At 44.9% G+C, this 127,296-nt stretch overlaps 4 protein-coding genes across 7 annotated transcripts; 2 read left to right on the plus strand and 2 right to left on the minus strand.

The window, feature by feature from the left end:
• Positions 1-18,597: 18,597 nt before the first annotated feature.
• Positions 18,598-75,166, minus strand: Smg5 (Smg5 nonsense mediated mRNA decay factor). Of its 3 annotated transcripts, XM_084598787.1 has the most exons (21): positions 74,877-75,165; positions 59,452-59,550; positions 59,005-59,125; positions 57,390-57,552; positions 56,689-56,805; positions 56,081-56,252; positions 52,683-52,775; positions 52,041-52,115; positions 51,265-51,398; positions 50,896-51,042; positions 48,906-48,980; positions 47,418-47,481; positions 44,180-44,300; positions 40,167-40,245; positions 38,804-38,937; positions 30,936-31,076; positions 24,190-24,433; positions 23,443-23,533; positions 22,301-22,381; positions 21,508-21,671; positions 18,598-19,856 (listed from the first exon to the last, which is right to left on the minus strand). In XM_084598787.1, the coding sequence occupies exons 1-21, from the start codon at positions 74,945-74,947 to the stop codon at positions 19,780-19,782; spliced, it is 2,463 nt and encodes an 820-aa protein (XP_084454913.1). In that variant the 5' UTR covers positions 74,948-75,165; the 3' UTR covers positions 18,598-19,779. The 3 variants fall into 3 exon arrangements, with proteins under 3 accessions (XP_084454913.1, XP_084454914.1, XP_084454915.1); XM_084598788.1 differs by lacking the exon at positions 48,906-48,980 and having other exon boundaries at positions 74,877-75,166; XM_084598789.1 differs by lacking the exon at positions 30,936-31,076 and having other exon boundaries at positions 74,877-75,166.
• On the plus strand, positions 25,400-26,329 carry LOC146197055 (vacuolar ATPase assembly protein VMA22-like). Its single transcript, XM_084598790.1, has one exon. It carries the CDS (start codon positions 25,432-25,434, stop codon positions 26,056-26,058), a length of 627 nt encoding a protein of 208 aa, XP_084454916.1. The 5' UTR covers positions 25,400-25,431; the 3' UTR covers positions 26,059-26,329.
• A 318-nt stretch (positions 75,167-75,484) lies between the features above and the next one.
• On the plus strand, positions 75,485-79,240 carry LOC146197056 (T-cell activation inhibitor, mitochondrial-like). The gene is made up of 2 exons (XM_084598791.1): positions 75,485-76,721; positions 77,453-79,240. The coding sequence occupies exons 1-2, from the start codon at positions 75,673-75,675 to the stop codon at positions 77,889-77,891; spliced, it is 1,488 nt and encodes a 495-aa protein (XP_084454917.1). The 5' UTR covers positions 75,485-75,672; the 3' UTR covers positions 77,892-79,240.
• Positions 79,241-79,386: 146 nt separating this feature from the next.
• On the minus strand, positions 79,387-106,660 carry LOC146197057 (uncharacterized). Of its 2 annotated transcripts, XM_084598792.1 has the most exons (9): positions 106,450-106,660; positions 105,115-105,274; positions 100,615-100,766; positions 99,930-100,112; positions 91,841-91,957; positions 90,205-90,291; positions 88,701-88,839; positions 87,724-87,814; positions 79,387-81,153 (listed from the first exon to the last, which is right to left on the minus strand). In XM_084598792.1, the coding sequence occupies exons 1-9, from the start codon at positions 106,582-106,584 to the stop codon at positions 81,117-81,119; spliced, it is 1,101 nt and encodes a 366-aa protein (XP_084454918.1). In that variant the 5' UTR covers positions 106,585-106,660; the 3' UTR covers positions 79,387-81,116. The 2 variants fall into 2 exon arrangements, with proteins under 2 accessions (XP_084454918.1, XP_084454920.1); XM_084598794.1 differs by lacking the exon at positions 87,724-87,814 and having other exon boundaries at positions 106,450-106,659.
• Between the last annotated feature and the right edge of the window lie 20,636 nt (positions 106,661-127,296).

Consider the following 127,296-nt stretch of genomic DNA (forward strand, 5'->3'; position numbering starts at 1 on the left):
CCGCCCCCTCTCTTTTCAGAACCGAGGAGTAGGAAAGAAAAAAAAAAAGAGAAAAGGGACGGGGGGGGGGGGGGGGGGGGTAGATGGTGGTGTGTGTGCGCGGAGGGGGGAGGGGGGGGGGGGGCATGTCGACTGCGCGGATGGTAATGGATCAGCGACGAAATGGCCACGGACGCCCGCCGCCGTGTTCCCCTCCGTTGTTTGAGCGTTCCACAAAGCGAACAAAAAGAATGAAACAGCGGTTGCTTGCGGGGAGACTACCGCAGGCAGGGGTAAAGCGGGGGATGGAGTGCCGGCAATGGGGCTGCGAGAGGAAGCGGGACTATCGCCCCTCTCCTCTTCCCATGCATCGCCGCCCCCCCCCCCCTCACCCCATCCCTCCACCAGTCTCCGTATCCACACTCCCTCTTTGCCTGGTCCGGTTGTTTCGTGTCGGGGAGGGGTGTGCCCACACTCTCCGCACCCGGCGCGCGAAACGGCGAACCGCGCTTGTTTCGCTCCTGCCGCGGCTCGCCTGTTAAGCTCAAAGCAAAAAGAAACGAAAAACAGGACTGGATGTGTGCTTTATCTACATGGCGTCAGGAGAGGCGTACTGTTATCTTTATCATACTGATACGGGGTGCAGTTTTCTCATTGTGCGTGTTCGCGGCCATCCGAAACGCATATTTTTGAACTCGGTCTTAAACCTATGAGCAGCCTCTGATAATCATCGTTGTGAATAGGATGTACAGCCGCCCAAATCTTTAACTGACGTGCATGATGGCCGTATTTTCTCTGATTCTGAGCGTTACAGATAAGCTATCGAAACGTCCAAGTATTAGCAATGGATTACAAAGCCCATGCTTAATTTTGACCTTCCGGCAAGTTTCATCCGCCTAAAAGCACAGGAGCAAAGAAAAAGCGACCATCGCGCACGCCGTTCTAAGATTTGGGCTATTGTATACCTTATGCATTGGTCGCTGCAAAGCATATGGGACGAAAGCATACATTCTGCAAAGCAGAACGCCGAAAGGCTGTGCTTATCTGGTCTAGCTATGAGAAAGAGAGAAAAAACTATTTGTAATTGAAATGGTAAATGTCAAATTTCTCAGCAATTCAATGTGGCCGGCTGTTGAAGTCTGTCGGCGACTTCTTGCACTCTTGGCCCAAGACTGGATGTCCGGGTTTTCGACTGGCGAGTACAGCTTCCCATTTTTCAAGCGAGGAAAAGTGATCATCTGCCGGAGGCGGATCCTCCGCGCAGTCTCAGATTATATGGTCCACATGGCCGGATTAAGTATAATGGCGGGACCCCCCCCCCCCCCCCCCCGTTCGGCGTTCGGTCCTTCCTGACTTATATATATACCACACTTCTGCATATACCCCGTTTCACCGTAACTACACACACAACTAAAAAATGGATGTGATCATGTGATTTCTGTGATCAGTGCGAGAGTGATGCCTTAGTTTTACAGCGCACAACACAAGCACAGCTATTAACGCTCAGCGAGAAGATAACAATTAAGGGACTAGTCTAGCTGTGACTCATTGACACGACCTATTTTCCTCCCCAAAAGAGGCAGAAAAGAACTGATGCCACTATTGAGAGATGTAGGGCGGTACAGGGATGGGGGTGGTAGAAAGATTTTCCTCCTTATTTCAGCTATTGTCCCAATTATATATATTTTTATACTGTTCACTGCAACAGGGTAGAGGGATTGACCGGAAAGCATTAAAACTCTTCTCCGATCCTTTAAGCAAGTGCAGGTCACCTTATATGAAAGGGTCATCCGCAAGATATACCCCTAAAACAGTGTGTCACAAAACCCCGCCTTTACGGTCAACAGAGGCGCGTGAATCCCCTTTACGGCTACCCGTCGTCCCTCTATGAGGTTTTGGACAACAGTTAAATATTAGGCCGGTTAACCCGTGAAGTACGTGTGTCGGTATGTGATTGAGGAATAAGCTCAAGAATGTCACTTTTTTTTTTTTTTACAAACAATTGGATATTTATAGCTAGTAGTCCAAATTACACTGCATAATAATCAAACACACACACACACACACACACACACACACACACAAAAAAACGCCACGACACGATGGCGACAAAAGACGACTCGGTAAATAAGAAGCTGGGGGGAAAAAAACGACAACGAGCAAACACTGCGATAAAAGAAGGCTATAAAGATAACAAAGCAAGTATTCCAGATGTAGAGGGGCAAGAGTTACACAGAAAACTCAGCTTAGAATAAAAGGTGAAAACAATATTCAATTAACCGGCAGTCTGTGGCGAAAAGGAATTCGCACGGCTTTCTCATTCGATGAGGAGTCGTAGTCGCAGAGTTGATCGGTAGCGGCGGCCGTACAAGATGAGGAGAAACGATGAGTTGATCGCGGGCTCGGTGAAAAAAACAAGACACTTTCTCGGAGCGAGCGGCCGCGAGAGTAGCTCCAGAGATTCATATTTAAAATAGTTTAAGGCGCAAAAAACGGACAGACACAAAGGTAAGTGACAGGACGAAGCGCCTATTTTAAATATGAACCAAAACCAACTAGCCCAGCAGCAAGTGCTTTTAGCTCCAGAGACTACACCTGCACAGAGCGCACTGCCGCGGGCGTGCTGCGGTTTGCCTTTTTATACTCTCGGCTGGTTGCACTGCGGCCCATCGTCAAGGAAACGCGCTGTCATGTCGAAGCATGCTCGGAGGAGCGGGGAGATCCCGTAACTTCCGCTCTATACGTGAGGCAGCTTGTGACACAGTGTGTGATTCTATTCACGAGTCACGACTATATATAATTACATCAAGTAGATTCCTCTGCTAGAATGAGAATTTATGGCTTTTTCTTTTCCTTTTTGATTTTTGTTCAAATTATAGATTATGACACACAACCCACTCCTTATCCATGAGTATGTCTGTATCTGTAATGCATCCTGGCCAATGCCCGCCGTTGATATGTGCAATTGAGACTGGGGACGCCGTCATCATCCCCATCATCATCAGTACGTCTCCGGCAAGCCAAATCTCTATTTTTCCCATACCAGAGGCGTGCAAACGAACCGGAAGCCCTTCTTACTCTCATTCCAAGAAAAACCTTGTTGATATTTGATAGCTTGCCAGCGCACTCTGTATTAGGCAATAATAGGCTCATGGTGCAAAAAGCACCCGCAGAAGTTGTGTCCACACACGCGGAACGTGTGTACATAAATTGTGTACAGAAATCGTGTACAGACTACAGATCAATATATCTGTCCGCGCCCCCGAATTTGGCCCTCGCGGCTCTGGGAGGTATAGTTGGCAGGTTATATAGTCGTTCACTGATTGGCCTTCGGGACGTCACGAGACCACATGACAAGGTCGAATTGGCAGGCGCTGCCAGCTTGGGCATCCCATTTCAGATGAGCGAGTGAGATTGGAATCGAACCTTCCAGGACCGTCGATCGGGCGATGAGTATAAGACAAGCGTAGTTCTTATAGGCCATGCAAGTATATACGTCCCATCGACTTGTTTGAAGCGGAGCTTTACAGACACCTTCGGATGATATCTTTCATACAACTGGCAGGCTTTCGCAGAAAGTGGCCTTCGTGGAACCCCGAAATTTGGGCTTTGACAAAGATGCTAAAGAGCTCTCGTTTCCTGAAGTCCTCAGTGGAGAGTGCGAAAGACCAAGCAAGAAATGAAGCCTTCGACAAAGGCAATGACGTCAAGTGAATCTAGAAGACGAGAGAGAAAACTTTATTTGTCTGTAATTTAGACGTTGAAGACGAGAGTGAAAACTTTATTTGTCAGTAATTTAGACGGTCTTGGTCCTGGGTTCCACTCAGCTGCTCCAGGTAGCCGGCACCGAGGGCCGGGAATGGACGTCCGGATGATAGAAGATGAGAGTCGGCGCAGCTTGACTCGCCAACTCAGTGGTAACTTCGAAATTCAGGTGGGCCACCCTCAAAATTTGTCATACTTACGCATTCTCCACGCGTGGGAGGCTACGTACACCCTTGGATTTTTTTTTTTTTGCAACTGCAATTAATAGCACCGATATTTCACGTTGTGTAGTCCTTTTGTGTAGCCGCTGCAGTGTAGTCCTTTGCTCGCGAACTCCACCGGTTCGCGAGCAAAGACGCTACATTAGCTGAATAGGAGGAGGTAGGTGGACGACTGCTCCCCACTCAACGCCACACCGATTGCATGCCTGCCTTGCGTTGCACTGTCTGCCTTGTCTTCCCTTGCCCTGTATTGCCTAACCTCAGTACACTTATAGGTACTATATTTGGTAGACCTGATTTTCCGCGATCCTAGCCTGCCTTCCTGTTTTGTCGGCTTGTCTTGACCTTCCTGCTTGGCTGATTCCTTCATGCTCTCTGATTTCTGCCTGCACGCCTCTTCTGTCCATACCTGCCTTTACCATTCTGGCTTTGCCTGGACACCTGCCCGCCAGCCTACATCTGCCTGCCGGATTAATGGACAACTTGAGGAACCCTCTAAGTTCAGCTCATCTGCAAGGCTTGTTTTCCAGTCGAAAAGTTCGTTACCAGCCGACAGATCACAGTATTTCTTGAAATGCAAAGAAGCAGGCACCTCCTTAGGGCGCATTCACAATTTCGAATCCTGGGCGGAGTAGCAGGGTGGGAGACAACTTTGAGGAGCAAGGCGAGCTGGACAATCACAACACCGTTCATCCTCTATTTTACATATAAAAAGGTGGACTCAAACATTGTGTACTCTTCCGACCCCTCCCGAGTCATCTTGAAGTCAACTGCAGACATTCCTGGGTTTACTTAGAAAGGAGAACTTCCCTCTGTTCGTTTCTTTGAATATAATGCGAGAGTGGCCTCTGGGTCTTGCAGAGTGGCGTCTGGGTCTTGCAAAGAGTGATATACCTGGGATCTTCGACCACGACGGAAATATTGGTCTTTCGCCTGGGCCTGGACCTAATGCTCATCATTACTCCGCCACCGTCCAAGTGTACTGCTATGTACACCTAAAGGGTGCGCCACGGACTTTCGTCGAGCGACGCGTGCGGTGATTGCGGTGCAGTGGAGACATTGGAGCACATGCTGCTTCGCTGCACCGAGAGCCACGCCTCGCGAGATGGGCGCTTGGAATCACCCCGGGCGGCTTCGAGACGCTCCTGTCGCCGCGCGGCAGTAAGCGCACCTGTGACAGGACAATGGTGAGCCTCAGTTCGTTCATCGAGCAGGCGGGCTTGAAGGGGCCCGCTTGCTGTTCGCCAGGTAGAGCGCGCGTGACACGAACGCTCCGTGTGTGCTACCTCGGACGAATGCAGCCGGGCGCCTCACCCCGGCAGCTTGTGCGATGTGTCGCACTCGCGATCTGAGGCCGGCCACGATACATGACTATATATTGTAAACAATTGCAGTGGCCGCTCGCTCGCAGTCGTGGACAGTGCTCGGACACGTGCGCGAGCGACGCGAGCTCGTTCACTTTTTTTGTGTGTATTTTTGCTATCTCTCCCCTCTGTATTTCCACTCGCTATCCTCTAGATCCCTATCCCCTTTCTTTCCCTCCGGGCGCGGTTCTGGTGCTTCAGATTTTAGACAGCAGTTGCCGCGGCCGGCATCACTATTTTCCTTCCTTTTTGATCATTCAATAAACCACTACTAACACGAGACCTCCTTTCTGGAAAACAAGCCTTGCAGGGAAGCTGACTGTTCCGAAAGTTGCTCATTGCCTTCCCCTGCTTGCCTATTCCTGCATGCAACAATATTCGGCGCATATATAAAAAGTCGGCGCTGCCAGAGAAAAAACTTTCCTCTCGCGTGCCATTAATGAACTTGTCCACACAAGATGAACGCATAATCCATCAATTGCAATAGAGAGCGCGTAAACTTGAGCTTGTTGTCCGCTACACTTAGTTCGGAAGCGACGAAGACTGACGGAAGAAGTGAAAAGTCGAAGTTCTTGGGGGATTCTGCGAGGGACAGGAACAGCTTTACTCATATGCCCTTGGGAACAAACGTCTCCTGTGTGCATGTGCAGCCCGCCTTTGCCTGTATGTCTGTCTGTCGGCGTCGGCTTGATTTGCGCATCATTTAAGTAATGTGCGACTGTTTTCCTATTGATTTATCATCTGCTTATCTGACTGAGTCGAACACACAGTGATCACCACATCGTCTCCTAAAGCAGACTACACGATCCCCTGCGTTATTCAAACCGGATATATGTTCGTTCCCTGCGGGCAGGATGTAATTTTAAGCATCGTCGTCACGATTTTAACTTTCTGATAAGAAACTCCAACTCATTCGAACGTGATGGCAAGGAAGAATATGCTGAAGCAGAAGGCCTGAGTTGAATAAATGTCACGAAACTGTGAAGAAATGCTACGCCGGAATGAGTCTTCATAGCTCAGTCTCAAATTCATAAATCAAATTCTTATTACGATGCCGAAATGATAGGAAGGAAGTGGATCTGGTATGGGTCCCGGACCACTCGGGAGTCGGCCCGGGTAACGATGGAGTGCTTACGTCAGTATGTTCATTTTTCAGCCTAGCTGGTGGAGGGGTCTCGGACGCGGGTGCCACGCGTAGGGAGGCACTGGATATAAGTATCAGTACATTATAATGAGCTCAGAGCGAGCCTGCCTTTTCCGCACGTTTTGCTCAGCCAAGAACAGGCTTGGGGGCCTTGTCGAGCTGCTAAAGAGAACCTCGCTCCTCCTCAATACTTGGAAAAGAAGAAAAAGCCTTCTCGCCTTTCTCCTCACTAACAAGCACTAGTTCTGTTTAGGTAAGAACAGTAATCGAGGTCCTATGACCTTTTCTTTTGTTTGTTCTTTTCTATGAAATTTTTATATTTCGCGGGCAAATATCTCGACACAGGAATGAGCTTTAAGTCTTGCAAGATACGGCGTAGCTTATCGGAAAAAAAATCGTCACTACAGGTGAAAAACACCGTTTTTGCCGCTTCAAAAAGTTGCAAGTTTGGAGACCTGCTGCTTTCGTTCTAAAATTTTGTCATTCATTATTTTTTACTCACTAATTCTATGCAAATTTTAATGCATGAGAATTACTAAAAACCTTTTTTATTGTCGCAGTTGATTGAGTAAAAAATCGCGAACATTGCTCCAGGAGCTAACACGCTTCAAAAAAGTCCGTTTTCAACCTTAAATATGGGCATGATGCGTTACGTTGTTTGCATTAAATCTTTTTCTGTTTATTATCCAGATCATTTTCTTAATTTCAGGCAAAGTTTGAAGCTCTAGACGGCTCGATGTGTTCTCCACAACCCATCAAATTCGCCCAAAATTCGAAAACAGCAAGAAGTGGCAAATTTGATTCCAATTAAAAAAAAATATATATCTTCGATTTTTATGAAAATTCCTCTCAAGTACCTAAGAAATATTACGGCCTAAAATGTGTGGAATTATAAAAGTACTGAGTGCTTATTCTTAAAATTGTCAATATTCAGCCTTACATTTTGGCACGACTTAATAAATTATTATCAATTTGTCTAGTTCTCTATTTCTGAAAAAAATTGAAGCTCTAGACTTGGCTGTTCTTTCTCCACATTATTTTGAAATCGGCCAAAATTAAAAATTATAAAAAAATGGACAAATTTGACTCAAATTTAATACACTACCACATCTTCGATGTTTATCTAATTTTCCTAAGAAACAATCCTAAGTACTTTATAAATATCAGGCACTAAAATGCATTACATCACGTAAATTATAAATATAAACATAAATATAAAACTGAACGCACGTTTTCAAAGTGCTTTTGGCTTCCCCTTAAGGAGTAGGCATCAAAAATTCGATTTGCTGACTTTAATTACACTTTATCATGCAATATCCAAAGCCTTCTCTATGCTTATAAAGTCGATCGTTTTCTGCTGTTGGCAGTGTTTGTGGTTGCTTAAAGTGGAATAAATTCGTTATTTCTTGTAATTCATATGAAAACAAGTGAACTTTTTCTCTATCCTATACTTTTTTTTTTTTTTTTTGCGAGTTACTGTGCTATTCAATCTAGTTCAAATATATTATTTTCACCTTTATGGCAAAAATTTACCTAATTCTGTTTTTGAAGACCACTTTTCTAGTGCACTTAATTCCAATCATAAGCAAAACGCTTTGCAGCATGATAGTTTAGGTGGAATTTCACGAGCCGAGGTGACGAGCATTCTTGTCGGCAGAGCCATCTATAGCCCACAGAAAAGGCGAGTCAGCACGGAGCGAACTCGCTGTGCACAGGTCGCGTTTAATGCTCGTCACCTCGGCTCATTCATAAAGTAATATAAAATTCCACCTAAACGATACTGCTGCGAACCGTTTTTCTTATGATTAGGTGCACATTAGAAAAATGGTCTTCAAGAATAGACCATTGTTAATGTTTCTCATAAAGGGTGAAATCAAATAATATACGAGACAAAGAGAATTAAGAACTGGACTGAATACCACTGCACCTCGCGATCAAAGAAAAATACAGGATAGAGAAAAAGTTGAACCGTCACTTGTGTTCTCTGACGAAAGTGCCAAAAGCAGCGAATTTATTCCAGTTTAAGCAATCATCAACACTGCTAACAGAAAACGACTTTATAAGCATTGAGAAGGCTTTGGATATTGCAAAAGCTAAAATGTTAAACATGCGTTCAGTTTTATATAGTACTTCAGAGTATTATTTAGGAGAATCAGATAGAAAAAGAAAATGCGGTAGCTTTTATAACTTCGAATCTAATTTGTTCATTTTTGGTGGTGGTGGTAGTGGTTTATTAAATAATAAAAAAGGGAGGAAAAGAGTGTTGCCGTTTGCGGCAACTGCTATCTACAACCTGAAGCACCCGAGCTGCACCCGGCGGGGAAAAAAAAAAAAAGGGGGGGGGGGGGGGGTAGGAAGAGGACAGCGAGGGGAAGTACAGAGGGGAGCGATAGCAAGAAAGGACAGGAGCTTTGTGCATTATTTACAAAATACAAAAAAGGAGGAGTTCGCGTCGATCGCACGCAAGTGTCCGAGCACTGTCTATCAATGACTGCTCGCGAGCGGCCACTGCAATTGTTTACAATATAGTTATAGACTCTAATATAGTTGCAAGAGCGTACATAGCCGCGCGCGCGAGCGCCCTATATCGCAAATAGATCGCGCGCGCGACACAATGAATAATTTTGAATTTTGGACGATTTCAAAACAATATCGAGAAAGAACGGACAAATTTAGAGCTCCAACTTTTTCCAGAAATAAAGATCTAGACCCGGATAATATATAGAAAAAGTTTGAGTAGCAACACTTTATTAAGCCGTTCCAAAATATAAGGCTGAATATTGACAATTTTTAGAACAAGCACTCAGTTTTATAATTATTTTTATAATATTAAACAACATAATGCCACACATTTTAGGCTGTATATATAATATTTCTTAGGTAGTGAGTTTTCTTTAGAGAGAGATTTTCATAAAAATGAGTTTTCTTGAGAGGGATTTTCATAAAAATCGAAGATGTTTTTTTAAATTGGAATAGAATTTGCACTCCATGCCGTTTTCGAATTTTGGGCGAATTTGATAATTAAATAAATTAATAAATAAATAAGTTTGCTACTTCTGAAGGCTGCCCATCGTCTTCTGCCTACCTTCTCTCCCTGTAGCCAAGTCGGCGGCCCCTTTCCTCATCCAGCAGGGCAGAGAAGCAATGTCCAAAGTAATGCATGCATCTGTTTGACGATAAACATTCATCAACTTTTCCTTTTGGAGGAACAATGAAAGGCCAAGGAATAAAAAATGAGGCACGGAGGTAGGGCCCCACACGTTACCGGTGTGAGTAAGCCGATCTTTCGACGCATCGAATTTCAATATATCTTTATTTCAACTATAGCCCCAGAAAAAAAATAAAAAAAAAATATATATATATATATATATATATAAGGAGCGTCTGCCAATATTAATGTCATCTCTGTTATGTCCGCCGTTGACTTAAAACAAGGTATTTTCAGACATAAGAAAACTATAAAGATCCAAAGACGGGGGGGCCGGCGGCGCGGAGACAGGACAAGGGGGGTGGGAAAGAGAAGGACAGTGACTCCGCGACATGGAGAGGAACACACAGTCTTCGGCAGAGATGCCCCGACTCCCAAACCCAAGCACCGTATTGCCCGGGTCGTTAGCGCTTTCGAAGAGTGAGTGAGTGAATAAACTTTATTCAGTTAAGACAAAAAAAACAAAGCTAACGTAAGTGGGCGCGGAACCTGCTGAGATCTCAACGAGATACTCCTCCACCTACAACCAGGACATCTTCCCAATACACCTATCTACTACACCTGGAGCTAAAGCTTGCCCACCGTGGAATTGGCGTGGCCGTGCATGGCGCATATACTTTCTCCTGGAGCAGCCTACTGAGATTCTCACCCCTCAAATGTCTTGCACTGCCTTCTCATGTCTTCGTAGGCCAAGGCATCTGGCCTGCCTGCTTGGCAGGACCAGGGCCCATGCAGATGGAGGGGCGCAGGGAGGGTGGAGGTGTCAACCATCACTTTTTTATCTTATATAAACCCGACTCGGCTCCTTCTTCAGGGGTGCATGACGCGGGGCTTGGTGCAGCTATAAGTAGAGGAACCGAGAGGCAAGGGAGGGGGAAGGGGGGGGGGGGTGAGTGGGAGTGAAAGAAACGATAAAAAATGGGGGAGGGGTTAAAACCTATGATGAGTCACGGTGCCGCAGGTGCAGGGGTCCCCGCTGGCGTCTTTTTTCTTCTGTGAGGTGGCCAGGAAGTAGCGAAGACCTTGTAAGTACACAGCAGGAAGGTCGCCTATTGTACGGCTAACATTGTTTGCGGTCGTCTGTACGAGCATTGGAGAAGGCGTCTTTTCCGATGGTGGTGCAGTGGTAAGACGCCCGACCACTGTGCCAGAGTACCCGGGTTCGATCTCGACCGCGGCGGCTGCGTTTCGATGGAGGCGAAACGAAGAGGCGTCCGTGTGCTGTGCGATGTCAGCGCACGTTCACGATCCCCAGGTGGTCGAAATTACTCCGTAGCCCTCCACTACGGCTCCTCTTTCTCTCTATCCACTTTTACTCCCACCCTCCTCCCTTCCCTTACAGCGCGGTTCAGGTGTCCACAGAAACAAGTGTGACAGATACTGCGCCTTTCCCTTCCTGTGAACCAATTTTATTATTATTTTCCCGATAATTGGTATAGGTCTCCAGGATGCATGTTTCTTCGAAATTTATTCTGTGGTCGGAATCTTCTGAATGCTGAGCTACAGGGTTGCGTTAGAAGTGTCGTACATCATTCTTATGTTGCCGGATTCTTTCTTCTATGTTTTTTTTTTCTTTTTTGTTTCGCCAATGCAGCTAGCGTCACAGTCGGCGCAGGGAATTTTGTGTACAATGCCTTGAGCTTTTTCTCTTGGCGGTTGATCTTTGGGAAAGATAGCGCGCTCCCCAAAGTTTGAAGGCTTGTGCGTTCGTTGGCGCCTCGGACATAGTGACCTACTTTCGAGCTGCAGTTGTTTGCTGTTATTTTCATCCCGGGGCCTGTCGTTGCGTTTTTGGAGACGAATGATTTTTCAGATAAAATATTTAGGTTAGTCGTTCATGGCTATAGACCTTGCATATCAACCGTTTTTCTTTTGCTTTTTCCGGTTCTGTGCTGCAATGTGTCACTTCGTAATAAGGTCTTCACACCTGACGTCTTTTAACTTGTCGGGTCATCCGAAGTGAAGTGCAAATATCGGCATGTGTGGGTGGGTTTGCGGTATAGACGGATAATTGCAGACGATTGTTTTCTCGGGTCAACAGAACGTCCAAAAACGGCAGGGAGCCTCGCTTCTCTACTTCTAGGGTGAACTGAACATCCGGTTCTATGGATTTTAGATGAGAGGAAATTTTGGGCTTCGGATTTCTTAATTATTGAGAAACAGTCATCGACATATCTCAGAAAAATCTTCGGCGATGAGTGGAAAGAACTGAGAGCTCGTTCTTCGATGTGTTGCATAGTTAGATTCGCCATAGCGACCGAGATATGGAGGGACCCCTCCTTTGGACGAGAATCAACCGCACAACGACCCAAACCGGCTTGGGGAATTTGCTTTTCTCCTCTCCGTACTGCAGGAAGCCTATCCTTCACCCCTTGGCCCTGTCGCCGCCATTGACTACCGCAGAAATTAAGACGAGATGCTTTAGGATCGCGCCGACAAGCGGTAGCAAAGGGTGTAGCACGGAAGCCCTGATGGTGGTTTCCGCGTGTCGAATGCAATGTGCCATCTCCCAGCAGTGCCGAAATCCCGTGGCAAGAATTGGGGAGCATGGGGCCAGCGCTCTATCTCCCCGCCCCTACAGCAGTTAATGGTTTTAGCGGGCGTCTTGACAACGAGCTTGAACTCGATTTTTTTTTTAGGGTGGAGGGCACGTGAGGGCGAAAGGAGTTCAAAAGTGCAAGATACCGGGCTAGTTGGTACTGCATAATGAAATAAAACAGCGCGAGGAACGGAACGATAACACGGAGGAAAAGGAACACGGGCACGGGCGCTTCGAAAGGAGTGCGGGCTCTGAGGCGAAAGCGAAAACGGGAAAAATATCCTTTCTTCCACATTCTTTCTGCGAGTGTTGGCGTGAGGACGCAGTAAATGATTACGTATAGGAATCTTTATCGAACCTATATTACGCAGCGTGTTCACACAGTGGCGGCTTAGACCACAAGTGCCCGCTTATCGGTACTCGATGGTGTAAGCTGCGACGCCGAGCATTGCTTCTGCGCAGGCTTGTGTGCAGGTGAGTCGTTTTAACAGCTGACAAGTGTTCGTTCAAATTGGCCTGCCGGCTAGTGTTTGGGAGCGCAATAAACGCATGCGTCGAAGGCGACAGGGATTTGTAAGTACCGAAAGCGTCCCTCAAAAGGATGTGAGATAAGTCGTATTTGAACAGTGATGAGAAATAACTCTGTCCGCGATGAAATATTTTTTTTTCTTCTTTCCTTTACATGCTGCGATAAACGAGAAAGTGTAATGAAGGCTGGCCCACATATTATTTTCCAGAGGGTGGCTGGTCAAGCAAATAAATTAACTCCATACATTATGTGGTGCAGAATAAAGTGATGTAATTGCTCCTTCCGCATTTAATGTCATGCGTAGTAGCAATATACACCTGATTTTTGTAGTGCGTAACTATAGGCTCGATCTTTAATCTGCACCTCTTAATTTTTGTTTGTTTCAAAATTTTATTTTCAGTTTTGCAATGTCAGCAAATCTTCTACCGGCGTGATTTTCAATATGTAATCGCCATATCAGAAATAAACGTTTTTCACTCACTCTTCTCTTAGTACCACTCCCAACCTTATCTCCCAACGTTACTAGAAGCTACGCACGGCCGTGTGTCCCCCCCCCCCCCCCCCCCCCCCGCCTCCGCCTTTCCATACTCATCCTTGCGAACCCTCGCTAACGTATAAGGTGTGAGGAGAGGTGAAGAGGGTGAGGGGGGGGGGGGGGGGGGGGGTAGTTAAGAGGGGTTTTCGGCAATGGTCTACTAGAGGGACAAAGAGATTCTGAAAGAGCGAGGACTCGAAGGCTGGGGAGGTAGCGCCTTTGCAATACCGCATGAAAATAGCGGTCTGGGTTTCGACACTTCCTTGTTTCGTGAACTCCTCGAGAGAACTAAAAACTGGCTGCCGACTGCAACTTTGGAACACTGCCTACACCAGTACAGCAGCCATCGAACAGTCAGCCGGAGCAGCGTCAGCGCTATCGCTTGTTAACTCCAATATGTTCGAATTGGAGGTCACGCTTCGTAACAAAGCCTTACAAGAGCGCCGGTTCGCGGGAAAAGATATCGCGTTCTAGGAGGCATTACACAATTTGGGACGTATACAACGTCAGTCAGCTTCGGCAATTCTGTATGACCTTGACACCGTTACTAACCTCTGCACACGGTCTAAGTAACAGCTGACTTGATCATGAACCACCATTTGATGCAGTTCCAGACGGACTGGAGCGGCGTGCACCCTCATCAGCGAGGACACCTTTCACACAATGTGGCCGGAACAACCACGGCGACACGTACCTACCCAGATAGCACCGAAAAATTACAGCAATGTTACATTTTTGTTTCAGTCGAACGATATTTTGATGTTGTTAATGTCCTTTTTTTTTTTTAGTGTTTTAGCAATGTTACATATATAAATATTGGTATAATGTTCCATAAACATTTAAACAACATAAACCTAATGTTTATGCAACATAAATGAAACATTCGTGAAAAATTAGAGCAACCTTGCACGAGCATGTAAGCCCACTGCTCGTGATGGTACACAGCTTCCACGCTTTATAAAGAGCACAATACAGCGTAACTCCATACAGCTCATTCCTACACTCACCTCTGAACAAACAGCATAGAGGTCAACCTTTTATAACCATCGCCGACGGATGTTTCATGAGTGATATGTGGCGAATCAATAATAAACAATACTTTCTTGGAAAATATTAGGGCTGTGCTTGCATTCTATGGTGGGCATTATCTGAAAGCTCTAGTTGCAAAAAAGTGTTATTGAAAAAACATGGGTACTGGAAGAAAAGGGGGCAAAAGTGCTTGGACTCAGAGTTTGAAATATATATGTTATGTTGTTTTATATAGTTATGATCCAAACATTAACATTTAGGAGACAATGTTAGAACAACATTTGTTTGTAACATTAAAATAATGCTTACAATGCAACATAAACATTAAATAACTTTATCATAACATTCAAAAGTCAATATTAGTAAAATGTTTCTTTGGAATGTTCTACTAATGTTATTTTCATATCACAGAATGTTAAGCATCACTCAGACAACTTAGATAACAAATTTATAACATTATTATAATGTTCGATGCTGCCACTTTCAGTTGGTACAGGCAGCGAATCCAGGTTCTTGGGAAGATGGTGATTTGGCGCGCTCGGGATCGTGACAGCGACAAGACTGTGGAATATCTCAAAGAAAAATATAGAACCATCTTCTCGGACGACGTTGCAGGACACAATATTCTTGTCTACCTGGGCTTGCTAAACTATGGTATAAGCACGTCCTTCAAAACAAGGCCATTACCTATACCTCGTATCTTCAGTGGAGGTATCTTCAGATTGCAAGAACAGGGCACCCTGGAGCCAACATAACAATTTCTTCTTGCAAAGAATCTGAATAAGGCAAGTTGTCGGGAACCTAAAACAACATTTTTGTTAACTCCCTGCAGTTTTATATTTGTATACAGTCGTGCCTCGTTAATATGGACACTTTGGTTTCCGACCAAAACTGTCCATAAAGCGAGTCATCCATAATAACGAGTCATGAATAAAAACAAAAAGGATTTTATTGAGAAAAGAGAATTGTAATTAACGACTGCTTTTGTACATAACGGTGTGCACTGGACTCAAAATTCCACAGAACGCCGGAAATTTTGAGTGCATTATCCTTGTCATTGTTTTAGCAGTAAACTTTTAGTGCAGTCTGAAGCGACTCGCTTACCATGACACCCGTGATGTTGGGCTTTATGTTGGTCGAACTTTCGAGCACGAACTCGTCACTGGCCGATGAATCGGCGTCTGATTCTCTACTCACCGCCACTTCCAAAATGGTCTCATCACTGAGCAAAGTAGCCGCTAAGTAGCTGCTTGAGATTCTCCTGAGGCGAGAAAACAGCTGAGCTGTCGATACTAGTCCCTCGCAGCTTGGATTGACTGAGATGGCTTTTGCCGCTTGTATTTACAGATTTCTTCGCGTCTACGTTCAGCTCTGTTCTTTTGCGTTTAACTCCCGCCTTGCCAAAAGCCAGACTCAAGTTGGGGGCTACAGGCTCTGATTCTTTCTTTTTTTTTGCCTTGTACTGTTTCTGTAAGGAAGCAAGGGAGTCAAGTTGGCAAGCTGTTATGCAAAGGGCTATCGAACATCATATCTTCTTGGCGCCGTTTTTATGTGTTCCCATAAAACAAACACTGCAAGCTGATGTACAGTTTAGAACGACGGCTAGCCGACTACGACGGGCTCAGACCTTGTCAAGGCCGCATCGTTGACTCAAAGCGAGGCCGACGTATCTAGTGTGCAAGGTTTGTCAGTTCGGCAGCGCAACGGGGACGAAAACCAGGAGCATGATAGGGAAGCGCGTCCAGGACTGGAGGCCCGGTCCCGGTTGCGTGTTCGTACGTCGCCTTTCTTTTGTCGCTCTACTTTGTGAGTGTGTCTTAACTCACCGAAAAGCGTTAACGGCTACATGGAACACACATTGCGCTTTGGGAAAGAAAACTTCAGTTCCACCGCCACTGTAGGCACTTGTCTTTCTTCCTGTCATTTCTTTCTTGCGCTTTTACCGGCCTCTCGGTTCACGTTCAGCAGAATTTATGGCAACCACATGTTGCTGTTTTCCCGACTGCGACGGCACTTCCGCTGCACCCAGAAATCTCCTGGTTCCCCCCTTTCGGGGTCTTTCTTACGCTGACCCTCGGTTTTCTGTGTACGTTCCGCTCCGCTCTTGCGCTTCCCCCCCCCCCCCCCCCCCCCCCCCTCCCCCCTCCCTTAGTACAGCGACACGCAGGCCTTGGTTCTTTCCAACCCCACAGGACTCGTTCAGGCATCCCGCCGTATCGGCTGTCGCGTAGGTTCGCGGGCGGCGCGCCCTTCTTTAACTTGCTTTCGGACTACTCTGCTTTTTTTCAAGCACTGTACATATTAACGAGACAAAAATATATGGGCCCAAGTGGGGCGCGTGCATTCTTCTCCTGTCCATTGTCCGGACAGCGAGTTTCCATATTAACGAGGCATAAATACATTGAAAAGGTTTCGTCCCCAGAAAAACTGTCCATAATTCGGGTCGTCCATATTAACGGGGGTCATATCAACGGGGCATGACTGTATACGTATAATCTGTTCTTTTGGTCTGTGAATTCAACTCTGAAACCAACTTTTCGATTGCTTGAAGTTGCATCATGTTGGTAATATTGAGTGAGTATAATAATGAGTATTTTAGCGGTATGAAGTGCGATAGTGGTTTAGAAGGGCGTATTTGCGAATATTCATGGCCTCATTCTTCCTTAGGGGTAAAATAAAAATAAATGTAAAAACTGTAAAATTGGGCCTAAATTATAATTAAAAATGAAGTTCCAGAGTCCCTAACCTTGCGCGTTCATCAATACACCAAACTGTTAAGAAAGCAAGCTGAAAACGCAAATGCAGCAGGTATCACAAGTTCCGAAGCGAGAAGAAACAGTACGCGTTTGCCTTCCTGCAAGGATGAGGTCTTGCCTCCAGTGGCGGCATTTCAAATATAAGACAGCGCACCATGGCGCCATACCGTGGGCATGGTCGATACTACTAGCAGTCGGGCCAGGAGCGCGACCTTCAAAATTGGCGCGTATGCAGAATAAACATGGAATAAATATGCAGCACTAGTGACTTGGTGTGATGCTCTCCTGAACGCCACTTCACATGACACGAAGGTGGACGACGGCTGCTGCGACGTGCGTCTTTCTCTCCCTCTTCTTTTTCTTTCTTCTCTATTTTCTCTTCTGTCCGCACGACGGTAAACTCCGGCGATTTCTCGATGCTTACAGATATAAACAAAATTTGCATCAGACGTTCTTCTCAACGTCAAGATTACATATTCCAAAAAGCACAGTTGAGGACACTAGTTTTCCCTACGATAGCGCTCCGGAACTCGCGCTCGCTGGCAGACTGGAAATTTTTACGGCCAACACTGCGCTTGATGACGTCACAGTCGTGCACGGGTTTTCGAGCAGACGACGGCGACCATGCAACGGCCCTACTGGGCGCGGCTTTTACGGTGTGGCGTCGCCTGTACGATCTTATTAAGTGCTACTGGCACGGGGTAAGGCGATGGCGGCGCTACTCAGAAACAGCCTTGCACGACGCCGATATGGACGACAGCCTGCTTGCAAACAGCACAGATCTTGGAATCAGTCTTGTAGTTTCAACTCGCACTTTAATGCATTCCTTTGCACCGATGGGTGGTAGCTAGTGCAGTGTTGGCTGCACGAGTTATTCTACGAAAAACAAGTGATTTTCTGAGGGAGAAAAAAAAAAAAAAAGAGCTTCGCGACAAATTGAATCGTGCTATCCGGCGTACCCCTCTGCACTCCAGAACGCATGCATGTTCGTAACATTTCGCGCGGGCCTGCTACCAACACAGGATGGTTCTGATAGAAGAGTTTGGCCTCGCGAGTGCTGGGCGACGGCTGAAATCTGATTGCTATTTCGACAATTTTTCCACACACGACATAGGCTAAACGGGCTAAACCACCCGCCGCAGTCCGCCGCTGTCAGCACGGCGGATTGTGCGCGAGCCACCGTCAGAAAAAACCTCCCCACTAAAATCTGTTGGTCTAAATGATACACGACTGGATAAATTAATGAAAAAAAAAAAAAAAAAATCACTACAGTGTTCTTGCATATACAGGAACACTATTGTGCAGTCTAGTGCTGCTCCTTGTTGGTGCGTTACAAAATGTCTAAAATTTTCAACTTCGAAAAAGCACAGATAGCAGCGCAATGTCACAAAGTGTATCTGGCCCACTTTTATTTTTTTGGTCTGAGCCAATAACTCCCACCCCTACATATAAACTTATATGCTCCTTACCATCAAGCATAATATTTGCATAAAATGAATGAATGAATGAATGAAAGACCAACCAACAATGCCAACTCAAAATATTTTTATTTGAAATGAACAATACCCCACTCTGAATGGCACTGATTTAACAAATGTACCAAGTACAAGTTTGCAGACTTTGGCATCTGTAAACACAAACAAAATGTTGCAATAACTTGACCAGTATTTGTAGTCCTTGTAAAAAAAAAGTACCAGACAAGAGAACAAGACAGAAAAAAAGCAAAGAACTGACTTGCTGCCATGTCACCTGGAATAGTGTTAGACAGCATCAAGACACTTCAGCATAGCACTCACCTGTGCAAAAAAGTAAAGGAACAAAACAAGTGGCTTCCGCACACTAGCCGACGAAACGAAGGTGTCGTACAACTGATATCATTTTCGAGTAGAGCTGCCTTCGAAAAGCTGGCTGCTCCAGAAATGGAAAAAAAAAATAAGGTGTGTTAATGCTCACAATATTATTCTGACTATCAGGCTACAATTAGCCTCAACCACTGAGTGAGATATCCCCAGTACAGGAATTCCTAGCTACGATCGAACAGTGAACAAAGCAGACACACCATCTGCCGAAGGTGCAAAAGGATGTTGATGCAGAACAGAAGCAACTCAAGTTTACTGTGACAAACTCGAGATTTTAAAACAAGATGAGGGAGCATTATACCATTGTGCATTTTACTATGACTAAAAGCCGTGGGAACTTTGACCATGCGGCTATCCAAGCCCCCTTACAACTATATCGCGAACGGGGTGAAGATGGCAAAATTAAAACTGTGCGTCAGATTTTGTTAGATGGGAAAACAGAGCTCGTTTATTGCCGTCTTCTCCATCTAGCAAGGTTGTACAATGAGCAAATTCAACCCCTCAAGAACTGATTTCACCACCCAAAGGTGGCAACAACTTGCAAGTTGAATAAAGACTCCCAATCACGTGGTGAACCGTTTTTCCGCAAGCTGTGCTCAGCCAATGAGCTACCGGTGACCAGTTGGCCCTTCGCAGTAAAGAAGCCACTCGCAAAACCATTCCAACAGAAGCGGTCACGATGGACACACTCCGATCTAGACTTCGACGGGATCCACGTAGCTTGTTGCAGACTGGAGCGCGGCGCCCCGTGTGAGCAGTGGGTAGCCTCGGTTCCTGCGCCCAAGGGGTCGTCCATTCTGCCGCCAAGCTGAGTGTGTGACATGAGAAAGCTCAGGGCTGCCAACGACGCTTCATCCGGGTTGTGTTCTGGGCACGTTCACAGTCAGCCACTTGGCAGCAAATGTTTCCACGTCCTCCATGCTGATGCCTGCATTGTTGAAGGGAGGGGCCTCCAAGCTGAAAGGTGATCAGCATGCAGACACAGTGCGAGAGATACCCGCTTTCTCTACTAGCAACTTTAAAATCCGCAGCTGGAGGCTAGTCTGCTGAAGCTTAAGGTGGGAAGGGTACACAATGAGAGTGGAGGCAAGCACCACTATAAAAGCAAAGACATGGCTATTAAGACTACGCTGTGACACACTCGTTTGAAGATGTTGTAGTGATCACGTTTTCAGCCGTCTTTAGTTGCTGGAGGGTCTCTTGAGACCGATGTGAAGTTGTCCTGTACCAGCACGTTATTGCATTTTAAAGACAACGATGCTCACTTTCACCAGAGAGAGCTTTTGTGAGCTAGCAAGGTCAAATGCACCCGTCGCCATCACCAGTCATTTTTGCAAGAAAACTGCGGTGCGTCATGATGGTTCCCAGTGGGCAGACCTGAGGATACGTAGTCTTTCACTTTCAAACAGTGATCTCCTAACATGGTATCTGCCTGGAGCATCTGTAGTGAATAGTACATTACTTTTCATGACTATGCCACAGCATCACAGTTATTCTTGTTCATATTGACTTAAGGCTTTTCTATTTCAATAAACTGTAGCTGCTTTTGTTTATTAAAATTCTTGATCCACTTTTGAGATTCTTCCGAAAATAAATCACATAATCGAAGATGTTGCTATATTTGTAGTGGCGTTGCCTTCGACATCATTGTTACAGGCAGAAATGCAGTGCAATGCAGAAGGCAGTGCAGGCAAAAATGGTTGTTGGCACCTATGGTAGATGCCACCAGGTTTATTTCATTTTTTCATTCATTTCATTTTATTTAAAACTGCCACGCTCTGCATGCAACCTAAGTGGCGCGGCAGCCATCGTGTCCACAGATATAGAATTTTAACAGCACAAAACACAGGACGAAGGAAGAGACACAGACAACTCTCTTCTTCTCTTGGCTTGGTTTTGTTTGTGGGGTTCAACATCCCAAAGCGACTGAGAGACGGCGTATCGGAGGGCTCAGGAAATTTCGACCACCTGGGGTTCTTTAACGTGCACTGACATCGCACAGCATACAGGTGCCTCGCTTTTCGCCTCCATCAAAAAACTGCCGCCATGGCTGGCATTCGATCCTGCATCCACGGACACAGCAATCAAGCATTCTAACCACTGCAAAACCCTGGCGGGCCCTTCTGGTGTCAATAGAGTTGTAGTTACTATACTAACTGTACACTGTGTCGACAATGCCAGTGTATGCAGACGCTGTATATTATTGCAAAAAAAAAAGAGACTACCGTATGGAAAAATTAAGTTTTAAACCAGTGCGCTATGTTTCTCAGCTCCAGAGCCTGGTATTTGTTAATTTGGGGAGGGATATTTTGAGTGAAGCAAGAAAAAAAAATAAGATTAGAAGGGTTCAATGCTGCTGAACCGAATATAGAGCGAAAGCATTAGCTGCGGGTGACTGAGCATTCTTCTTCTGTTAGGCGCAGTGCCAGCTCGGGGACCACGGACACGGACACGGACACGGTACACAGCGACAAGCGGTTAGACTTGGCATAGTATTGCTTTCGCAATTCTTTTCCAATTCTCTAGCAGGGCTGCACGACTGGACCACCACATGCAGTTCAGGTAAACGGCATGCTTGCCTGCGGTCCGGGCGACAGCAGATGCATTGGGGGGCAGTCCTCCTGCGGCTCCTGGTGGTCCTGAGCAGACAAGGAGTGTGACCATGGGCCGGTCAACCGGATGTCCCCCCCTGGGGCACTGCCGCTCCAAGTGATGGCAGCATTCAAGAATCTGGAACAGCTCCCTGCGTACACAACCATGGCAGGAAACGCCTGTTACCTCTACTGTGAAGCAGAGGGGAACTTCGGACTAGTTGGTGAAACACACTGATACAATTTGTAAAGTCAGAAAGGAAGACTAGACGATCGGAACAAGAAAAAGGGGCCTCAATACCATTACATATAATATATATTTTTTTTTGCCCTGTGTCTGAGCTATGTCTGTGCACAAGCTTGCAGAAGCGAAAATGAATGCACCGGACATAAGACTTGCCCTTAACATTAGATCAAGGAAAGAAAGTGCACCGCAAGGCTAATGCATTCTTACGCTGAAGTTACACTTGTTTAGCATGAGGAGCGGACCATATTTATTTTCCACCACCTCAGCTTCTCAAACGTATGCATTATTGATAAGCGGTTGCAGTAGCTGGGTGTTGAACCTTCAAGTGTGCAGGTCTGTAAACACCATGGCTGCTGACCCACCCCGCTGCAGCAAAAGACACTGCCTCAAGAAAATCAAGACATGCGCACTCCTACAGCTGTGAAAAGATTAGTACAGGGGCCTTCCAAGACTTCGCTCTCCAAGAACAGGTGCCGGGAAGCCCTTTCCTCTGGAATAACTGCACAGAGAAATAACAAGCAAGCAGGCACCTACCAAGCTTCCTTTTCCTTGCGCTTGGGATACTTCATGGGAGACAGCGAGAGGCGTTCGTGGCTTTTTTGGGAGCGAACATACCTGCATGATAAAGAGAAAATTTGTAACAGGGGTCCAGAAAAGCTACATGATATGCGAAAAATGCATGCTCTCACAGTTTCAACCAAAAATAGTTAGTTTGTTTTGTTGGGTTTAACATTCCAAAGCAACTCAGGCTACGAGGGACGTTGCAGTGGAGGGTGTCACGATTATGGTCCGTGTTCGGCTATTAAGGCTCCAGGTCCACAAGATGAGGTGAAGGAAAGGGTGACTTTATACAATATTTACAGTCGTGGTACAAGGCACAAAAATAACGGCAAGGGGCCCGAAAGTTACTGGCTTCACATGACTGTCTTCACAGCACAGCAACGGCCAGGGAGACACCGCCACGTCTACTCCCGGGGAGGAGCATGGCATGCTACAATGCTCACGACGGTCTCGCCGAGCGCCTTCTTTTATGGGCCAGGAAGCCGTTGGCGGCCAAGTGCCCAATAGCAAGCGCTTTCGTTTCCCGCTGAAAATCTTTCGCATTGCGAGGGAGAGAGGAGAGCATGCCGCTATGGCGTCAGCGAGGGGGTTGAGGCATCTGGCTGTCTGGCCTGCTTGCCCGGCGCTGAGGGGCATCAGGCACTCGTCAGCACCTGCTCGGCTCCCACTGTTGACCGTTGCAGCAGCCGCGGAAACCGCGGCTAGAAGCCCGATCATAACAAGGGCTCTGGAAATTTTGACCACCTGGGGTTCTTTAATGTGCACTCACATCGCACAGCACACGGGCTTCTTGCTTTTCGTCTCTATCGAAAAGCGACCGCCGTGACCGAGATGCGATCCCAGATCTTCAGGCACAGAAGCTGAGCGCCGTAACTACTGAGCCACTATGGCGGCAGGGCAAAAATGATTAGTTTCTTTTTGCAAACAGCTTGGGAAGCATCTACTAGGCTGGGCCTAATTAAGGGAATGCTGATCCAGACTGTACAGGTTTCCACATTTTAACAACTGCTTCGCAGTGAAACAGCAAGCTAAGTGCCTCGCCACTGCACTAGCTCCTGCATTACCAAACATTCCAGTGTGTCTGCAACAAAAATGCTGCACTGAATGTGTAATACCTGCTGCCTCGACGCAGCTCCCCTTCTAGCCATCGGATTGACTCGCGTGCTCCGACACTTTCCCGCTTCAGCAGGTCCAGGCTTGAGATCACTGGAAGTAAAGAAACAACCGCATACTAGCATACTTGAGGATAAAGCTGTGCCAGCGGACTGCCTGACTTATAATTCATCAGTGCATTATGACTTCGCCACAATATCAGTGTGGCCCTACCTATCCAAAGCCAAATCCAAACATTTAAAATAAGCCAAAGTTTCTCAGACGATTTAAGAAACAATGCAGAAGATTAAACACAACTAAACTGTTCATATTCTCATCGAGCCTATCATTCCATGACATGACAGAAAACGTTTTTTTTTTAGTATAATGGAGAACCTCACTTCCAAAACAGCCACATGCATACACACAAAAAAGAAATGTTCTTCTTCGAAACAATATATACTGTAAAATACTTTGTTAAAGCACTAACTCGTCTGCAGTGTATCTATGTTACTTGTAATGTTTGCCTCCTAGTCATGTCTGCCTACCTGCTTCTGTGTTGCACTCGTTTATGTTCCCTTCAAACCCACTCTGTTACCCTATGATTCGTTTACCTTCTTTCCACTAGCTGACCTCAGCAAGAGTATCATTAGCTCCGTTCCCTGACCCACTCTGCTCAGTTCCTGTCTCCTAATGTTGACCAACAATGACAAAATAAACTGCTTTAAACACTTTAAACCTCACAGCGTTTGACCATGAGAAAAACTGACCATGTGACGGCACGACAAGTACGAATCGACGGGAGGCCACCAGGCGGCGCAGGTGGACCAGGCGAGCGCAGAGGACCTGTGTGTGGGGCACCAGGAAGGGTGGGGGCGCTGCCTGGCGTCCTGCCTGACCTAGTTGCCCCTCAAGGTCACGCACCTCCTGCTCCAGCCAGAGGTGGGCCATGCTACGCATCACCTGCTTGCGCTCATCCTCGCCACCTCCTCCCTCGCCATTGCCCAGGGCATCCTGAAACACCACACCACGTGAATGCCACCACACACAGCTCCCAAGAAGACAGCACAAAACGTTTGTTCTTCTTGCTCCATTTGTCAACTGTGCCCATCATGCCTTTGAAAACTCCAAGCTTTTCAGCAGCAGACGCATACAAACTGCAAGCCGCATAGTATTCTGGGCAAAGCTTTATGTTTCCTGATTGGCTAATGCTGCAGCAAGTTTGTAACCCCCTGTTCATGATGACAACCAAAAAGATACAAAGGATGAGGTAATGCAACATAGTTCAACATAAAGTGGTAATTATTTCTCACAAAAATCAAACAGCATAGCCTGCGCTGCATTTTCATTAGCTTCGACTAAAATGTTTCTCACCACAGATATGCTTCTCAACACATCCACTAGCTGTAGACTTCCGAAGTGCCTTGCATCCTAGCGGCAAAGGCGTGAAATCGTGAATACATTGCTATGACCATGCGGCTAGAAATTCGACTGTACGCACATTCGCCTCACAAACCGTCAATGACAAAAAAAGGAGAGAGAGAGAGAGAAAAGTGCACCGCACCGAAAATTAAGTTCAGCCGTGTCAATGGGAAGATCTTAATTTTTTTTCGTGAGCGGCTACAATGCAGGCAAAAAGAGATGCTCCCGTTAATTTTCATTTCTGGTGGGCATTCGAGGTTTCTTTGTCATGGGCAATGCATATGAAACGCTTTTCCAAACCACCACATTATCTGCGCGCTCACCGCAAGAAACGCGCACTAACAAATATAAAATATCCGACAATAAAGTAGTAAGCGACACTGAACGGTTACACTGACAGCAAACTTTGTTACAAAGCTGCTATCCCAAACAACACCAAGAACGCAGACGACATTTCTACCGTTTTGAAATCGGCGCGCCAGAAAGTTGCACGAACGGCACGAACGACCGCGCTGCCATCTGTCGCATCGCGCGAACACTGCATGAACGCGGATGGCCACGTGACCTAGTATTTCACGTGAGCGACTGAAATGGCCGACGACGCAGTGCGGTTCGAAACCACCGAGATGTCCGAGAAAGAAGCAGGCAAGCCGGCAAACCTTTCGGACGGCGAGCGAGAGACGTCTCTTGAAAATACACTTGGCGCCGTCGAGAAGATACTACAGCTGCGTGAGAGCCTCAACGAGCTGATCGAGAACGGACTGCTCGAACTGGCACGCGCGCGTTACGCTACCGGCAACAAATCCGTATCCACTCTGCAGCTCAACATGGGCAATGTGGATGCGCTGCGCACCGTGCGAAGTCACTTCGAAGTCCCGGGTCAACGTTATCCCAGCTTTGAACTAATCGACGCCGAGTCCGGTGAGCCGCAAAATACGGACGAAGTGGAGGGCGGAGTCCGCCAGCGTCTCCCGGCAAAGTCGCAGACAGCGGGCGAGGAAACGCAGTCTTCGGTGCCCAAGCACCCAACACCGAACGACCCGCTCCGCTGGTTCGGTGTGCTCGTGCCTCAGTCACTACGCCGCTCGCAAAAGTGCTTCATCAACGCACTCGAGGTCATTATGGATGTGGCAAACGAGCAGTCGCGCTTCGCGGCCGAAATGGACGTCTACCGCGCAAGCCAAGAAACGACGGCCTCATGCGCCGCAGAACCGTGAGTTTACCGCATCCATTTCTGAAGGTAACTTACGGTAAGCAGCATTCCCATGCACCTTCGGCGATCTACCATTACCGAAAGCTAAAGATGAACGCTGTCCAGCGAAAGGGTACGGAACGCAGCCCTGCAACCGGACCTATTGCCGCTTTCACCACTGTCTGCGTCACAGATGTCAACACCATTTGTACCGAACCTGTGTGCCGTTTTTGTGAAACTTGTACAAAGCGCACTGTTGGTCAGTTTTGCATATAAAAGCAAAGTACTGTTCAAGAGTGGCGTTGTTGTGCTCGACACCGAGTCAAACGTATGAGTCGTGACATGTTTGAATCCTGAGCCACATAGTGAGCAAGAATAGCAGAAATGTGTCCTACAGCCCTAACGACCACCGCCAGCTTAATGGTATCGCAGTCGTGTTGTATGTCCAAGTGACCGCTGGCCACTTGCCGCACATTTTGTGCACAAATGTTACACGAAGAGAAATCATGCTACGGGGGTCATTTTGCCAAACCTGTGCATCCAGCACAGCCGAGGTCTTCGGCTGTTTTCCGATGAAATGACGATCGTCTACTAGGTACATTACCAAATGATTTACTTTCAGGAAAACAATCGAAAACTGAGCACACAAGCACATCTTCACAGTGAGCCAGCCTGTTGACATAGCCATTACTAAATTCAGACTGAAAGGTAACGCGCAGCGCTAAACTGATCTTCACTTGCTTTTCTACACTCACACCACATAAGGCGGCTACAGAAATTTCCCAATAGCACCAGACAGTTCTTCACACCTGGCAACTGCAAAGGGCTTTTTGAAACTGATCTCAATATTTACAGTGTGCTCGAGACTACCATAATTAAGGTGGTGGTCCCACTCCAGCGGTGAAGAGACTACATTTTTGGTGATAAACGTACGTTGACTGTGCCTCACTCGTTTCATTTATGTGATTTTAATATCTTTGGAAAGTTTATTTTCTCTGCTTTCGAAAGGTACATTTTGTTTATAAATAGCTGCAAAGGTGAGAAGCTGCTTTTCAGCTCTACTTGTCTCGGGAAATGCAAAATTGTGCAAAACCTTTTGCACCTAGAGAAAGACAATTCCAGATGTTTTGAGATTAGATGCTAATGAAAATAGTTAAGTATATTTAATAGTGTGTATAGCTTAGTTTATTAGCCACGCGTCTTTGAAAATTGTTAGAAACCGGAATATATATATATATATACGATAACTTTCAAGATATGCACTATGCTGCCGAGATTTTTTTGCACAGTTGGAGGTCGTGCAGGGTTTCCTTTTTCCTGAATATCATCTGTCTGCCTCAATTAGTGTAAAAGTTCTTTTTGATCAAAGTTAGCCTTTTTTGAAAAACGGCTTAAAGAAAATGCTAAACTGTTCAAGTAACAAGCTTTTAACGGCGCTGAGTTTTCGCGTGTAAAAACTTTACACTTCGCTGTCAGTGGATGAGCATTGGTTTTGCTCTACGACACTTGAGAAACGTGCACGGTCAGGGTGATTTCAGCTACTTTTTTCGTGGCTCACTTGAAGGGCATGAGCTCTTCATGAAATATTTTAAGCACGATTGAAATGCTTCATGACTTGTTTACTTCTATTCAATATAACAAAGTTTCGGGTTTTTGTTCCTTTATTCAACTGGTAACAATTATCAACTACAACATGTACAAAAAACAAATAATAGTGGAATAGCAGAGGCATGTACGATAAATGTTCTAGGTAGCGCCATCTACAAAACGTATGTGCACTAAAAATGTCGCAGTTTAGAAAAATTACGAGGGTGGTGCTACAAACAACCTGAATCGAGGGGTATTTACGAGAGGGCATGATGGATTTGTCACGGAGGGGCACATCCAAACAATTGCTGGGGCATTGTTCTGGTCTCCCCCTCCGTGACAAATTGAGTCACGAGACCTCCGGGACACCCGCGAATTGCCAGAGTACACTTGCTTGCTTTGTGATTTATTGCCTCCTATTCAGTGTGGCATACTGTTTGTGTGCAGAGTCCGTCTTCGAACGAAACGTGCTCCCCTCGTCCAGTACAAGTAGTGGCTTTCGTTACTTTGTTTTTACTTTTATTTAGGAACACACATGGTGTATGCGTGTGTGTGGCAAAAGCAGGAATCTTGCTGCTCATGGCGCTGCCTCGCATGAGAAGGGAATAACTGCTGGCACACTCAACACGGGGAAACCGATGAAGAGAGGAGGCCTCTTTCCTTCCACAGAAATGATTAAGCGGGATCAGCCATTCAAAGAACAGTGCTGTCATAATTTCAACCCACCAGCTAGAGATACAACCAGACAACGCGGAATCGCTCTGCATTCTTAGTATCCAGTCGGTCTTACACTGAAAGTGAGGCGCTAAAGTCTTGGGTGTTAGAGGGTTGGTATCACACAAACCCTCGAAGGAAAAATAAAACTTGATGCTACGGAAATTATCGAATGAGGAGAAGAGGCTGTTACGTGCCGCACAAATTTATTGCATGATATGAAGATTTTGCCAGTTCACAAAAAGAGAAAAGTGGTAAAAGAAATACTAAAATTCTGCTTACCTCTGCAAACACATGACAAAGCAGCGGATGCTAAACCTCATTTATTTACTGGTACAATTAATAGCCTAAGTGCATTGTTGTTTATTTCTCACATCTTAGGCAGGACAGGGAAACACCTGTTATAAAAGTGTGAATAAACTGACTTTGCCGCTGCACTTCCGTTAATTCGTCGTCGACTACTCGTGCAAGCTAGTCCAGCCGAGGGAGGAAATAGCACGCGCACGCAGAAGCAAAATGAGGACTCAGTGGAGCATCCAAGTGGAAGAGGGGAAAAGGACGCCATAAGTGCCTGCAAAACTGGCCCCTTTCGGACCTTTCTTTTGGCAATGTTCCTGTACAACCCCCCCCCTCCCTCCGCATTTTCTACATAGTTTAGTGTGAATCCGCCTCTTCAGTGCCGAAGTGAACATGAATACATGCAGGCATCCACCAACATAGCCTGTTGGTGGATTTCATGTATCTTTCGCAATATCGATTCTTCTCAAAAGGACAAAAAAATTGGCACTAATCCTCTTATCTACAACTAAGGTTCATTGATGAAGCCTGCAGAAATATATGCATGAGACACAAATAATTTGCATGACATCGCCACTTTTCTCTTTTTGGCATCCACTTTTCCTTTTCACTAGTACTAAATTGGCACTGTGCAATCGTGCTGACACCATGTTTTATTTGTGTTTAGGCAAGCTAGCATACTGCAGTACAGTCCAACCCTCTCACGCACGACGGGGAGGAGCAGTCGGGTTCGAGGCTCTAGGGACCTGTTTACATAGACCCGACAGCGGAGGGTCGAGTTGGGGAATAAAGTTGAGTGGACTCGACTCTATCGGGTTTACATGAACCTGACTCAATGAGCGCACCACAACCTGCTCTGGACGAGCGGCGATTATGGCGACACCTTGCGTCGAGGCGAAGAACTAGCAGATGGCATTCAATTTCGGTTTTTTACCCCGTGCATCTAAAGATTTTCCAAACTGTTCTCATCTCTCACTGTGCCCCGACTCAACTCGACAGCGTTTACATGCTTCCTGTAGCGGAGTCGAGTCCAGTCAATCCATGCCCTGCACGGGAGTTAACTGAACTCGACCCGCCATCTTCTCGATCTGACCCGACGGGGTTTACATGAACCCGGTAACCGGTTTTCGACCCGATAACTCAACTCAACCTGTTGCTATCGGGTCCATGTAAACGCCGCTTACGCAGGAGAGAGAAGGCTATTGTTGCATTGTTGAGGCATGCATAGTTCGAAGTAGCGTTGTGGTGGGGTGAAGAGGGGAGTTGAATGAGGCAGCCCATGCTGCGAAGGACGGGGACACAAGTCCTTCCCTTCTCTGCTGAACTTCGCTGCGGAGCCCGTGCAGCAACAAAAGAAAAGCCTTCAGGCAGCACAGGTCAAGACGACTGGGCCACTGGCACACAATTCCTCAGTCATAGTTTGGCGGCGTAGCCTGGTGGCAAAATCTGAACTACTCTCAAGATGGCGACCATGGAACCGCCACCTTAACACTTTCAAGCGAAAGCATATACAGTTCCTTTGGTCGAAAAGCTGTCGTCGTACCCAGTTTTGGATCAGGTTTTGCAGGAAGTGTTTGGAACGTGGTAGGAAAAATGGAAGCTTATAGTTGAGGCAGTATCCCTTCCCTTACAGCACGATTCAGGTGTTCACCAAGAACTGTGATGATACCAAGCCTTCTTTCCACCAAGAAACCTACTTAAAAGAATTTCAAAATTCGCAGAATGAAAAGGCGGAATCGAATGCACTATCGCGTTTACTCTGAAGGTGAAGCTTGAACGTCCCCCTAATTTCTTATGTTGCGGAACCACCCTTTAATGACTTAACTGTCCCCTTCTTGTACATGAAGTATTTGAACTGTTCACAGTGTATTTTTCGGCCGGTTCAATGAGACTTGCTCAGGTACAAAATCATAAGCATTTGTTTCAGTTCACTAATAGCTACTTTCCAGCCATTAGCAATCTCAATAAATATGGTTAGGAATACCTTACATGAAACTACTGTATGTCCATAATGCAAAAGAGAAGTTTTCAACACTACAAAAAATCGAAGCAGGGTTGGTCTAATTAGGAAGCCCCCATGTTCAACATCATTGTTAGGGCAATCACAACTATGCTTTGTTTCAAATACCAAATGCTGTGATGCCGTAATGTTATTCCAAAAAGACTCCTGTCCAATCCCCAAAAAAGAAAATGGCACTTCCCAAACGAGCACTGGATGTCATTACTCTAAATGGACATGCTGGATGGAGGCAGTTACATTGCTGCAACTACATGCGAGACCGTGAAAGGAGGAAGATCACTTGCATTGCTCAGGGGCATGGGTGATGAAGTGCCGTTGGTGAGCACGGGCACCCTGGGCTGGAATTGGCCGCGGATGAACTGCAGCCCGGACCCCGGCCTCTCCGACAGCCAGTGGCCAAAGCGCACCAGGTACAGCAGGCGCAGCTGTGCAGCACGTGAAAGCGATGCCACATTGCCACCAATCGTGAGGCAGCAGGCAGAAATGTAGCTTATATGCAATAACAGTAGCTGTAATTTCAGAGAAATGCAATATGCTTGGAATTCTCCCATGTGGCCGTTTCTCAGGTGAGAAATTCCACATGAAATTGGACCTTTATGCAACATGATGCAGAGGCCAGCTCAAATCTGGGCTCTATATGGTAGCATGTTCCGAGTCTCTGGGATAAGGAATGACGGAAGCATTGAAACGGGGAAAAATGACAACAAGAAAGCTTAAAGGGTAACGCTAACGTTTTTTCAACCTTCCCGGATTTTACTGAAACTTGCAAAGCACACTCTCCTTAGCTTCCTGGTAATTTGTGCCGAGTTTCGTTGTGATGGGACAATCTGTTGGGCATGGACTTGACCGAATGCATGACCATCTATACTTGCTGCAAGACACAATTTTGAGCTTGCTTTTGGTCACTTCAGACAAACAGTGATCCCAGCTGTTAACTGCGATTGCGATGTTTAGCCAATTAACACTCGCACAATTGGTTTAGCGGCCATATGCGTGATGTCACAGCTTGGTATATCTTGACTCCAAAGGTTGGCTGAAACCTACATTTAGTTTGTTGCACTGTTCTTGCTTTTAAAATACTTCTACCTGGTACTTTGCAAAAATTTATTTTTTTGTACCAGAAAGAGTGGGCTCTGAGGATTGTGACATGATTAATATCCCTGTGACACCACCGACTCAGAATTATCTTGAACTTTCTTGGCCTAAATGAACAGAAAGGAGTCGTCGCCGTGTCTCGCGGCCTGCAACAAGCTTCTCACAGAAGCCTCCAGGGCACCATTAGGCACTGCTTATTTTGTACAAGCAAGTAACAAAATAACGCTCAGAACAACCTATATATTTTTACACTTCTCTTTTCTTCACAAAATGCAATTATCTAGTTGTAAAATAAAACACACTTGGTGAAAACAACGAGCACATTCTATACACAGCTCTGCTGGACACCATGTGCGGCATTTGCGACTCGGCGTCCTCGCCGCCACTCTCTTTTGTCTTCATATCCACAGTGGTTAACAGCGAGCCCGCTTTTTGGTGCATTTTGGTTGCATAATGAGTGATAATCGTACTGTGCTAGTGTTCTGCCCGCCGTCTCCAAGTGCGAGCTGCAGGCGGGCGTGCAGGAGGTCAAAACAAGTGATGCATGCACAGTCAAGCGAGATTATGGTGCAGTTGCAAAAATCAAACACAACTAACCGAGCTGGAATACTAACTATATGTGATAAAAACTAATATATTTAAGAGCAAAAATAAAATTATTGAAGAAAAAGTTTATTTAGCGACTCAAAAGTAGCATGCATTGAAAACGAGAGAACTCCCTTCACCCGCTGGAATACTAATTATATGTGATAAAAACTAATATATTTAAGAGCAAAAATAAAATTATTGAAGAAAAAGTTTATTTAGTGACTCAAAAGTAGCATGCATTGAAAACGAGAGAACTCCCTTCACCCTTGAAGAAAGATCAACAATCTCCTTTCGTTACGAACTTTCTTTCCTAAGGACTGCAGTCTGACACGGCACGCATCTCCCTCGAGGTAAAGACGACCTTGGGTGATGGGAGTTGAAAGGAGTTCAACCGTGCCCGTCAGACAATCTGTTGCTGTCGCATTGCATTGGCAAGCAGTAAAAAGCAAAAACACTGAGAACTGCTCATTGAAATACACACCAAAGAGCAAAGCGAAAAACTGCTATCCTTGGAAAATCTGGGTGAGCATATTGTGCAAGTAACTCCTCACCGCATTCTCAACCAAATAAATGTATTTGTTATAAAGGCCGTGGTGTATACTTCCTACTGTTGTAACTGTCGAAGAGAGATCATTTTCTTTTATTGCGAAAGCAATACTGCTCCCAGTTTGAGCCTTCAGCGTAGAACGGCGGTGACCACCATTGACCTTTGACCTTTAGACGAACCCAAGCTGGCAGGAGCTGCCAACTTGTGTCTCTCGTTTTACATGGGACGGTTATGTCAGAATCAGCCTGCCAGGACCCTGGCATTCACGTTACTCCTAGAGCCTAATAAGGCACATTCACACGGCTTGGTTAAAGAGGGGCTTTATATGTGGGCTGGCAGAAGCTGCCGGGTGCCCCTCTCGGAGAAGGATTCTTTAGTCACAAGAAACGTGGGAAGTCCTTGCAGGCCCTCTTCTTCACGCGGCACTGCGCTTTTGTCCTATCTTCAGCTGGTCACGTGGCGTGTCGCTAGCTGTACAGTCACAACAATAGTTACAGCAGCCTTAACCACTAGACTCGGCAGCTGCTAGGAAAAGCCAACTTTGGCTATGTGCTGCTCCCGGGGAAAGTAGACGGCAGTTGTGAACTTGGAAAGAAGGCGACATGGGCAGCTGAGCAAGGGAAGGCGAACGGGCGTAAAACTCTTGACAGTCGACACATCTTACTGGGTTGTTGTAATCCACAATAGCTTCTAGAATCACGGTTTGCTTGCTGGTTTGTGTGAATGGTACCATATCGGCACTGTGTATAGAGCATAAAACGGTAACCACAGTTTTTTACCTATCCATTGTATAGCCAAGCACTGCCCCTTTGATAGGCACGCACCTCGCCTTTCTCGAGCTTGGCTCAGGAAAAACCAGGAGGAAGGCCTTTGCAGGCCACTTGTCTCATACCATAGATATCAGCAGATCTCTTGATCTAGAAGTCCATCAGTTCTGGGGATACATAGAAGTTTTCTGTTGTAATGCAGTAACCTTTGTCTAGAAGAGGCGCCACAAGCTTCAGCACAACTTTCATCGCCATTCCGGACTGGCACAGCAAGAAAAAATTTTATACCTCTATCAAATTTGATAAATAAATTTGATGGAGGCATGAAGTGCTTCCAGCCGAGGTCTCCATTGAACAGCAACAAGTTCTCATCTACACTTAAGTCGCGCTCCGGAACATGCAATGTGTAGTATTTGTTCACAAGATTCTGACACACAGGCCAGATTTTTCAGAGGTGAAGCTGAGGGTGTCCTTCCAAGTCCTCAATGGTTGATTTCTCCACAATATGCAACATTCGCATGATGAGTTGAAACCGGTTTCGAGACATTACCTCGTGAAAAATAGGAGTCTCAATCAGTCGTCTCTTGACCAGTACATCCTTTCAGTCGGCTTCTGCGCAATGCACTGCAGCAACAAGAGTCTAAAAGAAACACGTAGTTCTTCTCGCGTAACTGGAAACCACTTTCGAAAGCGAGAATGTTTGCCCAGCTTACTCGAGTTCAGCAACTGTAAGGCACATCGGTTTATTTCTACTATGATGTTATCCAGAAATTCAGCATCAAAGTAAGCCTCAGAAAGTGGTTGTGGAGGGGAGCTTACTTTAAGCGTCATTCCCAGTGAAGCCTTGAAACAAAGCGTGGGGTCTCACTAGGATGCTGTTAATGTTCATCTGACACCATTCGCGGGAGCTGGCCAATGTCTCCTCGCTGCACTCTTCCGCTTCAGACTCACTGTCAGTATAAGCATTGTCATTGTCTTCTTCGCTTGAGGAATAGAACACGAAGTCTACATCTTCATCACTTGCGCTGTCATCATCTGAGAGACAATGTTCTCCTGTACCGGAATGCCGCACGGATGACGCCATGTGTGTGAAAGCGTGGGAAGTGTAGGAAACAAGGGGTACACCTTCCGCCATCTTCTTCTTAGTCTTCTTTCCGCACGAAGAAGAAGCAGAAGACTAAAGCCCCTCTAAGAAAAGTAGCGCCAACCACTTCTTTTCTCCTCTGTTCCACTCTACCACACGGTGACGGTGGTGTCGTCTATGACGGACCTCCCTCCCGCTCTCTTCTGAATCCAGTTCCTCTCCGCCAGGAAGGGAAGAAGGAGAAGGTTGTGGTAGAAAGAAGTGGGGTGCAGACAGAAGAGAGAAAGTAGAGAAGAAAGAAAAAGAAGAGGGAGACAAAGATGAAGAGGAGAGCTATTAATGGCCTCCTTCCTCCTCCTCTTTGCCTCCTTCAAGGGCAAAAAATTACACTAGTGCACAAACTACAATTCAATAAAATGTTCAAAAGACTGAACATGTGCTGCCATCTATGTTTCAAATAAAAAAGCACAAATTGACGAGATGGACTTGTCAAAAGCCGCTTGGAGCTTCGCGGAACACCCATGATGGGCTCAGCCCGTCGTAAGCAAAAAAGTGGCGATCACTCATGACGAGCTCAGCTCGTCACAAGTCCCTTAAAAAGTTAAGTGTGCCAACTTAGAAAAACTATCATTTAAAAAATCATGAAGATGTACTAACTGTTTGTGCTGAGATAACTTCTAGATAGTTCATTTAGCAGGATAAGGCCAATTGCAGGTTATTTATGACATTTTTGTAAATATCTGAGCATTTTAAAAACAAACTTTATATTTTTTCTGTTGTCACTATATGTCGCATATTTAATACTTTATTTTTCTTGGAGAATAATTAGGAATACAAAAAGTATCTTATCTTGTTCCCAATAAACTTTTTATCCAGAAATGACTTGGTAAGCAAGCAGCTTTTGTCAAAAGAGTTTGGAAGTGGTACAGTCGGCAACCGATATATCCAGATCTTGCCATGGCACCACCACGCACTCCATAAAGTCAATGTACAACACTGACCAAAATTTCGGATGTTTGAAATCCTCGTTCGATTTTCCTGACCTTTTCTTTTGATTTGTGACTCAAGAGCTACCGAAAACGCAAACGACGCCGGTTCCACTTTGCTTTTCTGGCCGCTGCCATTTTGGTTTCTGCAACTTCGAACCCACGTGTCAATGTCGTTCGCTGATCACGCCATCGGAACACTCGCATACCTGATATAGCCTCAATAGCAGGCAACGCTTGCTGCACCGTCCCACCAGTGCCAGCTCTGCCGTGCTGCTATTGTGCACAGTCGTCAGTCGCCGTGGTCGCCATTCAAGTGTGGTGTGTTGTGCTGTACAATGTCCCTACTACAGCCCATGGACCAAGGCGTTATCCGGTCACTCAAGCACCTCTATCAGTCACGTGTGCCCAGTCGTATGGTGTTATGAGTGAACAGCGGCAAAACCTATAGTGTTGACTTGTTGTCTGCACTCGGCGTGCTTTCCTATGCATGGAGGGCGGTGACCGAGGAGACACTATCAGGGATGAAGTGCCGTCATCATCAGATGATAGCGCCAGTGAATCCCATCAGCCGTCTTCATCTACTGACCTCATCGAGGACTTGCGCGCTGCAGGAGCCGTTCTCATGGAACTGAGGCTGGAGCAGTTTGCTAACGCTGACAGCGAGATCAAGCTCCGAGCTGAACTCACCGACGACAAAATTGTTCGGCAGGTGCAAGAAAGTGATGACTAGCGCTCCGACAGTCAGAAGCCAGAGGTTGCGCTGTCAACTAGCAATTAACTAACTCGAGCTCTGATGGTGCTTTCGGCTGTGTGCAGCGAGAACGTCACCCTTGCCGACGTGCAAGCCGGCTTACTTGTACGGCAACCTAGCGCCGCTTGGTAAATAAAGTGACTTTTTTTTTTGTGTGTATGAATTTGTTTTTTCGGACTACCTGATTTTCAGGACGCTATCTTGGCCCCTTGAGGGTCCGAAAAATCGGCCGGCGACTATAGTTTTCCTAACGGTTGTGCTCTTTCAAAAAGTGCGAACTGAGAGAAATGAGTTTAATTTAGCCCCGCTGCGGTGGCGCAGTAGTTAAGATGCCTGACTACTGTGCCGGAGTACACGGGTTTGAACCCAACCGCCAGTGGCTGCGTTTCGATGGAGGCGAAACGAAGAGGCGTCCGTGTTCCGTGCAATGGCAGTGCACGTTAAAGATCCCCAGGTAGTCTAAATTACTCCGTAGCCCTCCACTATGGCTCCTCTTTTTGTTTCTACTTTCACCTTCCTCCCTTCCTTTAAGGCACGGTTCAGGTGTCCGCAGAAAGTGTGGCAGATACAGTGCCTTTCCTTTCCTGTTAAACAATTTATTATGATTTCAGAACATGCTATTCAAATTCAGGGCCTAAATTAATAAACCAAAGTGGCCTGGTGCATACGTTGGGCCACTCTTTTTAACACGACGTTGCTCTGAGGCGGTTGCTTGGAATCGTCTCTCTTTTTACATAAGAAATGGCTGTAGATAACTTCACCTGTAACCTGGAAGAAAGTATACACAACACCCATGATAATGATGAAGTCTGTACAGCAGTGTAGTGTCAGTGCACGTTCAAGAACCCCAGGTGGTCGAAATTTCCGGAGCCCTCCACTACGGCGTCTCTCATAGCCTGAGTTGCTTTGGGACGTTAAACCCCGCAAACCAAACCAAACCTCCCACTGGCGTTCGGACAGCACATCCTTCGCTAGTCAGCGCTAGGTCTAGCCTGCACTGAAGCTGCAGTGGATGGTGCTTCGGAACTAAACACCGCTTATTACAAGATGTCTAATACAATTACCAATGCTCCATAGATTAATTACCTCATTAAAATTAAGGCAGTTCATTTTCTCACTGCCTTTGGAAGAAGAGCAAGGGCTGCTCTTTCAGACCGTAAAGCCGCCTCAGTCTCGGCGTGCGGAAAAAATATCAAACTGCGCCTTTAAGCGAAGCACTAACCGACCAAACAGCAAAACTGCAGTTCGATGTATTGTGCGACTTTGCCTATACTTTTACAAAGGATTTTCGATGATATAGTCTATGTGAGTTGGGTATAGGCAATAATTCGAAATATCCTGGTTTGACTGTATATTGATCTCATATTGTGACCCCCTAATAGAGATCATGTTGCATCTTTAAACAGCAATAGCCATAGCTGCATAAATGACAGTGCCATACTGCATTGCTGCTGCTAGCACTTTGCTTCTCACTGGATATTTTTGCACAAGTAGGAAATATTCACAAATGTTCACTTCATATTTAATTCTGTTTTTAGCTAAACTATTCAGGGGCAAAATTTTCATGTATAAAAATTTTACGTAGCTTTACTTCTGGGGGCTCGCTGGCGTTTGATGGTGGCTGAATTAACACGTCACTCGGAAAGGGCAGTGTAATGATGACACCACAAGAAAGTGAGCAATACATGTAATTAAATTAGGAGCGATTGAATACATATCCGTGTATTAGGTTTGTGAAACGAATCAAACATTGCATGTTCAACGTTGCGCTGTCACTGTTACGCTGCCCTTTTCTGGCAATATGAACAAACTCGCCCAACAGTCTGTTTTCAGAATTACCACGTGCTCGAGAATGCTTTTGGACTACCCCACCTCTCTTTACGGCAGCGGGTGAATAGAAACTGCCCTTTTCACATTTCAAACTAAGAACATTTACTTAAGTGGCAAACCTTGCAGGTATGCGCTGTGAGTGACGTACGATTTGATTCTCCTTTCGTGCATTCGCAAACCGGAAAGCACACTGCAAAATTTTCACAGTACCTGCAAAAGCAGGGGCAAATTTATAGGGAAGAGGGGTTAAAGGCACTATGGGGAATTTTACATTAGAAAATCATGATTTATAGGGAAGAAGGATTAAAAGGCATTATGAGGAATTTTACATTTGAAAATCGTAATTTAGAGGGAAGAGGGGTTAAAAGGCATTATGGGGAATTTTACATTGGAAAATCGTGTTAAATACCATAAATCAGCCCCTGCGCCGAAGCCATTGCTACAATGTTCATGAGTGATAAGGTGATGAAATATGGCGTTGAGCTTGGGAATGTGCCATACCTGGCACTCGTCTCGTTGGTCTCCCCTCAGCTTCCAGTTTATCTTGCTGTGTGCTGCAGAAAGAGCAGCAGTTCCTTGCAGGCAGATATCTTCGGGCAGCGGGAACAAAATAGCGGCTTCTGGCAGCGCCACTTCTGTCAAGCGCACAAAGACCAAGATTTAGCACATTTACGACACAGCACAATCACGACAGACGAAATTTCATTAAACTGCAAGGCGATTCCAATTACAGTAAAACCTAATTCATACATTCTAGGTTCATACAATTTCCCATTTCATAAGGTCAAAATTGCTGCCAGTAGAGCATCTCCCATAGGATTATACACTGTTCTTCTCCTGGTCAATATGTTCCCAGGTAACACAATTTCCTGGTTACTATGCTCAGAACTTGGACAAATTGTGGTCGTATAAAATGTGCGATCAACCGGGCATGCGCTAATGAGCGCTCGCGACACAAAAAACTGATCATCGGTGCTCAGCCGCCACAGTTGCTTTATCGATGAGCCGACATACGAGGTGCCCATTTCAGCGGACACGACTTCATGAGAAGGAACGTAATCGGGCCAGGTCTGGGGATGCAGTATGAGCAAAACCGAAGGGACTGTAAGCCATCGCGACGGCCTCTCCGCAGGTGACTGGTGCAACGGGACGAAGCATCCGGAAACAACCAAGGAAGCACTCCAAGCTTGTCATTGCCTTACTAATCTCTTACGTGCTTAGGACAACGCAAATACGGACTGAATTCTGCAAGAGCTAAAAAAAGAAGCTGTACATACTCGACGTCGGTAAATGCTAATCTGAATTCTGTGAGAGCTAAAGAAGGAACTGTACATACTTGACGTCAGTAAATGCTAATCTACACTTATATGCAGTGAAAGTCTTAATTCTAAATGCCTTTGCACCTCATTCAGGAGAGCGCGATTAAATCACTCTCACCCTACTATCTGTTAGCCTTCTTGGTTGGCTAAGTAGGTAGAGTGGCTGCCACGAAAATCCTCATCCCTGGTTAGAATCCCAAACTAGGACGAATTTTCCTTTAACTACGCAGTTTCCGAGAAAGCTGGATGTCTTTCTTTGTAGACATATGGCTGCGTTTAGGACAATACCAATGGGTAATCACTCCCTTATTAATTCTGCATTCTGCCACCACATGAAGAATTCATGACTGGGATAATACCTACACACTCGCCCTCAACAGCCAAGTACTACAGCCATTGAGAGCAGACTGGTGGCTGGCTGACAGTGGTGATAAGAGCAAAAGACTGTTTTGCACCCCCATGTTCTTTGAAGGTGAACATACGGAACAACCACGCTAGTTAATACAGTAACAGTGGCTCGGCAAGAACTCTGAAATTGCACTCACCCACTGGGTAGGCTGGTGAGATGAATGGAATCAGCAAGTTGAAAAGGGAAGCCAAGTTCTGCCACAGTGGTGTTCTGGCCTGGTGGCGGAGAACAGAACAGGAGGGATAATAAGGCCGAGAAGTCCTCACACAAGGTAGGGGACTGCATCATCACATCCCCTTCCACTGCTGCGACAACATGCCATGACCGCGTCAGCCACGAAGTTTCCCTCGGCACTATGTTACAGTGGAGTGCGCAGCCATTTGCGTACTCCTCAAAAACTGGAATATAGGTCAGACCACGCTGTATGTTGACCCTCCCAACTTACTAGTTCTAAAAACAAGAAAAAAATTACTGGATGGCAAATGTACTAAAAATACCCCTACCTTGAAACAAATGCCGTTCAATACAATACAGACAATAGGTGCTTTCAATTTAGTTGCACTTCCTGCACCAGTTCCGTAAAGTTCTGCGGCGGTGCCGCAAGCGTGCAGCACCAGTTCCAGCAGTTCAGGTGCAGCATCAGAACCGGCAGCTTCCTAAATGAATTGTAGAGTGCGGGTCGGGTCGTCTGCTAGCCTTGGCGTCTCCAACAAGCTGCGGTCGGCTGTGTGCAATTTGCGTCAACCGAAGCCAATGTCCCGGCTAACTTGAATTTTCAAATAGCACCTGACAACAAAGCTTTGCCGTTAACCAGCCACGATGCTTTTGGCCTGTTGTTGCGACTGAAGGAAGAAGGAAAAGAAAATAAGCCACCTCCACTGCCTTGTGCGGACAGAAGAGAAAATAGAGAAGAAAGAAAGAGAAGAGGGGTAGAAAGACTCTTTTGGCTAGTGTGTTGCAATAAACGGCAAACAGACCCCATTAATTATTCTACTTGTCAACGAGAACACGATCGAGCTCGCCAAGAAAACGGCTGCGCGTACTCGGAAGAAGTAAACACATGAATGCAGTGGGATGCATTCTGGTCAGCCATGGCCAATGTGCGTTTCGATCGCAAGCTGCCGAAATTACTGTACAGTCTTTGTCAAAAATATACGGCCCAAGAGGTTCGCTTCTAAGCACTGCAACGCGGCTGCTGGCAGCAATACTGGAATATGAATGCAAGCTAGAAGAAAATGAGAGCGAGATTTGTCATCTACGAGATTTTGAATGCTAGAGTAGCTTTATGAGCCTCGTTACTGGGCTTAGAACAAAAATCCCCGGGCCGTATATTTTTGACAAAGACTGTACATATATATGCACTTGCACAACCCATACTTATTGCGATCTGCTATTTGCAAATCTTCATATGTTCGGGATTATTACCACCATTGATCTGAGCTGCATGTATACACAGCCGATAGGATTCATTCATTTGTGAATTTGGTGCACAAAGTCGACAGCATTCATGTGGTAGGCTACCTGTGAATATTGCAGCTTACATCAACCGGTGCCAACATGCCGAATAAGATGACGAATTGTCAAGTAGCATATCGCAATGAAGTGTTGACACGAACCAGCCTCGAGCTCGATGCATGTGCACTGTGAATCAGCTGGAACAATTTGTGATACAACTTTTACTGATCACAATTGAAGTCAGTATGCAACGCATGCACGTGCTTACTTGTTACAGGCATGGTTTAAAATACGCGTCGTCGTTTCTTTGCTGAACACGGACACCGTTGTTCTCGTTGACGAGTGATCGCGACATGCAAGCCATCGTCGCGCAAGCTGTCGTCCGCTTTCATGCGGCGGCTGCAGCTGCACCTTTTCGGCACTGACCTCTGAGGTGGTGCACAGTTTTGCTGAAATTTTTGTGAACTCGACCTGCATGACGCCTGCACTTTTTAAAACGAACAGCACTGTGCAGAGGGCGCCGTGTTGCATCGCTGAAATGAATGGCAAAGTGCAGCACCACATGAACCAGTTCACATAGTGCAGGTGATTCGAATGGACCTATTATCTATTTTTTCATTTGCACTTAAATGTTGCTTGCATGCCTGAAGGCCATAAGTACACGAGTGTTACTCGGAGTCACCTGAACCAGAATTTAATGAGGCATACTCTGCCCACACGCTGCAGTCCTCTATCGTAGAGGTGTGCACGGGCCAAAATTTTGAGCTCGAGCCCGGCTAGACACTGAAAGGGCCAAAGCCGGCCAAAAGTCGATCTGTCCCATGCTTATATTTAAAGGGACAGAACACTGGAATTTAGGTCTCGATTTTTTTTCGCCGCAGTGGAAAAATTGATGTCTAAAATGTTCGATTCCATAACGGTTTTGTTAGAAACGCTGCAGAAAACGTTTACCGGGAATTTTTCGATCAATGCGTGCGCCTGTTTCTATGTAGTCCGATGCTGGAAACCATGAGCAGCGACCGCGATGACGACTGGTGGTCGACAAAGAAGACGTACTGAGAACAACTATAACTTTCACTCGCCAGACAGTAATCAGACATTTTTTTTGCGCAGAGTAACGTCCTTTTCAGTTTCCCACTCAATGCTGTTACGGCACAATAACGCATGCCCTCGTCGACAAAAGTTTTAGTGGGCACTGTCATTGCTTCATTCACGAAATTGCAAACACTGTGGTGCCATCTAGTGGCAAAACCTGAAAGCATACCTCTTGCGGTGCGAAAGCGGGGTGGTTTTTATTTAAGGACGCACTGAAGAGAGCGCAAAATATAAATTTTGGCAAGCACTCCTAGAAGAAAAGAGAACAGTGTGCAGTTACGAAAATCAGCGATATTTTGCTGACATGTAGTCACGTGGGGGGCTACACTGAAAGTACTTGAGTTTCTCCGCTAGATAGCGCCTCTGTTGTTTTTATGCGATTTTCAATGGCAAATTAAAATTGTAAAGTCTCTTTTCTTTGATACTGCAGTGCTCGATCTGTACTATATGAGGCAAGAACTTTTCATCTCTACCATAATCTCATGACATATTTTGGCCAGTGTTCTGTCCCTTTAAGGCCCAGGCTCGGCCCGACATGCTATAATTGCAGTTGAAGCGAAGATACAGAAAATAATTTCAGGACAATGAATTTATTTAAGATCTTGAATGTAGAGTTCTCGCCTCTAAGATGACAAATTTGTAGAATATACAGAAGCACAGCACAATACACAGAATGATCATTTTAACCTATAAATATATATAAAAGGACAAGTTATGTATTAATAAAAGCTTGAGGCATTTACATGGCGAAAATGTCGAAAAGGGTGCCCAGACATCTACACCAGTGTTACCAAAGCGGAGATGCAAAACTCGGTAGCCCACAAGCAGCCCCTCTGCTTAGTCACTGACTGCTTGCAAACATTCGTTCATGGTGAGGAGGCGTGGAGGAAAGAAGGGTTGATGCCAGGAGATAACTCGGAAGCTCTTGCATAAGGAGGACAAGTAAAAATGCTGTGCATTCTAGACACATATCTCACTATGGCCATATTCACGCTTTCATAAAAGTTGCATGTGCTCAGGATCAGGGGCATCTGGTTGGCCTGGGAGAAATACACCTGGCTCGGGCCCGGCCTCAGCCCAAGCCCGGCCCGAGCCCATGCACAGCTCGTAGTCCATCATCTGCAGCGTGCAGTGTGCTGCTGACGCTGCATTTCTGATAAAAAATTGCACCCCATCTTTTCTGGGACAGACTTTCATGCCGACGATACCCGGCCACAAAGAGACAGCAGCGGTGGACATCAAGCCGGCTGGCCAGGGTGATCAGGTTGTCAACCAGCATCCATTGACTATAAATTTAAATGGCTCATTGAGCCATTTCTCTGGGGTTGTCACAGCGATGCACACGTTGCGCTGCTGGTGATGACAATGGTGATGAGGGCTACTGATTTTAGCCATCCGTTGTTGTAAGACTACTTTAGTTTTTCTGCCGATGATCATTATATACCACTCTAAAGTAAGGCAGTAGCCCAGTTTTTGCCTCCATTTTCTTTACTTTTGGTGCACACACAGGAGCAGCGGCAACTGCTGCTACTGGCTACCGAGCTACAAAGCATAAAAACAGGCCGGCTGATGGCCGCCACTGGAGGGTGCAATACTTGCCTGAGTGCAGGGCCCAATGATGTCAACTCGTCCCAGCAACCAGTCACAGAGCACTTTTACCATTGGCAGGAGACCAATGCGTGACAGCTCAACAGAGAGCACATCAGTGTCTTCATTGGAACTGCAAGCACACAAGGAGGGCGGCCGCTTTCAAACCTGCCACCGCCATGTCCACGAAGCAGGCAAGCACGGGTGGAATGAGAGTCTCAATTGTCCAGCAAAGGAGTAAAAAACTAAGTTAGCAGACCCTATGTGTGCATGGCATTGAGGTCTAGCCATGCATTGAAGTTACAATGCACAAGCTGGCTGCCTACAGCGGAAAAAATTCTAGGAGGCACTAAGACTGCTTAGGTGCAGTAAGGTGAAAGGCTTTTTTTTTGTTAGTTTTTATTATTATTATTTTTTTAAATTTTGATTTGTGGAATTTTAAAAAAAATTTCCTTTTATTTGTTTTTTTTCTTCTTTTTTGTATGGCTTATAGCTATTGATTACCCAATGTTTAGATACTTTAGCGAAAGTTGGCTTGTTATGTGGCTACTGTTGGATTGGCTACAGATCTGTCTCGTTTGACACATTCCTCATTAAGGCATTATAGCCATGTAATCATGACTGAGTATTTTGTCTTTTGCAGCTTGTTATGTGGATTGTGTTGGACTGGCTTTGTGTCTGTCTTTTGGTCATGCATTCCACGAACAGTAGCATTCTGTGCACGCCACTGATCAGCCAAGAAAGGCTTATGGCAAGTTTATGGCATGCTTCCAGGACTACTAGGCAGATGAGAACAATATGGGCATGCATACTAATCCAATAAATGTCTGCTACTTCAAGCGCACAAAGCCACAGTACACGAATGGAGCAGGTGCCCGCTTGCCGAGACCTGTATGAGCAGCATTTATGCTGCAATCACAGTGCCCAGGGTTCCGTATGCGCCGGTTTTTGTCCGTATGCGCTGGTTTTTGTCATGTCCGGGGTATTTGTAATGACTGCGCCTTTTCCAGTTTCGGTTAAAAAAATTATGAGTCTTCTGCGAGAGATTTACCTCACCTCACTCCTTTAGTAATGCTTTTCTTTTTGTTTTTACTTGCTCTCCCATGATGTACCACACTCACTAAAGAAAAAATCTCCTTTTACAGAGTGAAAAATTTCACTGCAGTTGGTCACTGATGTAAACGCATAATCTATCCTACACATTAAATACAGCAGAACCCTGGATATAGTAAAGTAAAACTGAAGTCTCAGTTCATCTTCCATAGAAGACTGTACATTTTCGCCCTTTATAGTAAAGACATTTTCGATAAAAATCGGTTATAGTAAACTGCGTCTGGCCACAGCGACGCATTCCCATGAAATGACATTGCTGCACGCGCGCGCGCAAAAAAATAATTAAAAAAAAAAACAAAAAAAACAAGAACAAGAACAAAAGCACAGGGTATTCTTTTGAAATGGCTTTACCAGTAGACTTTTTGGCACTCAGAAGAAGCCAACTTTAGGTAAGCCTTGGAGTCGTGAGGGAAAGCATGCAGCGCATAGGAAAAAAACAAAAGCTGTTGTGTTGAGTTTTATGGCATATAGCGACTCAGGCCATCATGCGTCAAGAGCAAGGTTTGAAATTAAACAAAGATTTTACAGCTGGTTTAAAAGCTTTGCTTCTTTAAGAAATGAAAAAAAAAAAAAAAAAAAAAAAAAAAAAAAAAAACCACGGGAAATATCAATGAGTGACTTTTCTCCTATAGGTAAATTTGGGTGCAGTGGGGTGTGTTCTTTATAAATTTGTGGAAAGTGTTTCTGGCTTAGTTGTTCAAGTTCTGCACATGTAACTAAAATGTGGTTATTGGTGACAACTTCTCCGCAGAGTTCGCACATAGGTACATCTAATTTGCGAGTATGAAGTTGTGTGCTAAATGAGTGTGACCGATTTGAAGGCAACATAAAACTACTTCAATGAAACGCTCTTGGTGAGTAGTAAAGCCGTCTACAAGCATGGAAAGATGGCGGTGTGATCCGTTAAAAAATACGGAAGGGAAGGAACGACCGAACATTCACAGCACTGTGCAGCATGAGGCAGCAGTGGCAAGAACTGAGGGCGCGGCACGTGTGGTTTTGCAGCACTTGACTGCCGCACGCATTTCTCATCTATTGCCTTCTTACTGACAGAAACAGCAGAAAATGATGTCGTGCTCATGCAACGCTTCGGTTTTCACATGAAATCAAACTCAGTTGTAATCATAGCTATGTTGCCCTCATGCTTAACCCCTTCACCGTTTTATTACATCAACGAATTTCTTAACAAAACTGCTTATTTTTTTAGTGCTGATTTCGGTTATTATGTTGCCATGCGTAAAAGACGTTTATGTGGTAGAAAAAAACGAAGTTAACAGGTCAGTGCTGCCATCTCTCGAGCAAAATGCCATCTAAGCAACAAACGAGCGCTGCTCGTTCGAAACGCTGAAGGGAAGAACCTATTCAGCGAGGACGAGCTATAGTCGTCCAAAACAGTTTGGGGACGGCTTTGCAAGGACGAGCCCAGCTCGTCCGAAACGGTTAAGGGGTTAATAAGTATTTCCACAAGATGTAAACAAAAAATCTTATAATCGAAAAAAATGGGATTATGAGACAATAAGAAAGAGATGGAAGGTATTTGAGTGTTTTTTTTCATTAAGCAACAAGATGTGTTCAGTAAGTAGCCATTTAGTTACCAAACGGCAACTTCAGGACCATGTTACCACCAACCACTGATATAGTAACGACCCTGGTGTAGTAGATTTTTGCCAGTCCCACTGACTTTACTACAAAGGGGCCCTACTGTATCACAATTTTTCGATGATGCAAAATCCATTTGTTCTAATCTGCAAAGCCTACCTTTTGCTGTTTTTAACTAATCTTTTGTTTATTTTTTGCAAGGTTAAGAAATCTGAAGTGGTTTCTTTTCCAAGCTTTTGCTTTTCTCACAAACTTCGCATACAATGATATATATAGAGGAAACTGCCGTCTGTCAGAGGGGAAAACTGCAACCAAGCAAAGAAAGTCACCCTAACAGACAGCCGCTGTTGTCACAGACTAGTAGTATACTTGTACAACGCACTGTGAGATGTACTGCTAACAGGCCATCCTTGATCGAGACCTGAACAGACACTTCTAAAAAGTCCCATGATCTCACGCAGCACCGGCGAACACAGCATAACGAAGGCAGCCATTACGATGCCCGTGCAGGAAAGAACATGACTGAAAGAAAGCCCACCTGCCAAAAGGAGGAGTACTGCTTAACGATGGTCCTTGCTCTGCTTCAGTGCCTGGAACCCAGCCTGCAAACATTCACAACAGCGTTATGAGGGCTGACGGCAGAGACGTGGCAATGAACCACAGCTTGAGCCAAGCTAATAATAATAAATAAATAAATAAATAATAATAATCAAATAATAATAATAATAATAATAATAATAATAATAATAATAATAATAATAATAATAATAATAATAATAATAATAATAATAATAATAATAATAATAATAATAAAGAAAAAAAATAATAACTGGTTCACAGGAAGGGAAAGGGGTGGTACCTGTCACACTTGTTTTTGTGGACACCTGAACCGCACCATAAGGGAAGGGAGGAAGATGGGAGTGGAAGTGGAGAGAAACAGGTACCGTAGTGGAGGGCTCTGGAATAATTTCAGCCACCCGGGGATCTTTAACGAGCGCTGAAATCGCACAGCACACGGACGAGGCCTCTCTGTTTCGACTCCATCGAAACGCAGCCGGCGGCGGTCGAGTTCGAACCCGGGTGCTCCGGCACAGTAGTCGGGCGCCTTAACCGCTTCGTCACCGCGGCGGGGTAAAGAGCCAAGCTAGACTGATGCTTTTGCACGGTCGGCAAAGTCACTTTTTCCACACACTGAAACTGCACAGCAGGTAACCTGATGTGGCTAGGTGGCTCATCTGAGAGTAGGCTGAGAGTCCCTGCTAATGGGAAAGATCTCGGCAAAACTGCCAACTGGTGGCACGTGTCTCCTGTTGCTAAACCTATTACTGCATGGCAAAAGCTGCTGCACAGAGGCCTGCCAGATGGATTATGAGCATAGACAGTCAGCAGCCGGTTGCGTGACCGTGCACCTGGCAGCAACCATCATGGTAGCACAGGCTGCCACGGTCTACAGACCTTAAGACCATTTCGTGCTTGTGAGTAGCAGACAATTTTCCACTTTTGGTCGAAAAGCAACAGTTGCAGGCCAATCGCATGCTGTTTGATTTTCTCGCTCCGAGACTCTGAGACAGCAAGTCATAGACAGCTAACCTGTCAGCGACGCCAGACAAGTGAATGGAAGCTTGTCTCGCATGCCGCTTCTCGTTTCCGGCAACAGTCAAAATCAAATACTCTTGATGCAAATGAGGCCAATAGAGGAAGCAACCCCAGGGTCACTTTTGCAAGCGTGGGCATTGATAGTACATCCAATCCACTCCTTGAAGCCAGAACATCAAATTGCACGTACCCTACAGCAGGTGCTCGATTTTCACAAGGGTTAGAAATGGTACCGTATAAACATATAATATCACTGCAACTGATCGCTCAAATGAGTTGCAACTCATCATAAGGCAAAACGTTCCGAGATCAAGCTACGTGATTAGATTTTGTAATGGAAGCCGAACATAACCTAAGGATGCTGGATGCTGACCTTCTATCTATACTAAAGCAATATGAAGGGGGAAAAAAAAAAAAAGAAAACCCTGACCATTAGTGGTAGCAGCGATGTTGGCGTCCTCCGGCAAGGCAGGGTCCGCTGGTGGTTTTAGGACTACAGTGGATTCTGCACGGCAAGTTCCCACTATAAGGCCTCTAAACGGTAGACCACATGCACCGTGCAGAACAGAACACAAAAGTGCTATGTACAAGGGAAGATGAGGGTCTTGAAAACGTTTTCTTTATTTGTGAACATATCTTGTTGAAACTTAGCATACAAGTGCAGAATAGAATGCCAATTTCAAATATAAATTTAGGTTTCCAATACCTCGTCAGAAAAAGAAGGTATGACAAAATAACATATCCACTTCTTACCGGCCTTTATGGTCATTTCTCATTAAAAAAAGATCTCTTTTAGCAACATGCGTACATTTCAAAAGGCTCATTGTACATGTTATAGCTGAGAAAGTTCCCTGTAATGCCATCTTCTTGATCATAAATAAATACCGAAGTAGGAAAAAAAGAAGTATGCGTCAGTAATCAGCCAAAATTTAGTCTAATGTTGCTAAAAGAAGTATCTTTTTAATGAAAGATGTTAAAAAATAAAGATTTTAAGACACTCATCCTCCCTTTAAACTTACTTGAAGAAGCTTACAAACTATTAGACTACTTTTCCCTTTTCTTTGCTTTGCTAGGCAGACATGCAAGTATTTAAAACCTTGCTACTTTCAGTAAGGCTATTAATTAAGATTAAGAGAGTTGCAGTGAAGACAGCAGTGCTTTTTTTTCTTTCTTTTTTTGGCAAGGCCGCTAACCAAGACCACTTGATTAGCAGTGAAGAAACGATGTGCCTCAAGTCAAGGTCATAATAGGTTCTTAAGTACACCTTAAGAACACAAAGAAAACATAACCAGAGTAAGCACTTTTTGCTTTCATATATAGGACCCACCCAGAATAACGGTGCCCAATTTCAAAAGGCCTAATCAGCCGTTCAGGCTTTTGCTTCTCCCATGAAAGCATTGCCGCAAACAATAAACAATCTGATGACTCTGATGACCTTCGACTCCATTGCTGAAAATGTTTGTTTACAAGGTCAGCTAGCCATAGATACCCGACTACATTATTTTCCAGTTCCTATTCCCTGGTTTTCCTACCTAACCTAAAGGAGCAGTGCTCTGTTTACTGTCAGCCCCCCCACACCCCCCACAGTGGCTGTATCACAGCGGGGCCTGCTACATGCCCTGGTTAAAGCATTTACCCGGGCAATGAATGCACTCCCGCTCTGAACTGTTAAAATATGATGTGCATACATCAGTGGGATAACATCTTGGCAAAATTTATACTTTAGCAACCCAAAATAGTGGCATCGTTCACAGGAAACACTATGAATGCTGCAGCAAGTTCTGCATGGCTTCGAACAGCCCTCCCTTCTTTAACAGCCTGACAATCTCAAAGGATATGCTGCGTCTCCATTCACTACAAAACAAGAGCGGCCAGTATTCTTGGTAAGGGTGCCGCACGCTTGAACTGAGGGGTGTCATATTTTTCAAATTTGCTTTTCTGAGCCATAAACGAGTTTTTGCCGCTGAATGATCGTCAATACACGTGCAAAGAGCCAGAAAATAAAATATTTACTGATAACTATAACTGCACAGACTTGCCTTCATCGTCCTCTAAACGAAGCTGGTTTTGAGGCTCCATAGTGGAGGGGTGCCATTGCCATCCCTCTTACATGGTGGGCATTGTGCGTGATGAAAAGGCATCAAAGTCGAAACCAAACTATACCAGCCAAAGTCACTGCTAGACAGCCCCTCTTCTTACTGGAAAACTCTGACAATGACAGCACTCCTTATTAATAAAACTGGAACTGCAGGTGTGTGCTGTGAATTGTAATCCAAGCATATATTACAAACTAGATACGTGACACGCTCAGAAATTTTCTTTTTTTCTTTTTCCAAAGTAAATAAAACCCTTACGTTATAAGTAGGCTTTTATGGCCGTACTTAGTTGATGAGCTTCAGAGGCAAGCAGCATGAACTCACCAGAATAGCTGTGGGCACCAATGGTTTGATCGTGCCTCCGCGTTGTTGTCAGGGGGCACTCAGACACCAGGCGGGTAGCCGTGGCAACCACGTGGGAGAACATGTTCAGTGTGAAGGCAGCGGCAGCGCTGCTTAAGGGATGTGGACCTGGGGGGAGGAAAAAAAAAACTTGTTTTGCACGGCTGTGCTACTCAAAACCCGAATCCTGCTTGACAGGATAATTAGTGCTCAGGTTAAATCCCATCATGCATGGTTAGCTGACAAGGAACTGCAAATACCTTGCTGTAGTGCCATGTAGCGAGATATTGCGGCAGAGAGAAATGAAAGCAGTGGAAAAAAAGAAGAAAAACAAGACACAAGAGTGCTCACCCGATTTATGCAGCTTGTCGGTGCAGATGATGGCCATGACAGTAGCTTGAAATACCAGGCTGGTCTCTTCCTCCGGCTGCTCCAAAACGGACACCAGCTGAGATAAGCAGTCCTCACACAGGCCCTGCAGACCACTGAACGGGCAGGGAAACACCAACCACACTGTTCAAGCCCAGTCTGCGCAACGGAAAAGACTTGCCCCTGAGTAGAACTAGAAGGTAGTAGTGAGAAGTTACCTACCAGAGAGAAAATGACCTCAAGCCGATGCACAAACATGGGCTTAAGGTTGGTGGTAAAAAAATGCTGCCAAGCAGGCCCACCCTTGACGATTTATTATTAACTTTGTTAAGTGAGAGACTTTACATGCGAAGGCTACTCAGAAGTGCGAAGGCTACATGCGAAGGCTACTCGAATTTGCTACTGTGCCAAAAACTGAAACTTGCCACAAATCAAAGGCTTGCCCTAACTTCAGTACTGCCACACGTGGCCACTATTTATCTACTACATACAGTGTGCAAATTCGTTAGACAAGAGTCATTACTCTGCAAACGACATAGAGAGCTACAAAACAAAACAGGTTTTTCCAATATTTCCGAAGTGACAGACAAATGAGACCAATCACCAAAAATGCCAACCAGGCCAAAACCAAGACCTGCAGAGGTATCCTAAGAATTCCGAAGGAGCACAAGGAGGAGCAGTGCATGCTCAACATACGCGAGGGCAAGTAAAAAAAGAAAGAATTGCAACAACGACGAAGGATCACTGAGGTCACTCACCTAGTGTCACTGGATGTGTAAAACTGTTCGCACAGTCTTAGGTAGCTGCTTGTGAAAAGCATAGATGGTTTGCACCTGCATCGAGTTGCACAGAATATCATTAAACACTCGAATGCCACTCACAAGCAAATATTTCTGCCATCATAAGCTCCTGCTGTACAACCCCCACAAACATATTATGTACTTAGTCGCACACACACGCACGTACACAACTGAATCTCAATAAATTGGACTTGACAAGGGCCAAAAATTTGCTCAATATTATAGACGGAGATTGAATTAAACAGCGGCTGACATAACAAGGGGTTGATCCATCACTTTGCATGCTCACCACACACAGCACCATTGACCGCACACACTGGGCCTTTTGATGTCGCTGCCATTTAGTAGCTACCGATTCTTCAACATGCAGACAGACACCTCTGCACACGTGCATTTTTGCCTTTCCCTATTCTGGAAGCAAGGCCACCTTAACAGAGACTGAACCAATGACCTCAGCTTGGTAGCCAAATGCCTCTGCAATAGTGTAGCCTCCAAGTTGACATGACAGGTACAGGAATAAACAACCACATTCTTCCCGCATTAACATGGGAACTAGTCTGAGATTGGCAGGGGTCCTTCGTCCGACAAGTTGCACCTCACCTGTCTCCCTGCGGAGTGGGCTGGCTGCTGTTCATGTCCAGTAGGCGCAACAGGTTCCCCTGGGCACCTTCAAATGGCTGGCTGCTCTGCAAGCTGTGTAACACAACCACTCACTCATGTAATTCAACTGCAGCACTTGTAATAATCCCAGCCAATATGCATTTTACCAAGGCGAAATGTGCCCTGTCAGCTGTAGCGTGCGTGCAGCAGGGCACTGTTTGACAGAAACGCCACTCGCAGCTGCTTTGTTGAAAGGAAAATATTTTTAATAACTTTATGGCACTGTACTATTGGAAAGCAGTCACAAGCAGCCAAGCAGCCAAGCAGTATTGCAGGCGAGCTACAAAGGTGCAGCTCCGGTAACGTTATGTGCGATCCCGCTAGTATATACTAGTACCAAAAGGCCTGCAGGCACCAATGGTTCCGCTAAAGTGTATGAAGTTCGATCCGTGAAGTTTGCCCATATGGCAAGGCGTAACTGGATGACATTATGAAACAAGAAGAGACGACGAAAGGGCAGGGAACCAACATGGTTTGGATATACTTAGGGGATGAAATTTTCGATTTTTATTTTCAAAAAATTCGGCGGAACTTCCATTCTTTTTTTTTTGGGGGGGGGGGTTAATATTATTTTCTGCTGAAGAAATATAGTTTTTTTTTTTTTTCAGTGAGATAAGAGGCATCTGTTCACAGTTAAAAGTGAAGAGTTCATTTTAGATTTTTTTCTTGCATGTTGTTTTATGCCCTTTTATTTAATGTTGGTCATATATACAGTTTAGCTCCTGGAAGAAAATGATATTGCATTGATGAAAATTAGAGTTATGAAAAAACACATATGTAAAACAAATTCACACGTTAGACAAAGGAGTAACTGAAATATTATTTACCACGATCAAATCCCTCAAAAACAAATGTGCTTCTCTCGGCTTGTGTCTGAGAAGTGTCTTGTGGCAAGGAATTGGTGGGCTTTGGTCTTCGCGATTTCAAGGAAGCACTTGCGCTGCAAATGCTCTAATCTCTCCTTCGCCCCTCAAATTGGCTGCCTTGACGCAGGGGCCCCTCCTCGAACATTTGATATGTTTATGAGGGTCGGGAAGCACGGCTGCCATTCTTTCCTCACTCAACGATCCCACTGTCTCACATCATGCCCCTGGATGGAACACTGTTGTAATTTTCTCCAGTCATCGAGAGTTCGAGGTGTGCATGAAAATATACTGACCTTTTTCGGTTCAAATCGAACCTTTTAATATGCTTTCAGCGTACCTTTATCGGTGTTTTTTGGTTTGAACCGAAAAGTCCAACTCCTAGATATACAGTAGCTGAAATCAAAAACAGGAAAAAAAAGGCACGAGCAGGGTACGCAATACAGAGAACAAGCAACTGGCATTTCCTCGGGACAATGGGGTGGCCAACCAAGATACTTTCTTGGGCGAGTTGGTACACATTCATTATTAATTTAAACAGCGCGAACAAGAAGACAAAGGACAAGATAAAAGGAACCCACAGTACAAGCGCTGACTCACAACTATGCCTAAGCCTTTACTCCAAGGCCCAGATATAAACAAGCATGACAAAAACGAAACAATCACGTGAAAGAGCAAGACTTCTCTTGCTCTTTCAAGCAAAGAGATGTCTTTTTTGAGTGACTTTTTGTGCAGCAGGTGAACCCAGGGGTTGTTTCACGTGATTGTTTCGTTTTCGTCATGTTTGTTTATATCTGGGCCTTGGAGTAAAGGCTTAGGCATAGTTGGGAGTCAGCGCTTGCACTGTGGCTTCTTTTTATCTTGTCCTTTGTCTTCTTGTTCGCGCTGTTCAGAGAAGGTTAAACAATACGAAGGGGCGAGTAGGGCGCCAGGTGGGTCGATATTTTGATGCAGTATGTCAAGCTCTAGTGCCAACAGTATGTCTTCGTGGTAAACACACAAGTTTCCACAGCTTTCACTCCCACCAAGTTGGCACAACAATGCACGCTGAAGAGCAGTGCAGAACAGAATGCAGACAAGAGGACAGGGAATAAGCTGTGCGTGTGCACCCAAGCAGCACAAATCATCGGCCCAACACTGGCAGTGGGTTGGCAATATACTTTTGATGCCAATATATTATTGATGCAAAATGTCAATATTGGCACTGCCAATATAGTGTCAATATTGGTACTGTGCATCCCACAGGCAGCCGAGGTGCGCCGGGAGTGGGGATGGCAGAAAGTGCCAGAGGAATGAGGCGAGGACGCAGAGTCCATTTCCAAGAAAAACTACAGGAGGGTAGACTAGGGGTGGGGACACAACGAAAAGGTGGGTGCCCTCAACTCCCCTGCATCTCCCCAATTCACTCCATGCACAAAAACAAGAGAGAGAGAAAGAGAGAAAGAGAATACAGTAGCGTGTCCGAATCCGGATCCAAGGGTCCTGATGGGAGAGGAAGGATTCACCTCTAACGAGCTACCAATGTTGGCAGCTCGTGCCAACTTAATGTCCTGTCTTGTGACATCACACAACCCACTGAATGATCAGTACCTTGCCACGTCACCTGTCAAATACCTGTCAGCACTACGCTCATCATTTCTACTCTACAACGGAGCCAACCACGAATTTTCTGGAGAGCACAGCGTTAAATGCTGTAAACGCTAGAGCGTTCAAAAGCCCATCTACAAAAAAATCCAGAGTTGGCATCATAGGTGAAAAATGATGGGCATGCCTCAGGCAGGTGGTAGCTGGCAGGTGACATGGCAAGGGACTGACGATATGGCAAATTGTGTGATGTCCTGAGACACAACATCGAGTTAATCTGGTAGCTTCTTTGAGGTGGTAGGTGAGATGGCAATAAAATCCACCGGTGACCTTTGATCCCGAGTCAGACATGCTGTCCCTAGGTGATGTAGGCATATTCATGTGGCTCGGTTGAGCGGGGTTTTATATCTGTCAGCTGGAATTCGCGCACTAATGTATAGTAGCTCGCACTGTATGTTAATAAATGTGTATGAGATAACAGAGGCAAAAATTACGGGATTAGTGATTACACGAACCGCAAAGCAAATGTGAGCGAGGATTTGCAAGTGGAACCGCAGACGGGAGCCATTACTGCTGCCATGTCTGCATTTGAAGGTAGAATGCCCCCTCAATTTTCGCACTGCAATAAACTGTTAAAATGGGACATCCCCCCTCGGCCACTCAATTCAGAATCGTGAAGCCAAGAGCCAAAAAGGAAACGCGTAACATTGCCTCTGGGATCTGGAAGCAGGAAAAGTTACAGCATGTTTGCAAGTGAGAATATGCGATTGCAGCGATATCCATATTTAAACATTTAGTGCGTGAAAGTAACCCCCTCCCCCTTTTTTTTGCGATTAGAACGCAGTAATCGTGTGTTCTGGCATTTCTTTAGGATAAAGAAGCAACACTGACCATCGCAGGAAGTGGTAGGCGGCCTCGAAAGTGTTGCCACTGGCAAGGGTGCCCAGCTGGTTGTGGGGCATGCCAGAAGCCGGATCCAGTGCCAGCGCCTGCCAGTAGTAGCGGGCAGACAGCTCACCCCAGTGATTGCACTCGCCATCCTCAAGCTCGCTCAGGTAGCGTGCTGAAAGCACAGAGACAACACGACTGTCACCTACCGACTAAGCAGGATGGACTTGGTAGCGAGCAGAAATGCATGCAAGGACAGCCCTTTTTGTAATCATACGGCCAAAATGCGTAACTGTTATGCAAGTCACCATTGAATGAAGACACCCTAAGATTCTCAACACACTTTCATGATTTTCAACCCGACCTGAAAGCCCATGACTGCCCATCATCTTAGTTATCGTGCCGCGCTGTTCTTGACGCAGAGGTGGACACCATTTTGGGTTCAAGACAGCCATGCTGCTATTAGCCCAAATACTTATGTGTGAAGTGAAGCCTCACTTTTAACGCGGCCGACATCTTCATTAGCAACAAATTGAATATTGCTGTGCAAACGAGAGGTGGCATGCAAGCGCTTTGTACTGTTGCCGCTTTTGCTGGAGCAGTGGACTCACCGAGATCACCCAGAGCGATGAGAAAGCGGTGCGAAGCCTGCCTGGCCCACGGCTGGTTCTCTTCTGGCAATGGACTGGGCGCGTCCTCCCCAGGTTGCCGCTGGTTCCAGCGGCAGCCTGCACAAAGAATGCTCCTATGTGACGCACACTCTGTGACCAAAGCACCGGAGGGACAGAAGACCTGATCACATCACTGACCGCCGCATGTATTCCCATAAACCAATAGCACCTCGCAATGGCACTTCAGACCTGTCATAGCCTCTCATATCACCCGCCAAATAACATAACTATGTACAGCAAAGCATCCAGCTATGATGTACGGCGGTAAAATCACACTCCACCCAGCGGTTTTGTTATAGTGACAGTGCTATCAGTTTTGTTGACCATGGCCAACACAAAACACCGGCATGCTAGTTACATTTTTCTTGCTAAGACTACGCATATGAATGCACATAACATGCAGGGACCCTCGCCTAGACTCTCAGCCCTAGTTTCTGAAGAGAAATAGACAATCTATGGAGTCGTCTCTAATCTTCGGACTAGGACAGTTTGCGCACAGCTCAGCAAGCAGTGGAGAGGAAGGCAGCCGAACAACATCGTGAATTTGCCTCATCTTGCCGATGCCTCCAGAGCAAGCTTCAGTGTTTGACTCAGTCTTCTGACAATCCATTACATGAGGCTGCCTCCAAACGCAAGCTCACCCCTAGGCAGGCCATGGTGTGTCCAGAGTAGTGGCACATCAACATGCGTCTCCAGGTCAAGCCGAGCTTCAGCTTGCACCCTCAGCAACAGATGGTGGTAGTGGCCCAAACCAGACAGCAGGTGGGCTCGAAGCTCAGCCACATACTCCTCGTCAGTGGAAGCCTGGGGTCGGGTGAAATGGGCCGCATACACTGGTCGCTCTTTTAAATATGGCAGCTTCATGCCCTCACCATCACTCGTTTCAGCATATCAGTTACCACCTCCTTCAATAGGATCTCCCAGCTCATTTGTTTTTTTTTGTACTCACTAGAACTGAATAAGCAAAGCACTCTCCTCAAGGTGACATGGACTGGCTCCTACTTGTACCTATGATAAAGATAAGGTAGCGAGTACGAAATTCTTAACAGCATCAATGGGAAGCCTCAAATCTGCAGCCATCTCTTCTACAAGAGGACTTACCGTTTGTCACGAAAACAACTCTTCGGTCACAATGTTGGTTAGTGAACTGAAGATTCCCCTTTGCCCTTACTCATTTTTGCTGCCTACTGCCTTCCAAGCAGCGCGGTGCCAAGATATCCCAGGGCAGTTTGTGACTGCAAAAAGCATGTCACTAGTGCGTATGCAATATGTTCTTGCTTGTAGGCTACAGATGAGCTTATCACTGCCATTTTTTATATGGAAAGTTATCAATATATGGAACAATATACAGTAAAACCTCGTTACAAGAGACATTCAAAGGACCCGAAAAAGATTCCTCTTGAACCAAGGTCTCTTATAGGCAAAAATTCTTACTAACTTGTATGTGTGGCAGTTTAGATTTCCTTATCTAAATTCTGTTCCATATCAGTATCCTTTTTTGTTGCAATATGTCGGGAACCGAGGAGGAGTGCCTCCTCTTGACAGGGAAGTCAAAATGTCCCCACTGTTTCAGCCACTGTCATCACATTCCTGTGCGACTGAAACAACAGGGACATTTTAATTTCTAAGTCAAGAGGAGGCACTTTCCTTCTTGGCTCCCGACATATTGCAACAAAACAGGACACTGATATAAAACAGAATTTAGATAAGGAAATCTAAACTGCCACACATACGAGTTCGTACGAGTCAGCTGCGTTGCATGAGCCCACCTGGATTAATTGTCTCTTATAAATAGTGAAGAAGTTACTTTAGTGACCTGCAAAAGTTGCCCTCAGTAAGAGTGTCTCTTGTAACCATGTCTTGTGTATGCAATGTTGTTATTATGGCAAATATAGGAAAACCAACCAAACCATTTTCACGTGTCTCTTATAATCGAGTGTCTCTTGTGAAGAGATTGTAGTGGCACGGGCAGAGGCATATTATTTTATATTTTTTTTGGTAGCCTCACCATAATATATGCACTGTATAAGAGTTTGAGTGTACACTGCTGTAGAGGGTACACTGAGTATAAACTACACCAGAAAGTGCAGCCTGAAATGGTCCAGTGGTGAAGCAACAGTGCGCAAATATTCTAAGGCCACGAGATCAAAAAAGGGGCCCCATTAAACATCTGCTTCACAAAATCTCGTAGAAAAAAAGTTATGCCTGCCTATGCAATATGGCTACGCATGGCGGAAACACACAAACATGCAATACCTTGGTAGCCTTGAAGTGCTGCACGACATCATAGTAAACCTTGCGCCAGGTGAGTTCTTCTGCTTGACGGCCATACTCCAGGGGAGCAGTGAATAGGAGACGCTCACAGTAGTCCTTCAGCCTGCACACACAAACACATACTGAAGGGGTACGGACGGCATTGCTGTGGGTACCAGTGCAAAAAAAAAAAAAAAAAAAAAAAAAAAAAGAAGAAATTCCAATCAATTGTGCAGTTATTAGCTGATGGCGAAAATTTCGAGCTGTCAATTAGTGCAGTGAGCTTCAGTGCTGAGCTCAACCATTTTTAAAGACACTCAGCAACATTGATACCCCCCCCCCCCTCAGATGACAATAATGCTTGCTTGTAGTGAGTACTGGCTTCCTCCTCCATATGTCCAGAGTAGACTGTCAGCACCGTTTCCCCCTTTTAAAGAGTGTGGCACATACCTTGCCCTGAGTTGTGTCACCTCTGGAGCCACATAGGCCTCAAAGGAGGAAGCACCACGAAGCCACTCCTCCAAGCGCCGAACTGCTTCCGAGGCACTCCTGCAAAGGGGGCACCAACACAGAAAGGTCTGACTCACATACAGGACTCTGTGCAATATGGCTCAGACCAAATATGGCGTCAAATGAAACTTATGGCCCCTTATAGCTGGCAGCAAGTAAGGGTTACTATGGCAGTCGGTTTCCTCAGACGCAAAAAGCATTTCGTGACCAAATGATGGTAAACAACCAGCCTTTGGATTTGGGTATGTGGCTTTCCTTTTGTAATTGATGGTTCTTAAGGGAAAAAACTTTCTTAAGTTTCCTAGCCGAATTACGCAAGTACCCGTAGTCTATTATCCTTGACGAAGATTTCTCTCCACAATGTAAGCCTCATTGTTTCTTCCACATTCCCAACCACGTCGGCTGTCTTTCCTGTTACTACCGCGTCTCCGGCAACCGAATCGCCATCAAGCAATCGTTGAGGCAGGAAGTTAAGTGCCTGTTCGAAAGTTATTCCAGCCTGATACTGTGGTTGGAGCACCGCATAAAATAGAACATGTTCTGTAGTCTCTTCTGCCTGCTGGCCTACCACACACATAACGTCTGTTCTGTCTGCTTTTCCGTCAGCCGCACTTAGCCCACCAAAGCTTGAATTGAATTTTCTTTTCTCACCAGTTTCAGTTTTGATAGCCGAGATAGCTGTGAAGCCACGATCATGTCTTGATGCACGGCATGAAAAAACAGCGATATAATCGCCCATTCTTCACTTGTAGTGGTTCCTGATCTTGAGGCAGGCTGGCTTTATCATTGTAGTGAATTTAAACGACAGAGCAATGATTATATCGCTGTATTTTAATCCCTCGCGGGACTTGACTTGAATGTGACGTCGCAGCATTAGGCTGCGACGTTGAAACCTGTTGAAACCGAAACTGGTGAGAAAAGAAATTCGATTATAAATTATTCAGCTGTCGTAGATGAATGTGACATTGTGATCCGTGTACAGTTATGTCTTAGGCATCATTACAAATGATAAAACACAAACTAAAAAATTCGGTGTCTATAGTCCTTTAAGTGATAGCTTACACACAGCTAGCTCGGTTGAAAATGCATCAGTATAGTAATAGTAGCAGTAGTAGTCTGCACCACGTGTCAGAAATAAACGGGGGCTGCATACAAAATTATACCATGGTAATTTGTGGTTCGAGTGATTGATGATTGATCGGTGTGTAATAGGTGATGATGAGTTAATGAAATTGGTTTATTGGTTTGGTTTGTGGGGTTTAACGTCCCAAAGCGACTCAGGCTATGAGGGACGCCGTAGTGGAGGACTCCAGAAAATTCGACCACCTGGGAGTTTGGTTTATTGGGTTTAACTTCCCAAAGAGACTCAGGCTATGAGAAACGCCGTAATGGAGGGTTTCGGATATTTCGACCACCAGGGATTCAACAAATATAAAAAAAGAGAAAAAAATTGGAAAAAGAAAGAGCGAGATTCCAAAGTGTCCAAATGCTCACAATGCAACGCCGATGCTTGATGATGCTAACTTAGTGTAATTGATCAATTAATCAAATGAAAATTGAAAGAAGGGATTCAATGGCGTCAAAATGACCAGAATGAAAGGCAAATATGCTCCTTTAGAGTAACTAATCAATCAATTACCTGAAAGAATGAAAAACCAATGCTCAATGATGCTGATTAATATAATTTAGAATATGCAAGTGAATAATTAACTAACTCAAATAGTTGGAAAAAGGGGCTTAAAAGGTTCAAGCTGCTCAGAATGGAAAGCTAATGCTTGCTGATGGCAAGTATCGCTGTATAAAAATGAAAAATAAAGAAGTTAATAAGTTTAATACATCGTCCTTGTGTTTGAAACGCTCTCACATCATACCCTTAATAGTGGAGCTTTCGACTTACTATGAGGTGTGGAGCATATAGAAATATTACATAGGTAATGACTCATAGTTACGTGACTCGTAGTCATAATGCAATGTAGCATGACTCAGCCTTGTCAGTTCAGTTCAGTTCAGGCGTTCAGTCGTGTCCGACTCTTCGTGACCCTATGGACCACGTCACGCCACGCTTTCCGGTCTCTCACTATCTTCTTAACATCACATAGCTTCATCTGCAATGCCTCGAGAATGCCATCTAACCATCGCGTTCGCTGCCTACCCCTTCTCCGGCGACCCTCAACCTTTCCCAACATCAAATCTTTCTCCAGCGACTCCTCTCTTCTCATCAGATGACCAAAGTAGCTGAGCTTTAACTTTAGAATTTGACCCTCCAATGAGCAGTCAGGGTTTATGGTCGACAATATCGACTGATTTGATCTTCTGGCAGTCCAAGGAACTCTTAAGAGTCTTCGCCTTGTCAGCCATGACTAATGATTCATATTCATAATGCAAGTAGCACGACTTAAAACTTAAAAGCTAGCGTACTGCAAGCTGTGTGCAAACCTTATGCATAGCCATGACCCATAGTGATAATTAGGACTCATGACCAGTGGTAATAAAACAAATTAGCAGCCTCAGCAATTTTCACAATGATCAGCCTGACTATACCCACAGCAGGGCAGAGACTGCCATTACTGCTCCAACTAATTCAGTTCTGTGTCAGCTGCGTCCATCTGATCCCAGCAAACTTACTAATCTCATCCCGTCCAGCTAACTTTCTGTTGCCCTGTGTTACGCATGTCTTCACTTGGAATCTAGTCTGCTACCTTTAGGGAACAACTATTATCTTGCATTCGCATTACATGTCTGACCCATGCTCATTTCGACCAGAAAGCCATTAACTCATGTTTGTTCCCTGACCCGCTTTGCACGCTTTCTGTCTGTTAACGTACACCCCAATTTTCCATTCCATAGCATTCTGTGTTGTCCTCAGTTGAACCCTATTCATAAGACTCGGCGCTTCTGCCCTTCATGTGAGCAGCAGTACGTTGCAGCTATTGTATACTTTCCACTTGAAGGATACTGGTAAGCTGCCATTCATGATCTGAGAATTCTTGCCAAATACACTCCATCCAAATCTGTTTCAATTCCCCTTCATTGTCCTGATCTGTGGCCATTAACTGTCCTTGATTGATGTTTATTGACAAAGGTCGGCAATTAGTGTAGTGCAATCATACTCCATAGGGATTAATCCTTGAACTTTATGCTACAAGTTCAAGTTAATTATGGAATAGCTTACATAGAGTATGATTGTACTATTCCATGATATAACTTGAACTTGTAGCAAAAAGTTCAAGAAATAATCTCAATTAACTAAGACCAACAATTAGTGAGCTGGAATCATACTTGACATAAGCTATCCCATGATACATGGCTTGGCGTTGTACCCTAAAGTTCAATTGTTAATCATAATTAAATAATTAAGTTATTAACTAAACCGGCAATTAGTGTAGAGCAACATACCCAGTATAAACTATCCAATGATATATGACGACGTTATACCATGAAGGCCAATATTTAATGACAGCGAATTAACATCAAATAATTAATAACTGCAAATAGTCAAGTACAATTATACTCGACGTAAGCTATTTGATGATATATGACTACAACATATAATTCATTTTTATTCACAATCAACTAATTAACCGTTGAATAGTTAGTACCAACAATATTTAGTGCAATTATACTCGACGTAATCTTTTCATTGATAATCAATTGTGGTATTTACTTCAAGATAAAACACAGCTACTGCTAACACTTTGTATACACACGTGTAAACAATGCTCACCAGCCAAGTAATGCTAGGCATGAAAACAATGCATCGGCAAACGATACTTCCTACTAAAAATGTCATTTTGGTTTAATTATAAAGCTGTTTTTGCTACTCAAACTCCCAGCTTTGTCATCCCCTGGAGGCGATGCCATTGTCTTCGCAACGGATGTCACAGGTAGCCAATGAATTCGGTAGGCCCAATTCATGAGTGCGATGATGCTTTTAATTAAATATGTAACAAAATACCATGCCTATTACAGTAATAGGCAATGTGCTGGTCGTAGGATTGTGTTGCCGAATGCAACCTTCGTATAAGACATCAACATGAGGAAATCGGGGCTTTAGGGAGAAAAAAGTATTTTTATGCTTTCAAGTGGCCGAAAAGGTTTTTGTTTTTTTTTCAGTTCATGGGGATTTCTTGGCCTGAGGCTTACAATCAGGGTTGCCAGGTTTGGCGATTTCTCGCCAAATTGGCTACTTTTAGTGGCTTCTGGCGACAAAAAATTGAGATTGGCGACTTGACTACCTTTCGGAGACTTTTTCAGCTAATAATTCGTACATCGCTGAGTTTTCCCAACATGTCACATGCACTTTAAAATTGAATTGGTTGCTATTTGGAGTTTATTACATCGGGTCAGAATACAATAAAATGCACTGCAGAAGGTGTGAAGCTGCTCATCCTACCCTTGCCCAATGCAGAACCAGAACGCGTGTTTTCTGCTGAGGCCCGTGTTATAAAATAAAATGTCAAACTGCTTGTTGCGATACTGAAGATAAAGTTTCGATTGCGCATAAATGGCGCCACCAGCTCTACGCTTGACAATGCTGACTTGTTTGCATTCACTTTAACTCATCTGTGTGTTACAATGTGCATCACAACATTGTATCTGGTCAAGACTTTCTTTCTAGTTCTTTTACACCCGTCAGCACGACGGCCTAGTCATTTTAACATATATTTACACAAGAATATGTGATAATATCTTTTTTTTCTATTCCTGCTTTTTGCAGTGCGTATACAGTGTATACAGAAAAATAAAGAACATTTGCTTTGTTCTTTATTTTACATAAAAACTAACTTATTGATCTTCCCATACAGTGAAGAAGTAAGTAAGTAAGTAAGTTTATTATAAGCTAATAGCGTTTCACATTCATTGCCTATCCACGTAAGTATGCATGCTTGTAGGCGGACAGGGCAGTCCAACAGATATGTCACTTATAAACGCGAAAATGTAGCGCAGATCTCCACTTTACAAAACATTTTAGGGCACTGCAAGCAGCGGAAAAAACTGAAACAGAAAATCCTTTGACACTGACAGCATTTGAAAAGAATATACAACCTCTGTACATATACTCAAGAAGCAGCATAAATTAACTGTTCAATAATAATAATAATAATAAAAGAAAGCGAGAAAAAAAAAAAAAACAAGACAAAAAAAGAAAAGAAAAAAGAAACAAACAAGAACGTAACACAACTCTTACTGCATCCAAGCCACCATATCACAAATATCTGCACCCCCCCCCCCCCCCCCCCCTCGAGATCACAGACACCAAGCGGGATCTCTTGAAGGATACATTTATTCGGCTCCCACAATCCCACCAGGCAGAAACCATGAAAACAGTCAGTCGGAATACGAAAATCCATAAAGAGCCCATGATCAGGGGATGAAAAATGCAATAGCAACACTCTTACCACACTAGATGCACGAAGAAAGACAACAGACTAATTAGCAAGTGACCAGAGCAAAACGCAAATCACAATAGAAAGCACACTTCGAAGCAACGAAACACACACACAAAAAATAAATAAAAATAAAGTAACCATTTATTTAACCATTTCTACTGGATATTTCCCCAAACCCATTCGTACACCTTACATTTGGCAAATGTAACGGATGTTATATCTGGATCCACCGCAAACTTATTGAAGTAAAATGGAATGTAAAATTCCTTCGTTCGTTTACCGTAGTTTTTGCACACTCTTGGCACGACAAGTTTCTATAGCACGAAGGTCGCATGTTTTTATATTCTTTGTTTTGAATTCCCTGTGGAAGAAATGGCTCGTGAGTTTCTGCACTTAAGTACTGAGTACTGTCTCATAATTTCTGCAATATCTTTACTCTGCGTGCTAGTTCCATAAACTATGTTTCGTGCTATCTTCTTTAATATTGCGTTTAAGACATTCAACTTATATTGCGCAGCCTACCCAAAGACTGCTGCGCAGTATCTGAGTGTTGATTCCCCAAGTGCCTTATATATGTTTCTGTGTAATGCTATACTGCAGACTGATCTTAATCTGTATATAACAGCGGAAACAGCTCTTAATCGTTTCGCTAGGTATTCAATGTGGGATGTCCAAGAGAAGTGCTCATCAAAATATAATCCTATACACTTAACGTTTTTAGAGATGGCGACTTCGGGACAATTACAGTTTCGTCAATTGTCGCTGCGCATGTAAAGTTTGGATGACACAACAATTTTCCTATAAGGACTGTGGAAGCAAATTAACTGGGTTTTTTGTTTGTTAAGGTTAATGAAATTGTTATTAAACCATGTCATGACTTTACAGATATCTTGCTGCAATAAACCCATCCCTTTATTATACTTCGGTCCAGCCAGGATTAGTGCCGTGTCAGCATACTGATACAAACTGGAATGTAGATGCAGCTGCATAATATCATTTATGTACAAATTAAAAAAAAAAAACGGTCCTAGGACAGGTCCCTGTGGAACACCATATTTTATGGGAAGTAAAGCACTGTTAACTCCATTTATCCTAACAGCTTGTTGTCTGTCCTTGAAGTAGTCATCAAATAGCTGCCTGTATGGTCCGTGGAATCCCATCAGATATAATTTTTCAATTAATAAACTATGGTCAATGGTATCAAACGCTTTTTTGAGATCTAAGAAAAGCGCCAGGGCAATTTTTTTATTGCCTATGGCTTTGTTCACATTCTCCACAAAATCTTCAAGTAGTGTGGTGGTGCTTTTCCCATATACAAAACCATGCTGCGACTCAAACAGGTGGTGCTTACTACAAAATGAAGTCATCCGCTTATATATTACTTTCTCTAGGACACATTCTAGATACGATAGAATGGCTATAGGTCTATAATTTAAACACTGTTGCTTGTCACTGTCTTTATAATCAGGCCTTATTAACGATACCTTCATTTGACACGAGATTTTAGCAGTACGCATGATTTCTTATAGTATATACAATATGACAGCTTTAAGTTTATCATAATTGATGATTAGGTCTCTAACCCTAATTCCATCATACCTTGGTGGCCTTGTTAAAGATAGCTTAGTTAGAGCCTCCTTTACTTCTATGTCGGTAAGCTCAGTCATATATGCTGAATGTATATTTGAAGGAAGAACTATGTGCGCCTTCTGTGTATGGATATCACGCTGTCGAAGAGATTCTGCTATATTGGCAAAAGCATAGTTGAATTCATTACTCAACTCTTCTAGAAGTGATAGGGAAAGTTGTGCTTTCCACATCACATACCCGACGACTGTTTATCGCCAGGCCAGCTGTGCTTTTCGCGGCGTGTTGGGGTACGAGTTTTGAACAACCCAGTCCGAGGCCAGCCGGTTCCAAATCCTGAATCATCAGGACCATAGTGGGCGCATACAAGAAGGCACCTACTTTGTGAGCATCTGGAATGGAGATATTTTTATTTCCGATCACCTATAAAAAGCGTCGTTTTTCCTTGTGGCCACCTAGAATCCTGGCTGTTTTCTGTTACGATCGGCCCGAATAATGGCAATTTTGGTTAGCTGATACTAATACACAGCATAAATTCTTTAATACAGGTAGCGATTTAAAAAACATGTCACTAATGCTCCTTGGCGACTTTTTTGGGCTACTTAATTGTTATATTGTTTCGTTTTCGGTTTGAATTCTTTATTCCCCAGGGGGCGTTTCTGTTGTTTGTTATATATGTGAGTGTGTGTTGGAATAAACGGGGTGTGTTCGTTTGGGACGGCTGGACTTTGCTTCCACCTTCGAAAACACCACAATAATGAAATGTCTGGGCCCGTTGGAGACTTTTTTTGAGACATTTTTGGGGCTTTTCTTCCCCGAGGACCTGGCAACCCTGTGTATGATTAAGGTACCCCTTTCTGTAGAAGCGAAAACATTGATGATGCTGCAGCTACCTGGCAAAAAATAATGCATACACGTGCCAGTTGCCTTCTAAAAAGCAAGCGCTAAATGACCAGCTGCAATTGCCAACAATGTTAAGCCCCACTTTATTGTGGGTGTGCTGCATTGGGTGATCAATCACTTCAACAGAATATTGGCTGTTTTCGTTTTTTTTTTTTCATTTACCCTGCCTTTGCTATACAAGCTCATCCCCTATGTGATCACGGTGACGCGCCTCAGCCAATATATGAGACAATCCACGCTACCCGCAGTTACAATGTGCCAGCATCTCTTTTTTATATTGCTTTATCAGCTGAATTCATACTTTAACGAGACATTATTTAGGTTCCTGTGTCGCAGAAAATCCGGCGTTGTCGTCTTTGGCTGTGAATGAAAAATCCCGATGGAACAATAAAGTTCAAGAGAAGGTTGAAATGTTCACATTGACACTAAATTTCACAAGGAAGTTCCGTAATGAAAGAAAAATAATTTAAATAACTGAGTGTAAACGAAAACTGAGTCAACATTGTAGAGCCCTGCTTCAGGGACCTTTAAAGGCAGCGACGCGCCGCATTGTATTTGAAGGGCGTGCCACTTCCCGGCACCCCCTTCCTTCAACTGCAGACCGATCCCCAATCGGTCTCCACTCGGACCCCATAAAACGAGGCGTGCCGGCACCTCGCGCTCTCTTTTGTTTCCTGCTGCCCACTCCTTGGCTGCTCTCCCAACGACGACCCCCTGACTCCCCGCATCTGCATGAACGGACCTGCCTGCCCTCTGTAAGATAAAGATGTCTGTTTCACAGCCCGCTGTGCGTGTGTGTCTAGTGTCTCCCTCGGGCAAAGGAATTGCCCACAACTTTGAATGCGAGTGGAAGTCAGATTCAGGACTTTCGTGTTGCAAGACAGACACACTGCTCACGGGCCACAAAGGCTCGCTGGTTCAAGCTGAATAAAAGTAGAGCTACTGAATGCGCGCTGCAAACAGTGTCCGACAATGCAACTGTGTTCTGGTCTTTAAGGTGACGCTTAATTAAGAGTCTCCATGTTTTTCAAATGATCCCCCATGGTATTAGCCCTCACGATGGACTAAATCGTGCCGATGACACGTATCATAGCATTTACAGTTGGAAATGAGTAATACTCCAGTCAAGTGTACACGTTAAAGTACACTTATGGAGAGTGCACTTCGCAGCTCGAGAGACACTTTATGCTATGCAGTGCTAAACTGAAACTAAACTGGAAAGTGGAGTGCACTTGTATTAGCACTTGTTGGTACGAAACCGGCAACTGAAAGACATATTTGAAAAACGAAATTGGAAACTCCAAGTTCCAAACTCCAGTTCAATGAACTGCTTTTTATAGTAAAAGACACAAAAATGCTTAATATTTGGCACCAGGCCATGATTCGGAGACCCCACATAAACACGATGAACAACAAACACTGGCCCCTAACTGAAAATGGCGTCGCCGCAGTGGCGCACCACGCTTGATTTGGAAGTTGCGTACACGGTTACATCATGCTTTTGTTATTTGATATTTTGCTAATCGCTATTATAAAACAATTCCTCAAATAAAAATATGCACAAAATATGTAAAATCAACTTGGATACATATCTTATTACATAATACATTTTTGGTGAAGAAATTTCTGCCAGCGAGGCTATGCACTCAGCCCTCAAAGTCTGTTTTGCGAATGCACTCCGACCTGAGTACACACTTTGGCAAGTGCGCTTTTACGCGCTTAGCAGCGGTAGAGTGCACTTTTCGCAAGTGACACTCGCCGTAACAGCACTTTATTTTGCACGCTTGACAGGGGTATAAAACACTATAAAGTGGGCACTTAAGACCTTCGATAAATCCTGCGCTTCACTTACGCACTTAGGTAAAAGGACGAAATTATCTTGAGATACGGCTTTCAATAAGCACCATTAAATGTATGTACCATGCAGTTAGAGCAGCGTGTTTCATTCATTTAACCTTGTAACTGGTGCTCATAGTATGCGTTGCTACTTTGCACTGAAGACTTGTGAAATAATTTGAAAAATTAATCACCGTGAAAATATGCAGCTTGCACTCAATAAATGAAATATTACAGGTTTATGCAGTAACCAATACATTTTGTTCACCTAGAAGCGAATGGTAGCGATCGTCAGAAAATTCATGATGACGCGCCAACGACAGATGACGGAGCCCTGCAACATGATTTGAGTGCATTGTTTTGCTTGCTTGTAGCAATTGTTGACTTATGGCAATGCTATTACCACCTGCCATAACATGAATATTTTGGTATTTGATATTTTAATCTGCTCGAGAACCAAAATCATGGTACTGACGGTGTCGGCACACAGTGGTGGTTCTTTGCAGCGGATATGATGTCAACTGGCGCATGTTTGATGACTGAATAAACAGCAAATGCACTGCATCTGTGTCCATTAGAAAATATTTATTATGTCGCTTTGCTTTCCAACATGTTTGCTTTACACAAGGGCACAGCAAAGCAACGTGACACAAAAGCATCAATAGATGCGCTGGTTACTACTTTGCATCAAAGACTTTCACGACCTATACATATGGACAGCTACCTATGGCTACGCAAGCAAAGTTAGACAGGAACGAATTGAACGACCTTGCGCCAATCGCTCCTCGCTATTGCAGGATGCCTGCGGACAGAGAGAAAGGGGCGGTCAAGGGGCGGGCTCATGAGAAAAGCACAATATTTGGTGGTGCATGGTGACAAAGGAATGCCTCCTTCCCTTTCCTGCTCCTTTATTCCTTATTCTATTTCTGCAAGGTATCCACGTGGTTTTAGTCATGGGAAGAGATTTTTGTTGTTGTGTTGGGTTTAAAAGAAGAGGAGACAGAAAAGAAGAGGAGACAGGACAGTTGTAAGAAAGGAGATAGGAAAGTGAAAGATGGCAGGGAGGATAGGAAAGGGCAACTGCCGATTTCCCCCGGGTGGGGCCCTTTCCTATCCTCCCTGCCATCTTTCACTTTCCTATCTCCTTTCTTAAAACTGTCCTGCCTTTTCTTCTTTTCTTAGTTTTTTCCTTCTTCCAGGCGGCAAGGGTTAACCTTGTGTGGCTAACCACTCTGCGTTATGTCATATTTGGATATAGTCGAGGTGTACAGCTGGCGTAGGCAGGGCTGCTTCCAAGTTCTTGCCGCGTCCCCTCGTTGGGCTCCGTGGTGGGTGGCTGCCACCCCGGCCAAAGAACAAAGCTTTTTTTATGGCTACTCTCTACTACTAAATGATCAGCCTCAGAAACGAGGTCGCACCGACGTCACAGCTCAATTCTTTCAAACCAACGGCATGAACTTTTCATGCTACCATGCCATGGAAGAGAGGTCGTCAAGTTTAGCGAAAACATGTCACGGCAAACAGGAAACCATAAGAAGCCGCCATTAGCGACGTTGTAGTGACATGCTCGTTTAGACTGTTTCGACTGATCCCACTGCGTGTCGTCATGGGGTGAATGAAATGGGAAAAAGAAAGACTGGGAAAACTGAGTCGAGGCCAATGCTTGCATTTTGAAAATTCATTCCTTAATAACACCAGTTCTAGTGCACCGATTCCTGTAATTCGGTTTGATTCGGTATCTGCGTGACATAAATCCTTCATCTAAGGCATAGCGGACAAGCATTGCAAAGCCCCCGTTTGTTAATCTCAACAATACTGTCAAGCCACCCTTATGTAAAACCCCGTAATCCTGGGATCTTTGAGGTATTGGAAATAAATAAATAAATAAAATAAAAAATGCTTCCATATCACAATATAAAAGAGGAATGACAAGCGCCTGAACAGGAAGTGAGCTCAAACAGCACGCTCTCGGTCATACTGCTTGCCAAGCTGGGGCGAGTAAATGCAATCTTCAATGTGTTTTTTTTTATATAGCTTTTGAACATTTATCAAAGGATAACCTACTTCTGAAGGTGCTCCGCAGTTTGTGCCACAGTGCACTGGCAGCAGATGCTGCTTATGCAACCATGCAAACGTCGTGGGAAAATGAATTTATGATGAGACGACTGCATGCAACACACAGCTAGCAGACGAAGCAGCCGGCTCCGCTCCCTTATGTACTTATCGGCTCCACCCAAGCGGCGTGGCCCCACTGGTTTTAAAGCAATATGCGCCTGATGCAAGTGCATATAGAAGCAATGCGATACAAGCACAAAGACACCCGGAACTGGTGCTTCGCATGACCTGCCACTTAGCATTATTGTGTGGCCCAGTCGGAGGCAATGACGCTTTGAAAGCAGTGACTGTGTTACAGCTACAAGTGGATGACCCTGTACCTCCTATTGTATGCTGAGGAAATAAAGACTTTGCCAAACTCTATTCCAGTCTGTCAATGCTAAACTACCAAGCAAAACCATGCCAAACAGTGCTTTTGCAAACTTAACCGGCTTAGGTAGAGTTAAACCCGAGCTAATTATTGTGCCTTAACAGCAGCACCAACCCAGAAAACTCTTTTTGCATCTTTTGGTCTTTTTCAACTTGGTTACGGCATATTTTTGTATTTATTTAATTCATACCGGATCAAAACATACCTACATCATTAATGAAATTGAAAACATCACGGGGACACATAGCTATGAATGAGAGTAAATAAAAATAATTGCAGCTTAACACTTTTGCATTAGTTTGAATCATAAATGCAGATAAACAAGAATACTTTTTCCACAAGTGAGAATTATGTGAAATAATAAATGAACAGGATTAAAAACAATGCACGCCGAGCGACTAAGTGCCAACTGTACACTTTTCTTGACTATTTCTATTCCTTTGTCTCTAGGGTTAACAAGGAAGTAAAATATCCACCATGAAGCTCAGCTGCATTACAGCGAAGACGTTATTGTTCACACTTTTCTGCCGCCCTGCAAATGCAACAGGTGTGTTGTGTAAGAAATAAAATGAGATCATATGGACCATTTATTCTTTGCTGTTATTTTTGACTGACTGTTTGCAAAGAAAGCAACCTATATTTGCAACTTGTACATATTTAAAAGGACACAAAGCAATGCATACATGCAATAAATAATGCTTTTATTGCAAATGAATTATTCAAAAGGCAAGATGAAACAATAGAAAGGCAGGACTAAGCTCACATATGCCCCATTGTCAGTTACAGTTTCCTTTACGGGGAAAAAAAAAAAGAATCTAATTGTGGGAGTTTAACATTCTAAAGCGACATATGGGCTGAGGGAAGTCACAGTGGAAGTCTCTAGAATAATCAGAACCCCTGGGGTTCTTTCACATGCACAAGCAATGCAAGCACACATACTCATTTAGTGCTTTGCCTCCCTCGCAATGTGGCTGCCGCGGCTGGGATTGACCTGCACACTGGGTTCTGCCCTTCAGTAGCCAGCTCTGACCACCGAGACACAGTGGTAGCACTAAGCCAAAGCAACCTCACCAACCACACTTATCAGAAGCACTAGCGTGCTTATGATCATTCTCTGGAGTTCCTAATGGTCTGGTGACTTTTGGGTTCTTAGCAGCCAACTTTATTTCAATTTTTGGTCCTCACACTCAAGATGACATGTCTTGTCCCGGCAAGGTAAAAAGAAGCAATAAAGGCCATTGAATTAAAAGTTGCACTGGCCATAGTGTCTCTTCATTTCCATGTTTTTATCTTCTCTCAATGAAAATGTAGACGGACAGTAAAGAGGTAGATATAACAATTTTTTATATTAGCTGTAAACTTCTAAACATCATTCAGCCTCCCCCATGGTGTGATACATAAAAATTTCTAATAGTCAGCAGCCTGCCAAAGCAATCAATTTAGCTGCACACTCGCTCTGCAATGCTGGAGGTCAGCTAATAAGTGAACTCCTCCCTCCTTTCGAGAAACCCGCATTGTATAGTAAGCCACATTCAACAACCGCAGTATATTTCTAAAGGCGAGCACGCACAGTGAATTTCATTCTACCTCTGGGCACAATGCGATGAATGAAGATCTTGTTCATGCGTCACACAAGTGATGCTGCTATGGTATCAACAACGAACAGAACAATACCAGCAAAATACCTTTGTGCTACCATTCACATAATAAATAAAGTTTCAGCATAGGCAGAGTTGATTGGAAGAAGCCAAGCAAAGTGCCTGAACACATTTCTCAAAAGGGTAAATGCCATTATGTTAATATCAAGGAAAACGAATGGTGGAGAGAAAAAGTAATGTGCGGTGTAAGGTATGCAAGCAGCAACTTAACTGAGCTGCAAGGTGTAAACTCCCAGTGTAACAATACAGAAGTTAGAAGATAACTTTACTATGGATGATTATCTGGCTCTGCACACAAGACTACATGTGGTAAAAGATGTGCATATGAGTAACAGCTCTTTGTAGCTCTCAGCCATCATCAAATATGGCAATCAAGAGATGTTGCTTTGGAATATTTATGAGACTATACAAGGTAATGATGGGGTACATGATTATTACAAAACCAGCCACTATTATTTTTATGGTTGGTGTAAACAATCACCTTTGAAAGGTAGTTGTGGAGCATACAAACAGAAACAACTTGTTGTTGCGGCTGTAGGAAGAAGGAAAAGAAAATAGAGAAGAAAGAAAAGGAAGAGGGAGAGAAAGACGCGCGCCGCAACAACGGCCGTCGTCCAGCAACCGAAACGGTGGCGGGTGCAATGACGGCCTACAATAGATAAAAATTTTATGGCAGGCTAGCCCCCGCCGCAAGCGGCGGTGACCTACCTGTCCCAACCCCATCAGGGGAGTCCCAGAAACAACTTATCAAGCAAATACAGAACTTTTAATGCGGGCAAGAACGCTGCATGGCGAACGCTACCGGGCTGCTATATTAGTTTGAGCTGCACGTTCAGGAGCACAGCCACGCTTAAATCTTACCCCAAGTTACCAGCAACGATGAATCATATAGAGGTAGAGATAACGAACCACCTGAACTTTGTCTAACGTGACCACTCGACTTACGCGCGCGAACATTGTCCCGAAAACTGATTATACAACCATACACAACGCGACACCAGCGTGCAACTTTATGATCGCATTTGAAGTGACTGAAATGTACTCAATGTGCTTATATGAGATGAAAGCATGACACGCCGACGACTGGATTAAATTTTGAAAACAGTAAAAATCGCATGGACTGGCTCCGAATTCGGCATCACAACACCAGACCCGCATCCAAACAATCACTGCTTTGTTAAACACATCTGCCAAACACATCTGTTAAACACGGCTCTTTGTAATCAATTCTCCGTGACGCAGCAGGAGGATCAGGCTCATGAAGACGAGCCACTAGCCATTCTGATGTTTACGAAAAAACGCTATCGTTTAGAACCCGGTACAATCAAAGCAAACCTGCGCGGCGTTTCTAACGAATGCTGCTGCGCTCGTCACGAACGCGCAGTGTTGCGGAGGCTAACCGGCTCCCGTAGTACGTGTCCAGAGATAGCACGGGCACTTTTGCCGGTGACGATCAGCGGCAATATTGAAGATCGCAGCGAGCAGCAAAATATAAGCCTAACTTACCGATAAAGTCTTCTGGGTAACTCAGAGCTTTCATACTTCGCTTCGGTGTATGTCTTGGCACTCTTCTGCATTATATCACCTGTTCATTTTCATGGGTTTTGGCTCCCTGCTACGCACTGCTATGCCAAAATAACACTTTGAGGCGAAAGTGAAGCTGTCGCCTGCATAACATGCTGTTTTACGTCCGTCGCACATCTGGTCATCTGCGCCCGTCTGCACGCGGGCCCTGATTGGGTCGGACGCGCCATCATATGTCGACCGCGCTTGGCTCGGCGCAGCTGTGCGGTCGGCCCAAGTCGGCACGCTTTTGATGGTTGTTATGGTGGCTAGTTCAATCAGAGCAGCAGAGGCACTTGTACCCATGTTTTTTTGTACTGAACAAAAGAGTTTCTTAAACATGTTGAACAAAAATGCTTCAATTGTAGGCCGCTATGACGATACACAGGTGTCATTATTTTACTCATACTTTTTGTTTGAATTTACTAGCAATAAATAACTGGATTTCCCCCTAGTGGAACCGCGAATGTCACAGAGTTGAATAATTTAAATCAGTGCAATATAATTTTTTTGTGTGTAAATTAATCCGAGCCAAGTCACGAATTGGATGGTTGTCTGCTATGGTAGACACCATAGCTATGGCGCGGCGTCGCTATGGTGGCTAGATAGCGTCACTGCGTTACGGCGTATGACAGTGCAATGACAGTGCCAAGGTTTTCAACATTCGCGCGCCAGTGGACGTAAATAGCAGACTGACGACTTGGCCTTTAGGACTACGAAGCGCGCAGGATCTGCCGCTATGTCTTCGAGCGCGATGGTGTGGGCGCGGACCACTTTGAGCTTTACTCGCTGCTGCACTACTCGCTGGTTGTCCGGTCAAGCTTCAAGGACGCTAACTTGGAATGATGTGTCGACAGCTCTACGTCCGTTCTACTTCATCGTGCACCCTGACATGTTCTGGAACCATCCGACCGAAAAACAGACGAACGAGAACTCTCTTAAGCAACTAAACGCTTATATAGATGCGCTGTTGCTGAAGCAGACAGCGAGACCACTGAACCTCAACTTCTATCTGCGGCGTACGAATGCAACGGCTGTTCCACCACAACCGTTCAAGAGCGTGCAGATAAAGCTTGCAAGTCAAAACGTCCACACCACCGTGCACAATGTTCTGACGTCGTGCAGCCTTCCAACTGACAATTTGGACTCGCTGAATCCGAAACCACAAGGAACTCGAGCCGAGAAGCTGGGCAGTGAGCACGCGCCTTCGTCCGCAAGGTACGAGTATGAACCTCCCGTGGGGGACGACTTACATGCCCGTCACGAGTGGACCGCGGAAGGCCGACCCAGTTGGCAGCTTGAACGCTTTCTACGCGACAACGTTCGTATGGCCCGGGAGCGTTCGGCCCAGAGCGGGCCGGTCCGTGCCGAAGCCGTGCGGCTTTCTAAAGAAATCGTGGCCGATTTGGGGCTCGAAGACCTGCGCTGGGAATGCGACTGGGGCTCGGGTCACTACCGAGGATCTCTCGAGAGCTTTCGTCGCCTGTGCCAGCAGCATCCTGACGTGGCGGCCAGACTTAGAGGGCGTACGTTGGTGCTCGGGAGGACGACGGGCATCTCGCTGGACGGGCACGTCGTGCTGAGCATTGAAGACGTGCGGCACAGCTGGCTCTCGTTGCTCCGCACCATGCCCCGCTACGATGCGTACGTGGAGCTGGTGCCGCCCGCCGAGCGCGCCCTGTCCGAGGCACTGCGCGGCATCCGCGTCGAGCACCGCAAGTTCAAGCCGGCGGTTGCCGCCAAGGCGTACGTGCGGCAGCTGAGCAAGCTCACTGTGGCCCTACGCAGGTGCGTTCTGTGTAGCATATACCTGCAGGGAATTGCTGGATCCACATATTCCTCGGAGTGTGCTATTTGGCTTCCTACAGGTGTCATATATTGTATACATGTACACAAACTTGGCATTTTGTCTTTAACATGTCAAACACTTACAGTGCTAGTTTCATCACTTTTTAACATAATTTAGGATATAGCAGAAACAAGGAGGCACATAAATGGAACGACAGGAGTGGAGCATTTTCTAAAATCTTTTTGCACTGTTGTAAATTATGAATGCCAACTAACTTCCTTCTTCGGTCACGAGTGAATTATACCTTTATTCAGCCGACTGCAGTGTATGTGGCCAGTATCGCATATTGGGCTAATGCGCACTGCGCGTTATACAGGTGGATGAGAATGCATTTGACTCCTAGTCTCTGTTGCCTAAAACTAGTTCGCTGAATTGTACAGATGTCAACTTTCAATGGAGGTTTGAACATTGGGTCAACGTTAAAAAAGCGCATGCAAAATTAATGTGCAGCAATTCACTACAACATTGCCTGAGGGGCCAATCTGAGCCTTGCTTACTTAAAACGCTGCATTTTAACTGTGCTTTTCTTAGTCTGAATAACTGAGAGCCTCTTCGGCTAGTTCCGACCACATAGTACTGGCACTATCAGACTTCAGCTCCGAGGTCGTGCTGGAACCGTAATGGTCAATGTTGGTCAAAACAAAGTGCTCATATTTTGCTACTCCTTCAGGCACATCTGGGCCAAGGGACTTCCCAACGACTGGCCAACGCGACTTTCAGACCACCAGCTAGGTGTCGAATGCGAGGCCGGCCCTCTGATGCTTTCACCTACAGGCCAGTTTCTGGCTCCTGCCTCCTGCCCACCAGCGCTCCTTGTGGATTTCGTTGGCTCCCAGCTGTCTACAGCTGAGCAAAGACGGGTCCTGTACCGAACTCAGCGACGTCTGGAGACAGAGCTGCACCAGCTGTGCATCGACGTGTTGAATCTAGAATCACTTTCCAAGGAAGATGATGTCACGCCAGACCGGATGGTCGTCTGCTGCGAGCGGCTGCTCAAGGCATCCCTCTGGCTGGAACCATTGCTAAGTGGCTGTCGTCTGCACGTGTCTCACTACTGTAGCATCCTCCAAGATGGGCTCGTGTGCCTTCCGTGGGACTGGCACGAGTAGTGAATATACCAGGAATGGTGTAATTTTAGTGACAATGTGTGAAGGAAAGTAGAAGTGAGTAAATTTAGGGGCTATAGATGGGTAGAATCCCAAGGGTTAATTTTTACATCTTTGTACAAGTGTACAGTAGTGCTCAGGATCTGTGTGGTGTGTGTTGAAGACAATAGCACGCACTCAGACAGCCAGAACACTGGAGTGTAGGATGATGAGGCGCCTCAGGAACACAGATCCTGCGATACAGAAGTTGTACAGCCACTGATGGGCAGCTGAAAGCCTTACTAACAGTACTAGTATTAAAGAAAAAAGAACGGAGGTGGAACTTGCAAGTAACAGACTTGTACGTGATACATGGAAATAAACGAAGATTGTGCAGCCTTGGAGAAAACATCCGGACTAAACATACTCCAAGAAAATACCTGCAGACCATTTTTAGTTTATTAGGGTGTGATAGAAGGTTGTCAGTTTTTGTTGCAAAGATTAAGGTACTAATCAGTGAGAAGGTATAAAAACGAGTTTCGTACAATGCCACTAATCTGTTACTTACAAATGTGTTCCTGATGAGCCCATAGCCATTGCTAAAGGCATTTTATGTTTGGTTTCTGTGAAAAATGTTTTGTGATTTGATGGTTTTTAGAGTTGAACGTTCCTAGGCGACTCAGGCTATAAGGTGCACCATAGTAGAGGGCTCCGGAAATTTTGACCACTTGTTGTTCTTTAATGTGCACTGACATAAGAGTTTAAGGTGGCTCCATCAAAAAACAAGCTTTGGGCTCAGCAGTTGAGTGCCATAGCCACTCGGCCACTGTGACAAACTTTGCTATTCCAGTGCGATATTCTCTGGTTTGTCTTGATCCTGACAGGCTCCCTTGCTTGTGAATCAGGATTATCTGAGAACACTTTAAGTACAAATTTCAAGTTTATTGTTACCGTTTTCATAGAATTTGAAAAAGATGTGATGTATTTTCCCCAGCTAAGTAAAAGCTTATCCCGAGCCTAGGTGTTGGCCTAGGTCAGGGTGCAGGTCACAAGGTTTGCTCGAAGATAAAGTATTTTTCTGGTGCAAGGGCACCTCTACTAAAAGGTACAGCTAGGAGCAATATGAGAGGGAACACAGGAGCGCGTGGCCTCCACGCTCTCAAATGCGCTGTCCCTGACAGGTGATAAGAGTCAGTGGTAAAGACGCATCCAAAGTAAGCTTCGTCGGCTGCTCTTTCCGAGCATACCCTTGGTGCCACACATTCTAGTAGTGTTGGTGGCAGCGCTTTGCAAAGCGCGAAGGCCACGCGCTCCCGTGTTCCCTTTTATATTGCTTCTAGCTGTACTTGAAAGGTTGTTTTTAGTACTGCTTCCAGCGTAGGCATAATTTTTATTCTGAAATTGTATTTAGTGTGGATTATGTGTATTGCTCGTACACAAGGTTGTGGTGGCTGCATTTCAGTTGGCGTTTAGCAGTAGGCACGGTGTGCAGACAGTGGTGTCCAAAAGTTCATCCAGCTTTGTAAAACAAGACAAATGCTTTATTGATTACTGTTCCTAGTGAAAAGTGTAAAGCTTTGGACCATGAACATGAGAAATTGACCCAAGTCAACATAAGATTTCCATGTACAGACAAGAACAATGTGGATTCCGTGACATAAAAGCACAATTGGTGTCTCTGCAATGACTGGCAGCCTGTTTCTGTGCTTCTCACAGCCTTTCATGCATATGCCTTCTTTACGTGCTGTCAAAAAGCTAGAAATGAGCGTTCTTCAAACAGCTAAGCTATGTTCTATAATACTAAAAATACGTGTTGCACAGCTGCAGTACACTATGCAGAAAACATATACTGCATTTCTGTGAATACTGCAAGCAAAATGTTAGCCATTCACATTCCGTATTCCATTGTATAATACAATCGAACATCTTTAAACATCTGCTTGGCACTCCAGCTTCATGCTGCAGCCTTCACTTCTGCAATTAAGCAAGTCACAGAAAACCATGAGAATATATAGCTTGCTCAGTAGCCTCCCATGACAATGCAAAGTCATGACAGTCAAAGAGACAGCCACATCTTGCAAAGCAGAGGGAAAAATATATGAAAACCTACAGTGGTAAATGTCGAACAAAAACATGCCACAAATACATGCACACGTGCGAGCTGTGCAGTGTTCACACTGTTTGTTTGCACTTATGGTTAAAACATTTAAAAGAGCAATTTGTGTATCACACCGTGGTGTATTGCATTAGGAACATAACACAAATCAATGCTGTGTTAGTTCGACCTTCATATTACCAGTCTGTGGCATTATCCATGATACAAAGCAGCCTTGCAGTCATGAAGGCACTGAATAGAAACCACTGATTGCAAGCATTAGGGGCCAACAAGCAGTTTTGAGCTGGAGAGCATGGTTGAACCATGGTGATAGATCCAAGGTACAAGATGAGTCTTGTGATTTACATCTGATAACATTGTTCAAAAGGCACACACACCAATTGCGATACAAGGCACACACTTTGCTGACTATTCATAGTTTGTGTACTAGTTCAGTTTTAACTGCGCACACATCAGTGATGGTCAGCTTACATTAAATTAATACAGATCCCTTAGAGATTGCACAGTGATTAACAAAACAAATTAAACAAAGACAGACCACAATGAAGTGACTGACAATACGTGACTGACAACTTTTGCTGACAATACGGGGAAGCCCACAAGGAGTTGTTTTCACTAAGTGAATGTTTCATGCGAGTACATGAGATAAAACAGTGCCGCTGTAGTAGCAGCTGTAATTAGTGGGTGCAGTAGGTTTGTTGATGACCATTATCTTGGAGATAACGTTTGATACAGAGGAACAAGGTCTGACAGTTAAATCTGACTACCAACAGAGTGGTGATTGAGTTTGGATGATGCAAAGGAACAATAAGTCCTGGAAGACCACGTGGCTGGCATGCAGGCGAAAGTAAGTCCCTTTTGCCACTTCTTGCCTGACTGAAGTGGCACTGACATCACAGAAAAAAAAAATCATACACATATTTCAACCACCAGTAGAATGCTGACAGCACCACAGGAATGATTGATTGATTGGCTAAGTGCAGGTGTGCTTTAAGCTATGGCACTAGAATTGGCTGCACAAGCCTCAATCTTTCAGGTGAGCCACGTGAAGAGTAGGGCCCGCAGCCGGGAGCAGCAGGCTTCACAACCATATTTTAAGACAAGATCACACTCCATCTTCTTGTGCACTTTGGTTACTGGGCGGTCGCTGGTTGGTCCCAATGGCTTCCACTGGAGTTCCCACGAATATAAAAAAAAAGGGAAGCAGGATATGAGGTTACTCTTTTGTTTTAGCACGGCGGTCAGAAGGTAGATGTACACAGTCAGAGGACAAATTGGCGTGGCAAAAGCAAACAATGGTGCGAAATTATATAGAAATGCGAGAGTGAAATCAACGGTTTTATGTCCTTTTCTTTCTGCACGCAGTAAATGAGATTACCGCATGAATTTTGACACCTCAAAGTGTGAATGGAGAGTACGACACACATACTGAACATGGCAACGAACCTACAGGTATTTGGGATTTTGCACAAGATAGGCTGGAATGAAACGATATTCTGCCTATCGTTTTAATATCTTGGATGCTTACTGTTTCATAAGTGCTAGATGGCCATTTTTCCAAACTCACGAGTGCGTGAAGTGTGACACGGTAGACCTTGGAGTGGCGGCCAAACCAGACAGCCCATAAATCCGCTAATAAATTTGATCTATAGGGTACTGGCAACATAAGAGGATAACATGAGGCAATTCATAAGCATGGCAAGTGCTTATATATATATTGAGACACACCAAAAATATGCATTACACCATAAGCATTTCAGAAGCAAAGTACGGCAGACCACTGCGTGCAGCAATAGGTGGAAATCGCAAGCTAATTTTATGCATTTAGTATTCTGTGCCTTGTTCGCCTTAAAAAAGAATAGTTCTTCCATTTGATGCAAGAAAAAAAAAATCTGAGGAGGATTTACAACTCTTATGTCTACAGCCAAACCTTTTTTTTTTTTTAGAGCGCAGCTCTTTGGTGCCCGTTCCTGCGTTTCGCGTCGGCCTCGTAACCAGTTCCGCCCCCCTTTCAGGTCCCCAGCTCGGCCCCCTCTTCCTCCATGGCGGCGACCGAGCGTGTTAGCGCCGGCTCGCTATCAGCGGATCACGGTGTGTGCATCCCAAGCCGAAACGCAGAGTTACGTCTTCACTCGCTAGCGGCGTCAGCGGCATCAGTCAGTCGCTGCTATCTCTTTGTCACGCAACATTCCTATGGGCCCTCGCGCTGCCTCCCGCAACCTCCCGATTAACTTAATTGTTCTCTTCTATTCTCCAACCACAAAGCTTCTTTCACGACACTCAAGAACTGTTAGTGGAGTGTTTGTTTCTTGAAGGAATACGTGTGAAAATTAAAAAAAAATGTGTCTGTAATTGTACATACATGTCTTGCTCGAAATTTTTGCCTCAGCCCATCGAAAAGGTGAAACAACTGACGAGCTGTGCTCAAATTTCACATTAGGAAGTAACATAATTGTCGGCAAATTTTTTTTCCTGCTGCTTATTGGCAATTTTCGCTGCTATGCCAGGATCGTGTGATGGCAGACAATCATGTGAGCACCTGAATATGGTGCAATAATCTTCCACTGTTGTGTTCCATCATGTTAAGTTGCTACTGTGACTAAAGACATGCCAACACACTGTTATAAAATTCTATCTCTCCTTCAATGCTTGAGGCATAGACAAAGATAACAAAAGAACGATAAATATGGTTGTTTCTATCACAACTGCTATGCAGCCCAATACAATGTCTATTACATTGCTTGTTGTTTCCAAGTTAATGTTTGCCGCCAATGAGGCGTCTAGACTAGAAAAAATTCATTGACCCATGCGTGCAGTGAATGGCCACATCTCTGCTATCTTATCTGGCCAGCTTAAAAGATAAGCGAGCACAATCACGGATGAGCATAGAGAGTCTCTTAAAAGAGTGCATTGCAAACTCTTAACATACATGGTATTTATCACAGCCAGATACAGCTGATTTCTGCCCAAAACCGGATATATGGGTTTTTCTGCATTCTTGTTCACTGGAGGTCTATGGCGTTGCTGCTGACGTTAGAACACAATGAAGAAAATCCCAGGCCCGCAACAGCTGGACTGACACAGACAATTAGAGAGTGTCTGACAGGTGCTTATCAATAAAGAAATTATTCCACTATATGCAATGGCTAACTGTCCGAGTAATTTTCATTCAACAGTGCCAGAAGAAAATTGGTCCAGTATGAAATCTTAATTTTTGGCATTTTGGACAAAAAAGAATCAGAATCAACCCTGAGGCAACTGTCGTTGATAAGACGTTTCAGGAAACACTGAGAGTTCAATTAGAAAAGAGTGAAAGACCAGGTATATTATTTTGAAATTTTTTACGTCAGAGAAAAGGAGTAGGGATTGAAGAAATGCAGAAAGCAAGATAAAGAATTAACGACTATCGAAAATGATTGTGCAAAGAAAACAGTAGAGGTAAAAAGAAAGTTGCGAACAAGTGCTTGTGGCTGACGGGGCAAAGGGCGAGGTCTTTTTGACCAACGATAAGCTCAAAGTAAAGAAGTTTTACTTATTGGACCAAAAGAGTGATGAGCAATCTAGGCAATGTTTTTGCAGGGCAAACAATGTGCAATGTAGGCATCATGATTTTGGCACCTTGAATCGACCAAGAAATTCTCCAAGTATTTGTGCCTAATCACAGCTACGAATCCTGCCTTTGTATGCTCTCGGTATCGTTAATAAGGAGGTGAAGCTAGAAGATGTATTCCTGTTTGAAAGCCTTTGTGCACTAGTGTAACGGAACATGGCTGAACAGAGGTGTGCCTAGCGACTGTATGGCACATCCAAACTACAAAACTTTTTTATGCGACAGGGACACTCATGGTGAAGGCATTGCAGTTATTGTCTACCTATGCTGGGATGAGTGAGTGTATTACCTCTGAGATAGTCTGGCACAAAATCGCTTATGGCAATGCTATATAGCTTGTTGGAGCAGTATACAGGCCATCAACCACATCACCAAACTGTTTCGAATAAAGTGAAGACATTTTTACGAGCTGAACCAAAAGATAACTTATGAGCAGTGATATTAGTCGGCCAAATGTTAGCTGGGGCAGTTAGCTACCTGCTCATATGCAAATTTCTAGTTTCGCAAAACCGTTGCGAGTAATGTTTTCGCACAATCTTAAGAAATGTCTGAATGCCGGTCATGGTGCTTTTTCGCCCATCAGTGCAAGAGCAGTTCCACCCTGAACATACGTGCCAATTTATTTCAATTCTTGGTAAAACTTGACACTTACCAAAACAAATTCCTCTAATAAATAAAATCTATGCTAAAAGATTTCCATTGCTTAGTTAGCTTTTCTGTTTTGCGTGGAATAAATTTTTAAGCCTAAAGTTTCAGCACAAAAAGAAAACAACCAAAAACTAAAAGAGGCACTTTTCTCGTGGTCAGGAAAGTGTTAGCGCTACTGCCAATAATATCACCTAGCTTTTCATGTTAAAAGAAACTATACTATATGTAGTTGCCCAGCATCATTCAATGGTATAGGGCATAGCCACCAACTGCAACTTAAGAAATTATTCACCCCCAATAAAGGAAAAAAAAATTTATATAAAAACTGTAAAACCTGTCAGTCCGTCAATACGCCAAAATAGCATTCAATATGGATTCTGAAATGTGCAGTTGTCGAAACCAACGTAACAACTTTACTTGTTCAGTGCATGGACAATATGTAGTAGAAGTAAGAACAACAAAAGGAGTTTCACGAAGGCTGTGAAGGAACAGGAATTAGGTACAACTCTCACGGCACAGCTATCTGTACTGAGACCGGTGCTTTTTTCCAAACCCAGAACATACCTCAATCGGCAACAAGTTCATCCAGGCACGGTTTCATCTGACAAAATTACGCTTTCACAAGACTCCTAAAGCATCCACAAGGAGGGCGAGAATGATGTCAAAGAGCATACACAAGCTAAGGAGTAATTACTGGGAGTAATTAAAACTCATGCAAGCAAGGAAGTGATTAGAGCTATTGTCACAGCTTTCATTTGCAATCAGTAACTGTTCCCAAGCTTGGTACCCACTTTGCCTTAGAAGATTTTCCAAAACATGCTGGAATAACAGAATATGTAGCGATGCAACAATTTATTAAAAGAAGTGCCACTCAAGACAAGTAACAGGGCCTGGCTGCGTGCTTGAAATAGATCATCTACTCAAGCAGGAAAGCCAGAGGCATAGAAAAAAAAAAGTATAGAAAGAAAGAGTCTTCATGCTTAAGTATGTGCATTTACAGTGAGGATACAGTTGCCTCTGCACATGCTATGGTGCCAGCTACTTTTCATGCCACATGACGGCAGCAACCAAGGTTTGTTAGTGCGAGCTTCCAAGACAAGCAAGTCCACTGATCTGTGTGCAACCGCCCGCCATGCAGCCTTCCACAATGTATATACTCCTGCTGTATTGAAACTCCACTTGAGCGAACTTCGTAAAGGTGAGCATTCCAGTAATGACTTTTCCCAAGAGCTCCCACACGGCACTACATTGGCAGGACAGATGCAAATGAACTGCAAAATTTTTCTTTGCTGTACAGCTAATGCAGTATTCTATGCGTGCATTCCAACTTACTTTAAAGCATCTGTTCTGCATATGACTAGCTATAATTAACCCGCTTTTAACTAAACTAGCTATAATTAATAAAGGAAAGAAGCTGAGAAAAATGAAGAAAAATTTTGCAACTGGTGAAAGTTTTTTGTCCCAAAATACTTTATCAAAAAAGTTTCAAGGGAGCCACTTTCATCCTTCATAATTATTGTTCTGATGCATTAACTTAACAATAATAAATTTACAGCAAAAATGAGGCACAACTGCACAAGAGAAACCATAGAAGCAGGAGAAGACAGTTATTGAATGCTTACTTCCCCTATCCTGCTTCTACACTTCATCTTGGGCCGCCGTCCATACCTTGTATCATTTGACACATGGATCTGTACACCCCAGGAACTCGTGTACTTATAACATGCTCTGGTTTTCAGTAAACTGCAAACTAAAAAATGGTGTTCACACCTCAACAGGGATTACAATATCAACTCAATATAAAATGACAGCATGTCAATTAAATGAGGTATTATCTACTGCAACAAGTATGACCGCAAGCCTTCTCTAGCCATGTAAGAAAGGTACAAAAGTTATACATCAATTGCACTTAGGTTGCGTTGTCAACAGTAGTACTGCTTGCATGGGAATTTGTTATTAAAGTATATAATACCACAATGCCTATTTCAGTATTGAAAAGGAGTTGAATACTGAAGTGGTAACTTTTTTGTGCTTACATATGAAAATGAATGTCAATTTTATGCGTGCAGCAGGCTGCATAATCTGAATTCTTTGCCACATGAGTTATGTAGAGACTGAAAACCAGGAAGTGTGCTCACTAACATTGTGAAAATACTATGCTTAACAAAGCAGGGTTCTCTGCAATCTTATTTTAGTTGATCATGTGCTTCCAGGAAAGAAATCCACAAGCAGCTCACAAAGACATGACGAGGTAAAGATGATATACATACAGCCCTGAATACCAGCAACGGTTTACAATGTATGACAACGCCATGAAGCACCACAATTAAAATAACGGCTTGAAAGGCTAGTTGGTGCTGCACAATACCCAGAAATGTGTAGAAGAAGAGGAGTGGTGAAGAGGAAGTGTGTTCAGATCCATATTACAGTTGGTAGTGTGCGCGTGTGTTGCGTCTCTTCACTTGTGTTTGTGTTTGTTGCGCCACATTTCTGGGTATTATGCACCACAATTAAGTGGTCCTGGATAATGTCGACTGCTAACTAGGAGAAAGAATATCGAAGATGTGGTGGATGTGTGGCCGATTCTTCATTCACCACGAGAAACACAACTGTGGATGACAGCGTAGATTCAGGATGTACTAAAGCAATTTAGGTCAACACAGAATACTGTGTTATTTATGTGCTTATCTTAAAATAGGGTTCATTTGTAACTCAGCACCGTTTTCACGTAGTCACTGTCTTTCTTTATTCTAGCCTTTCTAACTAACTCTTCTGTCTTTCCTTTTCATTTTCTTCTAGACCCTCGCCATTCCTTTCACTTCCACAGGCTGCACACCAGGAGTCCAAGAAACAGAGTGGCAGTTCCAGCGATCAGCCAATACCTTAGTATCTGCCATCATTTTAACTATCATTTTGAAGCTAAGGCTTCACACTACACCATGTATCAGCCAAGGTCAACCTGGGCATTCGCTTCACCTTCAACGAGCCAGAGGTCACAGCGTGGGTATAAAGCTTAACCATGGTACCACATATAGTGCATCACACCTTTGACGGCAGATACAGCATCGTGTGTTCCCTCTTGTAGTTGATGGCCATCCCCGATACCATAGTCTTGTCAATTTAATCTCTGCAAAACCATGTCTGCCCATGTCCAAGCCTAAGCCAAAGCAAAACCGAGCAAAACAATGCTTTGCCTAACTAGATTTAGCAGCGTTAAACCTCCACCAATTTTTTGTTCAGTTTATGACTACCTCCTACCACTGCCTCACTCTGCCTTCCTGTGATATCTGTGCTTCGCTATTCTACTAACCAGCCTCACAGTTCATCTTAACTTAAGCTCACACACACGCATGCACACAGTGTAAAAGTTCGTTCAAGTGGATTTCCAAAGAGCAGTGTGCATCCCTGATGTGCCCATCACCAAACAGGGACGTGCCAGCCGTGCAGAGAGCCTTTGCCGCAGCGGCCTGCAAAAGCCTCACCTGCAGCGTGAATGCGCTACGCCCACGTCAGGAGCAGAGTAGCGGTAGTAAGTGGAAGGGCGCAGCGACTCCAGCGACTCTCCAGCAGACACTGCTCTTCCCCCATGTTTAGAAACAGACCCCCCTTAGTTGCTTAGCAGCAGTAGCCAGTTCATGGGTCAAAGACAAAGAGGCACTGTGAAGTCATGAAAGCTTGCTAGCAAAAAAAAAAAAAAAAAGGCGAGAAGTGCACCACACAACTATGCAAAGGCCAGCAAGTTTGTTTCGAAAAACCAGCATCACTTCATCCTATGTTAGCAACAAGCAGGTCACAAAGTAAGGCTTGCAGCGTTGACATTAATCCTACTTAGTAGCTATATATGCATCTCCTTCCACAAAAACAATGGTATGGTTTATAAATTCTGCAGCTAATCTTACAACCAGCAACAGGCATCCGCTTAATTTAAGGGTTACAAGTGGATACATGATACAATACAAATGCAGGTTCTAAAATGTCCACACACTGGCAAATCATGACATGTGCAGACAAACACTTCAGAAACAAGTTGGTTTGCATTTCATAGCACAGAACTTTGGCAGTTGAACCCAAGTAAATGCATCCTATCAGAACGTCCCAAGATCAATGGTGTTGGCAGGTGGTGTAGCCAGTAATTTTTACACTAATGACTGGATGGGACACAGGGCCTTCAGGAAAAGAGGCATAGTGAAATGTGACACTAAGACCCATCAAACTGCGTGAATAACACTTCAATCGAAGGTCGCACGCCTCATTCACCCACTGTCATAGTGTGTCAAACATGTGCTCCTAGCAGGACTGACAGTGCTAAATTCGTTACAGGCTGTTTTGATGTAAGCTCCTGCTGAATCTTTCCCCACCGCCGATCCAGTTCTACTCTATGTCACAGCCTTTGCTTCCCTTTACAGTATGAAGGGAATGAGAAGAAAGAAAATAAATTAAGAAAAGCACGCGTACGTACATTTTTCTCGAATTCCCCGACCAAAATTGTGCACCACGATGGCCATGTTGATCACCAGAAGCACCCGAATCAGCAGGGCCACTACAGCACATGCCACGGTGGCTTTGTAGAGGGCCGTCGCTGATTCATTTTTATTCAGCTGCAGAGAAAACGTGCAACGCCCTTTGTTCAACTTGGACAATGGTAATAGTTACTACTCAAGGGGTACTCATCAGCTTGGTTTCACTGCCTGTCAAACCGCAGAACGTGAGCTGCCTCAATTTTGAAAGTGTAAACTCCAAACTGTAAAAAGGGGGTGTTTAGAATTGAGTAGATACGAGATACGGTATTTAAAAGGGTAAATCGCATCTTTTTCTATTTACTTTTCGCAGTTTTTTCTGAATCTGTTATATGCCAACAGTTTGGCAATTCAGCAACTAACCGGTGCAAGAAATAATCAAGGCAGCCTGTTAGAAAAAACGCCAGTTTCTGTTTGTTCTGGGGGGGGGGGGGGGGGGGGGCGAAATTTGGAGGTCACTGTAGTGTTCACTATAGTAGAATTAGGCTGAGCATCAATTTTGGTCCAAACCAGCTGAGGTCAAATTTTGGGGGTGACCTAGTCCAAATTTGGGGGTGGTGGCCCACGCCAAATTTGGAGGTCATTGTAGTGTTCACTATAGTAGAATTAGGCTGGGCATCGATTTTGGTCCAAATCAGCTAAGGTCAAATTTTGGGGATGGTAGCCCAAATTTGGGGGTCATGGCCAGGTCACTGTAGTGTTCACTATAGTAGAATTAGGCTCCGCATCGATTTTGGTCCAAATCAGCTGAGGTCAAATTTTAAGGATGGCCTAGCCCAAATTTGGGGGTGGTGGCCTAGGCCAAATTAGGAGGTCACTGTAGTGTTCACTACAGTAGAATTAGACTCTGCATCGATTCTGGTCCAAATCAGCTGAGGTCAAATTTTAGGGATGACCTAGCCCAAATCTGGGGGTGGCCCAGGCCAAATTTAGAGATCTACATTGTGTTAGCCATATTCAAGCTAGGCTGGCAATCAATCTTTGTTCAAATCGGGCGACGGCAAATTTTGGGGCACCCAGGCCAAATTAGAAGGTCACTGAAGTGCTAGGATATGGCCATTGATTTTGGTCCAAAATCTGTGTTACAGTAACGTCCATATAAAATTTGATAACTTCGTATCTTCTGTTTCCAATGCAATTACAAAGTCAACGCAGGATTTTTTGTGGTGCGACTGTAGTCATGCCATGTGTCCTTGGATTATTGAGGCAATACTCGTAGTGCTGAAAAAGAAGGATACATTTTCTCGGAATCGAAGCAAGGCTACAAATTTAGTTTTTCTTCAATCTGTTTGTAACAGCTGTCCTACATGTTATTTTGTATTGGACCGCTGATTAGCATCGTTGGCTATAGGTCCAAATATCAGCGTACGAATTTTCTTTTGTCATTTATTAAAAATGTCTTGATTCTTGAAAGTGTGAGTAAAGAGGACGGGAGGGTCTACTTACATAATAGAGCCTGAAGCCTATGTAGACGACATTGGGGAACCAGAGCAGTGTGAACAAACATAGCCAGGCTTTGCTTTCCTTGTATATCTGCGGTCAACAGGAGAAAAAAGTTCAGTCACATGTTAGGGCTACCACATGTGGGCAGTCAATTTTCTTATGAATTGGCTAATTCCTCACAAGCTTCATTCTGCAGCCATTTGCACACGCGTGCTTGTGGTCATGGGGTTCCACTAGCTTTTTAACATGAACCTAATGCTATGAGCAATGCGAGGATGTAACTTGAGTGAAGGCGGAAAATCCAAACTCATTGCGCCTATTATTGACCTTCTCCTATCCCACAACATTGTGCCGCCCCATACCACTGTTACCATCAAGTCGAACCCCCTGTCACTGCCGTTTCTGCTTAAACTTTTCACACCAGCTGCTTCTCCTCTGAGTGGCCACATTGCCCCTCTTGCTCCATGCCAAGTCACTGCATTGGATGTCACCCCTTTTCCTTGGAAGACTCTGCAGCTCTTACAACGGACGTCTACATGACAGTGATGGCCATCAACCTCAACATTGACAAAACTGTACAGCTTCGTGACCCCTTGGAATCTTTTTTAGAACATTTCTGACCTCTATAACACTGTGCTGGGCCAAGCTCTCTAACTGTGGCACACCACATCGACACTGGCGATGGCCCTCCTATCCACCGACAAGTATGCCGTGTTTCTAACGCTGAGGACCAGATGCTAAAAAAGCTTGCCAATAACATTATTGTACCCTCCCAGAGACCCTGGAACTAGAGATGCAAGATTTTCGTAAGTTTTGAATGGCATGAAAAAAAAAAAAAAAAAAAAAAAAAAAAAAAAAAGAAAAAAAGAAAGCAGCAGTTGTTTTGGGGGTTTTTTCCCATGAAAAATTGAAAATTTTGCAAAAAATATGAGATACATGGTTGCAACAATGAACATTTATTTGCTATAAAGCACAGACATTAATAATGACTTTAGATGAATGAATACCACATTAGCACAAATACGTATATTGCATGAGGTAGTAACTTATGAGAGTGTGAACTCCACATAACAGTCATAGCTGAAGGTTAAGCATGAGCACTGCTCAATCTTTCAGGCTGCCAGTGTGGTTAAGTAGCTGCCTTAATATTAACGATTAATGATCAAACTGCCCTGTAATGCTTCAGACACACGCACGACATATGAAGTGTGGCAAAACCTTCAACACGCAATGAAGGTATAGTCTTTAGTGCAGTCCAGGCTTGCATCTACTCTCCCTGCTTTCCCTTTTTCGATGGTGCACACAGCATTCTTCTGCGCTTTCCAGGCTTCTTTTCTTGAAAATATCCTTTCCCAGAGAACGCTGGTGCTATTGCAAAGCTGAAGGCGCTAACCCGACTTGGACACCCGATAAGATAAATTCAAACACAAATTTTTCTAAGTTGTGTAAATTACGAAATTTTCGAGTCCCATAAATGAACTGCAGTTGTGAACAACTGCGGACACAGAATCAGTCATCACTTTTGAGCACCCTCACCAGTTTCCATAAAGTAAAACATTCAACATCAACCACACAACATAAATTGGCACAACTGCAGTTAGGCGAAGCAGCAAAGTTCGATAGATAGTACACCGCTCACCGTACGGTTTCCGGCCACAGCCCAAACTACGGTCACCACCACTCCCACAGCCAGGATGATTTTCTCGGTGTTGTTCATGGATGTGCCGTTGTTCATGACAAAGATCAGCATGGTTCCCTGAAAGCACAGAATGGCAGCTGTCACTATCCATTTGGCCACGCAGCCAAAATCAAATTAAAACCACCCTCCATAGGCAATTGCTACTTATATTAGACTCAATTGAATCTGTTACATCTGACAGAGATGCTGATGGAAGCAAAGTCTGAAATAGCGTTCTTATCAAGTTTTATTCACCGCACACTGAAGATCACTTTACACATCCAAGCTGATTGTATTGTATTGTATTGGGGTTTTATGGCGCATAAGCAACTGAGGCTATCATGCGCCAAGAGCAAGGTTAAAATCTGTTCTTATTTGAAAAGGGGAAGAAGGTTCGTTTAAGTTTACAGTTTATTCAGAACGTCTGCTTCTTTTAAAAAACTAAGAACACATGTTAAGTTTATTATTGCTCTTTCTCCTAAAAGTAATTTGGGATGGAAAGGGATGGCCGATCATAAAAAATAGTGAAATGCTTTCTCCGTAGTGTCTCTAGTTTTGGGCATGCAATCAGGATGTGGTTGACTGTGAGTACTTCTCCGCATTCTCCACACGTAGGCTTATCTTGTTTCATTAGTAAAAAATTATGTGTGAGATGTGTGTGCCCGATACGCAGACGGCATACTGTAACCTCCATGAAGCGTTCCTGATGAGTGCTTGTTTCCCATTCTTCTATTATAGGCTTTACGAGGTGCAATTTATTACTTTCCTGGTTATTCCATATAGACTGCCATATATCCTTTTGTTTTCGTTTAATTAACTTTATGCAATCCTTATAAGGTATGTTTACTTTCTCTATTTCTTTCCTGCCTGCTTGAGCAGCACACACGTCCGCTCTCTCATTTCCTTCAATGCCCATGTGGCTTGGAACCCAACAGAATATTATGTTATGTCCTTGGGCTGATATCTTTATTACATCGTGTATTATGTTACCGAGTAATGGCATGACTGCATTTCTGGAGTTTAGAGCTGTGAGCACACTCAGTGAATCTGTATAGATAACACTGTTCTCAGTACCCTCGTACACAATTTTTGCTACAGCTACCCGGACAGCATAACACTCGGCTGCAAATACTGATGCACATTGAGGAAGTCGAATAATTTTTTCGGAGTTCCGATCCACTACAGCGCAGCCCACATAGGAGGCAGTTTTTGATCCGTCTGTGTAAAACTCTGTGCATTTGCTGTATTTCTCTTTTAGTGCGTGATATTCTTGTAATATATGTTCTGTAGGAGTTTCGCTCTTTTTGAACTGTGTAAGAGTGAGGTCACAGACTGTTGGAAAGTTGTACCATGGGGCCAGGGGCCTATTTTCTTGAGCGACATCAGGCAAGGTGTCCAGAATATGGAGCTCACGGCAAATGTCTTCAAATCGCATTATCAATGGTCTTGTTGTCTGAGGCTTATTTGAGAATATTGTTCGGGAGGGGCAAGTTGTGACAATCGGGTAACAGATGTGTTTTTTCCGTGTCCTTATTTTGAGGACATATGCGCATGTAAGTAAAGCTCGTCTATCTTTCAGAGAAGGCTCGTTAGTTTCAACATAGAGGCTATGCACAGGAGACGTTCTGTATGCACCACAAGCAAGGCGGAGGCCTAAGTTATGCACTGGGTCTAATTTCTTTAAATATGATTGCCTAGCTGATCCATAAACTATGCTTCCATAGTCCAAGGAGGAGCGCACAACGGAGCGATATATATGCAAAAGGCATGCCTTATCAGATCCCCAATGTTCGCGTGAAAGGACTTTTAGGATGTTTAGGGATTTGGAGGCTTTCTTCTTTAGTGCTTGTATGTGAGGGAGAAAAGTGAGTTTTTTGTCAAAAGTAATGCCCAAGAATTTATGGTTATTGTTTATGGGCAATTTGATTTCATTTAGGTGTAAGGTAGGATTGGGCTGTATGCCTCGTTTGAGCGAGAACATAACTGCCACTGTCTTCTGCGGAGAAAATTTAAACCCATTTTCACTGGCCCATTTTGTTAGCTTATTTATTGTTAATTGGATCTGTCTCTCACATGTGGACATGTTGCGTGATGTGTAGGCTATTTGAAGGTCGTCCACATAGAGTGAATACATTATGGAATTTGGTATTACTTTACTAATCGAATTCATTTTTACCACGAAAAGTGTGGTGCTTAAAATGCACCCTTGGGGCACACCATTCTCCTGCAGGAAGGTTCTTGATAAAGTGGTCCCAAGACGTACTTGAAACGACCGATGTGACAAAAAGTCACTTAAAACCTTCAGCATTCTGCCACATATGCCTAGATCTGCTAGGTCGCGCAATATCCCATACCTCCAAGCCGTATCATATGCTTTCTCAAGGTCAAAGAAAACGGCAAGGCAATGTTGTCGGTGTATAAAAGCCTCTCTGATAGTGTTTTCAAGATGCACGAGATGGTCAGTTGTTGAGCATCCTTTTTTAAAACCGCACTGATGAATGTTTAAAAGTTGATGAGATTCTAAAACAAAAGTTAGTCTGATGTTTAAAACACTTTCAAATGATTTTGCTAAACAGCTGGTGAGAGCAATGGGCCTATAACTACCAGGAGATGTCGGCTCCTTTCCGGGTTTTAAAAATGGTATGACAACAGCTTTTTTCCACGCCTCTGGCAATTTTCCTAGGACCCATATTTTGTTAAAAAAGTTTAATAGTGCCTCTATGGCAGGTTCGGATAAGTGGGCGAGCATTTTGTAGTGAATTTGGTCAGGACCAGGTGCAGTTTGTTTACCGGCAGCTAGGACATTTTTTATTTCTTGTAGTGTAATTAAGCTATTATAGGGTTCTTTTGTACCATTACTTGTAGGGAGTTTTTGTTTCTCTGCTATGTTTTTGTGTTTTAGGAATGTTTGAGTGTAGTGTGATGAACTGGAAACTTCAGAAAAGTATTCACCTAAAATGTCGGCCTGTTCTTGTATAGTTGTCTGTACTCCGGGGGCTGTTAGAAGGGGAATGGTAAATGGAGAGTAGCTGCCATTTAGCTTTCTAACCTGTTCCCACATTTGTTTTGTTGTTGTTGAGCTATTTATAGAAGTTACATAGTTTTGCCAGGAGGCTTTTTCGGCGTGGCGGCGGATGTAGCGGGCTTTTGCTCTTGCTTTTTTAAACTTGACAAAATTGTCCTGTGTTGGGTATCTGCGAAAAATTCCCCATGCTTTGTTTTGTTCTTTTTTTGCTTGTTTACATTCTTTTGAATACCAGGTTTTGTGATTTTGTTTCACCACTCCTGAGGACTGAGGAATTGCTATATGTGCTGCAGTAAGGATACAATTTGTGTAAACATCGTTTAGTTCATCTATATTATATTTATCTAGAGTAATTTTTTCTAGGCTGGCCTTCTCTCGGAACAGTGCCCAATCGGCTAAATGCAGCTTCCAGCGTCGCGGCTTGGATGGGATGATTTGTGGTGAAGATGTTAAGCTGATTAGTATAGGTAAGTGATCACTTCCGTGTGGATTATCTAAAACGTCCCATTTAAAATCTGTAAAAATTGATGGTGAGCTGAGGGATAAATCAATACAGCTCATTTTGCCTGAACTAGATGAACAGTAGGTTGGTTTTCCGGTGTTAAGAAGACAGATATTATTACATAGTATAGAATCCTCGATGATTTCGCCTCTCGCATCTGTTTTTCTACTGCCCCAAAGGATGGAATGTGCATTAAAATCTCCTACTATTAAAAATGGCTCTGGAAGCTGCTTTAAAAGATCTTCTAATTCATAACTACTAAATTTAAGGTGCGGCTCTAAGTATATGCAGCACACAGTTATAGTTTTAAAAGCCTGTAAGGTTACCGCTATAGCTTCAAACTTAGTTTTTAGTTTGTGTTCTCGAACTGCTATTCCATTTTTTACTATGATGGCAACGCCACCTGAGAGCCTGAGAGCTTGCTCTCGGTCGCGACGGAAGACTGTATAGTTTTTGAGTATGTTCTTATGTTTGGGACCTAAATTTGTCTCTTGCAAACACAAGGCTAGTGGTGAGTGAGTGGCCAATAAGTGTTTTATGTCATTTATATTAGTTAAAAGTCCTCTGCAGTTCCATTGTAAAAAAAGCCATTTTGTATTAAATGAGTAGAGCAAGTTAAGTTTTGTTTTCAGGCCCTCTGATTCGGGGCTTTTCTCGTTTTTGTCGATCCAAGGAGCTGCGCCGTCCGCCTGACGTCGACGGCACAGGACTGCCTTGGCTTGTGTCCATCGCGTCTTCTGACACGCTGGACGCCCGTGCGGACCGCACAGGTGCGTTTGTATTTCCCCTCACCGCATGGTGAGAGGCCTTGAGGCCGGCTGACCTGGGGGTCTGTGCAGCCTGTTTTTCTGGTGGTGGCGCAGCGCTGGCCGCAGCCACCAAGGGCACGGATGGCCCTGCTCCCGGTTCACTGTGTGAAACCTGGGCAGGTGCCAGAGTCTGTTGTGGCTCAGTGCCCTGTTGTGCCACAACAGAATAGGCCGGTTTTTTGGACAGAACACGATTTCGTGCTTCCCGGAAAGTTATGTTTTCTTTGACCTTGATAGTAATGATTTCCTTTTCCTGTTTCCATATTGGGCATGTGCGTGAATAGGCAGGATGACTACCCTTTGGCACAGTTGGCACACAAATGTGTCTGAACCTCACATTTTTGGGAATCGTGTTCATGGGAAGCACATTTTGCACATCTCGGCTTGCCGTGGCAGGTTTGGGAGCCGTGACCATAGCGTTGGCACTTGAAACAGCGGCGAGGATTTGGAATATATTTCCTGAGTTGAAGTTTCACATAACCTATTTCGACTGATTCGGGGAGGATACTTTGTGCAAATGTCAGGACAAGGTGCTTGGTCGGAATCTCTTTGTCATCACGCCTCATTTTTATTGTAAACATCTGTTACGTTTTGGTCTTTGAGGCCTTCTAGAAGTTCCTCTTCGGTTAGGGATCTGAGGTCATCGTCAGAGATAACTCCGCGGACAGTGTTCAGAGAACGGTGTGGACTGATGGTCACTGGGATTTCTCCAAAAGACTTTAATGTGGACAGTTTATCATGTTGATGATTATAGAAGATTTCCAACAGAAGGTCTCCGTTCGGGAGTTTCTTTACGTTGTAACCCTGACCTATTACTTCTGTCAGTGTCTTGGTCACTATGAAAGGTGAGATTTGTCTAGCTGTTTTCTCAGCGTTGTCACTGTGTACTACATGAAATCGTGGGAACCTGTTTGGGTTTTTCAGGAAGAATTTAGAGGTTTCGTCGGTGCGACCCCTTTTTCGGGATCGATCATGTGAGAGTAAAGAAGCCATAAAATTATGTTGATGTTCGGCCAGGGTGGCGGCCGCCCACCACCGAGCCCAACAAGGGGACGGGACGGGAGCTTCCGAGAAAGTCCAGCCCACGCCAGCCTTACACCCTGACTATAACCAAATATGGCGTAACACAGGGTGGTTAGCCACACAAGGTTAACCCTTGCCGCCTGGAAAATGAAAAATCCAAGAAAAGAGGAGGAGACAGGAAAGTTGTAAGCAAGAAGACAGGAAAGCAAAAGATGGAGGGGAGGACAGGAAAAGGCGACTGCCGATTTCCCACGGTCGGGTCAGGCCGGAGGTGCCGTCTATGGGAAGCGTGGGCCAAAGTGGTGTGTTGCCTCCGCCGAGGGGCCTTAAAGGTCCAAACACTCGGCATCGGCTCAACCACCAGGATCCCCTTTTCCCCAGACACGACGATGCCACGCACGGCTAAACGTGGGTGCTCGGGGTCCGTGGTGTCGCACAAAACACACAAACACCTGCTTTAACAGGTGCCCCCTGCGGGGACATCCAAGCTGAGGAGCAACACAACAAAAGAACAAATAACAAAAAAAAAAAAAAAAAAAAAAATCAACAAGCAAACAAACAAAACAAATGTTACTGCTTAGCACCACATAACATTCGTTGCACTGACAAATAACCTATTTGTCATACGAGCAAATAATGTAAACCTGATTACATTAAAATGACTGAAATATGGGATTAGTGAAGCAAGCTGACGGTGACAGGTCAATTGTGTCAACAAGGGTGATAAACATGGTAAAGGATCAAGTGTTAATCAATTACTTAGTAATAATTACAGGAGTAAATTCTCATCTAAGATAATTTTTCCACTGAATTCGAGGAGCTGCATACAATGAGCTTCTATTAGTTGTTATTCATAATTCTTTATAAAGTTGCCAAGAATTACAAAGTTTCAAAATCTTGAGGTTTCACATTAGCAGCAATCTGGCTCATTAAAACATTTTAATTAAATTCTGTTGACAATTAGCTGCAAAGCACTTATGGCCAAAAAATAACATTCACCTTAAATTTGAATCGTTTTTTTGTGCTATTATTCTTAAGCACAGTTCGATCACACCGAGACTTTCTCACAGCATGCACGACTGACATTACAACAAAATCATGTACAGAGTAATATAAGATGTCATTAACATGTCGTTTTTCCTTTTTTCGCTGCTCTAGCAAGTGCCAATAATAGTCTGTTCTCATCACAGACCAACAAAGTTACAAAAACTAAATCCCCAGAATTGGTAATATGGCAAATTGCAGCATTAAAACTGAGGCTTTGACCGAAATCTCCCTCATCAGTGAACAAATTTTGCCATTTCCCTTTCAAATAGGAGACACTCTACCAAAATGCTCTTTCAAGCTAAAATTGATTCCCTGGATCTTTGTCACTATCCAATGCCTATCCAGCAGCAAAGGATGGATCTCATTAGTTGGGAGGTAAATGGCACAGGAGTGATCAATGGTATATAGTGCCAAACAAGGGTTGTTTAAATCTCTGAGATACCATGTGAGACGACGTGGGATCATCACATGCCCTGTATTGGAAGAACAGACTAAACGAGAATAAAAATCCAGTGTAAATATCTGGAATATAAAAGACTGGATACCGGTGAGAAAACTAGATAAAAAATTCTTCGCCACCAGTCGATTCGAACTCATGACATCCTTCATTCTTACTGAAAAGGATGGGTTGCCAGAGCTCTTTGAAGTGGTTGGTGGCTTAGCAAATTATTGTTAATCCATGCACCTTACTTGTGAAATTAGCCATTGTTGGTGACACTTAAAAGTTTTGCTTGTTGGCCCTGTCTAGCTTAGAAATGCTCTGTTATAGTTATGAGTGGTTTCTGTGATTAGAATGTGGTGCCCTGCCAAAACGGGCCAAGTTCTAATTGGTCGGTCGGTTGCTTTGTGGGGTTTTATGTCCCAGAGGAACTCAGGCTGATGAGAGACACCGTAGTGGAGGGCTCCGACAATTTCAGCAGCCTGGGTTTGTTTAACGTGCGCCGACATCGCAAAGCACATGAACGCCTCTCCTTTTGTCTCGATCGGAAAGTGCCCGCCGCGGTCGGGATTTGATATCGCATAATTCGGCACAGAAGTAGAGCGCCCTAACCGCTTCACCACCACAGTGACAGTGGCCAAGCTCTAACTGTTCTCTGCACCCCTTTAAATGCATTAAATTCCACACAAACTGGTGTAATCATTGACTGCAAACATTTATGCATCCCTCACGTGCATTAAGCAGAAGCTTGGACCTTTGCTTTTGATATGTATTATGCGATGCTCGGTATAAAGCAGCATGACGGTTACGGGAGATGTAGTGGAAGGCATCAATTATGGCTACAATTAGTTATTTTTTTTTAGCACACTGACATCCCATAGCACACAGGTGTTTTTAGAACCTCGAATGGAATGCAACTGTCATGATTATGGCTAGGGAATTATTCTCATGATCTGACTCAGCAGCAAACGAATTAGTTACTCTGTGTCTGTGGTTTCCAAGAATATGAAGCATACTAAAGTTATCATGTTTACTAAAGTTAGTGACAATTCCTCTAAAAAAAGAAAGCAATGAGTAAGAATAAACTTAAAAAATATGAGTGCCGCCTATCAATCTTGGCAAACATGTTTTGCTACACCTACACTGCTGTGAAGTGTTGTGGCCCACTGCGGAGCTTTCGGACGTGCCGTGACTGTTGCACTCACCTGTAGCTGCACATCGAAGAAGATGAGGGAGGCACAGAGGAAAAGCCATCCGATCATAGACTGCAGGTCTTCTTTGGCATTAATTAAGAACAGCAGCTTGCGGTCACGCCGATAGCGAAGCACAACACGACCACCCAGTAACAAGATGGCAAGCAAAAATGCAATCGCGATGCCAAGCCGCACCTGCATAGAACACACACCTGTTCATAGCGCAACAATGCATTTCAGTAAATTCATTCCAAGCACAGCCAGAAATATTCTGAACGACCGTCAAGCCCAAACTTCTGCATTAGTGAAAGCAAAAGAGAGACAATTTGAAAGCTAAAACTGAGCACTGTCCAATTATTTTATTTGAGGCACAGCTTGATGGATAAAAATATGACAGTGTGTTAAATAACTTCTTTAACTGGTGCGCTGCTTTAGCTCTAGCTAAGGTAAATGAAAAAAAGAGGAGGGAAAACACTAGCAATCAGTCATACTGATGAAAAAGTTGAAAACTGTATCAGCTAACAATGTTTAAATGCAATACCAAAACCTTAGCTTTGAATTATTTGCTTAAAAGCCAGTTAAAATATAAGAACTTGGACTTCACATATCGTACCAGAATTACCACGTTACTTGTAGAACTTGTCTATAAAAAATGAAGTACGGCCATTTTGCATATAATCCAGAGCATTTACCGCACCCATTTCACGGAGTTTCCTTCTCCAGCTGCATGTGCAGAGGCAACGTTGATGATCAGGTAGCTGATGAGAAGAACGGTGCTGACCAAGAAAACGGCAATCTCATGGTACCTTTCTTTCAGTATGCCGTGCACAATGTAGAAGAAACAGAATACTGGAAAAAAGAAAGAATAAGAAGGTATTCAAAATGCAAGCCAAGTCAGCCCTCCCTGGAAACTGCATATAAGTGGTACATTAAATGTTAAAAATCCATCAAAGCATTGATTTGTACTCTCCATGGCCACATTATGGCAACCTGGGGGGCACTAAAATGGGTACGCCCATATACTCCACTGCTGATCGCAAAATGAGGTGCTTACTTTTGCATATACCGACACGTGATGTGTTTATCGCTGAGGCTATTCTTGCACAAAAATTACCACATTAAACTATGCAACCAGTGCATTATACAAAGGAAAACTAAGGTAGCAGTTTATCCACAGTGACCTGAGACTGAATTATGCATGGCACTAATATGCTGGCGATAGCTGGCAACATATATGTGCTGCCACATCACATAATGGGATCGAGCTGAGCTACTCCAGCTATAGAGATTTATAACTGGAACTTACTTTTTTTTTTTTTTACATTCCAATATTGGAAAATGAGTGATAAACGAAGAGCAATCAGCAGAAAATGATTACAGCTGGCTACAGTGAATTGAATGAAAGTGGGGTATGGAAGCAAACAGAAAATGAAGTAAAAATTGTGAAAGGTGGGCGCAAGCAACTTGTGCCACTGTCACAGCCTGTTGTTCAATAATGCAGTAATAGGTGAGTTGGTGCGATATAAGTTCAAAATTACGCGGCAACACAAGAGAAAGATACAGGAGCTTCAACAATTCATTGTGAACTGCAGAGCCGAATATACATGCAAGCCAGGCATCATGCATGGATGGGAAGGAAATCTCACCGCAAATGCAAGTAGCATTGCAGCTGCCTGTGAGCCAACGACTTTGACATACGTGCCACATAATGCATATGTATATATATAGATCAGCTTCACCTCTGCTGCTGTCCTTGGTGACAGTGCATTTTTTGTGAAGTGAATTGCAGGCACGATCCCACACAATGCAGTGCATGTCAAGAAACTACCTGCACATGTTGGTTATGTTGCAACAACGTTTCCGAATGTAACCATTCAGATGTCTCCCACTTTGGCCTACATGATTTTTCCCATTATAATATATGATACCATACATGACTAACTTCACAACATGATGGATTTCGTCTCATGCTCTTTCAAGCATCCGAGACTTTTCAGGTGCTTGGTTTGGTCATTCTGCGCTTGGCCAGTCTTTCTGTAGAACATTTTTTTTTTTATTTTCTTTGGTGGAAGACCCGCCCGAGCTTCTGTCCAAGGCATTACTTTCATATTGCTGCAGAAAGCTGAGTACTCCCATTTCCTCCCAATAGATTCACACTTAATTTTACACTCTCCTTGTGACTCTTAAGATGGGCTATAGCTTGACTAAACTTAGTTTTTGTAGCTGACTGCATAGTGCATGCAGAAGTGCCTTTGCTAGGCTAATGGCGACGCAATTTCTATGCACTCGTGCATGTAAGAGAAATCAATGATCAATGATTGCTAGAAGCAAAAGTTTGACGCAGGCTAAGCCCTGTGTCAAAATATCATTTGTAATGCCATTAAGAAATAATTGAGAATTTCAAAAGACTAAAACTTAATAGTTAACAAGTCGTTTGCAGAAGACATCCTATCAAAACCTATAATGTAAGTTTACAACTAACATCTTTAACTAGGACGAGAGGCTCATGTTTCCACAAGCACCTGGAAGTTTGTATTTGTGAAGTAATAACATGGCAGAGGACCAAATTAAAGATGTTACTCTGTCCATTTTAGACATCAAAGAAAGACAACTAAACAGAGCGAGGGCATCAGCATAGGGAGTTTATGTTTATATATATATATATATAAACATCGTCTAAACAAACTGCAGCTGCAGTTGCTTGTTGGAAATACCTGTGTTTGTGTTTATACTAATGAATTAAATATCAGTAGCTGGGTTAGAGATCTAACTGCTGTTAATAACGGTACTCAAAACTGTTCCTTATTTCCTCATTTGATTAGATGGAATTGTCATAACGCAAGAATTTCTAACATCATACTCTGGCACACCTGAACAGATCCTAATTGGTTAGTGTAGCAGCTTTGCAGCTGTTGTAATATGTCCACCGCACTCAAGTGGATAATCAACTACACTCTGGCTTGTAAATTATATCAAAACAAGAAATGTGAGTTGCAGCCACAAGTCAAGGCTGTACTCATCATGAAATCTAAGTGCAACAATAAGACCTGCAGGAAACCAGCTGCCAGACGTGACGCACAGCATCTCCAATACTGTTAAAACTCAAATATTTTGAGTGTATACTGTTTACTAGATAATGAAGTAATGAATTGATAGTTACAGTAGACTGTCTAAGAGATCCTGAGCAGTCATGGGCAGCATCGAAGATACACATATCTTCAATACTATCTTTAGATACATTTTGTGTATCAGTATTAGGTATCATGTGCTGAAAATGAAAGTATCGGAGTATCAGTATTGAAAATACATTTTTAAAGTATCGTGTATTTTGAAGATACTCGATGCTAAAGAAAACTTCAAACGTTGAAACCGCGGTTAGACTTTCGGTTGACAGCGCTCGCTCAGATGCTAGTACAGGCACTGAGACAGCTCGGCTTGTATTACCGCCCGAGTTCCCTACAAATGACCCCCCCCCCCAGCAACGTTAACCACATTTCCAGATTCCCTTTCTTTAAAACTGAAGGAGGCAACGGCAAGTAGGTGTTGTACTTTTTACCATACTACCACGAGTGCATACTACCACGAAGCTGCTAAGCCATTAACAGACACACAAAGATATGAACAAAGTGGAAACGTAAGGCGAACACGCATTAGTGGTCACGCACACTGCTGTACCCCTAGGCACTCTTCTCACCCTTTGCTGCCCGGACAGAGAAGCTTCAATAACTTCGTGCTGGCGTATTCATTTAAGCCTTTTTAGAAAAACTACACGATATGAGTGCTCTAAAGATTTCAGAAAGAACAGCACAACTTCCGGACGTCGCTAATCGTATTACCACCTTTATTATGTTAGGAATTTAGTCATGTATTGAAGTATCGAAGATACAGTACCGAGTATCTGTATCGAAACTCGATTTCGATTCTGTATCTTGTATCGGCATCGAAAATACAATTTTTCAAGGTATTGAGTATCGGCATCGATGATACTTTTTGAAGTATCTTGCCCAGCCCTGCTCCTGAGAAATAAACATATTCTTTCTTTGCTGAAAAGCAAAGCAGCAACTGCACTTACCAGAACTACTTTGATGGTGTTATAAAACACCTTAATTTATTGACTGCATTGCAATACCTTGTCACAAAACAACATGCACCAATAACAGTCAGTGAAAATTTTCAAAAGTAAAGATTTCATGTGTATATTTCACACTACTGGCTTAAAGGGACCATGAAAAGCCAATTACTAAAACTAAAAATACACACGAACGATCAATATTCCATCAGTCCTTTTTGCAATGTAACAATTTTTAAGCTAGCTGCACTAACAAAAAAGGTACAGGAGATCAAACCTGATTTTCCTCCTTTTCCCATCAACTCAGTGCAAATCAGTATGCACGAAAAAAATAAAAGAGAACAGGTAGAAACGGCGCCCCACTGCTCCCCATAGCATCCGCATAGGGTGCATCCAGAAAGCCCGGTTTACGCCAATGTGATGGACAAGACTAGAGTGAGATATTGCCCTAATTGGTTGCAAACGGTACCTAGGAGCGCTTTTAACGTGATAGCCCTAAGGGCTCCGCGTCGCTGATAAGCCGGTGTCAGCGTTGTGGTTGTAACGTGAAAATCAGAAGAAAGTGAAGAAACAATAAAGGTCTTGCAGAAACCTGTGGTGTGAGGTGAGCACGCAACTACTCCGCCACAGAACCACATTACTTCTCTCTGAATAAAGGTGGCCCTAATGTATGCAATGCCTCGTGACTGTCAGCCAATGTGTAGGTGCATCATTAGAAAGAAACTAATTAAGGAAGTAATGGTTGAGCGAATAGCAAAGAACATTTCCGCTTTGCTCACTTGCGATGCGGCGCTCACTGGAAAATTCCTTCGTACGGCGCTGCCGCAACAAATGGAGTAAACCGCCGTCCGATTCAAAGCCTTATATACATCCATCCATCCATCATCATTAAAGCATTGGGCTTTAAATACTATTGCGTTGAAATTTTAAAAGCCAAGCTTAAACATCCTTCAATTTTTTAAAAAGAATTATATGAAATATTAAGGTCCCCGCAGAGCTTATAAATTTGACTGTAATGCTCATAAAGACTACCTCTACAGATTTGTAGCGTTATCATATCATAAACGCTTTTTCGTGGTCCCTTTTTAGCCGGCGATTTCTTGTAATATATTAGAAAGTACAACTTACATGATGTAAAGCACAACATGATGGCAAATGTGTAATCATCAGATTCCTTTGGTAGGGATATTAGTCGTTCTACTGTGAAGCCCACAGACACAACAAGGCTCAATGATGAAACGGCAAAAAATGTCCATTCCAGCGCAGAAAGGGCTCTAAATGGCTTAATCTGCAATAAAAAAGAACAGAAAAACAATATGCCATTTACTGAATCACATGATGGTAAGTTTTAGCATGTGAAAGTGTGTTGCTCACCATTGCAACTGGTATTGAAGGCAGTACATTGCCTGCCAAAGTTCTGGACTGTAATGTCTCTGTCCAAGAATACGTGGAAATTTAAAGCAAGTAATATATAAGCCTTGTTTAGTACTGTTTGGACTAAAACTCACTGCAAAAGAACATGCAACGCAACAAAGAACGAAGAGACACCACCAAAAAAAGCTTGTGACTGCAAAAATAAATAATTTTTCTACTTGCAACGTTAGACACTACTTTTTAATAGGGATTCTAACCGATGACATAAGTACCTTCAACTGTATGCTGTGCAATAAAGACTAGTAACGCTCTGCCAAACTCTAAGCCAGTTTCTCAATTCTGAACTGTCAAGCAAAACCATGCCAAACATTGCTTATGCTCGTCTTAATCGGCTGGAACGGAGTTAAACCCCCACTAAATTTATTTAGCCTTGAAGCTTCAATGAATTCTCGAGCTAGTCAAGAACTTGCCTAAAAACGTTCGTTTGACTTGTGCAGTAGAAAACAAGAAGAAAGTATACACTGTTCAGTGCGTACGTGTGTGCACATACTATCTAAAACACTTATGGATTTTATCTACAATGAAGGGTATGTTAACATAAAGCAGAAAGAATTTCATGTGATGCGCGACTCAGCTGCGTTATCTTTTTGTAATAAAAAGGCTTCCAAATAGTGTTGTTGAACTGACATTGTTATATAGCTAAAAAAAAAAAAAATCCAAATCCAGAATGCTGATTCCTCGATCTAATTCATAATGAGCTAACTGAGTCTGTCAAAAAAAAAAAAAAAAAAATTCGCGCGGATTTCACACTTATCTGTCAATGCAACCTTGACGGTTAGTTCCATATTCTTGAAATCACGGCGCAAAGCATGCGAGATCACCGTGCGCTTGTCAACAGCTAGCGTTACGCGCGGCCGACCACGGAGGCCAAGAGCAGACCTTTGAAACGCCATACAGCGATCGTGCGACTGCTTTACACGACTGGCAGCGCAGGCACTGCGCGACATTCGAAACAAACGTCACCGAAGCACAGAGCGCCATGCCTCTATCAACAGCAGCTGTCGAGGAGGAGAAGTAAAGCACTTTTACCGGTCCGAAGAGCGCGGTGTTCCGAAGATCCGGGCCGACTGGTATTCCCAGCTGGCTGAAGGTGGCCGGTGGGCTTTCGCGTCCCGTGGGGCCAAGCTCGTCACCCGCAGCACCAGCGTTTTCGTGGCTTACCATTGTAGAGGCAGCGCGCAGCGCGGTGCACACCCACCGGCGGCAATCGGTGATCCCAACTGGCGGCGCCTGCGGCGCTTGAGTCGTGCGCGCGCATGGCAAGCGCATGGGCGGAGGCGGAGAAATGTCAAGTCGCCAAGACGCGCACGCGCGCTGCGTAGAGTGGCGCGCATTATGAATTTGCTTTGTGTCATTCAAGTGCGGTGGTTGTAGCAGATAGCGTAATGTGGGTGATGCATGTTAAATTGTTCGGTACTGGATAATAAACTCGTTTTGGCATCGGTACAGGTTGTTGTGGCATGGTACAACATTCGGGGGCACGAAACTATCGCGGGAAAAGTAGCCTTGCATATGACGGCCAACAGACACCGCTTATGTAAAACAAAATTTTGTTCTCGAAAAAAAAAAAAAAAAAATATTGCTCCGCTCCGGCCGGGGAGGAGGATGAATAAATTTTTATTTCCACCAAAAATGGCGCGCAGCTCCTCCACCCGTCGGCGCTCCGCCTCGGATGCTGGCCGAGATGCGTCGTTCATCGGCGGCCTCCTCGGCCAGTTGGATCGCTGCCTGCTGGGTCCCAGGGTCCGAGCTGCGTAGCAGGATCTCCCAGGTTCTTTCGTTATCTATATTTACGGCCCTCCCTGTGGAGATGGAGCACTCCCATATTATGAGGGCAAGGAACCCTCTTACCCCCCGTGATTACACTGATCCGATCGTGACAAAGTGGGAATAAAGCCGAGCATGGGATCTCCCCCAAAATCAATTTGGATAAGAAAATAAGAGAGAAAGGAGTAATTTCCCCGTTGTCAAAGAATGTGCATCCCGAACACAATCAGGATAGAAGAGAAAAGAGGGCGGAAGCCATAAATCGGACAAACGACTACCCGCAATCCGAAACGGCAGCATGTATGTACTGATGCGGCGTGCCGCAGTAGACAACAAAAAATGGGAAGTGGTCTTGGCTGCGAGTCAGAACCAGAGAGGCGGCGGAAGCCGAGGAGGCTGCGATAGCGCTGGCCTTCGTAGGCACGGAAGCCTCATCAATCATCAGTGACAATAAAACTGCCATCCTAAACTTCAGCAAAGGAACAATTTCAGTCATCGCGGTGAAGATACTGACGCGGCAAAATAACGAAAGAATGGTAAAAATAATCTGGATGCCGGCACATGCCTCCTCTCCTGGCAACGAGGCGCCCTAGGCCTCTACTTCCGGAGTGGCTGGGGGCCCTTCGATAAAGGGAGCGGAGAACGCATGTTTAAATTTAGCGATTAGACGATACTAGATATAATTTCCCAAATTCAGTTCTGGTTAAAGCTTGTTGTCTGGGCGAGGAATATTAAACGGCACACACCGCGCTGTCCGCTTCTTGGGGTATATTGTCCTAGCGGTCCTCTAGCGGTAGCTAGCGGTTAGCGGTCCTCGTCCCACCGTCCCTGGGGCATCAACAATCACTCACTACTGCAGCTAGCTGGACGATAGCAGGATGTCAGCACTTTCAAGCGCATATGCGAATTATGAATGCGGATATATAACTGCTTAGTATATTCAGTTTCATGTATGCGTTCGCTTTCTATATGGATGCTTCAATTTAGTAACAAACGAGTGATTTTGAACTGGCGAGGCGGGCCTCAAGCCGCGGCACCAGGGCCCAAAGGGGTGCGAAGGGGATATTAGAAACGGAATTATGGGGAACACATATGAAATATGTAAAAGCAAAAAAACAAAGTGCCTAATCCTTACGCCACAGCCAAAATTTCTAAAGGTTCGAAATACCGAACAAGTCTGAGATCAATACTGTGTCTTCGCTGTTTGCTGATAATTGTACGAAATTGACAGCCGATGGGAAAAAAAAAAGGTATGCGATTTCCCTGGGCCTTGAAGTTCATGAAAGCTATAAATTTCCTAGAATATCCTATTTCCTTTACTTCTTTACGGGTACCTTACATGGCACAAAAATAAAAATAAATTGGGAGACATTTAATCGTCGTCTCAAACGTATGACGCGACAGCGGCCCATATATGCATGCCCTTTATAAATACGCAAATCCCATTAAAATGCATGCAGTCGCAATAAAAACATAGGAGGTATTCACGTGACGTCATCCTCAAGGAGCGCTTACGGCCGGCGCGGCATTCGCCTTGTGTGTGGTCGTGTGTGCGAATGCCGTAACCAGCGGCAGTATTCAACTCGTGATCCGCGAAGTGCGCCTTTCGCGTGTTGTCAGAATTTCTGGGTGCGCCAGCGAAAACCGCGCGAGCAAGGGCGTGGAACAAGAAAAAACGACGGTCCCTTTGTGAAAGCATCGGCTCTTACGACTGCGGCAACTTAGTCGCGGTACGCGGCGCAATGTATACAAGACCACTGCCACGCATTGAATTCACCGACATCGGGGCCTGCCTTGTGAAGTGCGGTATTAAGTTTTGCGACAGCCGAAGAAGTTAAAACGTAGAAATGCATGGAAGGGATTTATTTATTTTTTTTTTTTGGCAAGAAGGTGAGGCCAATTGAGCCACACGTGCTTGATGGTGTTGAGGGCCGGGGCGCCGTTTTCAGAGGTGAGTAAATTGCGATGTGTCTGCATGCTTATCTAGCGCAAACAGCGGCAACCTCTGCCGATTTACAAGTGACGTGTTACAACTGCATCAAGGGTTATAGCTGCACATCGCATCTGAGGACCTAGGTTCCAGGTTATAAGCATTTCAAGCAAAGCTACGTTACCGACAATGAATTTGGAAAACATTCTGTGCCGTTTATGCTGCGAAAATCCTGTCACCGAAGTGAAGTAACTGAGATGCTTCGCTTTACTGCTGGACTAGCGCCAGTGAAAGCTTCGATTGACAGTTTTCCGACAACCATCACTAGAAACCCGTTTCGCGGCCACGCATGCGCTGTCTGTGTTATGTCCCGGAGCAGGAAAACACCGCCCGATACTCCATGCACACAAAGGGCTCCTCAACGAAAAGTGTATGTGGAAGTATTTAACAGCTTAATAAAACTTTATACTGGGGTTCGGGTACCTCGCTTGACGATTATTTGGCCAAGACAACGCCCGTTCCACCAGGGAGAGAAGTGCTGACGAGTGCAGGAAGTACGGAGTTGAACGACGAAGAAGACTGGGTTTATTTACATTTTGGAACACTCGAACAAGAATCAAGAACACGAGCAAGAAACACCAATGCCTAGACACAGTTTTATAGAGTTTGTATTCCTTTGTCTTCCTATAGGTGAAGGGCGGGCCCGTAGTTGAGGATGTACTGATCACTGCTTTCACACTCTATCGCTCCTGATGATACGCCTCCGAAAGAGTTCGTACTTGGTGGCGAGGAGCAGGCCGTTGTGGAGGTATAGATGGCGGCACAAGAAGCGTTCAGTGTCTGTCGGCGGGTGATGTTCTGGGCGTACACCTGCGTCAAAAGTGCCGACACGCGTCGGCAAGAGGAGGGAGAAACGTAGCCCAAAGCGATCCTTTCATCCTCTTGCTCGGCTACTCAAAAGAGGAACGTCCGCGTGGACGCCTTGAGGGTACTGACCCGAGTGGAGCCACTCGAGCCTTTTTGTTTCCGAAGGTCCGCGCGTTGACCGCTGTCGATGACCGGCCGAACATCCCTGCGTTCGGCTCAGTCGTGGTTTCCTCTGAGGCTTTCTCTACTTTTTGCAGCTAGATCAGGGTGTCTTAGAACACGCAGCTGCAAAAAGAAATTTAACCAGGAAGATGACACATGTGCAGTATGTGGTAAATCCACAGAAACAATTAACAATAATATACTCGAATGCAATGGTATCCATCCGGAAGTCGATGCAGGCGCAGTCACTCTCCCTAAGCTCTGGGGTTTAGAGATACCAGTGGCCGGGTAAATGAACCTGCGGTGGAAGCTAGCATAAAAAAAAAAAAAAAAAAAAAAAAAAAAAAAAACGATTGGAAGATTGGTGGCTTAAAAGCAGAAAAGTGACGTAATGTTAGTAATGTAGAAAGAAAAATTCAATAAATAGAATGATGGTATAGTTAACCAATCTAAAATAATAATTGATGTCCTTTTTCTTATAGGGGGAAAAATGAGCATGATAGCAACTGCTATCACCCCGTTTCAAAGGGAACGCTCCTACATTCCATTCATCCATCAATGGTGGTGGAGCCTAGCTACAGTGCTCTATCCTAGCGAGTTCAGGGTGCCTAGAGAGTTAACACACCTACAGACCTCCGCTTGTTCCCAAGCCGTACGAGCGGCTTAGTGCGTGTCGATTGCATGACTCCAAACAAAATAGTCGCGAATTCGTATTCAACCTGAAGCCTAAAATTATTGACATTAATCCTTAAGCGAAATAAAATTCTTTTTAAGGTTGAATCCTTTGATACATACGGCGGCTTCTAATTTGCATTACATACTTTGTTCATTGTTCTCGACGTGGCTAGAATCACTGGTTCGAAGGCAGTAATGAAATAAAGAAAATTTAGGTTTAATAACAGTCACACATTAAATAAGGTAGTACATCAAACAGCACCCAGACGGCGCCGGGAAGTGAGAGAGGTAGTCAGACTTTTTCGGGACACATAGAATCCCAAAATAAAGGATAAACACTGCGAGCCTGACATCCCATGTGCGCGCGCCTACGAACAGACAGCCGCTGTCTGGACTGGGGTAGGGGTCGAAAGGGTTCCACGCAACGGGAATGAAGAAGCAACTAATATAATTGCCAGCACATATCATGTATTATTTAATGACTTTAGTTCCTTGTGTGACGTCACGTACGTTTCACGTGATCGTTGTGGGGTGTTTGAAATCCCCGCGCGAGGTCACAGTAGGAGAGACTATCGCGACAAGGTATGCCGGACGCCAAAGGGAAAACGCCGGATTCCTGTTGAACGGGGGCCTAAAGCTATCGTTTTAAAAGCATCGATTTGAGTTGTAAGCCTCGAATTAAGGCAAATGTATGCATAAGGCTCAAATAGATTCCCACTCAGCAGACGTATATAGTCAACTACTGCAACTGATCAAATCGACACTGTGCCGCGCGCGCTCCTCGAATGCACGGGGACACTCCGCGCATCACAGCGCGAGCATCTAGTGCATTTTGAAACTCGTCTGCGCAGCGTAAAACTGCTGTCAGAGCATAGCGACAGCATATGGAGCGAGAGCACAGGTGCACAATTATAGGTCGGCTGGGATATTCCAGACATATGACAACAGTGGGGCGACCTTGTGCGATATCGTATAGTGCCGCTTTAACTCGTTGCATTCTTCCGGCAGCGTAATGACTTCGATTGAATCGTGGGTTCCCTGTTAAAAAGGCTGTCGTGTATCGTGGTACTACCGCTACGCGCTGTACCTCTGAACATTGTACCTATTTGTTTCAGCACCTAATCCCATTCCCGCCTCTCACGGCGGGTCGTAAGTACAGAGGGAATGAGAGCACATGTACGCTGCCTCAGTGAGGCTGAATATGTCAAATGCGCCAGAATTGGATCCTGGGGCAAAGAGACAGGGGGAATTTGTGGCACGTCTGTTGCACGGGAATACCTTTTCTGTAGGTTTTATTGCTGTTCAAATGAGGGTGCGTTGGGCTTAATAAAACAGTTGTAGTAGTTTTAGAAACTGAACTCTACAACTTTAAACCTTAGGCTTCGGATAAAAGTGAAGAAATCACACTTGGACAAAACTGAGTAACGGTAACAAAAATTTTGCTGGTGGTTTAACTTTGGTTAACTCCGGAGGGAAGCGAAAGCTTCATGTACCTACAAGGCTACGCTCATTGCAAGCTTGAATTAAACACATTGCGCGTTTCGCCAAGCGTAAATCCCGTTCTTCATCGGTCTCTTTCAAACGCCGCCTTTTGAGGGACTCATGCTGACGTGCCTTCCGACGAGCAGGGTGTTCATCCTTCTTCATCTTGCGCATTGTTGTAACATAGGCAGCAGCCCGGGGGCTCATACACGTATCGCCCCTCTAGTGCCCCCTACTTCCACGTCACACTGACGTTCCTTCACGTGACCTTGACCTTGACAGTGGCGAGCCACTTGATCAGCCACGTGACGATCACCAGTTCACGTGACCTTGACAGTGGTCACGGCCCCCTAGGTGGCCTACGTGACAATGCCCTATCACATGGCGACCACCATGCTTAACACAGAAGTCTGACCTCTAAAGCTGGTGGCCTTTAACCTAGGCAGTGGTCACGGGCCACTTGGCGGCCTATGTGACTATGCCCCAAAGTAACACGACGACCACCAGGCTCAACACACAAGTTTGACCTCCAAATCTCCCTTAAGGTGAAAACTATACCCGAAGGCTTGAACTACCTGGCGTAGTGAAGCTTGCTCTTCAAAAACAAAGCAATGTTACACAAGTATTCTTCCAACGAATTCTCTTGTCGCACTGCCCCGTCCGCTCTCCTCCTCACTCTCTGTCGGCCAAAGGTTCTTGTGAGGATTTGCACCCCGCACGTGCGCACCACTTTATGGCCTCAGGGTCGGGCAGCCTTGTTTTTTTCAACAGCAGTGCGCTGTGGCCCGCGCCGGGCGAGCCCAAGTCCGTTCCCACATTCCTGGAGAACGGTCGACCATACCGTCACCGGTGCGTAACTCCAAACCTAGGAACGCTGTGCATGTGCTTGCATTTGTTCGTTGTCTTTTACGGAGTAGAAGCTCGGTGTATGTTCTCTGCTGCACGTCTCTGAGTTATCTCCCCTTATTATTTATTAAGTTGAGCTCCGGAGTTGCCTGTTGCTCTTCTTATATTATTTGCAGCAGTTGAATCACCTGATAGGGTTACAGCTGCATCTGTTTAAAGAATGCAGCCATTAGGTGCTGCACAAGAAGCTTGTGAAAATGGAGTCAGGAGAACTGCAGCTTTTTATGGCAAACATGCTTGTTATATGTAACGTGACAGTAGTCCTATGGATGCCGCTGATGCTCGAATTCAGGAGGAAGGGGGGCTTTTCTTGCGCTGTTCGCTTGCCGTTTGGTAATTAATGCTGCCAATGTGTTGAGGTGGGCACACTCATGAAGCAGACGGATAAGAGTTGCTCAAGGCAGGCTAGTAACAACTCGCATGGCTTCGTGACTAAGTGCCTCAAGTGTGGACCATTGTCTTCTCGTCAGTTGTTGAAAATGAGCCTGGTTTGAAAGCAAGTCGGCGAGGGGTATCTCAGCGGCCACCGCGAGAACGATTTGCTATGTGCATATGGATGTGCATATGGATGCATATTCATATGCACATCCAAAGTAGCAGCGCGACGCCATTTTTGTCCCCTTTCACGTCCTTGTTTTTTCTAAAATTATCGTTCATTTGAGATCTTCACGGTGATGGTTTCAAAATTAATCCAGCTAGTAATTCGCTTGTTCATAGAGTGTGCTCCTTGTTGCCGGTATACACAGGCAGGGCTTGTACGTAACCATGTTGAAAGCTAGCCAATCAAAACGCATCGCTGTAAAAGGAAGTACGTATATGCCACTCTTGTAATGTCTGTAAGCCATGCTGCGCTATTGTGAGCTGGAAATGAGTAGTGAGAGCCTTTCACCTATTCGTCCAATGAAAGTAGAATTAAAGGAATGAGGCGCGATCGATTTATCCGTTATGTCCATATTGTAACGTAACGTTACACAGAAGGCGTTCTGGCACTCTGACACCGAAGGACACCAACAGCCAGTCAGGGCAGCACGAAAGCGGAGCACTGTTTCGCTTCGTCGTCTTCTCCGAATCGCCGGTTCAAATCTTCGTCGCCTATGAATGGCATGTGTCATTGCCCCCCTTCTTGACAGCATCGCCTCGATGCTGCAAATGCTGCTTGATGCGATGAGCTGACAGATGTTATGCTAGGTTGGTGTGGGATACCACAACACAAAACGGGGCACCATCAGTCTCAAGAATAGTCAGCGGGGCGATCGTGGTAGGGTTTCATCCGGACGACGTGTACAACATCAGTGAACTTGCGTCGTCTGCGGCTTGAGGGATCTTGGGTCGCGGATTCAACTTCGTAAGTAACGTCGCTGAGGCGGCGGAGGACACGATATGGGCCGAAGTACCGGCGCAGCAATTTTTCAGACAGCCCACGATGACGAACGGGCGTCCAAATCCAGACATAGTCTCCAGGCTCGTAGGCAGCGAAGCGCCGTCCCTTGTTGTAACGGTCAGCGTCTAGTTGCTGTTGTAGGTATATGCGCTGCCTTGCCAGCTGCCGTGCTTCTTCCGCACGCTGGGTAAAACTAGCGATGTCCAGGTCAAGCTCATCTTCGTCGTCGGTGTATACGGGCAGCATTGTATCCAGTGGAGTGGTCACTCGACGGCCGAAGACAAGCTCGAAGGGTGTGAGCCGCGTCGTCTCCTGAAGTGCCGTATTATATGCGAACGTGGCATATGGGAGGATTTTATCCCAGGTCTTATGCTCTATATCCACGTACATAGACAGCATGTCAGCCAGAGTTCTGTTTAGCCTTTCCACCAAGCCATTAGTTTGTGGGTGGTATGCCGTGGCCCGTCTATGGCTAGTGTGTGTAAGGTTCAGTACAGCCTTAGTCAGGCGGGCCGTAAAAGCTGCCCCGCGATCGGTAATGATAACAGCCGGAGCGCCATGACGCAACACAATGTCGTGGACAAAAAACTCTGCGACTTCGGCGGCAGTTCCATTTGTGAGCGACGCGGTCTCAGCATATCGGGTCAAGTAGTCCGTCGCGACAACAATCCAACGCTTTCCATTACTTGACTTCGGGAAAGGACCAAGAAGGTCCATCCCCACTTGTTGGAAAGGAGTTTTCGGTGGAGCGATCGGCTGAAGAAATCCAGCTGGTTTCACGGGTGGAGTCTTTCGGCGTTGACAATCACGGCAGGTTTTTACGTAAGATCGCACTGAAGGTAATAATTTCGGCCAATAGTATTTCTCCCGAATTCTTGCAAGCGTACGACTAACTCCCAAGTGGCCGGAGGACGGTTCGTCGTGACAAGCGCTTAAGATGTCAGGCCGTAGGTGTGTAGGCACTACGAGTAGAAATGTCTCTTTGGATCTTTCAAAATTGCGCTTGTAGAGAACTCCAATTCGTAAAGCGTATGACTGCAAGCCACGACGAAAAACAAGCGGTACTCTACCACCGTGTCCTTCCAGATAATCGATGAGCGGCGCCAGCTCCGGGTCCTTGCGTTGAAGGTCAGCCATATGTGATTGGGTGATGGCCCCAATAAAGGGAAAATCGTCGGCGTTTTCCACTGCAGTGGAGTCCAATGGCGCGCGTGACAAACAATCCGCATCTTGGTGTTTATGTCCCGACTTATACACAACAGTGACGTCATACTCTTGAAGACGGAGGCTCCAACGAGCTAAGCGTCCAGACGGGTCTTTAAGGCTTGCCAGCCAGCACAAGGAATGATGGTCGCTGACAATACGGAAGGGTCGTCCATACAAATATGGTCGAAACTTGCTGATGGCCCAGATTACCGCAAGGCACTCCTTCTCTGTTGTCGAATAGTTCGCCTCTGATCGTGAGAGTGTTCGGCTCGCGTAGGCGATAACCCGTTCTATTCCGCCTTGCCACTGAATGAGTATCGCGCCGAGGCCAACGTTGCTGGCATCAGTATGTACGTCGGTTGCGGCGTCTTCATCGAAATGGGCGAGTATTGGGGGTCTGTGTAGGCGGCTTCTAAGCTCCTGGAAGGCTTGTTCTTGATCGTCTCCCCACAGGAAGGGTATGTCTTCTCTGGTTAGTGCTGTCAGTGGTTCAGCTATCTTAGAAAAATCTTGGACGAAGCGTCGGTAGTATGAACAAAGACCTAGAAATCGTCGAAGTGCCTTTTTGTCGGTGGGGCGTGGAAAATTTGACACTGCGGTCGTCTTTTCGGGATCAGGGAGAACGCCCTGTGCACTGACAACATGGCCGAGAAAGCGTAGTTCCTTGAAAGCAAAGTGGCATTTCTCAGGCTTGATCGTTAGTTGCGCGCCTTTGAGTGCTTGAAGCACGATGCGCAACCGGTCCAAGTGTTGCTCGAAAGTAGGCGAGAAAATAACGACATCATCTAAGTACACCAAGCACGACTGCCACTTCAGACCTGATAAAACCGTATCCATCATACGTTGGAACGTGGCCGGTGCAGAGCAAAGACCAAACGGAAGCACCTTAAACTCGTATAGGCCGTCGGGCGTCACAAATGCAGTCTTCTCTCGGTCTCTCTGATCCACCTCAATTTGCCAGTATCCGCTTTTGAGGTCTAATGAGGAGAAGTACCTGGCGTCGCGTAGTCGGTCGAGGGCATCATCAATCCTGGGCAGCGGATAGACGTCCTTTTTAGTCACGTTATTTAACTTTCGGTAATCGACACAGAATCTCAAGGTGCCATCTTTCTTTTTGACAAGGACCACTGGCGATGCCCATGGGCTCGTCGAAGGCTGGATCACGTCGTCCGCAAGCATTTCATCCACTTGCATTTTAATGGCGTCACGTTCTTTAGGAGAAACCCGGTACGGGCGCTGGCATACCGGTAACGTGGTCTCATCGGTGATGATTCGGTGCTTGGCGACAGGAGTACGACCAACCTTAGAGCCTGTGGCGAAGCAGTCTGCGAAATCGCTCAGAAGAGCCGAAAGAAGATTCCTCTGATCGGGCCTCAAGTCGGGGTTAATTTTAACGGTCTGCAGAGCATGACAAGGTGCGGCCTCCTCTTTAGGGTTCGCTCCGGTGGTGCATAAATGAGGCAAGGGAGTAACATCGTGAAGGACGGCAACAGCCGTGTCCTTGGCGAGATGCCGCATCTCCTTAGCAAAATTTGTCAGGAGGACAGTAGCACAACTGTTCTGGAGTTGTACGAGTCCTCGAGCAACGGCTAATTCCTTCTCGAGTAGTAGCGGAAGGTGCCCATCCGCGATGCCCTCGTAATCGTGGAATAAGTCATGCTTTACAAGAACCAACACACTAGAACGTGCCGGAACCCTCACGTCATCGTCGACTATACGCAAAACGTTCAGACCCGGATCTTCGTTTTCAATGCGCGCCATGGCTCGTTTCGTCGAAAAGGAAACACGCGCTTCTTTCAGGTCAATGACAGCGCCGTTGGTCTGCAGGAAGTCTAGACCGAGGATCAAGTCTTTCGAACACTCAGGAAGCACGATAAATTCTCCGACATACACAAAACCACGGATGCCGACCCGCGCTGTGCACTTGCCTGCAGGTTCGATCAAGTGACTTCCCGCCGTGCGAATTTTCGGGCCGGACCAATGTGTCAAAACTTTCTTCAATTCTCGGGCGAGACCACGGCTCATTACTGAATAATCGGCACCAGTGTCGAGTAACGCGGTGACATCCATTCCATCAATCTTTACACATAAATCGGAGGTAGTATGCCGGATGCTGTCGCTACCTGACACCAGCGAAATCTCGTCGGGTCGGCCTGACGATGACGGAGGATCTTCACATTTCCCGACATCAGCGACCCTGCCTCCGAAGGCCGCTGGTATTAGTTTTCCCGGCTAGGGCTGGGAGAGGAGCGGCGTCGGGAAGTATGGGGACTTGTAGAGCGGTAGCTCGTCGGGGACGTAGACCGACGCTCTTGGTAACCGGACGTTACGGGATACTGTCGCGCTGCAAGGTCGCTTGCAATCTCAGTAGGCCGTTCGTCATTCCGAGGGTGGAGTTCCTCCGAGGCGAAACCCCGCATGTTGACGCGGCGGTACGGGCACGCCCGGTAAAGGTGACTGGCTTCCCCGCAATGATAGCACAGGGGCGACGGTCCCGGGGCCGCCATACTTGACGGGGTCGCTGGTAGATTGGCGGAGGGGAGTAGTGAGGCCCCATGCGGCTCCATGCGAGTCCCTCCATGCGAGGACCCTGCGGCTCCATTGCTGGAGCTGCGGCGTTGATACTATGATCCGGCGGGGGAGCCCTACGTAATACGGACGCGTAGGTGGGCCTCGCGTCGATCGTCTGGTGGGGAACGCGCTGCTGGGGAACGTCAGCAACTTGCTGAGCTGCCATACGCACCTCGTCCCGGACGACTTCAGCCAGTGAAGGAAAAGCTGTTGTGTTGCAAGGCATCCGGAGCGCTTGCAGTTCCTCCCGCACGACAGAACGGATGAGATTTCGTAGCGCGTCCATGTCGCTGCCGATATGCACAGGAGGTGCGTCGGACCCAATGATGTTCACGTCACGGTTGTACTGACGGGCTCGGTGTTGCAGCGTTGTCTCCATGGTCGCTGCCTCGCTGAGAAACTCCGCCACAGTGCGCGGTGGACTGCGCACCAGTCCGGCGAAAAGTTCTTGTTTAACGCCCCGCATCAGGTGACGCAGTTTCTTATCTTCAGGCATTTGTGGGTCTGCACGCTTGAAAAGGCGTGTCATGTCCTCAAAGAACATACGCACGCTCTCGTTCGGGCGCTGATTGCGCGAGTGTAGCGCAGCTTCTGCTCGCTCCCGGCGGTCGGCGCTAGGAAAGGTGGCTTTGAAATCACGACAGAAGGCTGCCCAGGATGGGAAGGCAGCCTCATGGTTTTCAAACCATGTCCGTGCAGACTCTTCAAGGGCGAAGTACACGTTGTGGAGCTTGCGCTCAACAGTCCACCCGTTGTAACGAGCAACTCGCTCGTAGTTCTCAAGCCAGTCCTCGGCGTCCTCGAACACGTCGCCATGAAAGGAGGGGGGTGTTCGCGGCTGATGACACAGGATGTGGGTGGGAAGCCTGCTCTCAGATGTCATTGCAGCAGGTTCGACGGCCGTCTGAGGATGCGTCGTTCTGGTAGCAGCCGGAAGGGGGTCCGAATTCAGGGGGCTCTCCACGTAGGCGGCGGCCGAGGCGTTGATGTACGGGGGTAAGCTCCGTATTGGCAGGTTGATTCTGCAGGACTGGATCGATACCTGGCGATGCCTCCACCAGATTTGTAACGTAACGTTACACAGAAGGCGTTCTGGCACTCTGACACCGAAGGACACCAACAGCCAGTCAGGGCAGCACGAAAGCGGAGCACTGTTTCGCTTCGTCGTCTTCTCCGAATCGCCGGTTCAAATCTTCGTCGCCTATGAATGGCATGTGTCAATATAATAGAGGAACTGTGACACATAAATCGTTGTCTTTTTCCGCTTAACTAAAAAAGAAGTTGTGTAGTAAATTTGTGACAGATATCTACACATGCTTCCGTTCGCGATGCCAGAGTGCAAAATGCAAATTGACACTACAGATGCACAGTGACCGAGCAGCACAGTGCACAACAACGGGCCACCGTAACGGGTGCCGTTACCGTTGATTCATCTGCACAAAAGACGCATTTGAAGGCTTTCAAATACTGCAGCCTTCCGATTTCGTCTTGACTTATGAATTTTATTTTCCTTATTGCGTACCTAGGTAAGTAATGTGCACAGGGCTCGCAGGGTTTTGCTTAGCCCGCTAAATAGTGAATACTCTCTTTCGCGTTCATTCCGTGCACGTCTATCTGTGTCGCAGAGGGCCCATAATAGAGCTTGCCGATTGCACTAGATTCCTCTCAGCGTAGTAAGAGTGGTGATAACGGGGTCGACGACGTACCCTAGCTGTCTAGGTTTCAACATCTGTCACCTGCACTGTTTTTCTCGCGTGTCTATACGGCTAATCACATCGCCGCTATTCTCTTATCTATGTCATCTTGCCATCTCTTTCTTTGTCCTCAAGCAAACATCTTGAGTGCTCAGCGATGCGACGTTGAGAGGAGGAATTCAAACTATTGCCGGACGACTGGGCAACACCTCTTCTTCAAGGAAGCTTGCTACGAACACCTAAGTGAAAGTCAATATGGTTAGCAGTGGACGCTGTATAAACATTCGAAGGGTGGACGCCGTATTGATAGCTGGACTGCATGCTTTTGGCACCTGGTGCTCCCTGTTCCACCACTCCTGAGCAGTGCTTAGTTGCCTAATGTGCTTTGTGCATACACGATAATTCTTTTCGATCTCGCCTGTTTGCGCCGTGATAAAGCGTTGCGAATGGTTGACGCTAGAGCAACGTTACTTAAAACGCCTGGAACCTGTATACACCAAGTATACATGTGTATATACCAAAGTGAGCAATACGGCGGCCCATAGATTACGAAGGTCTTTACACCAGTTTTTAACAGAGACAGGCCGAGACGGCTGTCTCTAAGTGCACGTGTGTATTAGTCTTTTAACCATGCGGGGTACTTTTGCACAAAAAAATGCGCATGGTCTTGGACTCTTCATACTCTCTCTTTCATATAATATGACATTATCGCTTGCCATCTGCACTTTAAACTTTTATTTTCTTTATCTTTTTTGTAGTATAGAATACAGCGGCCTATAGAAAGATTACTCATGTCGACCTTTTCAATCACGCTGTCTTTGAAGCCCTCTCTGGGATGATCAATACCACAAGCTCTTCGCTTCCCGGAAACATTTTCGCGAAGAGAAGTAAGGTGCAATCTGTATCTCCACGTTCCCCTCCAATTATTAGAACACATTCTGCACCCATTTAACGTCGCAGACTTTCGCGAAAAGAACCCTTTCTCTAGCAACGCGCCCTCAACAGGGTATTCATTCTTACGTGAAAGCAATTACCATCAATATAAAATTAAGCCCCATGCTATTCATTCGCACGCCATGTGAATGGTCGCAGGCTTTGGACTTAGCAGCAGGGTGTATCAGGGGGTATCAGGGGGTCTGAGACACTCCACTAGTGTTTAAGAGGGTGCTGAGAGCCTCCACCCCAGCTCTCGACTGTATAAGGACTGCATGAATTCCTTTCATTCCGGTCAATCGTTTCACACTTCTTTGTTATTTCGGTAATTTTGCAGCGAGTTTTAATAGGAATCATTAGCGTATTTTCTAAAACCTGAGACGGAGAAAAATAATTTCTGCCCTTCGTATAAAACGATATGCAAAGCAGGCCATCAGCCACTTCCTCCTTTCTTATTTTCCTTTAAATTTGTGCTCGAATCACTATAGACCCCTCCCCGATTGAGCCAGACTTGAAGCCCCGCGCAGCAGCTGTCAACAAAATTTGTACAGATCCTGCTCGGGAAAACACAGGTAATACATGCGGCTGCGATACCTTGCGCTTGTGCAGTCGCGAGCAAAAGAGATTAGCACACGTGACGGATCACCGGAACTATACCGGAATGACAACGCGTAGCGCTGCAGTTGACGAAAAGGCTGATAACGAGAGCGTCGGACCATTTTCATTTTTCGATTTAAGGGGGTTCTGCGAACTGCCCATCAAAATTTATTTTTGTCTCTTTTCTTTTTTAGTTCGGACATAAAAGTGACAAAAAGAAGTGATCATTGCTCATGATGGCCAAGTCAAAGGAAATGCCGCATGCACAGTCACGTAAAGCCGCAATTCGACGTTCAGGTGGTGGCACTCTTGATAAAGGCTACTTCATGCCGTTCCCCCTGTGCTGAAAAATGCGTATGGCCCGATAGGCTTGTCTGGGAGCCTCAGCGCCGCGCTGTGAGATATCACAGCTCTCCTCGCCAGTCACTTGCGTTAATATTCTGTACAATGGGCAATAACCATCTAAAACAATGAAGTTAGCGGGAATTCCGAAACGGAAACACACGTGTGGTAAGAACAACTGTTATCAGGGCAGACAAGATAGTGCACCTGGGCTCATTTAAACCGACAGGAACAGAATAAAATGATCATGTAAGATAAGACAAGAGATGGCTCTCAGGTTCCTCTCATATGTGCCTGAAAACAGTTAACTTTCAGAAATCCTTCCGAAATAAAGCGCAAATTTGGAAGTTGTGGTCTTCTTTGGTAAACAGCATATGGCTCAAATGTTTGTGTCAAGGTGCGATTTATGCGAAGTAGCGTTTTCAATTGGGCTTAAACGCTAACTGTCACAATACAAAAGCTTCCGCGTGATAGCGGTGCTGCATCAGAATAAGTAGGTATATCTTGCAAGGCGAGTAAATAATTTTACATGAATGGTACCTCGTTGCAAACGTTTCAGCTAAAGGGTTCTCAAAATGAACTTCCAAATCGACATGTTTTTTCTGAAGACCGTAAGACCACACTAATTACTTAACTTTACAGAACAAGGAATACATTGAACTAGTAGTCCATTTGCGTTCTTTTCATTTTCGAGCAGAATCGTCTTGCAGAAATCAACTTGTAAACATTTTGATTCTTTCATTCCAATGATGTACCTGCTGAATGGCGGAAAATTGCTTTTATTTACTGAAACCAGGTATGCATGCAGCGGAATGAGGTCGATCAGCTTCAATCTTTCCCCATTAATAATCAGGATGATTGACCAGAGACACATCAGCGCACAGATCCGGTGCACAGATCCCACGCGCAGATGCCGCGCACTTCTCGCGCACAATTTTCGCACAGGGAATTTCGTTCCATGAGCATAGAAAGGTTTTCGTCTTAAATATGACTAACCTTAGCCGCGATAAATCTAGTTAGGCGGAGTGTGTGCGTCGTTTTGCTTGGTTTTGCTTGGTTTTGCTTGGTTTTGCTTTGGTTAGGTTTGGGGTTATACATGGGCAGACATGGTTTTGCAAAGACTAAATTGCCCAGAGTCCTGAGATTATGGAGTCGAGGACGCATGTAAACTAAAAGAGGTAATACATGATGCTGTATTTGCCGTCAAAGGTCAAGGTTAAAGGTAAAGTGGTGGAACACCATAGGTGGTACCATAGTTAAGCTATATGGCCACACTGTGACCTCTGGCTCATTGAAGGTCAAGCGGCTTGCCAGGTTGACCAGATTATACATGCCGTAGTGAAGTGAAGCTTTCGCTTCAATAGGTAATTCACGTGACTGCGATAACTTCAGCTTAATACAATGGGCAATAAACGTCCAGAAACAAGTAAGTTATGCGAATTACGAAACAAAAAAAAAAAGAAGAAAAAAAAAAACACGTGACAATGACAACTGTTATCAGGGCAGATACGATAATGAGCCTGGAATTTCATTTAAACCGACTGCAACAGAATCGAATTCTCATCTAAGACAATGGCTCTCACGTTCCTCTCATATGTGCCTGAACACAGTGAATTTTCAAAAATTCTTCCAAAATAAAGCGTAAATTCTGAAGTTGTAGTTTTCCTTGAAAATCAGCTGGCTCAAGTATTTGCGTCAAGGTGCGATTTACGGGAGTCCGCGTTTTTAATTGAGCTTAAAAGCTAATTGTCAGAACACAAAAGCTTCCGCGTGATAGCGGAGCAGCTTCACAGTTTCAAGACGCGTCTCAGAGAATAGTATACCTACCTTGTAAGGCCAATAAATAATTTTGGGCAAATGTTACCTCGGTGCTAAAACATCAATCAGCGGTTTTTCAAAATGATCTACAACTATCGAATCGACACTTCGTTCCTGATGACCATTAAGATATAAGACACATTAAGATATATACATAGCTATTACAAAATACTTAACATTGCAGAACAAAAAATATTGAGGTCTCGTAGTCAATTACCATTCTTTTCGTTTTCGAGCAGAAGCTTCTTGTCCAAATCAGCTGAACTATCTTAACTATATTTTTTCATTGCAATTAATTATCACCTGTTGAATGGTAACGAATGGCGGAAAAGTGCTTTTATTTACAAAAAATGCTTGTGCAAATTCTTTCGGTTTTGATGAGTGCGCCGCATTTATTATTGTTTGCATACTGCGTCGACTCCTATCGTGTGCTTTGGCCCCTGCCGTCGTCAAGTTGCTGAATTCAACTTTTAGCCCAGAAGCTATTCAGAGTTGTCTTTTTTAAGTGGTCTGAAAAAATAAATGAATTGAATGAATTTAATTGAACACCTTTTCTCTCTCTCTCTAACGCACGCACGCACACACACATACCCTCCCCCCCTCCCCCCCACACACACAACAACAACAACAACAACAACAACAAAATGGCTATGGGGTCAGTTCAGTTCAGGCGTTCAGTCGTGTCCGACTCTTCGTGACCCTATGGACCATGTCACGCCACGCTTTCCGGTCTCTCACTATCTTCTTAACATCACATAGCTTCATCTGCAATGCCTTGAGAATGCCATCTAACCATCGCGTTCGCTGCCTACCCCTTCTCCGGCGACCCTCAACCTTTCCCAACATCAAATCTTTCTCCAGCGACTCCTCTCTTCTCATCAGATGACCAAAGTAGCTGAGCTTTAACTTTAGAATTTGACCCTCCAATGAGCAGTCAGGGTTTATGGTCGACAATATCGACTGATTTGATCTTCTGGCAGTCCAAGGAACTCTTAAGAGTCTTCGCCAGCACCACAATTCAAACGCGTCAATTCTTCGGCGGTCAGCCTTTTTCACAGTCCAACTCTCGCATCCATACATCACAACTGGAAAGACCATAGCACGGGTTATACGGATCTTGGTTGGCAGACTAATGTCTCTGCTCTTTACTAGGCGGTCAAGGCTAACCATTGCTCTCTTTCCCAGAAGCAGGCGTCTCCTAATTTCATGGCTGCAGTCTCCTTCCGAGGTAATCTTGGCGCCCAAGAACAGAAAATCTGTCACAGCTTCCACTTCTTGTCCATTGATGCTCCAGGACTTGATAGGGCAAGACGCCATGATCTTCGTCTTTTTAATGTTCAGTTTAAGCCCAAACTTCTCACTCTCTTCTTGTACGCGCATCAGAAGTCTCTTGAGATCCAATTCACTTTCTGCCATTAAAGTGGTATCATCCGCATATCTAAGGTTGTTGATGCGTTTTCCAGCGATCTTCACTCCAGCTGAAGACTCGTCCAGACCGGCCTTCCTCATGATGCACTCTGCGTATAGGTTAAATAGGCAGGGCGACAGTATGCAGCCTTGCCTCACCCCTTTCTCAATCGGAAACCAATCAGTAAGACCATGCCCAGTTCTGACTGTGGCCTCTTGCCCTTCATAAAGGTTCCTGAGGAGACAGATGAGGTGAATTGGAACTCCCATCTCTTGGAGAGCTTGCCACAATCTGCTGTGATCTACACAGTCAAACGCTTTCGCATAATCAATAAAGCAGAAGTAAATGGGTTTCTGGAACTCTCTTGCTTTTTCCATGATCCAGCGAAGGTTGGCAATTTGGTCTCTAGTTCCTCTGCCCTTGCGAAACCCAGCTTGCACGTCCGGAAGCTCCCGATCCACATACTGCTGCAGCCTACCTTGCAGGATTTTTAACATCACCTTGCTAGCATGCGAAATAAGCGCGATCGTGCGGTAGTTGGAACAATCTTTGGCACTGCCTTTCTTTGGAATGGGGATGTAAACTGACCTCATGAGGTCCTAAACCGACTCAAGCTGTGAGCACGCCGTAGCAGAGGATCTAGTAACGTTGGTAGCAGAGGCCTCCGGATCACTTCAGACACCTGGTGTTTTTCAACGAGCACTGACACTGATACTGACACTGATGCGCGTACAAGAAGAGAGTGAGAAGTTTGGGCTTAAACTGAACATTAAAAAGACAAAGATCATGGCGTCTTGCCCTATCAAGTCCTGGAGCATCAATGGACAAGAAGTGGATGCTGTGACAGATTTTCTGTTCTTGGGCTCCAAGATTACCTCGGAAGGAGACTGCAGCCATGAAATTAGGAGACGCCTGCTTCTGGGAAAGAGAGCAATGGTTAGCCTTGACCGCCTAGTAAAGAGCAGAGACATTAGTCTGCCAACCAAGATCCGTATAACTCGTGCTATTGTCTTTCCAGTTGTGATGTATGGATGCGAGAGTTGGACTGTGAAAAAGGCTGACCGCCGAAAAATTGACGCGTTTGAATTGTGGTGCTGGCGAAGACTCTTGAGAGTTCCTTGGACTGCCAGAATATCAAATCAGTCGATATTGTCGACCATAAACCCTGACTGCTCATTGGAGGGTCAAATTCTAAAGTTAAAGCTCAGCTACTTTGGTCATCTGATGAGAAGAGAGGAGTCGCTGGAGAAAGATTTGATGTTGGGAAAGGTTGAAGGTCGCGGGAGAAGGGGTAGGCAGCGAACGCGATGGTTAGATGGCATCCTCGAGGCACTGCAGATGAAGTTATGTGATGTTAGGAAGATAGTGAGAGACCGGAAAGCGTGGCGTGACATGGTCCATAGGGTCACGAAGAGTCGGACACGACTGAACGACTGAACTGAACTGACATGCTTTCCGACTCAACCGAAATACTGTCTTCCAATTAGGATCAAATTAGGTATCCCAGCTCGGTGCTAGAGAACCTTAACGACTAAGTTACCATGGCGCGGTAATAAGTAAATTAATAAGTCAAGAAGACCGAACGTTTTTCTTAGCGCGTACCATGGTTATTTCATCCGTTTAGCTGCTGCAATCGGATATCGGCCCTGTGTGTACAAGCCCGAGTTCGGCCCAGTCCCGCAGAATTAAGCGAGGCCCATGTCCGGGAAAAATGCTTATGTCCCGGGTCAGACGGGTCCGTGGGTTGTGCCGCACCCGGGCTTTTGCGCCAGCCTGTGTCCATGCAGTGCCTTAGTGTGAAGCATGTCCTACCTTCACCTGACGATTCTACATAAGGTCTGACAATCTTCCGTTTCTTCGGTTACGTGGGCTGTCTTTCGGTGGAAAACTTTATACTTTTCAAAGTCTTAGAAAGGTAGGCAAGGCAGGCAGGGAATTAGCTTGTTTAAGGACATTAGCTGATTCAATGTTTTGCCTTACTTGAATCATGCTCGACACTGAATATGCTGTAAGAATATTATCTGTTACGGCTAAGTGTCGTGTTAATTGCTAGCGGGACAGCAGGCATGTTAAGGCCCTATATGATAAAATTCTCTCTCTCTCTCGTGCAAGGACTGAAAATGCTTTCAATTACAGA

This window comes from Amblyomma maculatum, chromosome 3, assembly GCF_055883805.1.
Source record: "Amblyomma maculatum isolate TAMU_Amacu chromosome 3, ASM5588380v1, whole genome shotgun sequence".
Classification (NCBI taxonomy): domain Eukaryota; kingdom Metazoa; phylum Arthropoda; class Arachnida; order Ixodida; family Ixodidae; genus Amblyomma; species Amblyomma maculatum.

Bases quoted from the DNA above. Each gene is read 5' to 3' on its own strand.
- Smg5 (XM_084598787.1), bottom strand. From the start codon at position 74,947: ATGCAGAAGAGTGCCAAGACATACACCGAAGCGAAGTATGAAAGCTCT. The intron at 59,126-59,451 runs GTATGTGCCACA...TTGTGTGTGCAG, and splicing joins GTGACACAACTCAGGGCAAG to GCTGAAGGACTACTGTGAGC. The intron at 21,672-22,300 runs GTAGGTGCCTGC...TTGTGTACGCAG, and splicing joins CGCAAGGAAAAGGAAGCTTG to GGAGCTGTTCCAGATTCTTG.
- LOC146197056 (XM_084598791.1), top strand. From the start codon at position 75,673: ATGTCTTCGAGCGCGATGGTGTGGGCGCGGACCACTTTGAGCTTTACT. The intron at 76,722-77,452 runs GTGCGTTCTGTG...CTACTCCTTCAG, and splicing joins CTCACTGTGGCCCTACGCAG to GCACATCTGGGCCAAGGGAC.
- LOC146197057 (XM_084598792.1), bottom strand. From the start codon at position 106,584: ATGGTAAGCCACGAAAACGCTGGTGCTGCGGGTGACGAGCTTGGCCCC. The intron at 88,840-90,204 runs GTAAGTAGACCC...TTTTCTCTGCAG, and splicing joins TAGGCTTCAGGCTCTATTAT to CTGAATAAAAATGAATCAGC. The intron at 81,154-87,723 runs GTGAGGCTTTTG...TGGGAACTCCAG, and splicing joins GTAGCGCATTCACGCTGCAG to TGGAAGCCATTGGGACCAAC.
- LOC146197055 (XM_084598790.1), top strand. From the start codon at position 25,432: ATGGCCGACGACGCAGTGCGGTTCGAAACCACCGAGATGTCCGAGAAA.